The 143,033-nt window shown below is 42.9% G+C and overlaps 3 protein-coding genes and 2 long non-coding RNA genes across 9 annotated transcripts in view; 4 read left to right on the top strand and 1 right to left on the bottom strand.

Moving 5' to 3' along the window:
• Nucleotides 1–276: 276 nt before the first annotated feature.
• Nucleotides 277–23,397, top strand: LRRC8C (leucine rich repeat containing 8 VRAC subunit C). Its single transcript, XM_053950542.1, has 3 exons — nucleotides 277–371; nucleotides 14,713–14,854; nucleotides 17,288–23,397. The coding sequence occupies exons 2-3, from the start codon at nucleotides 14,717–14,719 to the stop codon at nucleotides 19,556–19,558; spliced, it is 2,409 nt and encodes an 802-aa protein (XP_053806517.1). The 5' UTR covers nucleotides 277–371; nucleotides 14,713–14,716; the 3' UTR covers nucleotides 19,559–23,397.
• On the bottom strand, nucleotides 2,037–2,913 carry LOC128792274 (uncharacterized). Its single transcript, XR_008432353.1, has 2 exons — nucleotides 2,806–2,913; nucleotides 2,037–2,477 (listed from the first exon to the last, which is right to left on the bottom strand). It is a non-coding gene; the product is annotated as an uncharacterized LOC128792274 (long non-coding RNA).
• An 18,540-nt stretch (nucleotides 23,398–41,937) lies between the features above and the next one.
• LOC128792273 (uncharacterized) lies at nucleotides 41,938–55,872 on the top strand. Its single transcript, XR_008432352.1, has 6 exons — nucleotides 41,938–42,247; nucleotides 42,695–42,780; nucleotides 45,893–46,064; nucleotides 49,155–49,535; nucleotides 53,769–53,817; nucleotides 54,394–55,872. It is a non-coding gene; the product is annotated as an uncharacterized LOC128792273 (long non-coding RNA).
• Nucleotides 55,873–56,326: 454 nt separating this feature from the next.
• On the top strand, nucleotides 56,327–108,715 carry LRRC8D (leucine rich repeat containing 8 VRAC subunit D). 4 transcript variants are annotated; one of them, XM_053950538.1, is made up of 4 exons: nucleotides 56,327–56,435; nucleotides 67,882–68,021; nucleotides 88,067–88,133; nucleotides 103,064–108,715. In XM_053950538.1, the coding sequence occupies exon 4, from the start codon at nucleotides 103,066–103,068 to the stop codon at nucleotides 105,625–105,627; it is 2,562 nt and encodes an 853-aa protein (XP_053806513.1). In that variant the 5' UTR covers nucleotides 56,327–56,435; nucleotides 67,882–68,021; nucleotides 88,067–88,133; nucleotides 103,064–103,065; the 3' UTR covers nucleotides 105,628–108,715. The 4 variants fall into 4 exon arrangements, with proteins under 4 accessions (XP_053806513.1, XP_053806512.1, XP_053806515.1 ...); XM_053950537.1 differs by lacking the exon at nucleotides 88,067–88,133; XM_053950540.1 differs by lacking the exons at nucleotides 67,882–68,021; nucleotides 88,067–88,133 and having other exon boundaries at nucleotides 56,383–56,435.
• An 18,575-nt stretch (nucleotides 108,716–127,290) lies between these two features.
• ZNF326 (zinc finger protein 326) overlaps nucleotides 127,291–143,033 on the top strand; it is a 23,621-nt gene continuing 7,878 nt past the window's right edge. Inside the window, exons 1-7 of one of the 2 annotated variants that reach the window (XM_053950481.1) lie at nucleotides 127,291–127,401; nucleotides 127,896–127,970; nucleotides 133,519–133,645; nucleotides 135,687–136,092; nucleotides 138,760–138,958; nucleotides 140,710–140,744; nucleotides 141,627–141,714. In XM_053950481.1, the coding sequence (XP_053806456.1) occupies nucleotides 127,386–127,401; nucleotides 127,896–127,970; nucleotides 133,519–133,645; nucleotides 135,687–136,092; nucleotides 138,760–138,958; nucleotides 140,710–140,744; nucleotides 141,627–141,714 (946 nt within the window). In that variant the 5' untranslated portion in view covers nucleotides 127,291–127,385. The remainder of the gene's footprint in view (nucleotides 127,402–127,895; nucleotides 127,971–133,518; nucleotides 133,646–135,686; nucleotides 136,093–138,759; nucleotides 138,959–140,709; nucleotides 140,745–141,626; nucleotides 141,715–143,033) is intronic. The other variant, XM_053950482.1, reaches the window with a different exon arrangement.

A 143,033-nucleotide genomic window follows, 5' to 3' on the forward strand; every position in this document is an offset into this window, starting at 1 on the left:
CCCGCCTCGCCGCTCCTCCGGCCGGGGATGCCGCGGGCGCGCCCGGAGGTCGCTGCTCCCGGGTACCGTTACCGGCGGCTCCGGGCAGCGGGCGGAGCGCGGCCGTGCCGCCCATCGCCGCCGCCGGGCCCGCGGGGGCCGCCGGGCACGGCCCAACCGGCGCCCCCCGGCACCCGCCGCGTGCGTCAGACCGGAGACGTGGCCCCGCGGCGGCGGGGGCGGAGCGGCGGCGGGCGGAGCGCGGCTGCGGGCGGCCTCCCGGCCCGGCCCTGCCCGCCGCACTGAGCCCCGCACCGCGCCGCGGGATGTTCGCGGTGCCGCCCGGCCGCCGCCGCCCGTGACCCCGAGCCGCACGCCCGGCCGCACGCCAGGTAAGCGCTGCCGCGCCCGGCTGCCTCTCCCGGGGCGCTCCGCTGCCCGCGCCGGGGACGGGGCATCGCCACGGGGAGGGGACCCCGGGGACCGCGCGGGAACGGCGCCGTCCTGCAGGGCCCGGTGCTGCGCCCCCGCGGGAAGAAGAGAAGGGGCCCGGCCCGGCCCGCGGCCGCCGGGGCCCGCCTTTGCCCGCCGGCGGCACCGGCGGTGCCGCTTCCGAACCTGGGCAGTGCCGGAGCAGCCAAACTTTATCTGGGATCGCCGCCGGCTCCTCTCCTGCGGAGGGGCGCCGGGAAGCGGCCCCGGCAGCCCCCCACGCCCCATCCATCCCACCGCATCCTCTGCCGGGCGGGGCAGCCCCCGGGGTTCCCGGCACGGCGGCGGCCCGGAGCCAAGCGGGGCTTCCCGGGAGCGGGGCCGCCGAGGGGGCACTGGTGGGAAACAGTCGCCGTGGAGACGGGCGGCTTGGGAAAGCCTTTGGGGAAAAGGGCTTGGGGAAACCCATGGCCTTATTTTCCCCGAAAACAAGCCGCAGACCAGCCCGCATTACGGGGAGGATGCGAGCAGGACTGGGAGGCGGCGGTCCAGCCGCGCTGCCACCGCGCCCGCCGGTCCCTTCCCCGGGGGCTGCTCTGGCGTCCACAGCTCCGTTTTTTAAGAGATTAATTAAATAAATAAATAAATAAGCCCGATTTTGTATCAGTTTAAAACCAGCTCTGCCTTGTCGCAGAGTGATGGGCAGTTTTGCCCATTATTCACCAAGTGCAGTTTGTCCAGTTCATTAGAAAGAGTTGACCAAGCAAAATGAGATGCTTACGAAAGACCACTGAATGTATCTTACCAGAATTTCATGAGGGTTAGTGTTTAAAAGTAAGGAACTTTATTGCTCAGATAAGTATGTTAGCTATAGTTTGGCTTTTTAATTATTTCCTTTTTTTTTTTTTAACCTTTGCAGTTAGTACTTCCTGTGACAAGAGATTCAGTATTATTAGCACAACTGTTTGAAGACAACCACTTAATGTTTGCTCCCACAAAGCACTGTAGGTTTGAATGATGCTGTAAAAGATTGTACAGGCAGAAAAGTACTTTGCAAGATAGTGGAGAAAAACATGACAACATTGGAAATAAATAATAATTTTAAAATCTTCCTTCCCAATTCAACCAGTTATGCATCTTATCTTCTCCCCACCAATTCCCCCCCTCCACTGCCCCCGGGTGTATTAGACCTGCTTTTACTTTTGTTTTTGGTGTGATGAAAGCACTCAAGAGGGTAGCACTCCCCTGGGCTTACTCTTCTTCTGGAAAAACCTGTTTGCTCCTGTTCCTGTGGTGCAGATCAGCATGGAGAGCTGGGCTGAGCACACTTCTGAGATGATCCCTAATTTTAACCTGGCCTTGTATTCCTGCTGTCTCACAAGTGACTGTGTCCCAGGGCTGCCAGCAAGGCACAGCAGCCTGGTGCTGAGCACCTGTGGTTTCTGAATCATTTCCTTTTCCAGTTACTTTCTGAGTTTGCTAAATTTGTGGCATCTGTGCTGCTGTTTTCTTCCAGTCTGAATACTGACAGACCCTGCTAGAGGTTTTGCCACAGTATAACATTCTGTGTGTTTTATTTGTTATTATTTAGTCTTGTAAGCAGTTTTAGAAATAGCTTTCTGATGGAAAGGCTAAAAATCTATTTGCTTTGTATGCCCAATATTGGAAAATGCTAGTAGTGGATTTCGGTGAAAAATGAAATCAGAGACTGCTAAATTCTCCTTCCAAGTGCTCACTCAGTGCTTCGTGCTATCTTGCAGTCAGTTCCTGTACCAGTTGAAGTTGATTTCCTGAGGCAGCCTCATCCCACCTCGGTGTCTGGCTTTTGAGGCCCACAAGAAGCAGCTCTGACCAGGAGGGGGGCAGCATCCGGGCTGGGCAGGCCCGAGCATTGAACAATGCTCAGGTGGCCTCAGCGCCGGAGGGACAGCGCAGTGAGACCCAGAATAATGAACTGGGTCAGAGTGCTGGGAGGAGCAGTTCCCCTGATTGTCCATTGACCTCAGCTGCGAGTGGGCCATATTCACCGCCAGAAAGGCACTTCCCAACCCAAGGCTTTTGGAGAGCTGTGGGAAGTAAAAAAAAAAAACTCTATTACCATCCAAACAATTCACAATAACAGGAGCTAGAGTTTAATTTTATAGTTTTTTCCTCTTTAAGGAAACCTGGTAGAAAGATGCTGTCCTCATTGTCAGAGATGTGAAGGGCAGGGGAGGGCTGGGTATATAGTAAATAAAACACTGAAAATGAAACAATTGACCTCAGGAAAAAGAAACCTTCTAAATATTTTAAAGCCTTTCTTAATAAGTCAAGCCATTCTCCTTCCAAAATGATTTGTCAAAGGGCTGTTAACAAGTGTTGGATTTCACATGCTCAACATAATGGAAACTTTACCTTCTTCTTCGACTTTGTTCACCCAGGGATTTTGTGCAACAAAACTCTGTTGCAAAATCAAGCTATAGTGCAGTGACTTTTGTTGGGTTTGTGTTTCTAGGACCTCTTTCTGGCTAGGAAGATACTAGGTTTGACTCAGCCTCTTGGCCAGGTGTGATTGTGACATTTGTTCCATTCCAAGGGCAGGCCCTTCTGTCTGCCTTCCCATCCCTAGGTAGGTAAAGTGTTAGAGCTGTCTTTCGACCTGTCAGACCCTACATGAGCTTTCTGTCACTGTATTCATTTTACATTTTAGTGCCTGGCACATGCAGCTAATCAGACACAGCATAAACTTTACAACTGTATCATGCAGAGAGTCATAGGTTTGGACCAGCATGAGGGTTTATTCGGAATTTTTCCAGTACAGAGTTTCTGTACAGTCTCCTTCTCCCTTGAAGGACTGATTTACAATCTGGTGTTTGATCTGGTCAGATTTTTAAAAGGTAGGATAACACCATGTGCTTTGCACATTTCCCACTTGTTTGGGAGAATCCTACCTTAAGATACAGTGCATGTTTTTCCTTGGTTTTAAAGTAAAGCAAAGGCCTCTCCTGAAGCACAGGATGGCACCATTCTCCAGGGCAAGTTGCTAATGTCACTGTTATGATGGGTGTATGAAGTTCCACTGAATTTGAACCAGAACATGTAAAAATATTTGGTTCTGTACCATAGTATTAAAAATCCATTTCTGTCTGTCAAAGTAAACTGTAACTTTTCCATTGACTCCCAGGTGAGCAGAATACAGCCTTTTATACCAACTTCTAATCCTGGGTTGACCTACCATCTGCTGAAAGTGGAGATGCTAGCTCACACCTCCCTTCGGTGGCAATAGTACATAGTGACTTTTTATTGATGGGAAACTTAAATTCAACAACCCAGCAATAAGACTGCCAACCTGCTGAGAACATTTCCAATTTAATTTACTTATCACTGAAAGGAAGGTGGGAGTTTGGACTAATTGCTTGGTCTGGAGCATAAGGTGAAGCAGAGCACAGGTCAAGCCCTGCCCTGAGCGTGCAGCAGTGTAAGATCCTGATACATGTGCCATTTAGAGCACAGTGCAGCAGCTCAGAAGTGCAGGTTGCTGTCAGAGGGTTTGGTGCTCTGAGCAAGAACCATTATAGATCACATTTTCCAGTTGATGTGAATGTTTGATGAGCTATCTCGAGGTAGGTAGTTTTCACCAGTGTTCACAGACAGTAGTATCGGGAAAGCCCCTTTAACTGTAATGTGACAAAAAAGAGTATTTGCTCTTTGCAGTCATTTAACCATGATGATGTAATTTCAAAGACTTGCACACCTGCTGTAGTGTTGTCAGAATCCCCTCCAGCAACTGCTTTTATCTCACAGTTTAGGCTTGATGGAAACAGCCTTTTTTTTCTGTTTTATGCAGCAACAGACTTTTTGGTGGAATGATGTTAGAGCTAATCCCTCTTTGGTGGTCTATGGACAGACACTGTCCTGAGAAGGTCCAGTAGAGAAGGCAGTCCTGGTTTTCCAGTTCATGATCTTTGAAGGTCATTCTATGTGAACACCAATTCTGATTCTGTAGTTACTAGTGTATTGTTTTGAGTGTGTATAGATCATGTGCAATTTGCATGCTTTAATTTATCTATTTTAGTCTTTCTTATTCTTTCAGGGGTATGGATGAGACCATGACTTTATTGTCAGGGATTTTTGTAACAAAGGATGGTTTGGGGGAAGAAAATCCACCAGCTGCTTCAGGCTGAGAATACCTGTATGCTTATCAAGGTGTTTTGGGATCCATGTTTTATGAGACTATCATGAAGTTTTAGAAAGTTCTTTTGTGTTGCATGCAAGTAGGAGCTAAAAAGATTCTTTATATGAAAAAGTCTCCCAAATCATGAAAACAGGAATTCTTTAATGTTTTTGGCTCAGTCACTGCATAAAATGTTTTTAACTAACTTGTCAGATGACTGAGCTGCTTAAGACTCAGAATGGACCTTTTGTGCTTCCTGTCCCAATTAGGAATTAATTTTTAATTATATCAGCTGAACATTTTTAAATATGAGCACTTGTATTAGCCTCAGGCGCCTATTTCTTTGATGATGAATGGCATTGATTTGTGTAACCTTGTCTGTTCTGAGACACTTTAACAGCATTGTTTCTGTCTTCATTATCTGAGTATCTTAAATAGTGTTTGTGGAAAACCTGGTATAACTTTGATTAAAACTTGATGTGATTTTATTTTCTCAATTGTTTAGATTTATTCCTCCAGGAGTACTAAAATATCACTTACTGGATAGTTAGTTGCTTGGTTCTTTGGTTTGCTGTTAAAGGCTTTCACTCACATTAAAACCATCTTGCAGCTCTGGAAAGAGGGCAGGCATCTTGAGTGATAGCCCTGATAAACAAAGAATGTTACTCCCAGAGCTGAAAAATGGTAAGTATTGCCTTTGAAGTAGGCTTTGACATGGAAATGTGTGGAGTGTACTTCTCTTTAGATTGGGAGAAATAGCTCAGCAAAGCCAAGTCTCCACACAGGCCCATGTGCTTGGTATGGAAAGAACTCCTATTGATTTCACTGAGACTTTATCTGGCAGAATCTTGCACTGAACATTTTTTTGTCTTTAGTCCAACCAAGCTGAAGTCAAAGAGCTGCTGACAATAAGAAGTCTTTTTGGTGTGTAATACATGAAAAAGTGCTATGACTCAGTTGGAACTAACAACAAGGTTATTGTCTAGGATTCGTTACCAAAGCAGCACTTGCTGTATATGTAGGTGGAAATTGCAACATATATTTTGAAATGCAGTTTATTAAAGTTGCTTCCTCTTTATGTCCTTTATGTCTTCTCTTTACGACCCTTATGTCTCCTCTGAGTTCTGGGTTCAGGTCTTTGAGCCTCCACTGCCACAGCAGATGGTACCAGGAGCAGAGCAGGGGGATTTGCTGCTGCTTCTCAGTGTCCCCACACTGTTAGGCTCCCTCCTGGCTGTTAGGCAGGTGGGCAGCTGAAACCCAGTGTACACTGGATGCTTGCAGTGTGGGCCTCAGGAACCTGAAGGGAAAGGAGTGGACTAGGTATTCAGCATGTTTCTGGAAGTTACACCCTTTCCAGTTCTCTCCAGCACTAAATCCCCCGCTGGCATCTTGCCCATGGTTGTGGTCCTGCGGAGCTGCGGCTCTGGGGAAGCTCGGTTCTGGCAGCTGACATAATGGAACACAGCTTTCCAGCTCTTGGTTGGGACCTTGCTGGAGTTCAGGTGGCACAGCCTAGCTGTCCCCAGTCAGTGCACCTGAAAATGAAACCCCTTCCTTACTCTGAACAGCTGTCACACAGGGAATACACGTTTTGTAGAACTGCGAAACTTTGGGTACTGGAATAATGTCTCCTGTGAGCTAATTGTGTTTTGTCTGTTCCCCAGATTGGTAAACTAATACCAACTGTGATGTTTAATTTTGGTAATGTGTAGTATGAAATCACTTCAGTGGCATTTTAGGGGAGTTTTGACATGCTATCAGTTTGGTTTCAGGCATTGCAGAAAACTGGAAAAAAGCTATGTTATGATTTTGTAGTACTATTCATTCATATTTCCCACCAAAGTACTAAAGAAAGTGGATACCTTTCTGTTGTGCAGCTAGAGAAGAGGTGGCATGGCGGGTTGATGTGGCGTGCACAGTCTGTGTCCCAGTGGGGACTCCTGACTCATTCTCTGTTGTTCCTCCAGGTCACATTTCCTCACCAGCTTCAGCCACAAGGGCATGGATTTGTTTGAAAATACAGTAAACTCATGGACTGTTAAAAATAACTGTTTGGATGCAAGTGGTTTGTTTTTAATGTCTTTCCAGTTCCTTTACATGGGATTTATGTTTAAGAAACTGCATCATTTGTTTGTACTTCTTACTTCAGAGTGATGGTATTTCTTCCTATGAAAATCTCTGTTGCAGTCAACAGAACAAAAAGGGAGCCATCATGTTTCAAACAGTGGCAATACAAGCCAGTGTTCAAAGTAGTTTTTCCAACCAAAAAGTTTATGCCTTTTTAAAAATTACTTTTTAAATTGAATTTTATATTACAGGAAACACCAATGGCAATAAAACCTAGCAGGGAAACTGGTCTCCTGAAATGCTGCAAATACCAGAAGTCAGTAGCAGAGGTTTTATCATATGTTACATGGGAACTGATCAAGCACCTACACTTATCAAAATGCTGGACATTTTGGTCAGTGCAAACATGTAGCAAAATAATTACCAAAACTGAATGTCTGGGTAGTTCAGACATTATTTCACTGTGTGTACAATGTGTGTGAGAATACATAGATAAGAATGGAACATAAACCTCTTGGGAATTAGGAGTTAACTAATTCCAGTTCTTATCAACATATTTCCCCCTTAGTCTAATCTTAGTTTCCCTGGCTTGGTGTCTTGTCCCTGTATCTACTTTTAGTCCTTTCCTGGTTAAGTGATGAAATGAAGCAGGTCCATAATCTGTCATCTGTGGTGCCAGCATGGGCAGTGCCAGGAGCTGTGAGGGGTTTCTGGGCACATGCTGAAAATGAAGTGTTCATCTGCTAACATCAAAGGACACAAGCCCACAGTTTCCAAAGGTTTATAAATCAGCCAGCTGTAGGCAGCCGTTCACACTGCAGTAAGAACTGCGTTCTCAATAGACAGGTCGAATTTTGGGGCATGAGTGATCTGAAAAGTTTTAAATAAAAAGACCACAATTTTTGTAGGGCTCACATCCAATTTGTTTTCCTAAGCTTGTTCCTAGAATGATTTGAACAATTGCTGGCTAGGTCTTCATTCAAATTTTGGTTTAAATTACACAGGTTTTTCCTTATGGTTGTTTTGGGGACCCAGTCCCACCTAAAAATACAAATTTAGCAAAGTTATATTTGACAGAATATGTGATGGATGATAGCACCAAGCCATTTTCATGCCAGGCTGTGTCTATCAGCTGTCTAGAGGAGACTGTTGGCCTGAACCCTGGGGCTCTGCAGAGACCGGTGATTTTGTTTAAATATCCTCTTTGAGAATATATCACCATCAACCTGACTGCAAAACTCCCTTACTCATGCTTATTTAACTGTCTCAGTGTGCACTTCCAAAGCAGGTACAATAGGAATGCAAAATTCTGCTTTTCAGTGCAGCCTCAGGCCCTGTGCTGAGAAGCAGTCCAGCTTAACTTCACCTTCTGGCCCACGACAGCCAAGGCCAAACAGCACAAAACACTTGAAAAGTGGCTTTATGGTATTTGTGCAGAGTAACAAATGTTTACAATGATGGACGGAGGGATTTGGAGTGTGCAATGCCTTGTCCTGTGTAAAAACCCACTGGTGTGCAGCCCTGGCACACATGGCTCACAGCCCTTGGGCTCTGCTGAGTCCCTGCTGCCAGGTCACAAGTTTGTTTTGTGTTAAATAGGAGCTGTGCTCTGTTCCTTTAATGAAGATGAATATGCAGTAAATCATGTTTGGGAACCAACGCAGAGACCTTCTTGGAGCACTATTCCTGAAAGGCATTTCATCATTTACCCTAACATGAAGTATGTTTAAAAGAGCCAGGAGAGCAGCATTGGCCTAGCATTTTCTCCTTTCAGTAGATCTCTGATGTGAAAGACCAAGCAGCGCCAGTCTGAATTGGCTCTTGAGGACATCTGAGCTTTGACCCTTCTGTTATACTCAGCTGGGCTGCAGCTGTGGTCCTGCAGCCTCTAGCCCAGGGCTCCTCATGAAGAAAGCTCCTTCCCTAGTGGGGATCGGGGCTGTTCCCCTACCACTGGGGCTTGGTTGAACTCTCTGCCACTCCTGGGACATGGTGATGCTGATCCTACATCTGAGGAGGATTGATGGGATGTCAGGGAAATGAGGTTAAATGTCAGCTGGCTAATCATTTAAACATCTTTTCTAGTCAGCTTAAGAAATCCCACCAACTTTTTGTGCTTCCCAGCTGCCAGTATCACTATTTCTTTATTCTCCAGCTATGTTCCTTTTCCTTTTTCCCTCTGGTGTATAATTCATACCCTGGCCTTGCCAAACCAGAACTTTCTGGATGATAGTTGCCTGTCTGACGTCCAGGGACCCTGATTCTGGTGCATAGCTTTGGTTGTTCCCCCAAAACAAGCAATGGATGACACTGATTGCTTCAACACATGTGACGTGACTGAGTAACCAGTAGTGGAAGGACAAAATAGCCAAGGGCTTGACTTCTGGTGAGTAACAGCTGTAGCATGGCAAACAGCTCTGGCAAGTCCTGGTCTCCTGCCTGAGCACGTGAAGCAGCATTGACTCCACTTCTCCATCACATGAGGGTCAGCAAGGCATGGAGAGAGGCTCTTGGGCTTTGCTGGGCAGGGAGGCCATAGCCAGGGCAAAGGGTGGCTGCTGTCTGTCACCCATAGGGTGACACGGAGCAGTGCCTAGGGAAGGGTGCGGAGCAGCTGGCAGCTCTGCCAGCGTGGCGCAGGCAGGCCGGAGGCCAGCTTGTCATGGTGGGGAGCGGTGGCGGGAGCTGCTGGGGCTCTGCCTCAGTGAGGAACACATGCTGTCAGACCTGCCTGGCTGAGATAAGCACAGAGCCTCCCAGTTATTCCCTTTGTTTTGCTCACTGTGCTGCTTTTAATTGTCGTGTCTCTACAGGCTGTGCCTTGAGAGCTGAGGTGGGGCAGTGGGAGTGGCACGTACGGGTGTCACTGGTGGCAGAGCTTTCCCAGCAGCGTGACCCTTGAATTCTCCTGAGGGTGCTGCCAATCCGCTCCGTGAAATGAATGAAATGACTCTATGAGAATCCACTTAAAAATAGCAACTGTCACCTAGCAAGAGCTTGGGCCTGGGGCCTGGAAGGTGCTGTAAGCCAAAGGCAGCTTTGTTCAGGGTTACCAGAGGGGCTGTTTTCTGAGCATTAATGTTTTTGCTTTTGAAGAGTCTCTCAAGACACAAGATGAATGCAGCTTAATGAGGGGGAGTGTCAGCTTCCATGTCCTCATGTGTTTGCCCGTCTGGCACGGTGCGTCCTGGCTCTGACTGGGTCCCTTGTTGCTGCTGCAAGGCAGAGCACAGCACCTCGGTGGACACGAAGCCGTGCCGAGCAAGCCACAGTGCCGACCCGTGGAGCGCTAAGCCTAGGCCAGGGCTTGTCGCAGGGCTTTGTGGCCGTGCTGTGACAGCGAGCAGTGCCAGCCGGGGCACCGCGGTCCCTTGGGCTGCTGGGGCTGGTGGCAGCCAGGCCCACAGACCCCCCGGGCTGCCCGCCCGAGCCGCCCCTTGAGCTCCCCGTGGGCAGGAGGTTCGGGCATTGATTTCCTTTCATTCTGCAGCGGACATCACGTGGATTGCCCGCTGCCTCGCTTTTCTCTTTAGCTGCACTGGCAAGAGCCATCCTTACTTCCAAACTGTCCTCACTGCTTTCCTTGATTCACTCTGATACAAACCAATTGCTGAGACGCTGCTTTGCTCCACGCTGCAGCTTTTCACAATCAGCCTTTGATTACATCTGTTGATTTATTAAGTCTGATTTGGTTCCGATACTTTTGTCTCTGACTTGGATCTATTTATTCTCCTTAGCTCTTTTAAGTCACATTAATTTGTCATGTCTCACCCCTAATCTCCTATGCATTAGCTGATTCCTGTAGTTGGGTTTTCTGATGGAGTAGGTATCACACCTGGACTCAAGTATTTAATCTTAATATGACATATTCATTGTCACTTGCCAAGTGTTCTACATTTCTTAGAAATTTTAAAATAAGAATCACTACTGATTTCTCTCCCCTCCAGTGTTCTTGTGGGTTTTTTTTTCCTTTTGTTTTGGGAATTTTTGTTACTTTTTTTTTTTCTTGTTTGGTGTTTTATTATTATTATTTTTATTTAATCTGGCAAACCCACAGCTCTGTTCTATGACACTGCTTAACAGCCAGTACGACTGTTTTTTAATCCAAGTTCCTTTTTTATTTCCTTCTGGTAGCTGAATAGCAGATGATTTATCTCATGTACCATTTTATTTTCTGTAGGGTCTGAGGATTATTAAAAACACAAGAGAAAAAAAAAGAACAAGTTCTGGTTTTAATTGAAAAGAATATCCAATATTTAGAACTCTAGTATTTGCTAAAGTAGGTTAGAATAATGCTTTATGATAAGTCAGATGCCATATTTCGGCTACAATGTACTGTGCAATGAAATAACATTTTGAGTGTGAGTGAACACAAATTAGTAATGCAGTCTTAGTCTTCACCAGCTGAAATGTTGAACTCCTTGTCTTTTATCTCCTTGTTGCAAGGAGAGATAAGAAACTACAGTGCATGGTGTGCTGTCCCAGAGATGGTGTCCTACAGTAAATGGTGTGCTGTGACTTGGGCTGCAGTGTGACTTTTTCGCATCCCTCGATTTGTTCAAATTGATGATTGATTAAATCCTTTTATTTTGTGCAGACCTCGTTTGTATGTGATTATAAAGGAGTCTGGCAGTGGTCTACCTTTGGGTGTAGCAGTGGGAAAGAGCTGGGCTTTGGACATGGCCAAGGAGGGATTTTTCAGGATTGCTCTCAGCCAGGTGGACCTGCTGTCTCTTTTCTGAGGTCTGAGTTGCTGCTGATAGATGTCCTTTCCATCCCTGAAGAAGCCAGAATGAAAAAAAAAGGCTAGAGGGAAGTGGGAGACAAATGAAAAGTGACTTGGTGTCATTTTGTTCTGCGTGCAGATGTCAGCAGTGCTGGTTAGCCTAGGCTGCTCTGCAGTTCTTTCCAGCATTTTCCTTGATTCTTAACACAGCAAGGGGAGAGGCAATAGGGTTCCTCCAGTGAGTGTTGGAAAATGGTTTTCCTACTTCGTCACATTCAATTGCCATTTAAAGTTTCTGCAATTATCTTTTTTCCCCAAAGCTAAAAAATATCATCTCTCAGTAGACGTTGTTGGGTTTTTTTACTGTTTCTTTATGTGCAGCACTATTATCATCATTCAGTAATGTTTGTTTTCTTTCTTTAGCAATATAGGAAAACGTTAGTGGCAGACAGGTTTTGATGTCTGCTGCTGGACAGTAAACCTTCCACCCCCAGAGATGGGTTTTCTAAGATGGCTCAGAGGGGCTTTCTGTGTGCAGCTCTGCCTCTGCGTGGCCCATTAATCGGGGTAACAGTATGTGCACTCTACTAATGAGGAGTCACACTATGCAAAGAACAGCCTCTGAAAGGAACAAGGGATCAGGGCAGCATGTGTTTGTGGTACCAGAACCTATCTGCCTTCATCTAAATTCCACACATATCACTTAGGAGAAATAAAGTAAATATATGATACAAAAAAGACCCCTAAAAATACATAGTGAAACCTATAAAAAACAACAGCCAAAGGATTTTTTGGTCTGAAAGCTGTCACTGCACAGTAGTTTGCAAGATAGTTTCTAGTCCCATCTGCTGTCAGGCACTGCCCCTGATTCAGTGCTGCTGCCTTTCATAACACCGTGGCTCTGATCCACAGTTGCTTGGGTGTCTAACCAGCGATTCCTGGGTTTCCCCACATTTCCGTGCATGTGAGCACTTGTGTTTTGTCAAGAATTTCCACTGCAGGAAACATAATTCTGTCTTCACCTGACAATGAAATTGTTTATCCTTTTGAAAAAAAAAACTTTACAAATAGGATTTCTAGAGGCTGTGCCATCAGAATATGAAAAAGCACTCCTAAGCCATTATTGCAGGGGTGGGAAGAAAATGTGGTGATTTTAAAGCAATCTGTTGATAGGTATTCTTGGGTGTATTGATGGCATTCCACTCAGTCAGCCAGCTGGCCTCAAAACCTGAGCCAACAGTAGTATATGTGTTACAAAACTTTGAGCAGGACTGTTGCATGGCAACTGCTTAGCTAACATTTGTATTAATGGATTCCTTTGAGAATTTTCTAAGTTTTTCAGTGCTTGATTAAAAAAAAAAAAAAAAAAAAAAGGAAGCTTAACAGCAGCTACTCAGTCACCTACATTTTATGTGGAAATGAAATAGAGAGGGGTAATTCCTTACCAGTGGCAGTGAAATGTGTATGGGAATGGAAGTGAGATTGTGTATGATGTTCTTCAGCTCAGGTGCCACTGGGAGCTGCCAGCAGAGGTTTAGCTGGAGGAGTGCTGGTACTTAAAACTACATGGGGCACTTCTAATTGATGAGATCCACCTTTCCCACCAGTATTTATAAAAGAAGAGTAAAAGGCAACAAAGGTTCGTCCCAGCAGGCACCCATCTCTTCTCTGCTGTAGAGGTATATCTTCCCTGATATGTCTGTTAACATTTGCAAGACAAGCACACAAAAAGCAGAATTGTGGTTCCTGGCTGCCTGCCATTTGATAACAAAGCTGCATTCCTCTGCCAGCACTGCAGCAATTCAGGCCTGTTGGCAAGGATGCCACCAAGCCTCTGACCTGGCTGTGTGAGGTCAGGCTTGCATTGCCATCATTTTCACTGATGGTCTATTAATTTGAAAGTGGTATGGAGGACAGCCTGCCTTCATATTGGGGATTGCCAGTTGTGCAAGAGGTGTGTGTGGGTTTCATCTGTCATTATAGCCTGCCTCCTGGGGACAGACTTCAGAAGGACAGGAGGCTGAGAGAGGATTCTCCTGTCTGGCCAAGTAGTGCTTAAAGCAACATGGAAAGGTTGCAAGAGGAGAGGGCAGCAAGAAATAAAAGTTTTTATGGTACTCAGCTGCAAAGCCCCAGCCTAACTACTACCACAAGTTCATTTACAGACTTCATCTTATGCCTCTGGGGACTGCAGTACCTCCTGAGGATCAGATGGACAGGCAGAGACAAAACAGTCCCTGAGAAGGTGCCAAAGTGAGCATCCTTCCAAACGTGTATGGCCAGTTAGTCAGGGTCAGTTCTTAATCCTTAGGATGGCTGTATACTTGCAGTGAATTGCAGCCATTAGGGCTTGAATCATTCCCTTCCTGTTCCCTGGCTCTGAATGAACTGAATCCCCTAAGTTCCTGAGCAGCCTCTCAGCAAGTGTGTGCTTATCACTAAGCCTGCACAGAAATGGATGTCACCAAACCCACATTAATGGGTCCCACTGTGCAGCTGAATCAGGATTATAGACTTCCAGTGTTACTGTGATATGAACTGATTGTGATGAACATTTGTGATGTTAGTTAATGGACAAATTTTGTTAGTTGCCCTTGGGAGTATTTTTGTTACATTCCCATCTGAATTTATCTTTCCACTGTAACTTACTAAGGAGTTTCAGTCCTGGTTTGATCTCAGGGATTTAGTTACACAGTATGCTGTAGGCTTTAATATCAGTTGCTTTGCCTGTACATGCTCATGTGTTAGCTGATTTCTCAGAGGACATGATGATGTAAGCCTACACATCTGAGGTGAAGATAAAGCCCTTGATCTGGCTGTAGTTTTGGTTACCTAAACCACTTTAGGAACTTGCATTCAAAACATAGTAGATTTAAAATTGCAGTGAGTGTGCACAAAAATACTCCAAAGCATTCCTGAAACCACTACGAATAAAATGGAAATGGATGAAACATGGTAACTAAAAAGGTGTGTGAAGTTTGAATGCAGGACAAGCATTTCAGCCAGATCTTTGAGATCAAGGCTAATGTGTGTGATGCTGAACATCTCTATCTACAGAATGGGCTGATTTTCAAGGATGCAAAGGGCCTCACTGACCCGTCAGAGATGGCTGGAGTCAACAGAGGAGAGGGATTTGCCTGCCTGCATGGATGGGATTGCAGGCTCTCCCTTCCTCCCTTCCAGGAGCTGTGTAGTGACAGCACAAGCATCCCTCTTCTGAGGTGGGGAGTCAGTAGCTGGGAACTTGTATGCCACGACTGGGAGTTCCATTTACAGAGGAGGTTTTTCACTTGCTCGCACAGGGTGAGGGGTCCGAGCTGCAGGAGACTGAGCTGGCCTTGCTGTTTTGCAGGACGATGATCCCTGTGACCGAGTTCCGGCAGTTCTCGGAGCAGCAGCCGGCGTTCCGCGTGCTGAAGCCCTGGTGGGATGTGTTCACGGACTATCTCTCGGTGGCCATGCTGATGATCGGAGTGTTCGGGTGCACCTTACAGGTGAACCAAAGGGGCAGAGGTGTGGCGGGTGCTCTTGGGGCTGCTGAAAGCACAGCACAAATGAGGAAGGGCCTTGGAAGGATGCCGTCCCATCTTGTTTTATCTCTTGGGCTCATCACGAACAAAGCAAAAATGTGCTGGTCCCAGGATTAAAGCTGTTTAAGTAGCAACATCAAATAACACAGACCAGACTTTTAGCAGCTGTGAATCAGCAGACTTGCACTAGAGTCAATGGAACTGTGCCAAATAAGATAAGAGCTGTTGGTTTGGCTGGTGTCTGGATCACTGTTTTCACCTTAGTTTGGCATAACAAAACAGATTATCAACTTCAGTTATTTTCTGTTACCATTTTGCTGTTTGAAAGTTTAAAAAATTGAATTTTGTAATTCCTGTTTTTCTTAATTTGGCAGATGTTAATATTATTTCTGTCATTATGCTTTAAGAGATTTGAAATGAATGTGCTGATTTTATTAACAACACCCACAACTAATATTATGTCTCTTCCATTCCAAAATGTTTCTGAGGATGCTTACACATAAACAATTGACATTACTGTCAGTCACTGTTAGTTACATTTTGCCGAAGAGCCAAAAGCAGAAAAGAAATGAAAAACACTGTTTGGGATGACTCCACAAAAATATGAAGTTACAGTAGGGATTCAAACATGGATCTCACATTTCTTGGCACAACTTTGAAATGGAGCTAAAGTGACACATTGACAGAGCTCTTATTTCAGAGGAATTTGCTCACTTACATGACCTAGGATTTAGATATGCTATGTCTCAAACTTCACATGAAATCAACTGTAGTTTTGCCTGTATTCTCCATTCTCATGTATTTTCATTTGATACAACATTCATGTTTAAAAATCTCTTTATATAGAGCTAAATTTTGCATTAGTAGATGTTTGCTTAACCCCACAAAGTAAATCATCTGTTATATCTGTCATCTGTTTTAAGTTTACCTGCTTGATTGGAGAAAGCACACTGGAAAAAATGTATGGAAGGACTGAAATAATAGACAAATTGTTTTTATTCCAACTTATTGTGAGATACATAAATCCAGAACGTAACTAAGGGTGTATGTCACAGTAGCAGACGCTTTACAGACATAGATTAACTACAGAACTTTTTGATGTGTCAACAGTTGTGGCACTGATACTGTTCAAAACATGTGTGGTCTTATCTCAGCATCTCACTACACCAGGGTGGATCATTAAGGATCGTCTGATTTTGGTAGCTCTTGTTGCATGCCTTATATTTAGTGCTTTCAACAACCATGATGTCAAAGAGTACCTCTACACTACACACACATTCTTAGTTTGGGCTAATTGCAGTTAGTCATTCAGGGCAAGTAAGGTAGCTCCTTGTTTTATCACCTGGATTAGCATTTTAAAATCAGACCTGTAGGGAGCCTTGCATTGAACTCAGAACTGTTATCCCAAATTAAACCAAAGGTTATTGGTCCCTAGAGGCACTTTGACCTCAGTTTGGCAACATGGATGACCATCTAGGATCAAGAAAACTTCTTGTTTGTTTTTTTTTTACAGACAGACTCAAGAACAGAGCTAGATTATTTCCCCCAGGTGTGTAGTCCATCCTACAGAAGCCCCCCATAGAGAGGGACTTTGGACAAGGGCATGTAGTCATAGGACAAGGAGTAAGGGCTTTTAGCTGAAAGAGGGTAGGTTTAGATTAGCTATTAGAAAGAAATTCTTCACTGTGAGGATGTTGAGGCAGTGAAACAGGTTGAAGCTGCCAAAGAAATTGTGGATGCCCCATTCCTGGAATAGTAGATGATCTTTAAGGTCCCTTCCAACCCAGATAATTTTATGATTCTGTGAGGAGTCCATGTATTTGTGTGAGAAACTAAATAAAATTTATGTCCATGCACACACAAGTGCCATCAAAGAACTGTCCTTATCTGTCTTTATTAAGACTGAAGATATTAAGACTACATAGATAAGCTCACATTAGCCTTTTGTCAGCCATTTTTGGTGTGATAAGACATCACAGTGTGGGAGTGTAGCCACATGAATGCAGTTGTGCTGCTGTCAAGCCTAAGCAATCTCTGAACATCATGTAGCCAGGGTGAATACACCTGGCATTAACAGTCTGTCTCTGGGGACAGCAGAGCAGGAGTTCCCTGGTCTTTTCTGGAAGCATTCCCCACATTTCTCCTTTTCCTGGATTGTGTCAATGCCCTCTTATTCAAATTATGGTAAGCTAGCCGTAGCTAGAAAGGGGTGGCCTAGTTCTTGGCATACAGAACAAGTGTCTTGTTGAGAATAATAATAGTGCAGCCTGTGGGGACAAGTGGCAGGCTGTGTGGAGGAATGCCTGGCAGCTGGAGGTACTCCAAGGACAGCTACCCATTGGTGCTGCCACCATTGTTTGTACATCAGTTCAAAAGATATCTTTTTGTGTGTTCCAGGTCATGCAAGACAAGATAATATGCCTTCCAAAGCGTGTCCAGCCTTGCCAGAACCAATCTAATAGTTCAAATGTGTTTAACACATTACCAGATACCACCCCCCTTCCACCACCAAAGCCATCCACCCCTCCAGCTACAGTTGAAATGAAAGGACTCAAGACTGACTTGGACCTTCAGCAGTACAGCTTTATAAATCAGGTGTGCTATGAACGGGCTCTGCACTGGTATGCCAAGTACTTCCCTTACCTTGTCCTTATACACACACTGGTCTTCATGCTGTGTAGTAACTTCTGGTTCAAATTCCCTGGATCAAGCTCCAAAATTGAACACTTCATTTCAATACTTGGGAAATGTTTTGATTCTCCCTGGACAACAAGAGCTTTATCCGAAGTGTCAGGGGAAGACTCTGAAGAGAAGGATAACAGGAAGAACAACATTAACAAGTCTAATACTACTCAACCAAGCACTGAAGGCACTTTGGTCAAGACACAGTCTTTAAAATCAATCCCTGAGAAGTTGGTCGTGGATAAGGGAACACCTGGGGCATTAGATAAAAAAGAAGGTGAACAGGCCAAAGCACTGTTTGAAAAGGTGAAGAAATTTAGACTGCATGTTGAGGAGGGTGATATACTCTATGTCATGTACGTTCGCCAGACTGTACTTAAGGTAATTAAATTCCTTATTATTATTGCTTACAACACAGCACTTGTCTCAGAAGTTAATTTTACAGTAGTCTGTAATGTTGATATTGAGGACATGACAGGATACAAGAACTTTTGCTGTAATCACACGATGGCACATCTGTTCTCTAAACTTTCTTATTGCTACCTGTGCTTTGTAAGCATCTATGGCCTGACATGCCTTTATACACTGTACTGGTTGTTCTACCGTTCACTGAAAGAATATTCTTTCGAGTATGTTCGGCAGGAGACGGGAATCGATGATATCCCAGATGTCAAGAATGACTTTGCTTTTATGCTCCATATGATCGATCAGTACGATCCTCTCTACTCCAAGCGCTTTGCTGTCTTCCTGTCTGAAGTCAGTGAAAATAAGCTGAAACAGCTGAACCTAAACAATGAGTGGACTGCAGATAAACTGCGACAGAGGCTGCAGACAAACTCCCACAGCCATTTGGAGCTACAGCTTTTCATGCTTTCTGGACTACCAGACACAGTGTTTGAAATTACTGAGCTGCAGTCTTTAAAACTTGAAATAATTAATAATGTAATGATACCAGCAACCATTGCACAGTTGGACAATCTCCAGGAGCTCTCATTGCACCAGTGCTCTGTGAAGATCCACAGTGCTGCCTTGGCTTTTCTGAAGGAGAATCTCAAGATCTTGAGCGTTAAGTTTGATGACATCAGAGAACTTCCACATTGGATGTATGGCCTCAGAAATTTGGAAGAGCTCTATTTAATTGGCTCCCTAAGTCATGATATTTCTAAAAACATTACACTGGAGTCTTTTCGGGAGCTTAAAAGCCTGAAAGTTCTTCACATAAAAAGTAATTTGTCCAAAATCCCACAATCTGCAGTTGATGTTTCAAGTCACCTGCAGAAATTGTGTATCCATAATGATGGCACTAAGTTAGTGATGCTCAACAACCTGAAGAAAATGGTCAACTTGACACAGCTGGAATTGGTTCATTGTGATTTAGAGCGCATACCTCATGCAGTCTTCAGCCTTCTCAGCCTTCAGGAATTGGATCTAAAGGAAAACAACCTCAAATCCATTGAAGAAATAGTAAGTTTTCAACATCTGCGAAAGTTGACAATTCTAAAGCTGTGGTACAACAGTATAACCTACATCCCAGAGCATATAAAGAAACTCACGAGTCTAGAGCGGCTTTCCTTCAGCCATAACAAAATAGAGGTTCTTCCATCCCACCTATTCCTATGCAACAAAATCAGATATTTGGATTTGTCTTACAATGACATTCGCTTTATCCCACCTGAAATAGGAGTTCTTCAGAGTTTACAGTACTTTTCCATTACTTGCAACAAAGTGGAGAGTGTGCCAGATGAACTGTACTTTTGCAAAAAACTTAAGACTCTGAAAATTGGGAAAAATAACTTGTCAGTCCTTTCACCTAAAATTGGTAATTTGACATTGCTCTCCTACCTGGATATTAAAGGCAATCACTTTGAAATCCTCCCACCTGAGCTCGGTGAGTGTAGAGCTCTGAAGAGGACTGGTTTCACTGTAGAGGACAACTTGTTTGAAACTTTGCCTTCTGATGTCAGGGAGCAAATGAAAGCTGAATAACTTCTTCTTGCTCAGTTTTACAGAAATAACACTTCTACCAAAAACGCTCTAGAGAATGCATACTCTGAATATGCATTTAATTTGTCGTTATTTTTTTCTTTTTCAAATCCTTTCTGTACAAACAAATTTGGAGTAAGGAGTACATATATTTTTAAATAAAATTTTCTCATATTTTTTCACTGTTTTAAGATATTTTTAGTTTGTTTTGCCCTGAGAACAAGGGCATCTGTAAATTAATTTTTACTGGTAAAAGTAAATGATTTTGTCTGTTGGTTTTTCTTTCCATTTCCTAATCCCACTAGGGAAACTGTGTTTAAGATGTATGCTTTGGGTTGCATAGTTTGTAATAGATGATTATATTGTCTTCCTAGTTATTGTTAATCCCTTGGGACATGGTCTTCAACAGGTGGTGCTGCAGGTGTTGAATGCCTTTGTTTCCTCTTTTCTTCAGTGGCAGTAGAATGTGTTCAACATCTAACAAGATCAAATCTAGGCTGACAATCCCTTTTTACTTACAACAGGGTTTTCTCAGATGGTCAAAGCAAGTAGAAAAGGTTCTTTATGCATTTTAACGGGTGAGAGGGAGCATGCAGAACTCCGTCAGGGCCTGTTGGCCATTCAGTCTGGCTGTCCATTCACACTCTGCACTGAGCGGGAGGCACTTGCTGCTATTTCCTCTCTGGTGCAGGAGGAGTAAGGTCAAATTCACAGTGGAATCGGGACCAAAGTGACTCATGTTAAAGGTTTTCCTAACTGTGCAAAGGGATGTGGCTGCCCATTTCCTGCTAACTTGAGTGGAAGGGGTGCAGTGAACTCACTGCATTGGAAATGCCAACTCAGCAAGATGAAATGCTCTCTTGAAAAACCCCATCCTCCCTTAAACACCAGTACTGCAAGAGAGAACGTGCCCTGTGCCCACTCAGCCCACTTCGCCACCAAATTGCTTGGCACCTTCTAGGAATGGGATCCAGAAAAAGCGCAATCATACTTAGTTTGTAAAGCTTCTGACAAGGAAGCAGCCTCTGCTATGTCCTTGATTTAGCCTGGGTGGCATGAAACCAAGCTCAGCACAGGAACATCTGCAGATTTGCAGAAATTAGATTAAATGAATACATTAATTTCTCACAAGTCTCAGCCTACCCAACATACCCAAGGACAGTGATGAAGGCTATGTTTTCATCTCCCAGAGTGTAATTAAATTTGAAACCCTATTGTTGGAAGTTTGCTTTTTAAAAGAATGTAATCTGTGATGATTGTACATCACATTGGGAACTTTATCCTCTGAAGCCATGTTCAGTTGTTTATTTAATCCAGCCATTTGATTTCTTTTAGTCAGGTTTTAAAGGGATGTGCTGCTCACAAGCTAATTTAAGCTAATCAAAAGTAGAAAAGTATTTTGCTGGGAGGAGATCTCTTCATTGTATCCAGCACACATATTTGAGTCAGATGCAGGCACTCGATAAATGTTTCACAAGAATATCTAGAAATAAATCCTTATTTCTCTAGGAGGCAATGCTGTTCATAAATTGCAGAGGTTGAATTGCTGTTTGTTCAAATGTAAAATATTTGACAGCTGTCAGATTGGTTGCTCTTAAATGTTTTCTAACTGCCATTGTGTGTCTTGAGCTACAGTTAATCTGAGTTCTTGAGCTTGGTACAAAAGCTTACAGTTGGTTTAAGAGTATGACTTCAAAAGGTGGGGAGACAAACTACGATGAGAACTTTCTCATTAATCCAGAGTGTGCTATGCAATTTGGTGTGTGAGCTTGCCACAGTACCAGGTCAGACTTACATTTTGCGCTTGGCTGTGTTCTGGAGAAGATCCAGATTAATCAAAAATGGGTCAGGCATGAAGGAATCAAATCAAGCTTTCTTAAATGGGTTTCATTTCGTTCTATTTAAGACCTATAATTGATGTAGCTATTGTAAGAGCTTCCCTTACTTGTGTGTGGAATGCACTTATTGGAACAGCTTGGCAGTATATATATTCTAAATGTATTTCACTTTGATGTTATGTGAGGAAGAGAAACATTTCATTGCTCATATTAACCTAATTATGTAAACCAAAGTGCTGTTGTGTCTGATGAATGTAAACTGTTTGAAATGTCCAGGTAATTGGTGGAGATGTATAGTTCTCTTACTTAGATTTTAAATATGGGATTACATTTGAAGTTTTTTTAAAAGTCTTTATATTCTTAGATGTAGCATTTTAACCCCTAATTTATTTTGTGTTTAATGTTGTTTCATGTGTAGTCTGTGGTCTTGTTTCTGAATGGAAGTTATGTACACCTCATAACTGAAGGTTGGAGATATGTTCTATGCCATTTTTGTAAATACATCACTTAGGGGATGTGGGGTTTTGTTTGTAACTGATTATATTTATACCAGTGCAACCCCTCATGTGGACAGTTACATGAGTATAAAGTGCCTTGTGCTGGCATATCTTTATTCACTTTGCTAGGAATAAATTATACCAGTCTAAGCACTTTCACACTAATAACTGTATCTTCTCCGAGGGTTTGGTGAGCTGAGACAGTCCTCAATCTGACAGCTCATTGTCACCAAAAAGGGGCAGCTTCCTCCTCCTCCCATGCTCCCTATTCCTGCCAACACGTTCCAGCTGCTTCTCATGTACCTTTACTGGTCTGGTGCTGGTCTGATCCCTCCACAGGATAAATAAACTTTTTAAGCCAGCAGAAAACTATGCCTGTCTAAAAAAGGGACTAATTTTCTGCTGGATCAGCTCTCTAAAGGATTGGATGGACACCAGGATGGGAGTAACAAGGGGACAGGACTCTGCAGCTGGGGTCTGTACAAGAAGAAGAGAGGGCAAGTCCCTTTGGAGATGCTAGGTCAGTTCATCATCTTGTCGAGCCACGTGCTTGGAGAACTGTGCTGTTTTATGTATAGCAGGGTTGGGCAGCTTGGCTTTTGTGAGTAGACAACCCTCAGGCTCACAGTGGATGATAAAATTCCACATTACTGTTAATTTCGTAATGAAACAAACTCAGGTAGCTGCACTGTTGATTTTTCTAAACCTCTTACTGGCTATTCTGGGGTGTATTTTCCAAACCCATATTACAGTAACTTAGGAATGAGTCAGCTGAGGGAAGATTGTTTCCTAATTCTCTATAACATCCAGGAAAATATGTAAAAGTGCCATATTTACTCAGTGAATCATGTACTGCTCATATGTATATTCACATGTGATTCATACTAGACTTTTCTGTGACCAATAGTATTTGACTTAGAATGGATGGACATTTTGTGGACAATACTTTAGCATGGTTTGTATATATACAAAGAGTTTCTAGAACTACTTATATTAATCAGGTGCCTAACAAGTATGACAGTTCCAGAATTTAAGCAAGGCATTTTTTCATTATTGCTCAAAAATAATAATCTTCCTTGGTAACAGAATTAGAGATGACAAAGCTTGCATCAAAAGTAAGAAGACAACCTTCATAGCACATTGAGCCTGACAAGCAAATCTATTTTGAGATCAAAATCTGGAGATGTGCATCTCCCCCTTTGTCAAAATTAGAATGGATATTTGTGCTGACCTCGTGCATCCAGCCAGCCCAACAACTTTTGCAAATTCTGATTGGAAAGCGCCTGCTCCAAGTCTTATATCACTTTTCTGGCATGTCAGTAATTCATGTGCTTAAATGGTGACGAGTCCTGCAGGAATGCCAAGAAAAAACTTTGAAATTTGACCAAATGGACAAACTTAATTCTGTAGCAAGAATCTTAATATGATAATCGACCTGCATAGTGTTACATTGCAATATAGTACACCCAGAAAAAAACAGAAATAAAATGCTCTTTTGTCATAATGACCATTGTCAGACTGCAATGTGATTATTTGTTTGGGAAACACTTTGTTTCTGGGTTACCTAAAGATCAAATCATCTTTTGGGTTTGGTCCCTCGGGAGGGAGATCAAGAAAATATGCTTAAAAAACATCGTTATACTTGACAGGATTTACAGCTGCATGGTCTCGCTTCCTGTGCACCTCCTTCCATTGCCTGACTCCAACAGCCAGCAAAATGGCCAGGCAAAAAACCATTCCTGCTGGAGCAACTCCCCCACTCTGGTTTCTGTGCTCTGCCAGGGCTTGGGGGGTATTTTGGGAGCCCTGCCAGCCCGCAGCCGGGGGTGTGAGGGCTCCTTCCTCCCACCATCATGTGCCTGTGCTGCCAGGGGAGTGGTGCTGATAGTCCTTGTGTCTGACATACTCCCCTATAAATCTGAAGAGATTGCTCCAAAGGCAGTTGGGCTGCCTGCATTTGGTATAGGATGCTTTCCTCATTTCTGTTTCTTTAAGTTATAAGGATAATGTGTTTCAGTTTTGGTGTTTCATACCAAGACAGTCCTGACAAAATGGAGCAGGAATTACTTCTCTCTGGTGCTTGTGGTTCCAGTGGAGGGAGGAGAGTGGCAAACACAGCAGCCTGAGTCAGCTTGGCCTTTGGATAAGCCCTGGCAGGGAGCTGGCATGGGCACATGTTGCCCCTGGGGCATGGTGGGCCTCACAGAAGAGGCAAAGGAGACTTCCTGACAGTGCCTGTTTTTACCTCCATCTGTTCCTTTTGAAAATGTGGAGGGCTGGGAAAGCTGGTCCGCTCCTCGCAGCATTGCTCCTTCCCACCAACTTGGAGATTCCATCTCAGGGCCACATCCAGCGGGATGGGAGCCATGGCACAGGTGTAACTGCTAAGGGGATCCTGTGGCAATGGCAGCTGCTGATGAAGATGTCACCCTGTTTTTGGAGTGTGCTGGTAGTAGATGTTCATGGCTTGAGATAGCTGAGCCCTGAAAACCTCTTCTTGCAGTTTCCTGAATATGTGTGGTTGGGAGTGGGCTTTAACTGGAGCAGGTACTGTGCCCAGGGGACTGCTAGGGCATAACCTCACCAGCAGCTGTGTCCTCTCCTTGCCAGCAAGCAGCAATGCTAGGGCCAGTGTGTCCTTCAGTTTATGCCAAATAGCTACTGGAAATTCCCTGTGGCCATGAGTCTGTACATCTTCATATATTACATTTGAGAAATGCACTATATGCTTTGGTAAAAAAAATGCATGTCTGTCCTTTTTTTCTCCTTTGGATTGTACACGAAGCCCTGAAGATTCAGATGAGAAACAGTTTCTGTTTTTCTTATTTGTCCTCTGTGATAGCCTCAGAAATACCCCTCCTACCAAGGGTGCAGGTCTCCCCCGCTGCTGCCTCCATCCCCGTGCAGAGCAGGTGCCTGGGAGCAATGGCACACAGGCAGAGGCTGGGAACACTGCAGGAGTATGGATGCAGGAGGGGCTCTGACAAGAGCGTGAGGATGGGCCCTCAGTGTCTTCCCTGCTGGGGCAGTGGCAGGGCAGGGACGGGCAGGCAGTGTCCCACCAGCAGGGCAGCTCAGCACAGCAGCTCTCTGCAGCTCCACCTCTGCAGCTCCACCTCCACCCACAGATGCCTGGCACACCAGGCTCAGCTCCTGATTTCCCATCACACGGGCTGCCCATCATCATGCTCTTGTCTGTTACACTGGATGCAGAGGACCTGAGGGACGAATCTGGGCTGGACCTGCCATGTTCCCACTGGGATTGACAACTTTGGTGTGTCATGGGGGAACATGAGATTGGCAGACATGCAGTGAATGGCAATGGCCCCAGAGCTTCTGCATAAGGAAGCCCAGACCAGCATGAGGACTTCACTCCAGTCCTCTGGCTTCAGGCACACATTTGAAGGAGCTTGTGCTGGCAGGGAAGTTGTTTTCAAAAATGCAATACCATCAAAGAGTGAATTAATCATGAGCAGTGGGATTTGATGGCTTTTGGTGAGGGTCAGATTTCCAGGTACCACCATGGGGAGCACTGGCAAGGTGTGTGATCCCAGGGGTGTGGAGTAAAACACCTGCATTATAGGCACGCTTGAACCATTCTACTGTCAATTATGATTTTATCAGTCCATCCTCTCCCCTGCTGCCAAGCTCATGAAGATGAAGCAGTGGGTATGGGGACCACATCCATCAGCGTCCTTCTTGTGATAAGGTGGCAGTGGCATGGACATCAAGAATGGTCACAGCAAGATGGTGCTTCCTTCCAAACCTCTCTCAGTGGGACAAATGGGACATGAGTGACCACGTCTCTTTACTGTGCTGCAATTATACAAAAAGCGGACCTGAGCTACTTCAGACAACTGTAAGGTCCCCCAGGAACCTGACAGAAGTGTCAGGGGAATTCAGGACTTCCAGATGCACCAAGAGCCACAGAGCAGCCAGAGATTTCAGCAAGGAGTCACTTTGAAGTGCATGTGTTACTGCTGGCCTGATATGATACACTGGAGCACAGGCTAACTTGATTTGTTGTGCTTTTACATTGCTGGAGTAAGAGGGCTACTAAACTGTCTGTTAGAGGAATTTTGTCACATGAATTTTATGAACTGTGGTAAATAAGTGTTGATGTTTTCCTGAATTAAAACTGAATTTAAATGTAACCCTTGTCTCCTGCCAGCTGGGGTCATGTGGCACTGTTGGACTGGCTTGTGGAGACTGCCTGCAGTTCTGTTTATTCAGTAAAATATTTTGGCAAAGCTCTGGCATCCTGTTTCCTTGCTGTGAGCAGAGAGAAGAAAGTAGTTTAAGTAGCACAAAACTCCAGTACAGTCACAAGGTTATCCTTAGGATCAAGTTTTTGGCTACATCTAGGAGCTAGATAGAGTTCAGAACAAGTAACAAACAAAACCACAGAGCAAAATAATACCCTCAGCAGAGTAGCATTGGGAAACTGAAGTGGAGGAGCAAATATAGGCAGGACTAGTGCTTGGGAGACTTGTGACCTCATTTACCCATTTGTCCCTCTCCCAAGGCACATGATCCTCTGCAGTGCAGGGGTGGAGAGTGAGAGGGGCATCCTTAATGTGGTTGGATGCAAGACAGCTGGAAGCAGCAGAGCACTTCTCACCTGTGTTTTGAAGGTGATGCTACCCATAAGGCAATTTATTTGCCCACTTGACTGCAGCATCTCTGTGCTGGATGCACTGAGGACAGCCTCAAAGGGACGGAATTTATTATTTTCTTTAACTATAAGAAATCTATTGCCACATCCTCACTGCAAGATCTCAGTGTGCCGCCTGTGTCATTTTGGAAACACTGACCCTTCTCACCGTCACCAGCAGCACGTCAGAACCTGTACTCTGCATGGGGTAGGACATGGTAAATGAATCCTATCAGAGATGTGCTCCTAGGTGGTGGCTACAGTGCTCCTTGGAAACAGCCTAACCTTTGGGGGGTTTTACCCCTGTGCCTTCAATAAGCTGAAAGTTTCTACAAAGCCATGGGCCTGGACATATTTTTTCAAACCAGAGAGCTTATCAGGGGCGTGAATCAGTAGAATAGACAAGAAAAGAAACTTTCTGAGCTGATGGAAATGGCTTTGCAAGGCCTGACACTTGCACAGATGAGGAGCAACCAAGTGGTCCTGCCAGTTGAGGGCTGGATTGGCCAGGCAGGCAGGGCTGGTTCCTCCTGCCCAAGCAGCCCCTCCCAGGAGCTTGGCACGGCCAGCCTGATACACTGCCGGAGGAACTGCCGAGCACATGCTTTGCCTTTGCCAGCAAGTATTTCTGCAGAGGTTGTGAAAATGGAGAGGTACTGCTTCCAAACTGCTGATAGCATCCATTATCAGAAACCAGCTGCACAAGGGCCTCATCCCTGCTGGCACCAGCATCCAGGCACCTTGAGCATCAAAGATCCAGCTCTGCCACGGTACCTGTGCTGTTCACAGCTCCTCCAGAGCTCTGGGACTCTTTTCTTACCATCATAACTCACACTCTCCTGTGAGCAGCCAAGTACTTGTAGTTGTTTTCTTCAGAGAAATGGGGCTGGGACTTGGTGAGTCCAACTTGTACATCAACAGGAGCTTAAGTTTGTACCTGCTGCAAGTGGAGCTTTGCCATAAATCTTGCAAAGCAAAAGATTTTTTTGGTCGGAAACATGTGAAAAGGACCTGAAAAAAAAAATTAGTGCTTATCAAGAGTCTGAGGGGGGCAAATAATACATTGCATGCCTGAAAAAAAGTGAGGTGGTGAAGCAGGGGGCTGCTGCATCTTGTGGGGTGTGATGATATGCAGGGTGGGGAGGGGTGCTCGGGTTCTGCTGGCCCTTGTGCTCCAAGGGCTCAAGGGTTACAGTGCTTTTTCAAAAACAGGGCTGCAGCAGCAAGGCAAACTCTTTGTAAGAGAATGTTCTGTCCATGACAGAGTAAAGGCTTTTACAGTCATTGAAGAGAGGCCTGTGGCCTGGGGAGAGAGGGACCAGTGAAAAGGTGTTTTGTTGAGAGTTGGATTTTTCCTGGGCTTGTGTTGATGCCAGAAGGGCTGGGGCTCTCCCTTGGCAGGAATGGGGAAATGGAGGAAACAGATGTGTTGCCATGGCAATGCAGGGAGCAGCTGCCATGGGCACAAGCCTCCTTTTCTGCCGCGTTCCAGCCCAAACTGAGAGCCCACATCAGGGACAGTCAGCCCCGCAGGCACACAGCCACCCTCTGACCCCACTGACCCAGGACAGAGGGGTGGGACAGGGTGACTGCAGCACCCACACCACCAGCCAGGCTCCCCCTGCTGCCCACCAGCACCGGGGTTGCCAGTAGGACACTCAGGGCTTTCATTAAAAATAAAAAAAACTTTGTTTACTTAAATGTCTTTTTTTTTCCCCTCAGCTTCATCATTCCAATTCACCTTAGGGAGGCTTCTAGAGTCCTCATTCATAAGGGGGCAAGAGGTAAGTCAGACTCTGGGGGAAGTTACACCTAAATATGAAAAATGTGTCTGCTCAAAACTTGCAGGTTCCAGGCCTTATTGTCTCTGTGTCCCAGGTTTTGCAATTTTTTTCTCCCCCCAGAAAAAATACTTAATGGGCCAGTAGATGACTGAAGTGGTGAAGTTCCCAAAACTGGTCTTTCCCTTGTTCTCCTTGGACCCCAAGGCTGGAGCACAGGGCACCAAGGATCCCTATGCATTATCTCACCAGAGAGGGCAACAAGCTCTGAAACAGCAGGAATGAGGACGCGTGGCACAGGGCAGGTGGGGCCAGTTGAGGTGCTCCCAGTGTCACTGATAGCTCTCCTCTCCATGCTGCAGGTGTGCTCAGTCCTGGCAGGAAGAGGTCCCATCTGCCTTAGTATTTGGCCCAGGATATTTAAAACAGGGATTAGAGGAAAAGGAATAATCACTGGCTGAATTAATCAGTAGGCTCCAGGGGTAGGATGTTCAGTGGTACAATTAGGTCACTCTGCCTCAGATCTCTCATGTGGCACAGGCTCTTTCTTCCTCCTTCAGCTCCTCTTCTGCATCCTTTGGCTGGAGTTGGAAGGTGAACAGCAACAACTGTGTGATGCTCAATCCCAAGCAGCTAAAAGGAGGTGAGAAGTTCCCTACCCAAATGACTTACAGCAGATACCACCATCCCTGGGTGTTCAAGGGTGCTTGATCCCAGTAGCTGAGTATAACCCTCTATACAGCATAGGCCAGCTGAAAAATTTTTGCCAGGATTTTGATGTGTGCTAAGACACTATCCAAACAAAAGTGAGCAATGTCTCCCCAAGTCAATCATTTATAATGTGTGTGTGGATGTTTTCCCTTGACAGCAATACATTTGAGCCTTAGTCTTATCTAAATCTCATTTAACCAGCTATCCAAGAAAGGTTTAAAAAGTAGCTGGAAACTGCATCTAAATCCATCCATTTGAGCTGTAGTTTCATCCAGTACTTGTTTAGAAGAAGTTATGCCTGAAAGAGCTGCCTAATGTATGAGAGTGCTTTCCTTACACATTGCCTGCCTTGTCATTTTTCCACTGGAGATCACTCAGCTGCTGGGGATCTGCAATAATGATGATTTAGAAACAAGGCCAGCAAGGAATTCAGACAGAGTACAAACAAATGGCCCAAAGCTGCCTCCATGCCAAACGTATTTCCATTTTTCACACCCTTTTTCTCTACAGCATAGAAGGCCCATAAGTACACATTTACAGTCACTTCAGGCCTCCAAGGGTATCCCATATGAAAACAGTTCTCATTATACAGAAATGTTTCCAGTTTAGGAGCCTTTAAAGTGAATTCCATTATTGTCATGATTCTATGAGTCCTGCAGCCCTCTCAGTAGGTTTTGATCCCATCTTTATATGTGCCTTGGATGCTTCAGTTGCCTTCCAAGACAGCAAAATTGATTCCCTGTTTTTTTTAGTTGCATGATGTCCCCAAGCCCTTTGTTTTCAGGCCTTTGATGTATTATTTGCCATGGATGCACAGATAATGCAATGGATGCCAGATTTATTACATCTTATGGAGACACTGTAAATTTTCTCCCACTGCAATCTTCATGAAGAAGTTTATTTATTCTGCAAAACTTCAAAGCATTCAAATTTAAACATTTTGCTTTCCCTTTTATGGCTGTGAAAAAGAGAGGTGAGACTTCAGAATGTGAGCCTCTTCCACAGTGTCACTGGCAGGCAGCAGATACTAGAGGCCAGGGGAAACTGAGGACACAGCAAACAAGATCTTATGGGGGTGCAGGGCAGGGTCTGAGGTGAGGAGCTCACTGAGCAGTGCTGTGGTGGAGGCAGCAGGAGCTGAGAGGCCTCAGCCCTCCCGCAGTGCTGGCTTGTGCAGCAGGGGCCAGGTGATGTTCCCTCTCTGGATTATGCCCCTTTCTGTGGTGAAAAAAGTAGAATTCACTAGAGATGCTGCTGGGGACAGGCTTGGGGAAGTTTCTCTCTTTGCTAATTAACTTGCTAAGCATACACTGAGCATGATGCCAGCTATTGCCCCAGGACTGGGGCTGTGTCTGGTCCCAAGTGGGGGCACCCACGCCAGGAGGGCTACCCCAGAATGCTCCTGCCAGGGCTCAAGCTATGTATGGAAGTTAGTACCAGCAGCTCACTTGCTGCCCTAAAACAGCCACCCTGTGACTCTCTGGCATCTCCATCCCCTTTGGCATGGGGGGAGCATTTAAAGGAGTTTGTCAAGTTGACAAGAGGTGATGTAAAATACTCTGAGATCCTCAGGTGAAATCCATTGATGAAATAACCTGTTATTGCTGTATCTCATCAGACTTCCCTGAAAATTGTTCTGGCAGTTCCATGTGAGTAATGCAGGGGTGTATGCAACCAGCAGTGTTGGTAAGGGGGTTTTCCACTTTCCAGGTGACATAGATGCTGGTTTGATCCTGGTGACAGTTACACATACAGCAGATAGTTATTCTGTGATCCTCCTGGGGGTTTATAGCTGGGTGAAGCTCCTGATCACTAAAGTAAGTAAAGCCAGGAGGTGACAGTGCATTGCAGGACACCTTGGCAGTGTAGATGCACCCCTTGTCAGCAATACAGGAGTTTGGTTGGCTTGCCTTTGGACTTGTTTCCTCTCCTTCAGCCTCTGCTACTGAAATCCTGTCTGTGCCCAGCTCTTCACTGCCCCATGGAGCTGAGGGGCTGTGGCTGGATCCCTTGGGGTAGGAGGGCAGCAGCTGGTGGGGTCAGGGAAGGCAGAGCACAGCACTGAATGGGTTCCAAGGCAACAGGGCTACGTGGATTTCTGGGGGCATTGGGCCCAGGTCCTACCCTTAGGGTGTCCCTGCCTGGCTGCAGGTATCACAGCAACCCCAGCCCTGGGGTGGGCACCAGAAAGGGCTACAGGGACCCAGCTGCAAATGGCAGTGCTGAAAGCCTGGACAGAAGAGGAAGGAAGTTTTCCAGCTGTCTTGGTTTCTGCTCTTTCTTCAGAATTAAAATCCGATGGATATCTAAAAGGTTTTATCCTTGATATTTGTTCTCTTAAATCCTTCTCTTTTGCCCCTGTCTTTGCTCTGAAAGATTTTTTGTTCTCTTGCCTGTTTCCCAAAGCTTTTCCCTTTCTTTCTTTCCCTATCACTGAGGGGAAAAAAGTTCCTAAACGCAAACCAACAACAACAAATTAAATAAATAACTCAGACTTACAGGAAAAGCTTGTCTATTTTTGAACTTCCTCTGCCTAACTTTTTTCTGACTCCTTCAATGCCCAGTGTCTCCTGCCACCCACCTCTGGGCTTGGGCACATTCACAGGCAAAGCTGGAGTGTTGCAGAGTGGGAGCCTGCAGGGACCCTCCTGGGGCATGCTAACCTTGCTGCCTCATTGGGTGGTCAAAGTTCTTCCCTGAGGGAGTGGGGAAAGGGGGGGTTTAGCTGTTTTTAAAAAGCAAAGGAATTACCTTGTCTAGCCAGGAAATTCTCATACATGCAGGGCACACAAGCAGTAGCTCAAATTCTCACCAAATCAAATTACCCAAAAAACTGTGCCATAAAAGCAGCTCACATCACCTTAATGGGAGTGCTGCATTCCCAGGCTGATAACATAAAAATGAGCAACTAACATGCAAAATAAAGAAATACTGTATTTCTCTGACTGTTTCTAAGTGCTTACCTACATGGCTCTTTTTCCTGCTTTTGGATCCTATTTTCCATAAAACCAGTTTTTAGGCAGGATTATCATGGCTCATTCAGTGAATGCCTCACTCCAGTTTGCTTTCTGCAGCTTTTCTGCACTTGTTAATAAACAGCCTCTACTGTTTACATCCCTGGGGGACTGTGAGAGAGCCTGCAGTCAAAGGGGATTGAAAACATCATCTTTCCTCTGCTATTCAGCTTGCAGAGGAGAGAAAAAGCCTTCTGAAAAGCCTACAGGACACAATGTTTATAGGAATCTCAGATGAGGCCAGGAATAGCACAGGGATGAAATGATACATAGAGGGACCAGGGACACAGGTGGCTGCTGGAGGAGGGGTTAGCCAGAGGGATGGCTTCTCCTCCAAAAGCTGCTGGAGACCTATCATACAACTCCTCCTTCATGCACAGACAGGGAGAAATCTCTCTCAGCTGCCACAGTGACTCATGTAGAAGGAAGAAGGTGGATCTAAAAACCAAACTACAAATCAGGACTAAAGGGCTGCACCTTCCTTCTCCGTTACTATGCAGAAGTACATCAGAATTGAAAGGCAGATTGCTTTTTGTGAAACAAATTGCAAACAACTGGAGGGCTTCAAGTGCCTGATCTATTTATAATAAAACCAGTGGGAAACTTAATTTGCTTATTTTCGTAACACTTAATAAAATAGCTGGCAAACAGAAGTGATAAACCACTTACGTTAAAAAAATTTGTGTTTTCACTTCTTCAACAAGCCTTTGCCTGTAGACTCTGCTCACCCTGGGACACCATCAAGGGAGACTGGAAATTTGGAGAGTTGAAAAATAAACAGATAAGCTAAAACTCTGTGAACAAATATTTCATTACTTATTTCTTCACATTAAAAGCCAATACCTCCACTTCTTCCAAGATAACTTCATATCACTTTAACAAAGATTCAAAGAAATAAAAAAGGGAGAGGCCTTTAAAAGTATAAATCCTCTTCCACTGCAGTCAGCTAAGCTGCTGACAGTGGAGCCATTCACTGTGGGAATTTCTATGAGGAAGCCCTGAAACAAGCTGAAACTACTTGGTGAAGGTGATATTTTTGATGAATATCTACACTCACAGAAGCCTACAAACCATTTCACAGTGCTTGTGAACAAGGCTGGGAGGAGGAGGATGCAGAGAATGTGTGGGTGGTATGCTCCTCTTTACAGTTGTTTTCCAAGTTCTTACTAAATAAGATTTTTAAAAAGTGCAGTTGAGGCTATCTGAGAGGTCCAGGAAGGCTGGTGGCCAGGCAGTGCAGGCCAGGAGCTTGGTTTGGAGGCAGCAGGTGGGCAGTAGAATGGCTGCCATTACTTGCCTGGTTTTGGCAGCCCTGGGTTCCCTCCAGGCAGCAAAGGGGCAACACTAAGGCAGCTGTGCCCACCCGAGTGCTTGCTGCAGTTCTCAGCTCGGGGAAAATGACTCCTGGGAGAAAAATACATGCATTTATTTATTTGTGTATATTTTAAATACATGCAGGACCTTGAGCCTTAGAAGCAAGAAAGAGGGTGAGAAGGATTTAAAGTGTTACTATCCTGCTTGTGAATTGTGCACATATTTTCCTTCATGTATACCTCACAATAAGGCTTATAAAGAATGAGTGCCTTTGCACTAAAGGAGCTGAGGGTCATGGTGTTGCTTACTGGAGAAGGCTGTAGCCTCTGTGTTGGTACAGATTAAATCAGAAAGCCAAATTGGCAGATGTAGGACACTGGCCTAGGATCAGGGCTGTGCTTCCCTGGAGCTGGGTACCAAGCTCTCTGCCCTGCATGGCATATGCAGTCCATGCAAACAGGACCCTTTGTGCCTGATGAGTGTTTTTGTGGAGGATATAGATGTGATCTTGGGATAAGCTCTGGGTCCCCATCCTATTCTAGAGTAATGTGTTCTATATTCCTGCTGCTGAGCACTCTCTTCCCCCACCTGTGGATCCCACCTCTCACTCACAGAAGCCCTGCAGCTCCTGAGTCCCTGCTGCTGGCTACCTTCAGTGTAAGGGCTTTGACTTTCCATAAGAAGCTAGAGCAGAAAATGGAGGAAATAGTTATAAGCTTGTGGTGCTGCTGATGGGGAGAGTTGATGTCTCCTGGGCACTGAGTGCTCTGTGTGTGTGTGCTGCAGTGCTGGTAGGCACTGACTAATAAAGGTGCATGTAACTGAGGCTGAGAAGTGTCAAGGATGGGCAGGTGATCCTGCTGGGGAGGTGAAGGGAGACTGTGTGTCTGGGTTTTTGGTTATTTTTTTCTGTTGTTCATGTGCTGTGCTCCCTTAGGATGGTCTTTTCTGCTGAACTCTTTCAACCATTGGTTCCCACAGTATTCAACATTTTTCTAATGTAAATGAGCTCCTTCTCAAAGTCTCCCTTGAACTGCACAATATTTGGGAAGTTCAGAGAAACAGTGATGCTCTGAGGGCAGGGAATTTTCAAAACCCCTATATAAGTAGCTGATGATAAGATCCTTGCAAGTTACTTGTCTATATCCTCGTTTTTCTCACTGACCTGACATTTACCCACACTCTCTATTGGTGCGGCAGCGGCTGGAAGAGGCATCTGCTCTGTGTCAGCTTTTATCTGCCTTTTTTCTTCCTACTGTGCCTCATTATGCATGCTCACTAATTAAATTCAGATTTGAAAGGAAATACATAAGAAATTAACTGGCAAAGCAGCAGCAGCTGCAGAAACTCCATGGGAGAAATCTATGAACTAATGGATTTAGTGGCAATGTAATACCTAGACATGACTGCAAATTGCTTCAGCACATGTGAGTCTGAAAACAAAGAGAGGATCCAAGAAAATGGAAAGGAGTCAGAGGAAAAAATATCTGTGAAGTGGCATTTTCCTTGCTCCTCTCGAGGCTGTAAATGTACTCAGAACACAGTAAGGCACCTTGCAGAGCAGGCACAGGCAGGACAGTACAGTGGGCAAAAACCTCAGTAGTGCACTGGCAAAATACATCACACTTGCTCACAGTGCCATGGGAGCTGCCACTAGGACCATGCCACCAGGGCATGGTGGCAGCAATGTCCCAAATCCCTAGGAGCACCTGAGGCTGCATTCTGGGTGCTTGCATTCCCCACCTGTCTGTCCTGTGGAACAAGAATATGGCTGTGAGGAGTTTGCCACGACTGTCCTTCACTTGGCACCTGTGGGATGGTTGGGTCTGAGTAATTACACACTTTGAGCAGCCTTACTACAGATATAGAGACAGCTCTGAAAAAGCACTCTGAAAATTACAGATTTCAGTGGTTGATGTCAGAATTAAAAGAGAGACACTTCCCCTAGACCTGTGATGCCCCCCAGTTTCTAGGAGTCCACTCCAGCCCTGGGGCACTGTGGGGCTGGGGACATCACACATGTTGTGTTACAGCTGAGGGCCCCCTCTGCCTTTCTACCTTCTTTTTTTTTTTTTTTTTTGGGGTGGGGTTTTATTTTGGTTTTGAGTCAAGTGACATAAATATTCCCTAGCACTGGGGAGCCACATGTATTTTTATAAGACTGAACTTGTCTCACCTCAGTGTTTAGGGCAGTTTCCTAAGAGAACTGTGCTCACACAGACTTCCTGCCCCTTGCTGGTAGCTGGTTCGATCAGCTGGGTCTCCCAGCCTACCCTCAGGCCGGGAGATGGACTGGGAAAATGCCACAGAGAGATGCTAGGCACAGTACAAGTGACAACAGCCAGCACACAGAAAGCCAGCTTAAGGTTACAGGTTCTGTGCTGCAGCTCTGTCCATAATGGGGAGAGTGTTTCAGCTGCTCTCTTCAACCAGAATTTGCATTTGGACAAAATGGAAAAACAGGTACCCACAGGCTACTGGGATGTGGTTCCAGTGCCCAGAACCAACATACAAAATGCTGTCAGCATGAGGTAGACTCCTTAAATAACATGGCTGAAATTAGCCCTAGATCAGCAATTCTTACAGTAGCCCTGTGCTGTAAGGCCACTATGAATTGCTCTTTTTATCTTGCTGATTATAATAGCAACAGAAAAGTTTTTCTTGGTGTGTTGTATTTGTTTTGCTTTCTCAGGAAAAGTAAAAAAAAAAAAAGGATGGACCAATGTTCTGCAGGTACTGTGGAAATAAGTGTGTGTCCTTGTCTACAAAATGAAATCTCTTCTGTTTTTTTTTTTCCTAGTCTCTTTTCCTGGGGCACTTGCCCAGCTCAGCTGGTCAAGTCCAGTTTGATGAACTCCATTCTATGTGACAATCTTGCCAGGAGGAGAGGCAGTGGGGCTAAGCATGGGGAAAACTGTCCTGAGCAAGTGTTCCTGCCTGATGCACTGAAACAGGAGTCCTGGCATGGAAGCCATGGTGGCATGAGGATTACAGCTCCTGGAAACTAGCTGGCCTCCAGAGCTGGGGTGTAGAGCCACCATCCCCACAGCCCACAGGGCATTTCCATGGTGTCAGCATGGCCCAGGACAGCCCTGCCATTCTCTCCTCTCCCTGTAGGTTTGGGACAAGTGTCTGGGGGCAGTGGTAAGTACAGAGGTAATTGAGGCTCAGCTAGAGGCTGTTTAATTGCCCCAAGTGTCCCAGGCAATCCCAGGACATACCAGCTGCTGTGTCTCACACTGGGAACCAGAATGCGGGAAGCTACAGAGGTTTTTAGACCTCTACCACCACACTCACCTTTCCACTCACCCTTGTACTGGGATTGCTGACTGCTAGCATTGCCAGCACCATGCAGTTATCTACAGCTGTAAAATTAGGTCAAATGCTTTGAATGTGATTACAGAACAGAGGTCAGGCCCATCTTACAGTGACTTTGGACTATTCAGTGAGAAGCATATTTTGATTCCAGTCATCGATACAGGGATACAGATAGCACAGCAGGAGCAGAACAGATGTCCACGAGTCTTTAAACAGTAGGAAAAGGAATTTAAAACAGACTCATTGTAATGTAACTTGAAAAACAGATGAGTAGAAAAAAAAAAGAAAACAAATGCAAATAATTTCAGATTTCCAGTTCTTTATAATGGTTCAGGTATGTGATGAGCAGCTACTTTCTCTGAAAAGCAGGCAAAATATTAAATCAAAGAAAACAGAGAATGTATGTACATATGTATGCACTTTGAAAGCTTCCTGTTGAATTATGAATACCTTCAAATCATAAAATATAGAGCCTGTCAATGGTTTCCATAGAAGTTTGAACATGCAGTTTTACTTGTTCACAGTGCAGTCTGTGTGTGCTATCACATTAAAACCAGAGAGAAGCAAGAAAGACACAGAATCATCTTGTAGAAAAAATACAAAAAACCAAAAAAAACCACAAACCTCACTGACAGACTGAGTAATTATTAATGAGAAATTCAGAGAAGAGAGGCATGAGGAACAAACTTCTCTAGGAACTGGCTTTTATCATACAGTCAATAGATGAATTGCAAGGGGAGAAGTACTTCCTTCCCTTGGAAAAGTGGGGAGGTTAAAAATGCAAAGGTTCACCTGTAGCAGCCAGCAGCTGCACCAGTGCAGCAGAGGTGCTGCAATGGGACACTGCTCTTGTGCTGACAGAGGCAGGAGCTTGCACAGCCCTCCATGGGCACCACAAGTGTGAGGACTACTGGGAATACCCGAAGCTGTCATGGGGTGGAGGGCATGACCCTGAGGAACAGTGTATTAGGGACTGACAAAGCACCCAGAAGCTGTGGGTTTGGCTGAAGCCCTTCCAGTGCTTCCTCCACACCATGTGCCCAGGATACCTGGAGAAAGGATGTGCTAGGATGGGCTGTCACAGCTGAGCAACTGGGGAGATCTATGGAATGAACCACAGGGGCCTTGCAAGCGGCTGTGGAGCCACAGGCAGGAGGGCAAGCAGGGCTGAGGATGTCATGACACTGGCAGAGTGCAGCCAGGCTGGCAACAGGCACGGGGCTCTTGGCAGCAGCAGGCTCTGCCCATCCTGGACAGTCAGTCCTTGCCCCAGACCAGCAAGATGGGATCAGCTGGGACTGGATGTGGCCCTGCCTGCAGTGGCAGCAGCTGCTGTTACTTGAGGGATCTAGGAGGAGTGTTGAGGATGCTGAAGACTTCCTCACATGGTGGAGGATACAGGATGGGGGGTGGCCCCACTGGTCCACAAAGCCTCCACTTATGGTCACATCAACTGCCCAGCTGTGGGCTGATGTCCTGGCCCAGTCCCATTCCCAAGGAAGTGACTGATGACTGGGACTAGGGCTGTCCTTGGTGCCTCCTGGCCTGCCCTGCTCCCTGGCTGGGATGATGGGACAGGTCCTGCTTGCTGGGTCCTGTTCTGCTGCCCCAGGGAGCCCACATGGCTCCCACCTCCCAGACAGTCTAGGGTCCCAATGACCTAGAAGCCCATGGAAAATACAGTCTCATGAACTGCAAGCAGAAAAGAAAAATTTCCAGTAAGAATTGTATGACTGAACCTCAGGTCCAGACTGTTGTCTGTAATTCAGGGAGGAAAACCATGACAGGAGCTGGAGACAGGATGCCCAGAGCAGGAGGGAGGTACTGGATCTGCAAGCACAGCCTGGGAGTACAGGGATCTGCCCAGGAAGGAAGAGCTGTGAGCACCTCAGTGAAGAAGGAGGAGGAAGCAGTTCTGATGGAAACAGTGACCTAGATTCTCAGATCAATGAATTGCAGGAAGACTAGGAGTCTAATTGAGCAGCCATTTAAAAATCCCCAAACCTGAAACAACAACAACAACAACAAAAAAACCCTGAGTAGAAACTCACATTAGAGACTGAGGAGAAATTTGAGATCCTTCATACAACACCAAAGCTTTCTGGAAGGAGAAAAAGGATGACTGTCTGAGAAAGCAACTTTGAGGTCAAGCTGGACAATAGCTGAGGCTTTCCAAAACACTGAGAAAATAATTCAGTTGAACAAGCAGAAAGTTTCTCAGCTGGATAATACACAGAAACAGAGCCAGTAGGCAAACCTCAATGTGTGGCCAAGGCAGGTGGAGACAATTACATTGCTCTGGAAATCATAGAATAATTTGGATTGGAAGGCACCTTAAGATCAGCTGTGCCCTAACTCTATGGACAGCTGTGTGCAGCCTCAGTAAGTGGGAACTAGGTCATTCAATAATTATGTCATTTTATATATATAATCATATAATCATATAATTATATAATCATATAATATGGGCATCTTCTATGGATTTTCTTTGTTGCTAAGAAGGAAGTAGTTAGAAATGAAGCCATTAATATAGGGAGATACATAGATTTCTGGCAACAATGTGTGGAGATCTGAATAGAGTTCCACAAAGGAAAAACCTTCCTCTGGAGATTGTGTTCATGAAAGGCCTTGAAAGAAGGAGTCTGAATGACTGGAAGGCACAGGCTGTAGCACACCATCAGAACTCTACTAATGCAAACCCTTATGTGGATGCCCTTGCACTAGAGTGACTGGAGAGATTTCTGTCTAGTTTGCGTTTATGGGCATAAAGAGCAAGTTAAACCTGATTATTATTATCTGGATTTGATACACATCAGAGTCAGCTGGCTTAAAGCAGAACCCTGAGCAGAACCCAGATCTCCTGCAATGTTCAGAGCAAAGTCCTTTCAGGTAGCCATGCTGCCTCCAGTCCCTCTGCAGCTCAACCTGCAAGCTGCCTTCTTTCTACCACCCTCACTTCTGGCAGGGAAGTAATCCCTGTTACCCTGTCATGTGCTGAGGGCAGACTGTCCTTGCAAATTGCAGCCAGCACCCCCTGTGTGTGATGGGCACCTTCCTGCCCCATCCTTGCTCAGCATGATCCCTTTCACCCCTGCCTATGCACAGATGGGAACTGGCAGGGAGAGCTCATTTCCCCAGGCTGGGTGCCAGAGAAGCAGGCAGCAGTGCTGGGGAAAGGTGAAGGGGGCTCTTGGCTATGTGTGTGCAGAGGAGACTGCTTGTGCTGTTCACTTTACAGAAAGCATCAGGAGACACTGAAGCTTGAGCACTGTGTGACCTTCCAAGGAAGATGTCAGAAGTACTGAGGGATCCATCAGGAAAAAGACAGACGTAGCTGAGGTAGGTGACAGCAAAGGCAGAATAATGCACTTGCAGAAACCTGGCCAGCAGCAGAGAGTGCTGTTGGCAAGACAGGGGAGGACATAGGTAAGCATCACTTCATGAAATGCTCTGGCTAAGCAGGTGAGTGCTGTCGGAGATCCCTCACACAGCACTAGAGGGGGTAACACTGCCCTGTTCAGTCACAGCACATCTGCCTTTGATAGCAAGGAGCAGCACCCAGTTTTCATCTGTCACTTTGCAAGTACAGAGAGATTCTAAAGATACAAAAAAGAGACAAAAAAGAGAATCTAGAGAACCACAACACTTGCTTATACTTTTTTTCTTTTCCTTCCTTATGGATCTCTGAATTCACCATCTCTGGTCCTCTATTCCCACCTCTAAGACTTAAGGTCTCCAGTACATCCTTACATGCCCCTCTGCTCTCTGGTGGTTGCTTCTGCATGGGCCCATCTGCTGAGGCTTTACTCTGTGTCTGGAAGCTCTGTGCAGTCTGAGGTACCTTGGGGTGTCTGAAGTGGCTGGTGGGCAACTGCTTATCTGCCCTACTGCCAGTACCTCCTCCATTTCCTGGGGGCCCTTCCTGTCTTCCACTTTGGCTTCCATCCTGGCCTCAGAGACATATCAAGAAGTTGAAAATTATCTCCAAAATTTCAAGCACTTTGCTAGAGTTGTGACTGCTGAGAGTTCACATTAAAGCCAACAACTACTGCAGCAGTGAAGAGAGCAGAGGGCTGGGTGCTGGGTCTGAGAAGTGCATAGCTCACTGAGACATTGAGAGACCGTTTTCTTCCTCTCCTTGAAAGGAAAGAGCTGGAAGGAAAATGATCAACTAGGAAAGTATGTTTGTGGGGGAAGGAATCTCATGTTTGTGGGTTCAGATGCCTAGCACAAGGAATTTTCATTAGCCTTGGCAGGTAGGGGCACAGCATAGTGTCACTTCTTTGATTCCACTGGTTATCCAGCCCCACCAGGTGAGTGAGGCCAAGGGTCTAAACAGGTTAGGTCCAGTAGAGGACCTCCCATGAGGGAAGGAATTCCATGAACTGAGAAGTCCTTGCAACTTCTTTCATCCCTAATTTTGTTTGGGTTTTTTTGTTGGTTCTGGTGGGGTTTCCCCTCCATGCCTTTGCTTTTCCTTCTCTTTCTGCTAGTCTTTTTAAATATTCCAGTGTGTAATGCTTTCCTGGCCAAAAATGTCAATAAGAAAGGAAAGAGAAGCTAAAAACCTGCCACCAGTCTGAAGTTCATTCATGGTGTGGGTGTAAACAGACTCAGCTTTAATAACATGGCACACTTTCTCCCGTGGCTGCCTCTCTTACTGGTCATGGAAACAGGAGAATATTGGCTTTTTCCAGAGCGTCATCATGAATCCTTATGAGTAGCAATGACGGACACGGAGTGCAGTGCCAAGGTGATCTTTAAGGTGTAAAGCCTTGCGTGCCCTCCAAGAAAGGAGCTGCACTGTGACCTGCGGCGATGGCAGGGGCCGCGGGCGGTGCGCGGCCCGGGCCGCTGCGGGCTCTGCGCCCCCCGCCCTGGGGCAGCCCCGGGGCAGCAGGGCCGTGCCCGGGGCCGTGAGCGGGGCGGGATTGCCGGGGCTGGGCGCGGGGTGGCGGAGCGCCAGCACTGCCCTGTCCCCGTGTCGCTGCCCTCGCACGGCTCCCGGGTGCCTCCTGCCGATCGCCGCTGCCAGGCCCCGACCCGGGCGGCAGCGCCACGCCAGAGCTGCTGGCGCGGCCTGCCGGCGCCCGCACGGTCATACCCTGCAGCGGGGCCCGGCGTGAGCGGGGCCCGGCGTGAGCGGGGCCCGGCGTGAGCGGGGCCCGGCGTGAGCGGGGCCCGGCGTGAGCGGGGCCCGGCGTGAGCGGGGCCCGGCGTGAGCGGGGCCCGGCGTGAGCGGGGCCCGGCGTGAGCGGGGCCCGGCGTGAGCGGGGCCCGGCGTGAGCGGGGCCGGCAGCGGCCGCAGTGGCACCTGCTGTAGGGGCCGGGTAGCGCCGGGGTCCAAACGCCATTTGGCAGCGTTTGGGGACCGTTTAGCACACTCTGCCCGCCACCCTCTGATGGGATTTCGGCTGCATTGCGAACCCTTACAGCGGTAGTTCTGCCTGCCTGAGCACTTGGCCCGTTAAGCAAAGGGACAGATTTCTGCAGACAGCTTCCCAGAGGCTCAGCACAAGGCTGTGCAGCACTCACTGGGGTGGTCTGTGTGGAGCCCTCATTCAGGTCAGAGAACAGCTGTAGCTTGAGGAGAGCTTACTCCCCTAGCCTGACCATCTTCAAAGTGTCTTTGCAGTAATAAAAAGGAAACATTTTTCCTTTGCAGTTTTTACTTACTCTACTCATACTGCAAGAGTGACCTAATGAAAAAAAAAAAAAAAAAAAAAAGAGTGTTTCTTAGTGCTAGATATAGCAGTCATTTTATCACAAGTACTGGAAGATAGCAATAACAGGCTTCAGTCATCTCTGATGGATTTTGGAGCACGACAGAAAGTCTGTTACTGGTTCTCTTTGTTCTTCCAGATAAGTTATTCATAGCCAGGGCTCCCACGGCAGGTCCTGAGCCCACTGAGGCCAGGCTGCTCCTTGTGGTGGTGGCCAGCTCCAGCTGTTGTGTTACCATGAGGCCATGGCTGCATTGTTTAATAATTTTGCTTTTGTTTTCCTTTGCAGAACTGTTAAAACCAGCAGACATTCAGGCAAGCAGACCAAGACTGGGAATGCTAAATGTTGCACACTCAAAACCATATGAGCAAAAGGTTTGTTTGCCCTCAAACCTAGGGAACAGCCTACTAACACAGGTGATGGATGATGAAGGGTGGACTGCAGGAACTGGAGGTTGCTGGGAGTCTGGGAAGGGCCAAAGGTGTCTGGCTGATGAGCTTTTAGCCTCTTGGGTGCTGCAGGGGGTGGCCTCCCTTCTTCCCCATTTCATGCAAGGGAAGGTGGGATGCTGGGTAAGGATCTGAGACGGGGAAGAAATATGTTCGTGGGCATCCTCCAAAGACAGATTTCATTTTCTTTGAAGATCTGTGCTCTCTTTTCTGTTAAGGCATATGGAAATTGAATGCTTTGTGGCCTACAGTCATGTGGATGTTTTTTCTGTTGTGACTAAGGATTCAATACTGTATAGCACCCTGTAATGTGGTCTGATAGGGCATCTTCAGTTTGCCACTGTAGACAAGTTTTTTTGATTGCTTTGTGACTAATGCAATTGGAAACATATTCCAAACACAATGATGGGAAGAAAGGGAGGCCTGTATTTCCCTTCAGTGCTCTCCATGTGATCTCTCTGGATCGTGTACCCATGCAGTTTTCTGTGGTTCTTTTGCATACCCCAAATGAAGTAAAAGAAGCTTTCTTGACCTAAAAGGAGCTATTCTTTCAAAGCATGGGGTTTTCCAGGTTTGTAATAAAAGTATCATTGTGTTTCATAAAGGTAGAGCTTCTGCAAGTGCAGTTCATAAACAGTGTCATGGGATATTTTCAGAGTTACTCAAGGTTTGCTCAACTTCCACAGAGATCATGAAAGTCTTGCTGTTGACAATATCCTTCTTTACCTCGAGTTCTTATTCCAGCAGAAGAGAGATCTCTCATGGTCCTATGTCGTATCTGCAAGCCCTTCTGGCTGCTGACCCATGTCCTTTGTGAAGCTGTGCCAGGCACTGATTTACCAGAGATGCAGTAAAATGCTGTTTCCTACCTTCAAATTCCTAGAGACAGAAAGTGAATTCATAAGCTTTGGTCTGCAGGTGTCAATGCACAATTGTGTCTGTCCAGGTGGGAGAGTTCAGTCCTCTCCCTTGGCTGCATTCAGGGTTTTCAAAAACCTCTATCAGCATTTTTCAAGCCTGTACACACTTGAATCAGAACAGAAAGAAAACATCCACAAAACTCAACTGAATGGACTGGGGAAAAATCTTGAAAAAGTGGAGATCAAGTAATTGTGTGTGTCTGATCCATTCTTGCTTTTCTATGTTCTAAAAATTCTTGTACCACGTTGAGCTGCGGTGTCCAAACCAGGTGAGATCTGGCAGATTGGCATCCCAGAGGTGCATGTACCACTCCCCTGTAATGCCTACTGCACTTGAAAGGCAGATTTTGTATTAGCTTTGAGACAAACTGCAAACTCCAATCCAGCCATGGATTTGCTACAGAGAACACAACAAGCTTGTCCATGGCTATAGTGACTTGCTCTTTTCCAGATGATCCAGCTCTGGGAAAGGAAAATACAAGGATCTTACCACTAATGCGAGCTCAATGATCTGGGAATTTTGCTGTATGTAGTGGCTCTGCTAATTGAGTTGAGGGGAAAGACCATTTCTCCTCTGCTCCTCCTGTTCTTTCCAAGCCCAAAAGAAGGAGGTAAGGACACAGCCTACCTGCTGTGTGCAGGCAAGCAAAAGGGGAGGAGAGTACCCTCCTTTGCTTGTGCCTCCAGCAGCCTGGACACCAGCAGTGTGGAGCTCACCTTGTCCTTCCCCCTGGCAAACCAAGCAAACCAGCTTACTATTTCTGAGACACATTCTGCTCACCTAGATTTAGGAAATCCCCAGAGGAATAAGTAACACAAAAAGAGTGAAATGGGTCTTAATTTAAGGGATCTTCAGCTACCCCCAGCCCCAGTTTCTCAAGTTGGGAGTTCATCCCTGTTTGTTACATGCTTAAAGCAGAGATCAGCTCTTCCTGTTCATGCAGCTCTGGGAAAACTGGTTGTATTTTGTTCAGAGAAGAATAAACTGTAACTACTAACATGGTCAGCTCATCTCTACCATCATCACCGATCTTGATCTGTCAACTCCTTTTGCTGCTTATTTGCTGGCAAAGAAACTCAAACCAAAGGTCCTTTGGGAGATGCAAAGACAATAGAAGGAAACATTTGCTCGATATCTGATGTTACCACGAAGAGCTGGCCAGTGCAAATAGAAATATTGGATTTATGATGGAAAATTTAATCGGGAATATTACAAGAATAGAACCTGCGCTTCAAAGGGCTTATCTGTTCCCTGACATGTACTCCAATTGTCTATCCTTTCCCAGCAGGTACTAGTCACAGCATCTTTCCCTGGAGGAGGGTACTAGTCACAGCATCTCCCCTAGTCCTTCCCTGTTTTCGATTCCCAATCCCAATTTGCAGACTTCCAAATTTAGACAGTGCTTCCCATCTGAGTAGTCATGATGTGGAGTCCTTATTTAATCACAAGACACTGACTGTTCAATCCTTCCTGGAGCTCTTCCTTAGGTGCATTTTGGCTCTTCCTTCTTGCACAAGAAACATCCTGGTTCACTCACAAGCTGCCACTGCTCTGTGCAGCTGCTGCTTGTTATCAAGAGGTTTATGAGTGAAACAGAACCTAGTTATAAAAGAAGGGAAAAATGTGGATTCCCTGGGGCTGGGCATGAGGCTGTGGGACTGTCTTAAACCCCTGAAGATTAATTTCTGGTTCTACAAACAAGCTCTGAATGAAAAACTTTGCCTGCTGGAGCCAGCTACTCCCACCACAATTAATGTGTAGGAACTCAACATATGTGAAGGTTGTGTCTCTGGAGGTATTGTGATGGACCACTATCACTGCAGGAAACCTAGAAGTGGCATAGTAAGTGGGCATAAATTAAAAAATTAGGCTGTTTTCAGTACATTTACTGTGGATTTAGTAACATTTATTTGTCATTTTATAAATATTCAGATTTACTGATTAGCCATCCAAGCAAAGGGGTTTGCAATGGAAGCAACTGCAGATCAGGGGGACAATGTATGTGAGTACCAGCAGAGCTCATGCCACAGCAGTATCAAGCATAGGGTTGTGTAATTTGAAAGTTTGGGTACCCACTCCTCACCCTCTATTGCACTAACTTGAATTTGTTTTGCAGTGGAACTCATACAGGAAAGATAGGAATGGCTGATTTTGAAGTAGAAAGACAAAAGAACTTATTGATAGCACAAGGGGAAAGACACACACATTGAGGGTGTGCAAGAAGTGTTTAAAGACACGTTCAACAACTGGTATTCAGACGTGAAGAAGAAATTCTGCAGTAAACACAGGTAAGACAAGCTGTTCTTTATAAGGAAGAAATAAAACAAAGGTGGTTGAGAGCTAACAGCACAGACAGTGTCTTTTTCCGGAAGTTTGGAACTAAAGTATAGAAATTTCATACAGGGAGTAGTATGGAAATTTCATATAGGGAAAAACCAGGAACATAAAGCTGCCAGTCTCCTCCAGGCCAGAATTGCCACAAAATGGCATTTTGAAACTACATAGATATAAGAAGCTTTCTCAAATACTGGGAAGCAGGAAAGAGATGGTCACAAAGTGTATCCAGGATGCTGTTCCAATGGACAGGGAGTGTTCAAAGCTGGAAATTTGAGTCCAAATATATAGATAGCAGGACAACACAGTGCGCAAAAAGCACCTAAAGGAACACTGCAAACAAGCAAAAAAAAAAAAAAAAAAAAAAAGACTTGGTAATGTACTGATCTCAGGGTCCAGAGGTGACATTACAAAATAATGAAATGTGGCCTCACTTTTCCTTACTTGAGAACACACATGGAAATTACTGCAGGCTGCATTAACAAGCACATGTGTACCTGAGACTACAGAAAAACGTAACACATGCCAAGCTAGTTGCCAAATGTGGGTTTAAGAGTCACAGATGGTAGGGGAAGATGGGGTCACATTAAACTATGAGACCTTGTTGTTGTTAAAAGATGAGCAAAATTGGGAAATGCAAGAAAACTGTTCATGTTTTGCTGAGTTTTCAGATCTGAGACTGCTAAATTAATGTTTTAAATAAAATAACACAATTTTATAATATGTTTCCAACTAGTCATTTTACAGCTTTCCACAGATGGTCTGAAGTATGTATGAAAATATAATACAAGTGGAAAATTACTTGCCTTTAGAGCATCCTTATGTGCTCTCTCATATGCACCTCCTGCATGTCCTGCCGCAATAGTTTGAATGTTACAATTTCATGACCACTGGTAGTTTTGTGGTGGTGAAATGAAGCTGGAGAAGTGGAAGCAAAAGAAACAAAGCAAGAAGGAGTGATGTTTCTAGTAGGAAAACAGAGTGTTTAAATGCAAGGGACTTGCAAGGAAAAGTAAAAGAATCAGAGGAGGTGATGTGAGCAGCACTCAGTTCATCCAGGAAAGGATAGGGGTTGGCTGAGATGCAAGGTGGAGAGACACCCATCAGGAGTAGGGACCTGCAGAGCTGTAGATGTTAGCTGAAGCCCTCCAGGCAGATGAGGTGGTCTCCAGAAGGTCACCTAGGAGATATTTTGTCCTTCACAAGGGAGGAAGGAGTAGATAGGCTTGCTGGAGACTTCCATGTGGAGAGGGCAGGGAACAGATGAGGGCAAGGAATTATGAATAATGTGCCTGGGGTGGGAATAGAAGGAGGACACTGGGGTCCTGGTCCAAGGGTCTTTGTGGAAAGAAAGAAGGCAGCAGAGAAGAAAAGCAATTCCATAAGACAGAAAGGAATACAGCTTCAAAGGGAATTGTAATTAATGGCACCAGAAGCAGTGACACAACCAGAGGGATGAGGATAGAGATGGAGGAGTGAAAGGCTGTTAAACTTAATGGTGCAAGCACTGGAATAAAGGTATAGATCAGGGTTGTGAGGGTAGAGGTAGCTGTGGTGCTGGCTGGATTCTCCCATTCAGAGAACAAGGAAGAAGAAAGGTATGTAAGGGTGGGATTTAGGGACAAGGGGAAATTATAAGATGCTTACCTTGGAAGTCTTGATAAAGGAGCCTGGAGGACAGTGAGGATTTGGGGCTGTGAAGGATTGAGTAAGGCTAAAGGAGGTGGCAGAAGATACAGTTTCTGGGGTATTTGGATAAGTAGGAGCAGAGTAATGCCGTTGACTGTATAAGAGCCAGGGAGAGTACAGGAGAGGAACAAGGCTGGCTCAGACCTGGGAGAAGCTGGCAGTACCCTTGCCCAGGGGTAGAAGAAAGAGAAGACCTGTGTGAAGCAGTAACCTGAGATGGTAGGCTGGGGGTCTAAAGTGAAGGAAACTCTAGGAGGACTGGGAGAGAGGATGGAGCAAGAGGCGTTAGGAGAGAGCACAGAAGATGTGAGTAGTAGGGAGATAAAGAGGAAGGAAAGGGTAGAGCAGTGCAGCAAAGCTTTGTGTTCCTGAGGAGTGCAAGAGAAAAGGGGATGGGAGTCAAACAGCAGAGGTGGTGTGAAGGTGGAAAGGATGGAGAGATGGAATTATTCCAAGGTGGGAGGGAAGAAGAAAGACAAATGAATAGGCAAATTATAACTAATGCAATAATTAACTGCTACAGCAGTAATCTGATTGTCACCCAAAAAAAGAGGATGAGGCAGGGAGTTCGTGAGTGAGGGGGAGGCATGATCAGGCTGGCAGAGAAGCAGAAGTGGGCTGAGCCCAGTGGGGTGCAGAGGCAGCATGGCAGGGAGCAGCAGAAGCAGATGCTGGGGCTGTAGTTCCTATGGCAACATACCAAGGCAAACGCAACAAGTGTGCCAACGTGGCGGCGTTGGCAGGGCACAGCTCAGTGCCTCTCTGTGTCACACTCCTCAGGGTGGGAGTGGAGCTGTGCACCATCCCTGGGCATCGGGGCAGCATGGCTCTGCCCCTGCAGAAACCAGCACAAGTTACTGGCAGGTTTTGAGGCCTGGCCCCCTCACTGCTGCTAAATGGATGTTTTGTGCTCTCTTTCTCCAATCCTAGGAATCCCCAAGCACAGCAGAGTGAGAGCTGCTGAGCATCTTGCCAGCAGTGAGGCGCCTGTGTGCCACATGGCGAGGGGATAGCTCTGCAGGAAGCGATGGGAGAGTGAGCATCACCCCTCCTCGCGCCCATGTGCCATGGGCTGGGGGCTTAAATCTCCCATGCCCTGGCTCAGCATGGCCTGGCACATACCTCCAGGCACCTGCAGTGTGTAGGTGTCCTCCAGCACACCTGGAGTGTGAGGCCAGTCTGCCTACAGCAGGCAGAAAAAGCACATGGCTTTCACAGGCTAGGGCCTTTTTTTTTTTCACTCATAAATTTTGGCTGAGTTTTCCCTTCCTTTCCTATAGTATCTCTTGTAATTAATCAGCAGTTTGGGTCTGCAGCTACTCCACACCATTGTGCTCATGTCCTACTCTAAACAGCTGGAGACAGAACATAAAGACAAATGTCCCTATTGCTCTGACACTTGGATAGAAAGAACAGCCCTGCGGGCTGACCAGCAAGGATGCTGCTCGGTTTATCCTGCCCCCGCCGGAGATCCATCCTGCCCCCGCCGGAGATCCATCCTGCCCCCGCCGGAGATCCATCCTGCCCCCGCCGGAGATCCATCCTGCCCCCGCCGGAGATCCATCCTGCCCCGGCAGCAGCGCTCGGGCTTTCCGCGGGCTCGCAGCTGCGTCCAACAGCAGAGGGAGCTCCGGGAGAGGAAGAGGAGCAGGCGAAGCTTGGCAGGAGCAGCCCCAGGAAGGAGGGAGGAGGGCAGGGGTGGACGGAGGTAACTGCAGGCTGCTCTGCTGCACCAGGTAGGGAGCTTTTAACAGCGTGAATGGATGAGGGGAAAAGGGGCCTGAGAGCGGGAGTAGTTGAAAAGCAGCCGTCATGGAAACAAAATGCGAGAACTTTAGGTATAAAAAAAAACAAGAACGAGACAAGCAAAAGATGTGTCTGGGTACTCTTTCTAAGATTTAAGACTTAGGCTAACTTCAGGGTATCTTGTGCTAAATAGCTGTAAGAAGGAGGAGGGTATCTTAGTTACTTGGAGAGTGGTTTTTGTGTATTGAAGTGCTAAAACGTCTGGCTGTATTTTTTTTTCCGAGGAGAATGCCCTGTGTTGAACACTGTTGTCATGTCAAATTAATTTCAGAAAGTTTCAGTGACATTTTGAGAAACTCTAGTGCCATGGGTTCACACTGGGATCAAAGGAAAGCAGTGAATATTGCCTCTGTGGCAGTGGAAATGCACCCATTGGTAGTTGATGGCCATTTCTGCCACACTTGGGACGACAGCAATATCAGCCAGCCACATCACAGCCCCTGCAAAGCCAGATCATGGCTATGACTCTCTAGCCACAGGGATCAGAGCAAGGAAATAAATATGTTGGTCTTTCCATCCCTTGTTCTCCGTGGTCCCGGGTGCAGCACAAGAGCAGGCATGATTCATTCTACGGTGTCTGGGCAACCCAAGGGAAAATCGCCTGCTAATTTCAGTTTCTGATGTCAGAACGTATAATTAACCTGACAAAGCAAAACGTTATTTTAGGTTAAGGCATGATCAGACCTTCCTTCTCCCTCTACCTATTTCTAAATGGTAATAAGTTGAAGGTGTTTGAGGCTGGGGGAAGTATATGTTTTGTGGTGGTTATACAGTGTTGGCAGTGCATTTGCTGCTCTTATGCCCTCTAATATATAAAAATATAACCAGTGCTTTCTCCAATTAATTTATATTTGAGTTGAATGCAGAGAAAACAAATTATTTGGATATTAGAGTAACCTTCTTCTCTGTCATTGCATGTGTGTGCAACACTCCTCCTTTGTATCATCAGTCTTTGGAACAGGAGATGAAGTAGGTTTTAAATTAGCAAGCTGAATGCCATGGTGGCTGTGCACAGAAATCACAGGAGTACTTGGAATCTTTAAGGTGTGTTTATGTTAGAGTGGATAGTGTGATGTTAGACTGACAGTGGATATCTAATTGTAGAAGCTTTAGGGACTGGAATACTTTGGTTTACAGTTACTGTATTTTAAAAAGTGTTGGGAAGAGGATTTCAGAGGTGGATTTATATCATGTTGTTGCTTGGGTAGAATTGATAGAATGGAACAATTGATTTTGTTTGATCTATAATATGTACACATGACTAGCAGAATGTGCTGCATTTAAGGTAAGAAGATTAATATAGCCCATTTCAAGCAAAATCAACTTCTTTTAGTGCTGTGTTGGCAAGTCTGGGTTCTGTAGGCTTCCAGGCACAAAAAAAAGAAAGCAGCCCTTTTGCAGTTCTTGAGGTGGGAAAAGAGCTCTGAGTACCTCTGGGTTTCTGATTAAGGAGCTCCATTTTAAAATAAGAGTTCTGTAGTCTCCTTCTACAGAATGACTAGTGGTTTCTTTGCTCCATGGTAGAATAGGAAGGCGGAGAGAAAATGCAGCATGTAAGATATAAATATTATTCCCTTTTTTTTCCCTGTTGTTTTTGCCTGGTGTTCCTCAAATTTGGTAGTTTTTTGGTGGTTGTGGGTTTTCTGTTGTTGTTTTTGTTGTTGTTTTTATTGTGGTGGGTTTTTTTTGTTTGTTTTTGTTGGGTTTTTTTTTGGGTTGGTATTTTTTTGGGGGAGGAGGGAGGTTGTATGTCTGGATTTTTTCCTGATCTAGTTGGGTGAGTCCTTAATCTTTAGCCATTTGAATGACTGGAGATCAGTCATTTGCAGGCTCAGAGCATTTTGGTCCCACATATGTTCTTTCTTTTTCCTCCTGCTGCTCAAAAAGCTTTGCCCAGCTGTGCACCTCATTATGCCCTTGTGGCTAGGCTATTTTAAGGAAACTTATTCCAAAGGAATAACAAAATCAGCAAGGTCTAACTATTGTACCTGTGTGATTGGGGAAGTAAAGGTTAAGTGCTAGCACAGGTACAGCTCAGCACTCTGAAGATAACTGGCTTGCCATTTCTTTAAAGGCCACCATTGTCCTAGATTCAGGTAGGGCACTTAGGTTTTGTGTCACTCCGTTTGCACATGGAGCCACAGCCATTTCACTGAGAAAGCCAATTGAGATCTGAAGGGGAAAGAAGGGCTTTCAGGCATGATTTGAAGAAAGAAATAACAGACTGAAATGTCCCGGGGAAAGCAGGGAAACTGTACCAGAGAGCAGGGCTGGACAAAGTGTGACTCCTGAAAGCTTCTTTTGGTCTTACCCTGCTAGTTCTGATTATGACAGCTTTTTAATTTTTATTTCCTGTTCAGTCTCCATGTTTAGCATTTAGTAATCGTGGAAATAGTGTTGAGCAGAAGAGGCAGAGATCATAGAAGCAGTAAAGTGCAAAATTAAGAAAATAGGAAGAGCTAAGTAGATTAAGTGGACTGGCACAGACTAACCCCTTCTCCCAGCCCAATGGCTCTAGAATCTGAAGGTACTCAACATCTCAGTGGTGATTCCTGCCTGGGCACTGAGTATACAGATCCATGTTACCAGCCAGTACATTTGACTGACACAGGCTTTATCTTGGGCTGGCCAAGCAATGCACAACCACATTCTTGCTTCTGCTAAAGTAAAGTCCTGCCCTGGTAAGCTGCCAGGGTGAAGGGCAGGTTTGCCTGCAGCTCAGTTTATGGCCTTCCTGCCATGCCTCCCACCTCATATGATGCTGTGTGTTTTGTGACTTTATAGTCCATTATTGATAAATACAGAATGAAACAGATTGGCCATCTGTTTGTATATCCATTGGATGAAATTTGAGAACTCATCAAAACTAGGTCTTCTGTGTAATCAGAAGCAGCCAGCATGTGTTCCTGCCATCACTTGAAAAACTTTCCTGAGCTGCAGCATGATAACACACGCTGCTTGCAAGGCACACCATCATGGCTGCTGCTCTTGTTTCAAAATACAAAGGTATTTGCTAAGAATGAGGCTTCATCCCCCAAACTTTTAGAAATGGAACTGCACATTGGGTGGCTGACATATTATCACAAATGAAACAAAAGAACTGATGAAAACATTGTGGAGTTCTGGATGTAAGTAGAAACTGCTGTTTATGCAAAGCAGTCATTCATTCCTTTTTTCAGCACAAAGACAAGGTAAGCAGTGATTTTTTCCATCCAGGAAGTTCAGAAGCTGGGAGAATCCCAGCCAGATTAGGCTGGCTCTCAAGGCCTTTAAGAGTCACTGTGTTTTTAATACAGAAGCTGTTGTGCCAGGTGTTTGAAGACAAGCATAATAGCAAAGTATCTTCAGAAAAAGTGGTAACACGGGTCTGGATAATTGTTTATAATGGAGTTATATAATGGCAGAGAAAGTTGGTTAGCAGGAATTAAAAAAAAAAAGATGGAATTACAAATGAACCTAGTAGGGACAGGGTTTTGCAATGCTTTTTATATTGGAAAAACATGCTTTTTTTCTTTTCTTCAATATCTTTGGGATTGTCAGTAAAAATGTATCAAAAGGAGGACTGTCTGATGATTTGATTAGACTTTCTGAAAGCTTTGGCAGTTTGCCCTGGTGATGGGGTAGACTGAGCTGCAGCCCCATCATCCTGCCCATGTATCTTGGGTGAACACCACGGGCTGAGCTGTTCAGCACTTAGAAACACTCTTTCTTGAAAACAGGTGGCCAGTAGCCAAGAGAAGTGACTCATATGCATCCTCCCCCTTATTTAAACTAGAGTTTTCCCCTTCATGCTTTGCCCATTCCATGAAGCCAAATTGCCGTTTCTGGAGAGGGGAAAGCCAATTCCCTGCCTGTGCCTCTTCTATGTAGCTGTTCACACTTCTTCCTGAGTAACTGCTACCTCAGCTACTTCTTAGAATACTTCATAGAATAGTTTGGGTTGGAAGGCATCTTTAAAGGTTATCTTGTCTAATCCACAATATCAAAATTCCCCTTCATCTTAAATTGGCTTGGAAGAAAAACTTGTCAGCCCACTCAAAGCCAGGACTGAAGTATTTCCCAGTGAGGAATTTTCTCACCATTTTCTGAGGAACCACTGGTGCACTCTGTTTTTGACACCATCTCTTCCTTATGTTCACCTTCTGCTGGTGTTTCTTTTGCAGCTGGCTTCCTTGGACTAAACTTGGACACCTGCTGGACAATGTCATGCAGGTATATGTGAGATGCACAGTATGGGTGTTTGAATGAAAGAAGGAAAGTACTGGAAATCATCTCAGAATAAATGGCCAGCTTTCAACCTGGCCAAAACCGTAACTCTATTGGAGGGCTGGTATTTTCTAAAAATGTTAATGATATAAGAATGAGGATAACAATAAGGTTGAAAAATATGACATATTTGGCTACTCAAGGTTATGGAATTTGAAAAATTGAAACTAAAATGCAGTTGTAAAACCAAGTAGGATTGGTTTATCCTGTAAGGCATATGGCTGCACTGCTATTGCTTGTTAATATAATCACTCAGTTCTCTGAGCCACAAATCAACAATATTAGTTTATTTAATTGTAGAGGGCCAATGTCAAAACTGTGCAAGTGGAAAAGAGCCATTTTCCCCCCACAGCCTCAGTTTTCTTGCATCTTTTTTATCACATGGAATAACTTGGAGTGGGCTGACTTGTATTTTGCCTACAGACTGTAGCAGGATAACAGAACAGCTGGGATTTTTATTTGCCCCAAACTGAGCTCTTTTAGATTTGTAATTTCCCTCCTCTCTTTTCTGTCCCACCTCAGCATGTCCTAGGTGGTCAGAGCCAGAAACAGCAACCTGGGAAGAGCTGCCCAAAAGTACTCAGACTTGAGCCTTGGGAAGACCAAACCTGAAACAGTGGGAGAAGTGTCTACTGGAAAAGTTTGAAAGAGGGTATGGAGAGGTTTAAATTAAAACCCATTTGGGTTACCTTTAAATACATACCAAAACAAGCGAAAGAAAAAAACCAAACCAGCAACCCAGCATATGTTCTGTAGGAGGCAAGTCCTTCACACTTGTATTTGCCCTGTCGGAAAGAGAATCTTAATTGGATCCGGATCTGCCCAGTTCCAGGTGTCTTCTCTCTCAGGTCCCCAGAGCCATTTGTTTGTTTTGCTGGTGTGCCTCAGCCTGGCAGAGTATCTTGATTGCTAAGCAAATGTGGATTCAGCCAGCTCTGACCAGCTCTGGCATCTAAAAAAATCCTTTTTTCTTCCGCTTGAATTTCTCTGCCAGCTGCCTTCAAGTCAGGATTTCCCAGCCAGCAGCTCTTGTTATTATCTGTTTTCACTTGCCTTGATGTTTACCAGATTGGACTGCTTTTATCTCTGTTAACCCTCCCTCACTGTGGAGCCCCAGTATTACATACCCTATGTGCCTTGGCCACTGGGTCAGAGCAGAAATAAGTAAATAGATAATAAAATCACCTTATTGAGAAAACAGTGAGGTCTAAAATATTGGCCAAAAATAACACAACTGATGATGATCTCAGGGAAGAAAATAGCTAGAAGGCCAAATGAAGGTATTAAAAATCAAAGCTTAAAATAATTGACTCATTAGCTCATTAGACTAAATCTGAGCTCTGCTAAAATTCCCCACCAGATGAAAACTCGGGTATGAAAATAGTGCCAAACAGCTGAGAGCAGGACAAGCTGGCCTGATTTTTTCTGGTCTCAAGAGTGAATTGTTGCTAAGAAGTGCTTTCATTCGCAACCTTAGATACATCATACAGTCATTTAGATCAGAAGGTCTGATTAAAAATGCATCTAAAAATATAAAGGGGAAATTCTCAATCTTTAAAGGGCCATAAAGCTATTCTGAACAAGCACCAAAAATCACTTCCCATCTCTTCCAGTTCTTGAAAACGTGGGGAGGAAATAAAATATGGAAAAGATAAGCTCCTATTTTTTTAAAAAATTCAGTTCTTCATCAAGACCAATACACTTTCAAAAGTAATAGATTACATCCAGGTAAAAGACCTGCAGGTCTGGTCTCGTGACGGTTCAGTGTTTAAGAAATATTTAAGGATATCGGTGGCTTTTCAGTTAAAGGAGGAAAAAAAATTTCTAGTGGATTTCAGGGTGAGGATCAGGGTCAGTTCGGCTTCTTCCTCAGTGTCCTGTGTTTAGCCTCTGGAGCCGCCGTGGAGGAATCCATCCCTGCGGTCCCAGCGGTGCCGCCCCCCGCCCAAGCTAAAGCTGCCTTCGACTTTTTGGTTCCCTCAGGGGCTCAAGATAGACAAATAAAACAACTTTCCTCCTTCCCCATGATAATATTTTAATAATTAAGCCATGCAATTTGAACTTGTCGCTGCTTTATTTGGCTCACGCACTGCGTTCCATTTACCTGCGCACCGAGAACACCCCACGGGCTTTGCCGCCCGCCGCTTCGCTCACCGCGGCGCCCCGCGGACATGTCCCAGCGCCCCAGCGCAGCCCCGGCGGGTCCCGCCTCCGCCCCCGGCCCGCGGCACCTGAGCGCGGCGGCTGCGCGGGGGGCGAGCGGGCGGGGAAGGCCCGGCCCGGCCCTCACATGCGCGGCGCCGCGGGAGCCATTGGCCGCCGCCCCGCCGGCCCCGCCGCCGCCGGCAGCCGGTGCTGTCCGCACGCCGAGCCATGCGGGTGCGCGCTGCAGGACGCTGCTAGGAGCCGAGCCCGCCCCGCCTCTGCCCGCCCGTATGGCAGCGCCGTGGGACTGACCGCCGCCGAGAAGCTCTGCGCCCCCGCCGCACGCACGGCTCGGCTCGGCTCGGCTCGGCTCGGCCGGGCGGCTCTCGGGGTCCGCAGCCCGCAGAGCCGTCCCTGAGGTGAGGCGTGCGCGGGGCCGGCGGGAGGCGGTCGAGGAGGAGGCGGAGGGGCCGCGGGGAGGGGGCGGCATCGTCACCGGCACCCCAGCCGCTCCCTCCCCGCGCTTTCCCTCGCGCTTCTCTTTATCTTTTTCTGCGTGCAGACCGGCCTGGGCCGGTTCGCTGGTGCTGCTGCCAGCGCCGGTGCGCCTCGGCGGGACCCCGGGGGCGGCTGCGCTCGTCGCGCTGTTCTCCCGCGGGATGCGCATCCACGCAGGACGTGCCCGCATGAGCGGGGGGCCAGCGGCGGGAGCGGGGCTGGGAGTACGGCGTGGTGCTGGGGAATGCGGCTGGAACTGCGATCCCCTTCCGAGGCCAGTGGGGTTGGATCCTGCCCCACTGGGGGCTGCCAGCTGTGCGGCTTTTGTACAGGGTCAGCTGTGCGTCGTGTTGCAGCACACGCAGATTAAAGCGGCCCAAGGCGGTCAATAAAGCACATCTTTAGGGCAGAACCAGCCCTTGTCAGATAACCATCTCTGTTTTTTTGAGGCGCGTCTCCTCCCTTCCCCCTGCTCCCCAGTACGTGGCAATACCGACTCCTGCTCCTTTAGGATCCCTGAGCTTGGCACAGCAGCTCCTGTCTTGCAACCTGCATTTTCCCCCCCTCCCCGTCACAAGTGCTGCCGTTGCTCTTAAACAAATACGAATTCAGGCGCAGAAGGCTTGTGGCTTGCCCAGCATCCTTTAGGGGAGCTGATCTGCGGTCACTGGGGGGATTCAGGCTCTGCGTTTTCAGCACGCCTGCAGCCCGTGGCACTTTCTCCTCTGGAGGTTCCCAGCGTGTAAGAGCCATGAGACTTGAAAATGGAGGACGGTAATGGTGGTGGTGTTGTTTGGTGGATAAGTCTTAGCAGTACTTCCTGTAATGGTGGTGCTGAAAGTGATGTTTGACTTGACTTAGCTGCTGGTGCAGAGAGTACTTTAGGGTACCTGCTACTCGTAAGCTTTGCCAGTTACAGCTTTAATAAAAATCCCCAAACACTACAGGGAAGTATTTGGTGTTTTTTCAGCATTATGTCTGTCACCGTGATATGAAAGGATAGTATTTTCTGCCTGTAAAACTGAAGGTGGGGAGTGACAATGCCCACTTGTTTGGGAGAGAGGGCTTCAGGATGGGAGAAATTTGTATGAACAGGGCTGAGATTTTAAGCCCACAGCTCTGAGCTATCAAAAAAGCCCTCTCATGCCAGATGGGGTAGTTCAGTCTCTTTCTCTGTGTTTTTTTTTTTTTTTTCTTTTATTTCTGTCTTGTTTCTTGTTTTTCGTGGCGGTGCTTTGTTTTTTTTCCCTTACCTCTTCCTGGAGACAAAGGAAACCATCTTTCTTCAAACTTAGGGTAAGGTTAGTGTTGTGTTATTTGCTCTTGATTACCATCTTAAATTAATTCACCAAGCCTTACTTGGGGCCAGGATCCTATTCATTCTTTGTGCCTTACAAATGCCCTATAAACCTTTTATTGTTAGTTGAAACTGATTTATGAGGTCCTGACCTAGGAATATGCTTCTGTGGCTGTATTTTTTATACAATTTTCTCCTGTGTCTCTAGGCAGGCATTGCCTTTATAGTAAACTCATTTGGTGCTTTGCCTATATCTTGCTTAGTGTCAAAAACACTTGTCTGTTTGCTGTGTCTGTTTTCTTGCACATAATAGCAGGGAATATTAAATAGATGCTGTTATTTGTAATTGTGATTACTTCAACACAAAATATTAAAACTTTACAATGGCTATGTGAGGTTATGCAGGGAAGGGAGCAGCATTAAGCTGTCATTTGTTTTGCAAGATCCAGGTATGCACAATAGATATCTCTACCAGTCTTGACATTGTTGAGGGGATGGTAATCTGTCCGGTGTGTTGAGATTTGGAAAAGGAATTCTAACCAGCACTACCAGCAATGAAGAAAGACTGTGTGCTGCAGTCAGAGGAAGGTAATCATTAATAGGAGCCAACCTCTATAATAACAATGCAGAAAGAGTGAAAGCACCTGGGTGCTTGCCCTGGAAAGATTAACTAGTGAACATTGTACTAACACATAGCTGTACACCTGAAATGTAGCTCTCGTATTCCAGTTCTTTCTTAGCCCTTTGTGCCTGTTGTCTCCTCTTGTGCAGCAATACATAAGTGGTGGTACAGAGATACCACAACTCTGCCTCCTTTTTATGGATGATTTTCTTGACTACATGCCTGGGTAGGGATGAAAAAAGCTAGTGCTGTTTGGGCTAGGCTTGCAGGAAGTCCTACCAGTGACAGAAGGATAAGAGAATAAAGGCCAGTGGAGAAAAGGGTATGTCCATCCCTGTGGTCAAAAGCACTTACAGCTATGTGTGGTGTGGCTTGGCACAATTTAAGAAGAGACTGTCCTGAAGTTTCCTGGGTTGAAGTTGGTTCTTTTAAGTTCTCTAGGTCTTCCCATTTCTTCTGTGTGTTGAGGTCTCATTCAAAGTCTGTTGAAGCCAGTGGCAGTAAGTGGATTTTGAATGAGGCCCTGTAGGCAGGCTGAGTTTCTTACCTGCTGTGTGTTCTCTGATGGCTCCAGCGGCTGTGTCAGGTGCTGCTTGCGTGGCGTTCTCCAGGGTTGGCTTGGGCTGCCGTGCAGGCACAGTGCTGACTCAGCACCTCAGCCCAGGGTCTCCCTTTGCTTTCTCCCGCACCTCTGAGAGCCAGAGGGCAGTTTTGCTGCAGGTACATGGACACTGTGATCCCTGAGTTAGTGTCCTGAGGCTTAAAGCACTTGAGGCTGCTGAAGGCTGTTTTGCTGAGACGTAGCTTGAGTCACAAATGGGGGAACATGAGGGAACTCAGTAAACAAGTTTCTCAACTGTATGCAAAAAAAAAAAAAAAAAAAAAAAAAAAAAAAAAAAAAAAAAAAACAACCAAAAACAACCCAAAAACCTGGAGTTCCAGTGTAAGTATTTTATGAAATAATGAACTCTGAAAGTTTTCATTTCCTTTCAAAAAAGCAGTCTTTATCTTCCAATTCACAAAGTTGCTGTAGATCCCTAAATATTACAAAATACAATTAGCAATTTTTATTATACTTAGATGTTATATATAATAGCACAGTAACATTAAGTGGAAAGAACAAAACCTGTTATTTCAGTTTCTGCTATTTAAATTCTTCCATTTCTTGCTAGAATTGAAATAGGGCTGCACAGTTCTCCTTTTGTGGTTTTCTTTTCTTTCTGTTTTATTTATTGTCTCTTGGTGGTGGGGAGATTATATCCTAACTAACATAAAAAGAAAAAGGTATTGCTGTGTTAAGAAAAATGGAAATATTTCCCCCCAGAAACTTCACATTTAGATAGAGACTTGCCTATGCTTTTGCATAATTGATGTTTTAAACATGTTTTTTTAACAAGCAGTGAAAAGTCTGTCACTGTGCAAGGACTTGTGTCCATGATTAATTTCCCATGTATGTATAGTTTCCTGAGTCGACATGCATGCATGAGGATCTCTGGGGTCACACTAGTGCTGCTTGATCTTGGAAGTGTTTATTCTTGGCTATGATGATGAGCTGCTGTGACTCCACACGGTGCTGAAATACGAAGAAAGGTGTTTGTGAAATGTAGTTTTCTAGCAGTTACTAGCATTATGTTTTTTGAAAGCAATTGTAATTAGTGTTTCAAGGCTATCCTGTGCTTCTAACCTTGAGAAAACTTTAAGCTACATTTTTGAAGTTTGACTTGCTTGCGTTGGGGATGGGTTTGGTTCAAGATCTTTTGGTCAGAGCAAATTGAGTACAATTTTCTTTTAACTATATAACAAAGAACAGGTACCAATTGCTTGCCAAACAATTTCTTCCCTCAGAGATTAAAAATAAATTTAGGAAAGAACAAAGCCAGGATTTCTAGTGTTTAACTTCTTGAGAATCATCTTGGTTTTGGCATGTTAGAAAGAAAAGTGCGTCACAAGTCAAGTTGGCACCTAATACTGCCAGTAATACTAATTTCCACATTATTAATTTTAACTGACACTGCTTCAGTCTTTCTCTTACCACAAATTTATTTCATTTAAAAAATTGAAACTCTTTTCATTTATTTCTGTATTCTCTTCAACTGTAGCAAGAACAGGTTCTGGTCCCCTTTCAGGAAATGGATAGGAAGAGAAGTTAAAAGACATTCATGTAGCAGCTGCCAGAACGTTGAGGGAGATATCCTTGGAAGGAGAAAATTTGTTTTCTTGAAATCAAGCCAGCAAAATGCCACTTTTGCCCAACACTTGGAGGCAAGCAGTAGCATGGGAAGTGAGTATGGCTGCACCAAGGACTTGTTTGTTAGAACTGTTTTAAAAGAAATACCTTAGTTTTTCTCCTCCCTCTTCAAGTATAAATCTGCATGCAAAACCATATTGTTCATGTAGCCTCAAAACTAATTTTCCTTCTTTCCACTTGAGCTCTTTCCTCAGAAGTGATTTGTTCCGAGATCGAAGTAATTGCGACATTCAAGACTTGAGAAGCAATCATGGTGTAAAATACAGCCACCCTTAGGGAGCAGGAAGGATAGTTGTTGCTCAGATATTTTTTCTCTTTGGAGGCCCTTTTTTGTTAAAAGTAACTCTAATTAAGAAGTAGAAAGAAATAACAAGGCTGAAAGCGTGTGGCATCCAGCAGTGAGTGAGGATAGCATTTGTGTTTATTTATCATGGTCTTTTTGTACTGTGTGATCAATAAAAGAAGAAATAGTCTGATTCTTGTGATCTGCCTTGCTCCTTGTTAGTGTTAAAAAAAACCTCAGAAACCCTCTGTATATGGTCTTCTTGTCAAAAGTTAGGCATCTCAGTTGTTCTATCTTATGATGGTCTACTTTGAAGACCAGAAAATTGCAGTGGAAGATTTCTCAGACCTAAGGAGTGGCTGCTACAGATAATTAAATGCTGTTGTTATCTTTTCCTATCAGATACCTCTTCAAACTGTTTGCTGTGCTTATAAATTTGGAGAAAAAATGCACAGTTCTCAAACTGGAGTCTCAAAAGCTCTCTATTCATTTGCCCAGGATTTTTCTGAGTCATATCTCCTGATGATCTCCCCTGCATGGCTAGACCATAGATAAGGCAGACTAAAGTATCTGTTACTGTTTTAGATGTCTTACCTGTGACACTCATATGGAGCTGGTAAATATGATGAGACCATCTGCTGGAGACAGTGATGCTCAAGATGAGCCCCCTCCCTGCATTCATGATATAAAGATATATAGACAAAGGAAAAAACCCATATATGAAGGTTCTTTATAGTCCTGATGAAGCAGTGAGACAGGCTCCTGCCTGTCCTCATGCAACCTAATGGCTACAAAGTCACAGCCAAGATACAGGTTTGTCTTTTTTCCTCTCTTGAACTTCATTCTTTGGGAGTCAGCATTGAGATAGTTTCTTTATAAAAGTATTCCTGGTTGCCCTTGGGTCCTTCAGAAGCCAGGCTGCCACACCTATAATGTTTTCAAGTCTGGCCAACTGCACAGATACCAACATGCCTGTTAAAACCAGGGATTTTTTGGTATGGAAAAAAAATTTGAAGCACTTTACTCTTGCTGCAGTGATTTTCCAACCTGAGATTATAGTTTTAAGTAGAGAATTAGTGCACAAGATGTATATATGAATATGATGTCTGAATATTTACCTGTTATTCATCCGTTGCAGGATAGGAAGGAAAGGAAGCTTACATGCTATCAGCTGGTTTGAGAACTTGTATAAAAATTTGGATGCCTGCAATTACCCCACTGCAGGCTTGCTGAATCTGTGTGTGCTAGGGATGGATATATTTTGATGTGTGCACATAAAAAGTTGATTTTTTTAATGTTATGTCAGTAAAATGTATGGTTTGTTGTCTGTCTCAAATAGACTGATTAAATAACCAAGCTTATACAACACTGATTTGTTAATCATTGAAAATAACCTTTCAGTTCAAGAGCTTCCTCTGTGAGAATTAATATTTTATACAGAAGTGTTATGTAATAGACATTTTGTTGCCTTTGCAGTCCTGCAGAGAGGAACATGGTGTTAAGCTGATATAGTTTGGATTGTTCTGTATGAATTTGTCCACTAAACCAATGCAAATATCAGTGAATAAGGGGTAAAAAAAAGTCCATGCTGCATATTTGTAAATGGTGGTTTGTGTACAGATCATGGAAAGGGAGGATAAGAACTGCTTTGGTCTGATAGTCTCTGCATTAAAACTTGAGGGAGCAGTGTTAGAGGTAGTGCACTGGCTTGCCTTGTTTCCAGGCACCACTGTGGTTACACATGCTTTCCACATGCATTAGCAATTGCCTTCATCAAGGATGCAGGGAGCAACCAGACTTGACGGTTAATCTGACTGGTGTTTCAAAATACAAACTGAAAGTCCACATACAGGGTTCCTCTCAATGGCTGCCATACAGAAACATTTATGTACTTACTTTCTGACTAATTAAATTAAGAAACAAAGCCTAACCTACCTAGTTTAGCAGAGGAACTGACAAAGGGGAAATGAAACTTTTCATGCACTTGAGTTTTTTAAGTAATATTTGGTGGTTTATAACCCATACTAAATTTCTTCAGAGTTTTGCCTTGTTGGCCTTGATAATAGAGAGAAAGGAAAAACTGGTTTGATGGTTTTGCTCCTCTCCTTTTCTAGCCTTCTGACAACAAATGTATTGGCTCTGGAAACAAGGAGGTGGAGGAATGCAGATACATAAAGGCTTGTTGGTGCTGCAGAAATTGTGAGTTTAACCAGTGTAGGTGTCCCATTGAAAAGTGAGTAGGAAAGTGTCTAATAGAAGAGAAATGTTCTTAGAAAAAGGAGTGGACTGAGGGAAACAAAATCGTGCTAATAATCATTCAGAAAAGTGAAAGATGCACAGGTTTGGACAAGACTAGTTTTCCAGTGTTTAAAACTTGTATTTATGCTATGTTTATTTTCAGTGAAAGTTAATTTAATATGTAATTAGATTGAAAGGTGAATTTAAGACTGTCTTTATTAGCATTGATCAATTTAACCCAAACAGATTTTAAAGAAAGAAACCACTGAGGCCCAAGTTACAGGAGTAAAAAGATAGTAAAGCCTGAAAATAAAAACATGAGAAACATGCAAAAATATAAAAGAAAATAGTAATATTGAGGAAAGAAAATGAGATAACAAAACTGTGGAGAGAAGTGTGTGTAAATATAAAATAGAATTATAAAGTATGAGGTTATATATGCTGTTCTGCAAGTGGAAAGTGTATGAATTCTGTTTGTTTGAGGGTGCCTCATTCCAGAAACAAGGCTTTTGTGGTCACAGTGAGATGGCCAAGTTTTCCCTGTTTGGAGTTAGCTTGAAAGCAAAATATTTGAAAAAATTCATTGCATGAAATGTAATGGGTGCCTGAAGCTTATGGGTTGAATTAGTACAAGCCTGATTTGGGCAAATGAGGCACGTGCAAACCATTAGTATTTTAAGATTGCAATCTGCCCATGTGCACAGTGGCCCAGGGCAGCCTGGAAACAACCTATGTGCAGCTGGTCAGTGTGAGGAGCAGAGTGCCCCTTCCCTACTGTTTCTTCTGTGTGTGAAGAGAGGATGGTGGCCCACCACACTCTTGTAGCTGCTGATTTCTGTCACCTCATTCATGTTAATACTTCTTCAGTGTCTGATTATTTACCCATTTGCTGTTTGAACTTGTAAAATCTTAGATCTGGTTTACGCTCTGCGGAAGAATGTAATACCTGAGCTACCAGCAGCAGCTCCCTCTTGTACTGCCTGTGGTCAAACAAGGAGTTAGCTGTAGCAGTGAGGAGGTTTGCCTGTTTGACCAGCAAGGTTTGATTTGTTGATGTCTTTGCTCTATTCCTGCTGTCTGCAGCAGAAGAGAGGAAGTGGGGAAGAGTTTGCACACAGCCTCCAGCTGTGGATGGGGGAAGAGGAGGTGGCCACCGAGAGAAGGGAGGAATTACAGGGAGCTCCCAAATTAAACTGGGTGTCGGGTGTCATGTGAACAGCAAGGCCTAGAATGGACAATGAACTCCTCAGGGAGTGGCAGTGGGATCCTGTAGGCTCCCATGTAGCAGGAGCAGTGCCTAAGGTGCTATCCAAGGGGAGTGTGGTTTCAAGACCAGCTGGAGCAAATTTGAACTTGCACTGCTGTTGAAAGGGGAAGTCCTGCCTTCCAGCCCACCCTCTGCTTTGGGCAAGATGCCTTTCCCAGGCACATACCATGGAGAGAGCAGGAATGTTAAGTAGCAGGGTGGCCACAAATGAGCTTCAGCTAATTGCAAAACTTACTCAGAGATAGCAACAAAATCTGGTATTTATCTGGTTAGGTTACATGCTACATTTGACAGTATTTTACAGGTCGTATCTATGCTGGGGATTTTTCTTCTCTCTTGATGGCATGACACTTTTCCTGTGTGCTGGTTTGTTGTTTTTCTTATGCAGCAGCAAGGGAGGAAGATGGCATTTTAACTGAAGAGATTGTCAAATGTCTCCTGTTGTCTGGGTACTTTGAGATATATGTAGAACTGAGAATTATTCAGCTGTGCTGAAATTAAACCTCTAATGACTGGAACTGCTTACTTACTTAATTAGCTGGGGTTTTGTTTTGTTTTTTTTTTCCAAAATATCTACTTCTTCCTCAAAATACTGCAACTTCCCTCATTTTCATTTCTTTACAGAATTCATAATGATTTGTTCTAAGTGAATTGTTTGGGGTTTTTTCAGTCTGTTAACAATGATTATTTCCCTGTTAAAAGCATCAGAAGTATTGTTTTCCTTAATGGAAAAGGTGTTTGATCAAGTGACTGTACAAATGGAGGCAGCCACTGTATATAGGACGTGGCATTTGGAGGTTGCATGTGTTATGCCTGAAGTGCCAAGTGCTTGGCTGTGATTCAGATGAAATTGGCACTGGCTGATGCCAACACCCCAATGTAAATGTGGTGTCTTTCCCTATGCTGTAGGGCCCTGAAAAAAAAGTATTGAAGTGAATGAGTGCCAGAGGGGACGAGGTTAAAAGAGAAGTGGTGCATGTGCTCCTTATTTAATCTCCTTCATAGCCACAGTACCGCATACTGACTATACCAGTGGGTGTGTATTCTTGTATCAAAGCAGATGTTTCTGTGAGAAAGATGTTGCTTTGTTTTAATAAATTGAGGTTGTCACTTCAAAAGTGGGGGAGGGAGGTGAAGGAAGTAGCATAAAGTGAGAATTTGTCAAATGGGATTTGGAACAAAATCCATGAGAATTTTTGTGGTAAGAACTGCAGCGAAGAATCCTTTGCTGGTCTTGGCATTGTCCAAACATCTACTTATGCACTGCTGTGATTTGTATATGAATTTCTGCTTTTAGATTGGTTTTTGGTTTGTTTTTTGTTTTCTTTTGTTTGCTTTAAACTAAAATTCTGTAAGTGTTTTGTCATTTGTTGTCCTTCACATTTCTTCCAGGTATGATCCAATTCATGTGCTCAGCCTGTTATGGGAAGGGGAGGGTGGTGGTGATGGACCTCAGCAGCCTTTCAGATTGTGATTCAGCTCGTGAAGACAAGTTCTCCTGCTCTTCCCATGCCTTACCAAGTGTGGTGGTGCTGCTGCTCAGCCTCTCCTGGCCCCATTCCTTAAATGTTGATACACTCTCAAAACACAGTCCTCCTACTTCAAAAGGTGGGAGCTGCCTTTGCCTGCTGTTTTCAGAAGTGGTTTGTTGCCTTTGGGAGCACTGCTGAGGAGGGATTGGAGGGCATGGTGAACTCTGTTTGGGCCCTTCTTACATGGCTCCCTGACCTCGTGAAAAACAAGGGTTACAGAAGCAGCCAAAGTGAATGGCCTTGCGGCTATGAGCATTTTCTCTTAGACCTCAAGTATGATCCAAAGGTCTGTTCTGAAGCCTGCTTGCTCTAGATCCTTGGAAAGTATCTAGTCACAGTTCTTTTTCCTCCATGTATTTAAAAACCTAGAGTCTCTGAAAACTCATTCTGCATAAAAAGATTTGCTTCTCCTGAGACCACTTGAATACCCCAAGCCCTTTCAAGAAGAAAAGTCAATGAGGCATATTTTATTTGAGGATTTGACAGTGTTTTCCCCATCTCCTTATCATGGTCTCTACTGCTAAGAAGAAACCTGGAACAGCAGGTTCCTGCTGACCTTTAAAATTATCTCAGTGGAAGGCCTGACACAGGGCTTGTTCCTGTGTGCTTCTGAGTGCCGGTGGGTGGCACCCCTGAAAAAGCCTCAGAAAAAAATTAGCGGGAGATTGTGGGGGGGGAGGCTTGTTTGCATTTTTTTTCTGCAGTGGTTTGGGAGCAGCTCAGGTGGGTGAGTGCACTGCTCTCATTGCTGGGTGCAGACCCTTACAGCAGATCAGCTCTGCTGCAGGCACTGGTGGGGTGGAGGCAATGGGCTGGGGCTGAAGCAGGGGGTGCAGCTGGTTGTCCCTGCCTGTAGAGCATCCTCTGCTCTGGAGGGCTGTCCCTCTAATGTGTACCTGGGGCTTGCTGCCCTTGCAGTGAGCACCTGCTTGCACTGGTGTTGGCACCCTGGCACAGTGCGCTGTGGTTGGCAGTGCTAGGAATGCCTTGGGCACACAGCAGTGCTGCTTGGGGGGCAGCAAGGCAGTGGCAGCCAGCTGGCTGCACACTGAGAGTCATGTAGAATCCTGCCTGTTGCTAAGGGACTCCTTTTGCATATGGAACAACACTGGTTTACATAGCAGCTTTCCCTGTGTTTGTTGATTGGAGGCAATTACTGTAAAATACTTGATTTATAACAAGGCATACTTAATAAGCAGCAAACTAAAATAAATATTCATGAATTACCTGCTGGAGTCTGGCTGTTCTTTTTGCTGAGTTGTTGCTTTCCATCTGTGTGCTCTGCACAGCCCTGGAGCCTCTGTGTCTCTGGAGGTGAAGGCAGCCATGCTGGGTCTTAGATGGTGGGAGTTTTGGGCTGAAGAATGAGGGGGACAATCCCACTTTTTCTCTATTTTGTTCATCCCACAGGATAGAGGTGTTTTCCTGAGATTTTTCCAAGCAGCTCATTTGACTCAAAGTGGTCTGCTTGCCTGGCATAGGGCTGTAATGCAGTAGTTGAAGTGTCATCAAAGTGTTTGTGTGCAACATGTACACTGTACAGCTGCCACATCATTGGGATTTGGTCTGGCTTTTGTGGTGCTGTAGGGAGGTGTGCTCTTGATTAAGTTAGGATGAGCCAATATGTTTAAGAAAATGTGTGGGAAATGACAAATTGCTCATTTGGGATCTATGCTCTTCGAGAATAGGACAACTCATTTAGAGTGGTTCCAAAATTATTAAAACAAGGATGTGCTCAGTCTTCCCTAGAGATGAGGCACAGTCAGCAAAAGGATGAGTAACCTTTGTCTTCTGTGTTGCAGAGTGGCATTCCTCTGACCCCTGCTACCATGACCACTTTATTTGGCCAGTTTGATTCACAGGAGTTTGTTTTTATTTAGGAGGAGTCTGTGGCGCTTGTCAAAATGAGAAAGTGATCATCAGAGTGTGGCTTGGTATTCCTGCTGCTGGAGCCTTCAGGAACCAGCACTCAGCCCTGCTGAAGCCAGAGGAAGAGGGCAGAGAAGCACAGCCTGATCAGGTACTGAGCCAGTAATGGGAAGAGTTGTCTGATGCAGAGTTTAGTTGTGGATGATCATTAGTTATAAAAAGTTACATTCTTTGGAAGGTCTTGTTGACATGTGTGATGCAATGGAGGCCCAGTAAAGACAGCCACATCCATGGGCTTGGCATGGGTGCATGTTATGTGTCTTGAGTTCTGTAACAGAACTCAAGTGAACGTAAACAAATGCAACACGTTTTCTGGGGTATTTGATTTGCACATCTAATGTGCAGTACAGCTCAGTACGTGTTTGTAAATACCATTTTCAGGCTTCATGTAAATGGTAAAGAATGGGCTAGGAATACTCTTAAGAAATGTTTGAATGTTGAAAAGCAGTTTGATGTCTTGAGAAGGTTTTTCCTCAGCTTTATTATTTGTTCTAGTAGGGAGACTTCAGTGCTAGCTTTTGATGAGCAGTATGTTATGTGGAAACTGTAGAGCACAGAGAGGTAGCAGACTGATGGGTTTTAAGACAAAACCAACTGTCAGTTTGCTTGTTATGTTTTTATTTGCTGAGATGTCCGTAATCATTCCTGGGAACTAGTACTTATTCTTGCATTCATATCTTTCAGATTGTCACACTTGAGAGGATTTAGTTAGGTTCATCTTGTATGAAGACAGAAAAGTTCAAGATTTTGATTTATTGTATTTGATTTGGGCTTTTTGTCTTACGTAACTGTACCTTCCAGTTTATGTGGAACTCCTGCTCTGAGGACCATCTTTTGAAAAGACTTTGCATATTTTTATATACCATTAGAGATCCTTTAAGAACAGGGCTAGTACTTATGTGGGTTTGTACAATGCTTGGGATGGCAGTGGCGTGCAGTTCACTGTTAGAGGGAGCATTCTATGAAGAGGCACAGTGTTTTTGCACTCAGGTGATGCTTTCTCTCCAGAAATACCAGCCTCTGTAGCTTAGACTATCTGAATTTATTAGTCATATTTTTGTTATTTTTTTTATTTATTGACCCAGGTGGAAGCAGTGAGGATTTGTTTAAAATCTGTTAAGAAAATTACTCCTAATGTTCTAGAGGTAATTTCCAGCTCTGATTATATCTTTCCTAGTGTGGTTAAAAGATAGAGACTCTTTTTCTAGCATCCATTATGAATACTTCACTTTTTTTTTTTTTTTGTCTTGGGAAATAAGAATCAGCATTTATTTGATTCAACAACCAGCTTCCTGCTTCCCAAGGAAGAGATAGTGACTTATTTGCTTGCAAACATCCCTCCTGTGGAGAGTCTTTGTTGGGGAGTTAGAGGAAAGCTAGCAGTTCCTAGTGAAATAGCTGTGTAGCAGGATGAAGAGGGATTATTGAAGCATTACTAGGAAATGCATGGCTGTGTGGAAGACCTTATGTACTCCACAGACGAGCTGACCTACATTCTGCAGCCAGGCCTTACTGGTTTCTGTGTTGATGTGATGTGGCAGGCTGGATAACCTGCAGCAGATCTGGAGTTGAAAGAAAAAAACAAAACAAAAAAGGAAAAAAAAAAAAAACAAGCAGAGGGAGTACAGAGAAGATTTGTATTTGAATGGAAACACAGGCAAGTCTTTAAAACTGTACTGAATCTGTCTTAATTTTTTTTGTTATTTTCTAACCCATACTTCTCTATTCTTACTATTGAGTAATTTTCACATAGCCAGTCTGTATTAGAAGGATGCTCATTAGGAAAAGTGGAGATGTTGTTTACTCCTGGATGGGAAATACATTGATGGTTTTGCTCATAAGAGGCTTGGAGTTCTGTGATAGGTTTTAGCAAAGAAATTGTGCTAAGTATCTTACCAGTAGTGTAGCAGTTAACACAACTGACACTTGAACTCTTTGGGAAAATAGGATTAGTATCCCCTTGACATAAATGGAATGGCTTATGCTTGAGTTTCTAGGCGATGTTTGTTTCCAAGATTATACATTACACAAAATGTGACACAAAAATCCAAATAGAAAACAAATGCCAGGTCTGTCGCAGTCAAGTTGGTCAGTCTGACCTGCGTGCAGTGTTTTTGTGCTCTTACTTCTTGTAGTAGTGTTGTGACTTTGAAGTTTAGTTTCTGCTGGCACAGATGTGGTGTGAGGGCAGTTACTGCTTCCTGCCTTTTTCTGTACACATAAACTAGACTGATGCAATGCTCTCCTTTGCTTTCACCCTTCCTGCTTGCACACTTTTGTTACCTGGTCTCACTGCTTCCTTCTCAGGCTCCTCTGCTGGTATGAGAGGAATTTTTTTTGCTAGTACTGCTTATACCATGTCCTGTGAAAGGAACAGTTTATGCAGGCAGAAAAATTTTGCAATCACTAGAAAGGCTTTTGCGGTAAAATTTTTGCTGGCATAGTTGGGAAGCAAGAAGAAAAATATTGGCTGATGCAGTTCAATGAACAAAATGTTAAAGTGTGTCTAGGGGCTTTGCTGTGCAAGTGTTCTGGTCTGGTTACTGTGATAGAGTGTGTGAGTGTGTGTATTTATAAAACATTTCTGTCTGGAAACCTCTTTTTTGTGGCAGCATAAGCTTTAAGTCTTGAATTGTTTTAGAGGAATTTCTGCAACTGCAGCATCCTGAAGTGCCAGGGAAAATAGTGATATTCTGAAATATTGTTGGCTTATTTTATATCACATTTCATTTGATGTGCTTTTGAGTTGTTTTAAGAACAACTTGTCTATATAAGCTATTTGTTTACTATATGCACATAATAAGCAGCAATGCTGACCTTCGACTGGAAACCAGAATGACTGCTGGTCCTGCTGCCCCAATGCCAGGAGCAGGTATGATGAGGGGATTGGAGAGCAAGGGCTGTTTCCCTTGTGTGTGTTTCAATACCAGAAGCAGTAATTAGAAGCTTATTATCTGACAGATAAATTAAATGGATTGAAATTTCCTCCAAAATGATAAACTGGTTTTTTGCTTACATTTGTGTTATTGCCAAGGCTACCTCAAAGCAGAAGCAATGTTTTCCTTAGTGCAGATATAGATGTCACTTTGAGTAATTCTTTGCAATGAAAAGAACTTCTGTGTATCTCGCTCCAATGTTACGATTTTCATGTTGGTTTATCTTTTCTTTCTTCCTATCCTTCCAGCAGAATTTTCAATGTTATCGTTAGAGACAGAAACTGGAAAATAGCTGGAAAACAGCCCCACTTAGATGTTTTTTTCACTCTTTTTGCTCTCCTATTTCTTTGCCTAGACAGGAGACTTGTCTATTACTGATAGCAAAAGCCAGTCCTCACAGCGACGGGTCAGTGAGCTGAGCTGCTTCCAGCTTGTCTTTCTGGAGCCTGAACCCAGCCTGGCTGCGGGCGGTGGCACCGACACAGCACGGGGGAGGAAGGGATGGCCCTGGCAGGGCTTGTCACTAGCTTGCTATAGCAGAGAAAAATCTGAGCAGGGTCAAAATGCAGCACTGCTCTCTTTCAACCTTCCCTGGAGTACTGGCCTGTTGCATGGTTTTGTATTCACAGATGTGTTTTGTACTGGATGTGTATCAAATTCAGTGGGCTGCAGTATTCTTAGCTATGTGTTTTGACATATTATGATGTTGTTTTGAAATACCTACCTGCTCTCAGTTCTCGACTGGAATCTCAGGAGGTGCCTTTTGGATAGATGGGAAGCGATTCTAAATATGTTGCTCCCTCAGGCTTCATCTGTTGTCTTTGGTAGGTGATGCTGTTTTGAAGAAGGCAGCACCATGACAATTCTTGTTTTCTCAGAGGTTGGTGAACACTGGATCACTAAATCGGTGTAGTGGGGTGCAGCATCAAACAGTAAGGTCTGCCTGTCCTTGTCCATACCCGATTTGCTTTCAGGAGAGACAAAACACTTCCAGCAATTGAGAAACCACAGGAGAGATTGGACTGGGGAAAAGTTGACCTTTTCAACACTAGGTTTTCCTTGTATAGATGGGCGCAACACAACTCACAGTGCTGTATTGCACACGATGGTAAAAAGGACATACCATAAGATGTTGGTGACATTATTGCCTTGCACCTCAGATAGTAAAGATGGGGGAAAAGAGAGAGATTTGCAGGGGAAAAAATGAACAAACAGCTCTTTGTTGCTCAATTATTTTAGTGCTTCTGTGGTTTAGCTGTTATATTGTGTTACTCTGTCCACAGCTTTTTATGGACCTCTTTTAGAAAAATTTTTAATTTACATAAATAATACGTTTCTCTAGTTCTCTTCATTATTTCAAGTGCTAGAATATGCTTGCAATTATAACATTCCACTGCCTTTGGTGACTGGATATATAAAATCTGGCCTTTGTTGCTGAGCAATGAGCTCCCAAACTTTCTGCTTATCTGACTACATTTCATGAAGTAGGTTTTGCCCAGTGTATTACTGGAAACATGGAAAAGTCTTCTATGTGGAATTAGAATTGGTTTGATCAATAAAGCATCAGTCTCTTTTCCATTCCATTAACTCTTACATTCTGCAGGAGCTGGGCAAAAAAAGTGATTTTTTTTTTTCTCCTGCTCATAAATTGACTCTAATACCTTTTGAGGTAAAATATTTTTCCAGGCAGACTGCAAACAATTTTCATGGGCAGTTCAAGTAATTATTTAAGGAATAAAGTGATTGTTAACATTACTGATATTTGAAACTTTGGGGGAAAAACAATTCCATGAAAAGAAAATTTTGAGAAAGGAAAACACCATACAACCCCTTCCCCCTGGCCCTGCCATGTGCTGTTTTGAAGTTCTGTGGTAGTTAAGGGGAGCACTGCCCAGGTTTGGGTTTGGTTTGTTTTTTCCAGTCTTTACTGTGGAGGAAGCAGTACCAGAGCTTGTACCAGAGCTGCACTCTGGTGTCCAGCTGTCTGGTTTGCAGCTGGATCTGGCAGTCCCACATGCTTTGCCTTCTTGGCAGGTTGTGTGTTCTGGTGACTTGCTGCCTCCCATGACACCAGCCTGAGATGCTGGTAGTGCTGCTGAAGGCTGGGAGCAGCACACATCCCTGTGCCATGGGTGAGATGGGAAGGACTGGAAATAGAGATGCTGCATGGGTTTTTCTTTAGATGCAAGAAGCAGTGAGCTGTGTCAGAACCAGACAACCACCTCTCAAGTCACCACCTTTTGGCTGATGACTGATGGCTGTTTTTTCCAAAGTCTCTGTGCTCTCTAGTCCTTGGGCAGTCACTGATTGGTGGTAACTTGCAGTCAAGTTCACAGCAATGTCAGTTTTTCCTTTTCAGCTCAGGGAACAGGATGGGGAGCTGCAGGTAGCCTCTGCGGGATCTGGGTGAGAAATTGTGAAGGCAGATGTGGGTGGTGATGGAGCTGGGAGGTATCAGAAGGGAGAACATGGAATATAAAGCACAGCCAATCTTGCAGGAGTGTATTGGCCCACTCCTCTGGATTGTGCTGTCCTGGTATGTGTATTTAAACTGAGACAATCTGAAATTACTGGCTGTCAACTTGTTCAAATAATCAGGTTGCCAAGAACTCTGTCATTTTGTTAAGCTTCATTTCAGATTTATTGCATATTTTTTCACCTTTAGCACAACTAATTCAGGGGATGCAAATGTGAGGTTTAGCACACTAGTTCCACTCCCTGCAGTCCATTTAAATTTTCTTTTCATTTGCTTTTGCACCCCTCCTCTTTCTCAACCAGGGTTCAATCTGAAGGCAGCAACTGAGAAACTATTCCCTTCACTGAAAGGGTATGTCTAGGTTGTAGGAGATGGGGAAAATGAGAATTGGAGGTCTCATCCAGAAACATTAGACAAAGCTTATTTCAACAGCCTCTTCTGTCTTTGTTAGAACAGCTGGAGGTATGCCGACCTAAAAAGCCCCAAACCTGCTTTGATTTAACTTTCACCTAGGTCTTTATGTGTCATATCCTAACATGGGGCAGAGCTACTTCTGTTTTCCTTGTGTGTTGGATAGCACTTTCATACATTGGTTGTGGAACTTGGGTGGGTTTTTTGCAATGCCATTGAGTTTCTTTTCCTTGTGTGGGCTGTTCAAATAGCTGTGCTACTGGGAAGACAAACACTTAAAACTGAAAAATATGATGAGGCAAGGCCTGTCAAGTATTATGCATCAATTTTGTACTTTGCATGCTGAGGTCTTGACCTACTTGAGGTTTCTAGGTACTTTGGCAGTGTAAGTGTTTAGCAATGATAAACTGCAATGTCTGGCAGAGGGATTTGGTGTGCAAGGACACCTGAAAAAACAACCTTTAATCCTTTCCCTGAAATGAGCTGGTTTCCATGTTTCTGTTTTTTCAGAGAGGTTGGACAGGGTGCTTCCATTTAGTGTGTGCTGGCATGATATTTAGTGCTCAGCACCTTGCTTTAATAGTTGTCAGCAAAGTAATATTGATAGAGCTGACTTACTGGACTTCTTTTTCCCTGCATGTGTGTCACATTAATTCTTTGAATGTATTTTTTTTTCTCATAAGTAATCAATATACCAGGAAAAGACCTGTTCACCTATAACATCTGAAAACAGTAAAAAGAGCAGAAGACCAGAAAGCCCCCAGATATCCCTAAATAGCAACAACAAAATGAGCTATAATGTGGTCAGGGGGAGAGCTGCTTGTTGCCAAGGGCACTTGCTAAGAGGGAGACAGATTATGAAAGCCCACCATTTATTTTGGATTTTTGAATGAGGGAAAATGTAATTGTGCTCTCTAAATAAATGAGTGCAGTAGTTATGTTATGTATTGTTCCTTATATTTTAAATGACTTGTTAATAGTTTCACAGCTTGTCACAAAAGGCCTTGGTGTTTATTCTTGGTTTTCTAGATAGTCTGATTACAGATGATGGAACTAGACAGGCTAAAGGGTCATGGCATTTTAGAAAGAGATCCTCTAAATTAATATCTCAAGGACCTTTTAGAGTTAGAGGTGTCTCCAAGATAAGCTATTACTGATCTGAGGCCACGGATATGAATATTTCTTGATTATTAAATGCCCCAAACGTGAGTAGATGTGTGTATAATTAAAAGGCTCTGTGGGTCAACACTGGCTAAAAATGTTTTTTGAAGTTTGTATGGGTAAACAGTGTTACTGATGTTTCTTGACACCTTTTCTGCAATGTCATCTACCCTATTAACAGCATATTTAGGGATGGGTTTGTTTCATTCTGTACAATCAGAGTGCGCATAAGGCATGTGCATCTTGCTTTCATAGCAGTCACAGACCAGTCCTCAGGAGCTGACTCACTGCTATTTTGTAAGCAGGGTTTGCCTGCCTTTTATGTGGTTCTGCATTTTTCCATTCCACAGTCCATGGTAATTTAGATCTTAAGTGTGCTGGTGTTAAAAAGCCTGCTTCCTGGAGTAGATCTTATCTCCATGTATGTACTTGGCTTAATTTGATACCAACAAAAGTAACTTTGGATTATTTCACTTTTTTCTAGTTGGGTCCTAATCATGTTATGTTACAAAGGCACTTCCCCTGCAGCTAACACACATGTTCATTAACAAACAAGTATTAATGATTTGGAGGGAATTGTATTTGGTCTGTTAGTTATTGTTACACTGTTGCACTTGTAGGGGCTCGTTTTCAAATTTTCCTGCACAATATTTGACTTCCTTGAGTTTCAGATTGTCTTGTTCTACTTGCCTTGTAACTGAGCTTTGCTATTGGGATGTCGTGGTAGGGTGGGAGTGGTAAAAGTGGGCCACTGGAAAGATACAGAAGGAAGGCGATGGCTCCCTATAACTTGAGCATTCAAGTTAGAATTTCTAGTGTGTAGCATACCTTGGGTAACAGTGGATTCCATTATTGACTTCCAAAATCACTTAAACTCACTCTCACACCTTAGTAACACTTTATTCATGGTAAGTCAGATATTTTCTTGTGACTTCTTACTACTTGCTTTTACTTGGCTCAGTTAGATTATTTTTTTCCACGCTGGCACATTCGGAGGAAGTAAAGTGCCAGAAATCTTCAGTGCTGTCATGATTTTTATTTTTTAATGAAAAGCTTTTCTGAAAATAATTGGATACCAATGTGTAAATCAAAGTTTTCCCAAAGTACTGCTACCTTTGTAATTTTTTTATAGCTTTCCTAGGTAAAAGTCGGAAGATCAGATTGTTTTAATTGATGTTTTTGCAAAACTTGTGTGGCTGGAAAACTGACAGTAGTCATGTGAATTTCATATTACTTCTGCATGATTAAAATCAACAGCAGCACTCTGGGCTACTACTAGAAATATTTCCAGAAAAACCATACAGGACAGATTAGGGGAGATAACCCAGCAGAGACTTTTTTCCCTATTCCTCATATTTTGTGATAGCTCCAAGGCTGAGCATAGTAAAAGGGAAAGATGTAAATCATTCTTAGGGAAAAAGGGTGAAGTGATACTGGTTTTCCTGGCAGTAGGCAGGAGAAGAGAAACAGAGAGGAGAGAGGAGAGAAACAATAGGAAGCTTTTTGTTTCCTGGGTGAAGTTTCACATTTGACACTGGTAAGTGGGAGCCTGATCTGAAGGCATCGGGTGGGTAGAACGGCAGCACCTTCCCTGGGAGCTGCTGGACTTCAGCCTGGGTGTTCCTGCAGGAAACTCCACCCTCTCCTTCTATCTCTTTCTGGTACGTTTTCTAAGCCTTGATGTCGTCTTGTTACTGCTGGCAAAAAGTGACATGTGTGGGAGATATGCAAATGTATTGTAGTGTTCTGATATAATTTTAGCACAGGAAAAGAGCAAGCTCTGTACATAGGTATCACTAACTGAGCTGCAGTCTTGCAGCTCAGTTTGTTTAGTAGAGCTGTCAAACTTTGAAAAGAGATTTGCATGGATGTGGGGTATAGGATCAAGTTTGTAATGTTGTAAACTTAAAAAGTAGCTATCAATCCACAGTTCTCTAAATTCCTTTACAGACAGTAGAAATTGTCTGAATGAGTGTAGAAGAATTGTATAGTTCAATGACATGATAATTGAGGATTGCTGATGATGTGAATCCTCTTGTTATTTACAGCGTATACTGTCACTGGAAGAATACTGGCTTTGCAATGAATAACTGAGGTGGACTTTATCTTCTCTCGCTTCTCTCAGTGTAAAATTCTAAGTACTGTTTTACCTTTTCTCTTTTTTCTTTTTTCTTTTCTTTGTGGTAATTTTTCTTTCCAGGTATAATGAGGGCTTGATGATCTTGTGGGAGAAGAATGAATCTACTAAAATCCTGTCTCATAATGTACAGGGTTAAGTAGCACACTCAGGAGGGTAATGTTCCAGTGGAATTGCAGTCTCCCCATAACAGTTTAGACTTTGGTAAAGCAAGTGGATGAGTCATTGCAGGGATTTGATGGCTGAAAAGATTGATTAATAATTAATTTAAAAACAAGATGCCCTTTCCTCTGTGTCCTAGCTTTCAGCCATTCAAAAGATCATCAGATTCCCACATGTAGTTTAACATTTGAGTACTAAGGATGTGTTTACTTTGATGTCTTTCCCTGAACTGCAAATGTTGCTTTGTCTTTGCTTTTGCTCACACATTATTTATAGAGATATAAATGTCAAATTTGACTCAAGTGTTCTGATGAGGTTACTGCACTTAGAAGGAGCCAAATGTTCTCATTTGGTGTGCTAGGGTTATACCTGCCTCATGACCTTTTTGAGATACACTGGTATACCAGGTGCTTAATGGATAATGGCATTCCTGATTTCCAGGAATTCTTGCATACAGGTTCTTTGCTTTTCTTCAGTAGACATTTGTCAGTTAAGGATTTGTATTTCTACAGGTCTGCATTTAAGCTGGGTATCTAATGGGAAACCCTGGGTCCAGGGTGCTTTCTGCCCTTATGCTGGGATAGTGGTAAAAGTGAAGAATGCTGCTGACTACAGTGTAACCCTGAAAGGATGACTCAAAATGGGCCCTTTGAATTCAGTTAAATCAGCATAAAAAATGTCTGTTTGAGGGGAGTTCAACAGCAGTAGGTCAAAGATGTGAGGTCAATCAAAACACAGGCACAGAAGCTTCAGCAGCATTTTGGAATCCTTTAAGATAAATTGATACCCTCTTGAGTGTTCCTGTCTGGGGCAGATCTTTGATACGAGATAGGTCTTGTGACTCTGCTCTTAGAAGAGGTAATAACCTGTATTTTGTCTTTTTGTTTAATTAAAAGCACCCTATGTGCAATCCTGGGAAATACAGGTACTGAATCTTGAATATTTAGTGCATGGTGAATGTACATCAAGACATCTGTTTGCTGACAGTGTACAAAAAGCCACTGTCCAAACTTTCATTTTTACTTATTTATAAGAGTGAATGAAAATGTGTAATAATCTTACCTTGAACTGTTGCTATCATTCATAATTTAAACCTGAAATGCTTCACATTTTCAGTGTAATGGCCCCATTAATCATTAAATTCCGAACTCTGGCTTGGCTGTAGTCTTCTGATCAGGCTTCTGTAAAAATAAAAGGCTGCCTGATATTTGGTACCAAGATGTAGCTACAACCTTCTGGCATTGGTGTTTGTGACATTATGTGTAAGGTACAGCAGCTGACACCTCGCATTTGCAAAGCCTCAGTCTTTGAAGATTTGTGTAAATTTTCCTGCCTGCAGGTGATGAAATACTTTGGACTCCTTTATCTGTGAACATTATTTTACTGTAGTCAAAAGTTAAGATTTAGATGCACTGCTTTATAAATGCTGTATAATAGTTATTGCATACTGCAGAGTTATTATGAGTAGGGATTTTGCCTTTGCAAGGATAGCATTGGAGTTAGACTTCAGGAAGTTTTGTAAAAATAGGTTGTTTCTTGACCTTTGTGATAAAACCACCATTTGCCTGTGCACAGAATATGGAAGGAGAAAGCTCTCCCTCCCACTACCTCTTTAATTTGTGTTAAAAGCACTGAAAATAGGAAATGTGGAGATTTTAGCTGCAGGGAAGACTATGTAATCTGATTTATAAAACTAGACCTTCTCGAATGCTTGTTTTACTCCAGCAAAACCTTCTTTGGTAAACGTCATGTGCAGGATTGAGTGGGTGTTCACCTGCTGGTTTGTCGAGAGAGGAGGACAGGAAAGCAGTTTGCTCTTGAGGGGTGTTGGGAAGAAGTGGATGATTTCACAGCTTGCAGTATATAAAACTTGCTCTGGTGTCAGTATGGGCAGTGGAATTTGACAAGAAGTGGGAGGGGAGAAGTGTGTGTGACTAGAGTGGTACTTTGCCTTCTGGAAGGAAGAAGCAGGGTCTGGAATTCATAGTTTGACATTTTTGAATGTGGGGAAGAAGCCAAAGGAAGCTAGTGGCTGTTGGGACATGACTGATTTGCTCCAGTTTACAAAGTAGGTGTGGACAGCAGAAATCAGAAGGACAGCAAGAAATCACCAGGTTTTGTTTTAGCTGAAGAGGCAAAAAACTGCCAATGGAATGATCACCCAAGGCACCCTGGCCTGCTCTAAGTCCTAATGTTGGAGCTTGGAAGTGCAGCTGTTTGCAGTTCACAACTTGAGAGCCACTTTGCTCTGGATTACTGCCATTGGGAACGTCCCTAAGGCAGAGAAGTCCCTGAAGAGAAGTAGTTGCAGTTACATTAGCTTTTTCTCTGGGATCACTGTGGGACTGCTGGATGGATGAGACAAGGGGTCAGAGATGGATTGGTGTTTCCTCCAGGCCTTATCAGATTTGCCTGTGGAGAGAGTTGAGCAATGGTGCTGTAAGAGGATTCCAAGGCAGAGCGGGTGAATCTGGCTACTGGAACTTGCCCTAAGGAGCCAGACTCACCAGGGCAGCTTGCCTGAGTGTCTTGGTCCAGAGCCTGTGAAGTGGGAGTTGACATACACAAAGTATGTGGCTGGGCAATCCTTGTGCATTAACTTTGGTAACTTTTGTAAAGTGTCTCCTGTTAATTACCTTGCTGTTGAATATGTGAAAAGTAAGATTGGGTTTTTTTTCTTTCTATTAAGCTGAACTAGAAATAGTCCCTATGGGTTTTGAGGCTTGGACACAAGAACATTATTTATCATGTGGTGTCACATCAGCTGAAATCCTCAGACAGTAAGGCTGCTGGATTTCCCGACACTTGCCTTTCTCCTAGTCTGTCACAATTCTTCCACCATTCAGACTGGCGTTTCTTGTATGTTTGGGTTATGGGGGTAACAAAGCTTGTGAAACATGACAGTCTGTGAAAAATAAGTCTGTAATGTTCCTTCAGCTTTTCCACTGGGATAATTTTTCACATGTACATTTGCATTAATAGCAGTTGGCTTCTAGTTAATAAATACAGTGCCCTGTGAAATTAATGGGTTATTAGGGTTGGATGGGTTCCTGTGGTGCCCTTAGTGCTGCAGCTTTCACTAGCTAGCTGTGCCTTTGCTTGTGTGCACAGCGGAGTTGTTTACATGTTAGGAATATGCTAGAGGCAAGGAGAAAGGAACAGCTTTAATGTGATGCAGCTTAGATGCTCTGTGGGGGAGGCCTCAGAATTGTTCATAACAGGATCAAATGTCAATCAATGTTACGAGAAGAATAAAGTTACTGTTTGTGAGAAAATTAAAGAATAGTATATTACATGCTTTTCCTCCATCTATTTTTGACCCTGTCTAGGAAAATGTCCTTCTCCTGTGGTTCTCTTGAACCCTGTAAGAGTATCAGTGATACCTAGGAGAAGCATCTGTACAGACCTCTCCTTTTGGCTCCAGCCACTCCTCTGGACTGCCTTTGGTAAGGAAACAAGTAATATGCCAGCCAGCTTCTTTCAGCTCTTGCATGAAAAGCCTGGTGATCATGTTGCTGAGGATGCTGCTGGAAAATTGTGGCTAATATTAAATTTCTTTTACAGGCACATCTGGGGATTTGCTGCTCTATAGAGTAAGAAAACAGTTACTCTAACATCAAGCCATGAACATGAGAAAATGGCTTCTCCCTCATTGCAAGGGAGGAGAGAGAAGTGGAGAGGAAAACAGCTGAAAATCTCCTCCTCTCTCTCCAGAGCTATTTTTTGCCAGTGACAGAGAACGGTGGGATGAGCAAAGCTGATCTATATCTGCAGCAGGCTGTGGCTCTGATCTGAAGATGTATCCCCAGGAAAAAACAATGAGAGATTAGCTGTGGGGGAGGGAGCATCCGAAGTCAAAGCACTTCTCTGCTTGTTCTGCACCTGCAGTTTCTGTTCCAAGCTGCTTTGCATTGTAGGCAGGTGATGCTTAAAATTTGTCAAGAAGGGGCTATCACATTTTGTTTTAGATTATGCCCCATGAGTCAAGCTGCTAGGGCAACAGGCTGGGGTTTGCAAGAGCAGCTGGGGAATGCAGCTTGGGGAGTAAGGGTAGGAATAGGGAGGGAAGGTCTGGAGAGGAATCATGCATAATTGTGTCAGAATAAAAGGCTTTTCAAGCCAAGGCTAGGTGCCTGCTAGAAATGCTTGTCTAAAACCTGGCAAATACACAATCAGGAATTCCATTTACCAGAAATCGAGCTTTTCTGATTGTGTGGCTTCTTGCATTCTTCTTAGAATGGTTTGGTGTTGAACCAGTATCCTGATATGTTGTGTTGTCTGGGCCTGTCTCCCAAGGGAGATATTTTGGACAGTTACTCCCAAGTAAATTGTGTGTCATTCTGGAGTTAAGGGCTTGTCTTCACATGCCATTAGGAAATCATTCAAGTCAGCTGAAGATGTGAATTTAAAGTGAATTGTTTCAACTGTTCTACATCTTTGAGTCAGAATAATTGAAAGTCACTTTGATTCTGAAGAAGAGCATCTGCAGAAGGTCTCAAAGAGTTTAAGCAAATCAGTTTTTTAATTTGCATGGTTTTTGTCTTCAGAATTAATCCAAAGTGCCTTATGTAGGCAAAGCCTCCAAGTGGATTATATTATATAGGAATGATTCCTCTTAAGGATTTGGGAGGGTTTATGTGGATGTAGATGTATTACTAGTCAGGAATAGCACTTGTATTTTAAAGTCACCTTGTACTTTCATCTGAATTCATTTTTCAACCTTCTGACTCTGCTAACCTTAAGCAGAAATTATGAGAGGATGTGAACTGACTTTAGTCTCTGCAGTAGACCTTTAAAATGCTGCTGATGGCATCCTTAAAGCTATGACTAGCTATATAATGACTGAAAATTTCAGTAGAAACTTCTAGTTCACATATTTAATCTTTTATAGTGAATGAAATGCACTTTAGTGGATAAAGCTGCTGATTTCTTCTGAGATTTTCTAAGCTGATGGGAAGAGGGTGAAGGAAATTAGAGGAGTACTAGCCCTCTGAGCAAATCTTGGACTTCCACCCCAAATTGAAATTCTTCCTATCCCATACAAAGTTTTTTTTTCAGATGTGTGTATGAAACAGGGACCTTTAGCAAAATCTGGGTAATAGAAAAAGGCTGAATGTTCTGTTACCTGAGGCTTTTGGCAACCTGCATAGTTAGGTTTACCTCAAGCCTGAGAGGAAGAGACAGAGGAGTCTGGCAAAGGGATTGTGCACTTCGGACTGAACTGTCTGTGCAGACTGGCAGTTTTGAATATTTGCTGCCTAATTCAGGAGGAATTTATTGGAGAAGTTACAGACAGCTCTCCATTTTGCATTTTAATGTATTGCTACAGTCTTCTTTTCTTCCTTCTTTACTTCCCTTCCTTTTTAATAAGAAGAGGAATATCTGAATTACTGTAGGTATTTTTCCTTAGTCATTTTCAGTTGTGCAAAATAAGTTGCAGTGGCTGATGTACAGCAAGAACACAGATTATTGCCTCTTCAGTTACTGAATTTAGACTTTTAAAACATAGGAAGGAATTTCTAATTTAACTAAATTCATGCAAGTATGTGTTTCAGCAGCCGTGTGAGATTAAGTGGAAAGGTCCATTGTGTATGTTGAACTGCAGAATTCCATCTGTAGACTGCTACTGCCATGCTTCTAGAACACAAAACAGATCACTGTGTGTGGATAGTTAGCATATTATTTAAATAAGGCTGTGAAAATTGAAGGTTCTGAATGTTTTTCTTACTGTTGAGGCAATTATAAAGTCAAATATTGTCATTTTCTTGTTGAATACTTTTATTGCCCTGTGAAAGACTTGGTTCTAGAGACTGACTGATTCTGCCCGAAGGTTTAATTGACAGGATGGGCAAATCCAGGTAGAGCACAGATGCCTTCACCTTGGGCAGATGAGGGATGTTGTATCTACGCTCTGAGTGCACGTGCTTTGCACTGCCTTTCTTGGCTGAGGAGCAGTGCAGTTTCTGTGGCAGTGTCCCACTGGGATCAGACAGAGGTCAGTTCATTTTGCCTTGTTCATCAAACAAGCAGCAGATGGCTGGGCTGTGCAGAAGTTGTTAACCTGAGTGAGGGTCAGGCTGATGGTAGGAGGCTGAGTTTGTATGTTGTCCAGTGTGGTTGACTTACCAGATTGGTTACTTGGTAAATACCTCATCTTTACAGTCAAGGACTAGATTTTGAGGCGCTTTTTAGAGATGTCTGAAATGGCCGATCAGGAAATGTTAGGTTTGTTTCCCTTTGTACGCTCTGTTTAGTTTTGTTTTGGTTGCCTCCGGAGTGCTGAACATCCTAGTGGCATCATGGAAGGATGTTCAGTGCCATGGAAATGTAGCCCACTGCAGGTCAATTCTTGTTTCAGGTCTTCAGCTGACAAAGCTACTGTGGACTTTATCACACAGCTAGAAGTTGGTTGGTTGCCATGGGACCATCGAGTGTGACCCATTTATGTAAAGGATAAGCAAACAGCAAACAGCCCCGAAGAAATTACACTTAATGCTTCAAAAGAGCATATTTGTCATCACAGAGAACTCAATATCATTGTAGGAAAAAAGAAAAGTGAACAGAAAACAGATCCTTGTAAGAAGATACTAAATAGTCCAAAAGCTGGAATTCTGGTATAAAGAAAGAAGACATCTACACTAACAGCCCTCTGGTTTCAGGACACATCTAGAAATTTAAAAGAAAAGCCAGTAGTAATTAAGGGGAAAGTGGATATATGAGAATGCAAGTTAGAAGTTAGGAAGTAAGTTAAAGAATTAGCTGAATATTTTCTACAGTTCAACTATGTTAGAAATAATTCAAATTACTAGACAGAGATTAATAAAGTAGCTCATGCAAAAAAAGTAGAAATATTTGTTAATACTCTTCCATATTTGGGAAAGTGTAGAATGTGATACCATTAGTGCAATTCCAACAGAGAATTAAGTTTGATTTAATAAATTAAGATTTCTTCTAGGGGTGCCCATATGCAAATCAGCAGTGCTGTGACTTGATTGTTCTAAAGACCTTGGTGATATGTCTGTAGGCATGCAGACAGTTTTTAATAACTGTTGGTATTGGGGGTCTTAAAACCAACTGTGCCAGAATAGACAAGGAAAGAGTGGGAGACTGACTTAATCATAATCCAGATAGCTTGACATTAATAGTCACCAAAATACCGAACAAAATTAAAGCAGCCAGGACTCTGAGATGTAGTAAAGCTATGTCTTCAAAGGCATCTGATGCAAGGGGGCTGGAGCCAGTTCAACCCATTATGGTACTCTGCTGCTCCCTTGCTCCTTCCAAGTCCTGTCTCTCGTTCCCTCTCACAGCAGCAGCAGAGGTAGTCAGTGAGGGCTGCTGTGCCCCCTGGGGGCTCTTGTCCTGACATGTTACTGCTCTGTGATATTGCAAAACGAAATGGATTAAGAACTGACTAATGTTTGAAAGTTAGTCACTTGTGGTGAATCATTGTCAAACGAGAATGCTTCTAGAAATCTTGTTTCAAGGATTGAAGTGAGGGCATATTCCACTGAATTTTTTCATCAAGTAGCTAGAGACAAGGGCAGAATTGGCAGGCCACATCACTCTAGGCAGCGTGGTAAACAAGGACAAAGCAGCCTGGACACCGGAATTCGCACAGCCTGGTGAACTGCAACAATCAAAGGTGCAATTTAATGTAATCTGTAATATCATGGGGGCTGCAGGTGTTACACTTCAGGGTAGTGACAGAAGAGGAGCTTGGGGAGAAGACTACTAGGGGATACTGTAAATCAACAACTGGATGTGACTGCTGTCTTGCAGGGCAGCAAAGGGGTATAACTTTGGGTGTAGGAGGGGCAGTGGGTGAAGGAAGGTGAATCGTCTGCAATTCTGAGATCAAGAGGAGCCTGTTGAAAATGGGAGTTCACATAAGTCAGAGGAGATATTTGAAGGCTGACTGGTGTTCCACAAGGTGAGCCTGAAAGGCTCATTCTGTTGCTGGGTTTGTTGTTTCTTGATAGATAAGTGGAGGCACTTGATAATTGGTGGGAAACACCTTCTGAGGGAGAGCACGCTGGAGGCTAAAACGCAAACAGAAACAGGCATGACGCAGAACTGATGGCTGGAAGCCATTGCAATCAGGCAATTGGAAATAAGTGCATTTGTAATGGTGAGAGAGCATAAGTGCTAGAACAAATAAATAACAGAGGGAAGTGGTGGACTCCACCCAAAATGTTCTCAGGGCTGAAAGATTCTCTGGAAGTGTCCTCTGTGCTAAATACAAGAATTATTGAGAGTGGTGGTATGTGATGTCAAACTGCTTTCAGTAAGTCCTAGATGGGACTATACAGACCTGCAAACCAAAATGTTCTTCACATGTGCTGCATAGCTGAGCATTAGCTGGCCTCTCTGCTAGGAAGTGTGTGTATATATATATCTATAGCATATGTGTGTGTATACTTCAGGAGAGGCATATAGATGGGTGGCGCCTCTTGGCGTGAGATATGTAGCTCCTTTGTTAAATATTTCAAGAGCAACTGAAGAAACTGGAATCCAAAAGTGGTGACCAAGAGTTTCCTAACCATGCATATGGTTCTTCATGGACTCAAACTGGGACACGTGAGTGTGTTTCCACTCTGCTTATGCTAGGAAATAATTGCTGTCTGCAGGGTCGACTTACTTGTGTGTAATGCTGTCTGAGCTCTTCTCTCTGGAACTGACCTTTCTTGCATAATAACCAGTTTTGGAATCTTTGTGCTGCTCTTCTCTTGCAAAGCAGCAGCTTAGATCTTTCTGTTCCCCTTCTTGAAGGTGCATCTAAAGGAGTGTTGAGGAAAAGTAGAATGGAATGGAGTAAGTGTGGCAGCAGGCTCACAAGCAATGAGTTTATGAGTAATATTTTGGTGGGGGGGTTGAGTGTGGGTTTGTTTTTCTTTTTTAAAGTGGACAGTTAATTTCAGAGCTCACTGCTACACGATACCATTATGGGTAAGAATTGACAGGATTCCAGGAAGGATTAGACACCCAGGAAATTATTTATTTAGTTTCACATAAATCTATATGATTCTGTTCTGCACTTAGAAAACAGTTGATAACAGTGGGGTCTAATGTGGTGAACTGATTATTGCATAGCTGTTTACTAGGAAACTTCTTTTGCTGTATCTGTTTCTAGCTACTTTCACAACAGGAACTGGTGATTCAGAGTTCTGTTTCTAAATTTAATATGAGAAGGAGCGTAATTTGGGCTGAAGGAACACTGAGGGTGTGTGTATGAAGGGGAGGTGGTGATAAAGGGAGAACGCACCCTGTGTGCTAAAATGTGTCATTTGTGCCTCTGATTGCAGGGCATGCATGCTGATATACAAACAGAATATGCATGGATCAGAGTAGCAAACTGCTCTTTGAACACTCAGCTTTTCAGTGATGATACTTGTACAGTATATCTCTGTTGTATTAAAGTAATTGATCTGCAGGGAAAATGAAGCATCTTTGAGGACTGATACCATCAGAAATGGAGAGAGAAAAAGAGCAAGGAGACTTAAGTTATGGAAAGAAGGAGGTTTAGCTGTGTTTTTGTCAGGCAAAAGTCTTCCAATTCCTTTGTAATTACCTCTTGATACTTGTTTTGGAGAAAGCTTCTCTCTGCTCTTAAATGAAGAGTTACAAATGCTGTAATTATCATTACTTTTTTTCTTTTCTTTTTTTTTCCTTCCCAAGGTTACATGTAGGTGAGACACGCACACCCACAACTTTATTTGGTGTGACAGTTGCATCTGGTAAATACAAGCGGACAGAAAGTACTGATTTTTGGGAAGCATTGATATTGGGAAGGTGCAGGTACAGGCATGATGACTGTGAGGGTTGTTTCACTGTTGCTTCCCTTTCATGGTTTCCAAGCCCCGGGATAGCTGCTCAGCACTTTTAACAGTATATGCCTCAGAGTGCTCTTGAGATGTCACCTGAAGAGCAGAGAGCTCTGTGTTTGTCACTGTGTCCACACAGTAACATATGTAATACGTGATCAAAGAAAACAGGTCAGCTCTGCATGGATCCTGCAACCCATGTCTGTTCACCACCCAAATCTTGGTGGAAAGCAATCTGCAGGATTATAGAACAAGAACATGAGAAAAATGATGTAGTTAAAGTTTTAAAACTTGAGCAGGTTCAAAAGATGAAGCATTTTAGCATTGCTGTCCTTGTAGATGGGAATGTTATTTTGTTGTCATGCCATTTGTGGCTCAAAGATGGAGACCAGTGAATAGATTTTCTTTGAAGTTCTTTGCAAGGATAAAAGGAACACATCAGTCCTACTAGCTCTAGAGGCTGCCTTTCTAGCTTAATGTAGCACTAATCTGGCAAAGAATCAAGTAGGGATAATGGACTGTGAACAGAGGAGAACATGATGAAGCCATAGATGCTATGAATTGGCTGCATCAAGAAACACAGTGAATTGTGATATTTTGTGGCTTTTGTATGACTGCCATATTTTTCCATGCATGCAATCATTCCAACACAAGTTAAATTCTTTGTTGTAGGAAAGCTAAATATTTTTGAATGCTGAGTCTGAAACACAGATGATGTACTGCAGCAAAAGACTCTCATGGGATGTTTTTACGAGATGGCTTTTATTTGTTAAATGAGTTTTCAGTAGTTCTTCAGTACATGCTATTGTATTGTTTGTGTGATGTCTTACAGTGTCACTGGTCTGATCTGGACTGTGATGACTGAATAAATTGCATCATTTGCTGACTGTGGAAAGATGGCTTGATCTGCAAGACACATTTATGTATATGTGCATTTTGTAATGTAATTGTAATCATAAATTAAATATGTTCAGTTAATGCCAAATACAAGCTGTATTCATAACTCTTGCTGTTCTTGTCTACCCACAGGAGTTCCAAGAGTCAGAGGGGATCACAGAGGAAACTGAAGCTGCTTTTGTACTTTAAGGGGGGGAAGGTAATGAAATAAGTTATGTAGTCTAAGACATCTTGAAAATGGAGACTTTTAAGTGGTCTTTGGGCTTCTACCAAGGAGCATGCTGCTGGCATTTAGGTTTTGTGCATTAGAGGAAATAAAACACTAGAAATCCCTTGGCTTTCATCTACAGAGAAATAGCTATACTTTGCTGCTGTGTTTTGGCCATGTTGTGTTTTGGCACAGTTATGGTAATTTATAATTTTATGTCCTGTGGGTTTTCAGTGACTTAAAATTACTAAGAAGAAGCAGCTTGCCCTGAAGTGGTTGGTGAGATGGTTTTACAGTTGGCAGGGAGACCTTCTCTAGGAGTTGGAGGATCAGACTCTGTAGTGTGTTGTGGCTTTGACAGTGACTGATGTCACAGAGGAGGACTGGAGAAAACTATAGTAGCTGGCTGTGGTGTTGTGATGTGGTTAATTGTTCCTTATTGATCCTTGCCTTGGATGATAGAGGTGTAGACCTTGTAATTAAAAAAGCTCAAGTGCAAGTCTCATTGGGAAAAGTTGAATATTTTATGTTAATATGATTATGCTTTTGCTCATTGCTAAAAGACTTCAAATTTTGAGTGTGTTATAGTGAAGATATATTGAGGTCTCTGTTCAAATTGCAGCTATTCACAAACAGCAACTCAGAGGCAAAAAATCATTTTATGTAACTTCAAGTGGTGCCATCAGCACTTTTTTTTTTTTTTGCTAACTGAAGGCAATAAAGATTCTCTAATAAATGAGTCATAATATCATTATTGCTCTTATATAAATAACTTGAGATCTTGTAGTCTAATCCTGTTGGCCTTTACCTGCATGACTGTTTTAATTTTTGATGGGGATTTTGTTTCTGTTTTAAACCACTTAATGATTACTCAATTCCTACAGTCAGTTGTTTCTCCCCCCTTTAGGGGTAGAACTAAAACTTTATTTACAACTTGCGTCTTGTAATTTGACAAAATGAGGATCAGTGAATATGGCCAGCTTCAGCAAGTAACTCTTTGCAGAGCACTAAGAAGCACTATACCCAGACCAACTATGTGTGGAAAACTTGGCTACACTCCCCAAGGAAGAGTTTCAGTAACTGGAGAGAAATGGTTTTATTTGTGAACTGTACACCTGCATAGAAAGACCAAGATTTCCTGCTACTTTGTATCTTTCAATGATACCTTTGTTCAATCACTTTTCATAGTAGAATTGCATGGTAAGGAATAATTCCAACACACTGCCAATACTTGAAAACTTTGTTTAGGATGACTTTACTTTGTGATTACTCCTGAGATCAACATGTTGCTAATGTAGAGAGTAAAAGATTTATTCCAATTTCTAGCCCATGGCAGAAACTTGAAGGTTCTTCCTTTTCATAACTGGTCAGTCTTGAAACTCTGCCTTCCTCAAACACACTGCTGTGTTATACAGTATGAAATCTGATGCAATTCAACTGAATTTTTGGGCCATAATTCTTTTGAAACAAGATGACACACTGTATAATGCAGTAAAGCTTTGATATAGATTAGGGAGTTAAACCTTCTATGCACTATAAATATCAAGTGCTAGCAGAGTCTAAGTCAGAAAAAAACCACTTTTTTTTGTTTGTGTCAGTTTGAAGAAACTGACCAAGACACAGGAGGTGGAGACACAAGGCACATGGAACGTACAATTCAAGTGTTGTGAAAGGTTGTGAGTGGCATCTGAGGCTTGGCAACAAAGAGACAGACAGAGTGTCCCTACTGAGTCAGGAGCAGGATTGTCATAGTGCTCTGTCTCATACAGAATGCTTTAACCCAACAGGAGCTCTGCCACTCACAGCAGAGGAAGCAGCACAATAAGCTCTTAGCCATGTTTCAAGACTAGGCTGTAACAACAGTGCCTGCTGATGTGTGGTGAGCCAGGATCCAACTCTGGTATTGTGATCCTGGGCTTTGTCACAGTGAGCATGGACATGAATATGTCCATATGCAAGAATTTCGAGCTCACAGCAGTAGCACATCACCTGCCTTTTTAGAGTCACATTTTAGCTCTTACCTGCTAGGTCAGTTGATGCTATGTGTGGATGTCCCAAGCATTGTGATGAGAGAACAGTACTTCATCTGGCTTCCGAAAGCAAATCTGTTCTTGGGAAATGGAAACCAGTGCAGGCTTAAAGGAATAATTTACTTAAATTTTCATTGATCCAAAGTTGCTTGGTGGTTTTATATCTAAGAGAAAGGGTTTTTCTTTTAGCCTTTGAGGAACTTGAAACTGAGATTAGAATTGCTGTTTAGTCTAAGAGGGAACAAAAACTATAACAGAGTTCTGGGCCTTGATAAAATTTTTGTTATTTAAAAAAAACGTACTTCAGGCACGATTTGGCAGGCAGAACTCTTGGTGAAAGGCTGTTACAAAACTTTATCTTAAATGGATGGTTTCAGTCTGGCCTTGACAAATCCTAAACTCTTGACTGATGGCTGATGGGTATGTAGTCATATGTATATTATTGCTGTACACCCACATGCACAGGCAGTTGTCCAAGTGTATGATGAGATAACAGGAAAATGTAAATAAAGCAGTTGGCTAGTTGTCCTAATGTTCTTGAGTAGATCCTTGTGAAAATAATGCCAGTCAGACTTACAAATAGGTCTGTATGGAAGATGACTTGTGTTCAGCTATGACGTGATACAGGTCACTGTGTGGGGAAACCGTGGCCATTTTGTGTTTTATTTTGTGTTGAGTCAACAACCTGAAATGCAAACCAAGAGCTCAAATAATCCCTGCTGTCCCTACTAGCTGCAGGATTTCTCCAGGCTACCCTGTTCTGAGAGGGGTGTTTGTAGGCCCCTGCCACTTGATCACTGTGAGTGCCTGGAGATCTCTGCATGCCTGGGAGGAGAACCCTGTTCACTCTCTCACCACCACCGCTGCACCAAACTGGTGTTTCCTCGTGCTGCTACAAGACAGAAACTCATTTGCTCCACTGGTCCTGCTTTGATGGATGCCTAGTCCATCACACATGCCTGTAGAAATGCTGCTGCATGTGATGTTAAGAGTTTGCCTTAGGACAAGTTGTTCTGCTCAGGACACAAGGGCAGTCAGGGGGCTGGACTGTACCTCTTCCTGAAAGCCTTGCATTATGCTTGATGGAAGTCACAATGAGAGCCAGGATGCTGAAATCACTGATGTACAAGTTCAGACTTTCCATTTCCACTTTTTTTTGAAATCTTGGCATGTTGGTGGAAGGTGATTTAGAAGGTAAGGACCCTCCTTCTACCAGGTCAGTACGATGTAGTATTGTGTCCTGAACTTGCCTTGCTGCTTATTCATGCTTGCACAGAATCTCCTGGGGACCTGACTGGGGCCTGCTGAAGGATGTGAAAATTGCTTACAGCAGCAACAACAACAAAACCTGATTGTTTTGTTTTCCTCCAGTTAGAAGGCACTCTGCTTTTATTTCTGTAGCAGCTAGGGAGCAGCTATCGTGCTACCCTTAAGTGATGTGAAACTTGCTAAAATGACTTCAAATGGAGAGCACCTGGGATATGGGGAAGCTGCCTGCAGAATAAAAAAGCTGCCTCTGCACTTATTTTCTGATGTGGCCAACCAAGCAGATGTTGACTGTAAAAGTCAGACAGTGACATGGTACATGGGAGCATGTCTGTGAAGGTGGCTGCCAAAAACTTTATTGCAAGTGTGTGTAGAAGCCTGGAGTAATCATGGAAAAGTCATAAGTGCTGGAACAGGAGTGGTATCTCTCTGTAAATGGGATTGAATAAAGTGTCCATGTTTTTATTTTACCTGATGTGAAATATACACTCAGCTTCATTATCTATTTTAAAACAAATTTGACTGGAAAGGAAAGCTTCGTTGTCCATTTCACTGGAAAGGTAGGATTCAAGAGCTTTAGTGCCTTATTTCTGAGATAGCATCATCATCAAACCAGTGGGAAGGACTATGGCTAAGTATATAGGAATGCTGTAATTGTAAAGGGATTTATCTGGACATAATGTTAAGCCGTCTCAAAGATTGCAGTGCATTAAAATGTTAAATTTGATTATACTTTAATCAGGCTGTTATCCCACTTTTTAAAATCTTTTTCTGGAAGCCTGAGGGAGTTTGGTTTTTTGCTTTGAATGTTAGAGCCACAAACATGCTTATCATTGCCTAACAAATAATCACTTTTAGATTGTGAGCCTTCAGGGGCAAGGGTTGTCTGCCCACTCCCTGCTGGAGGGCCCTCAGTGCAGAGGTTACAATTCCAGCTGGAGCATTTGAGTCAAATCATAATATAAATTTAGCAATAGTAAAGATTTAAATTGGAGGTTGTATGGATCTGTTAGTGCTGGTGAATGGCATCAAGCAATACAACAGAAACCTTACTGAACTTTTTTGCAGAGCTGAAAGCTTGCTTGTTAGAGCAGGAATGCTGCAATCACTGGTAGGACAGCAAGTTTTGGAACATTCTTTCTGTTCTTAAGGCAATGTTTTGAATGGGGTTTTGAGAAAATAAAGCATAAAAAGGAAGGAGGTGATCTGAACTCATCAGCAAAATTTCAAAAGAGCCCCCAAAAATGTGTTGCAGTGCAATTTCTTTTTATGTCAAAGTACTGAAGTACACACCCTGAACCAAACAATTAAGGGACTAGATGGACTAAGCAAATAGCTTATCTCTTACAGAAAGCAGCTTAAGTTTAGAAGAGGAAAAAGAATTATAGTAAACTTAAATAAATCCCTTTAAGGATAAATGCTTCAGCTGCAGGCATTTTTCCTGGCATGTAACCACTGGAGGTTCAGCTATTGGAAGCTTGGCAGGGATGTGGTAACATTAATAACTCATCCTTCATCTGCTGATCAGAGTTTTATGTGAGAAGTCATAGTTGCTACCCATCTGGCAAGGATGTCTGAGGTGTAGGAGATCTCTGTGCTTGATAAAGAGCAGGTAGGGTTGGCAGCAGGCTGTCAGTTGTGTGGTGCCTGCCCTGGGTTGGGGGAGACAACATGCTGGGGGTGTCAGGGGCTTGGCTGGTACCTAGAGGAGTTTCTGTGTCATGGCTTTATAGCTGGACCTTGGCTTGAGTGAGGAAGTATCCCCTTCTCCCTGGGGATAAAAGAAGCTGTGTGACATTTAAGTAGGAACAAAGTTAGACTGTTGTCCCATAAAGAGTGGAGAGACTGTGTATTTGAAAATTGAGAGTGCAGCCTATTTACTGCACTGTAAACTAGCATTTTAATCTTTTCATCAAAGCAGCAGAGTGGATAAAAGGAAAGGTGGACTTTGAGTGTGTTTTTTCATATCCTGATTCTCAGCTGCATGTCATGCACCTTCCTACTGCTCTTGCCACAGAAAAGGTCTTGGCAGAAACAGAGGAACTCTGATGTATGAGTAGGAGGCTTGTGTTTACATGTAGCTTCTGTGTCACTGGGCACTTTTTTGTGTGTATGCATATGTGTCATTTGCTTTTGTCATTTTAAGTTTTTGATTTAAGTGTGACCTTTCCTAGTTTGCTTTTAGCTAATGGGTATAATGAAAGCGCCACTGCAGATATTTGAAAATACGCTAGCCTGTATATGTACAAATCTTTATGAAACTTCTGTTCAACATGTGAGTCACTGTGTTTGCAGGCTGAAGAGATGAACCAGCTAAGATAGGGAACAATGGAGCCTCTACTTTAGTTAAAGGAACTTTTTGTCTGTTCTTGTGTCTAGATCTCCATGAGGATGCTGTAAATGTTCCAGTTCAAGGTTGCTGACATGTCCATTAAAATGAAAGGAAGGAGAAAGTATTTATTCATTTAAAATCATTTACTTCAGTTACTCAGTAAACCTGCTTCCATATGGATGGGAATGCAGTTTAGAAATTAAGTAAAACAAGACTTTAGTACCGTGAGCTAAGGTACTAAGGAGAGTTCATTTTGCCTTGAAGAGGGACTATTAAAATCTGCAGTAAAGTGAACTTTAGCAACACATTTCTTTCTCTTTGGTAGGCATTCCTCCTTATTCTTTAGGTACATTTAGGGTGTGTAGTTAGAGCTACTAATATATTTTGCAATAAGATTTGTATCTTTACATTCTGTGGCTTAAAATCACCAAACTATCAGCTCCATGTATGCCAGGTTCAATTTCTTAACAGTTTGAAGTTGCCCTAGTTCCAAGTGAATTCGGAAGAAGGAGACAGACAGACTGGCAGTGTGTGTGGCTGTGCATCAGAGAAGAGTATTTTTCAGAGGAATTGCATGAGTTTCTGAGTGCTGTCTCTATCTGAGATAAAGCAATTTCATGTAACAAGCTTTGTAGCCATGTGAACTTATTTATGTAAAAGGAAATTTGAATAACTTGGATGTAAACCATTGTGTAAACCATTTTTAACTGTTTTATTTTTCAGATTTCTAAACTAAAAAGGAAATAAAAGTTTGTTATACTTTTTTACTTTTTTTCTCTTCCAATCCTTTAAATTTATTTTTAATTGTATTGCTGGGTTGTTTTTTAGTGATAAAAAGCAGCCTCTAGGGACAAGAGTTACCAGATGTGCTTTTATTTTGGTGCAGCTTGCTTTTGCAACTTGATAAATTCCCAAAGTGCTCTGGTTAGTAGAAGTGCCAGATGTTTACTGTGTGTTCCTCTACTTCTAATAGTGGTCATGAAAACACTGCAGAAACCTTGTGGCCTAAAAGATAGGGGAACAGCAGATTTAGAAATGGCAAAAGGATTAAATATTTACACTTGAGTGCAAGCAGCTGTTAGTTTATTATATGGTGTAATTTCTAATTGCATTGTACATCCATGCCAGCTCAGGTTAAATGCACTTCAGTAGCTTTCAGTTGTGTCTGCACTTGAGTAAAAGTGCTTGGTGTTAAACTGAGAGGCCTGCACACACAAGTTGGGCTTTCTTTTCAAGATTACTGGTCTGGCTGTTTTGGGAATTCTGTGAAATGAGATACAAAGTGTCTGCTCACTGTCTTTTCTCTCTGGGTAGGTGAAACAGAAAATGCTGTTGGAGATTTGGTTACTCGGCTGTGGCAGTGTGACTTTGATCCCTGGGAATGTGCTGCCTCAGATCAAGGAAGGATGAATTGGCATTGCATAAATAAGAGGGACTGTAGCAGCAGTGTAAGAGTGCATGTGCTAGGGTACATCCAAGGCATTCTCTGCTTTTCTATGCCAGGTCCTTGCCACTCTGCTGCAGGATTTCTGTTCTGGCAGCTGTGCCCCTGAAATGCCTGTGCGTTCAGGTAGAAAGAGCATCTCAAATTGAGTATTTACCCTGCTGGTGTCTCATTAGTCACCTCTTTTGGTTTCTTGCATATTGCCTTGCTAGGTGGTTTGTTTTGGAAGTGTAAATTCACATGTGGTTAACTGACTTCAACTGGAACACATCTAATCCTGACCTCTTTACCAGAGAGGACCACTCTCTCCAGTCTTGTTTGCTTCTCCCATCTCTTCTCTGCTGCCCTTCATGGTCTCTGACCCTGCTCGCTTGTGAGAAGTGAGGATGGAGCAGTGTTGCTGAACATCCAGCTCTGGGTCTGCCTGAGCTTTCTGAAGTATACTGGGCACCAGCTCTGCACTCTGAAGCCTGAGGATAAATGTCAATAAAACCTGAAGCTAGCACTTTTTGTCAAAGCAGCTCTTTCGTAAGAGCATGCTCAGGAGTACTGCACCAGGCAAAGTGAGAAGTTTCTCATTTTCTGTGCTCCGTAGACACAGAATTTGCATGCAGCAAATACAGAGCTAATTGTGTTAATAATTTGGGGTTTTTTTTGGGAGCTTTAATTGTGTTAATAATCCTTGGGTGGTTTGGGGAACTACTGAGAAATGTAGAAATGGGCTCCTGTTTTGAAAGTCATCTTTAAACAGACCTTTCCAGTCATTTACAGCAAGGCAAGAATGAGGCAAGATTTGACAGTTTATTGTTAGGGAAGTAATGGCTGCTAATACTGCTTTTTAAATATCACATTGATTACAAAACCATTTGTGTAGGAGTGGTGTATGGCACTAGACCTTCAAAGAACTGGTAAACAAGGAAGATTCAGTGTAAACACTTAAATAGCAGCATCCAAAAGTAGGTTAGAGTGTTACACAACCTGAAAAAGCCCAGCTTTGAAGGACAGCATTTTTGAAGACTTAAAAAAAAAAGAAAAAAAGTGGTTTTTATAGATTTCATTTTTGTAAATGGTATTAATTTGACATTGATTATGTAAAGAATCTTATTTTTGTCTCCAACTTATTGAAGCCTAATATTTCTTTATGCAGTCTTAAGAGAAGTAAGATTTGATAATTTTTTTGTTTTGCAAGTTACTGTCAGTGAGGTTCATGTTGTTCATAAAGGTGATGCTTCCTTAAGTGGAGAATGTATTTGCAGACTATACCAGAGATTATATATATTATGTGTATAAATATATAGACATATACAGAGAAAGGCATTATATATCCACCTTAAGGGAAAGTCCAAAATTAGAGCTGTGCAGTTTGGGCAGTGGGATGGGGGAACTGGGGACATGGGTTAGATGTGGGGGGTTTTGTTTGGTTGCTTTTGTTTCTCAAACAATCAGTGTATGAGTTATTATTTAATTAAAAGCTATTGTAGAACTCTTGCTCCTTAGTTGAAATGTTTTTCTCTATAGGAAATATCCTTTCAGCTTTGTGTTCATTGCTTTTCCTTATCCAGTCATCATCCATTACAGGGTAGGCATACAAAAATAAACCAAACTAGATCTTGCAGATTAGTTTCAAATTGGTAGATTTGATTGCTGTCAGGTGTTTAGGGAAGAAACAGCAAATGGGAATTCTTGTCATTCTGATTGGGTGGAAAGAAATAATGGAAATCCTTTTCTATGCAATTTTTTATATTAAATCTGGTTTTGATTTTCCAGAAATAAAAGCACTGATCAGAAAGTATGTGATAACATAAGCCCCATCCTGGTGTTAATGTTCTGCAATGCCTTCCATCACTGAAGTAGCATCAAAACATTTCCTCTAATAGAGTAATACTATAAAAACACCCATGTTGTGTTTTCCTGTGAAATGTTTCCTGGACTTTTCAGGCAATAGAGACACTCGGTGCACAAATCTGCACTTAGCTGAATTTTGGGGGTTTGTTTGCAGGATGGTTGAGAGGAGGAGCAGTGGTACCTTCAGCTGGTTTTGTAGCTTGAGTGGGCTCAGGTAGAGTTAAGCACAATAATCCCTTGTGAAATAAACCAGCAGAGAGCTAAGTCCTCTTAGCCAACATATTAGGAGCTGCAAACCAGGCTAGGGATAGTTGTAATATTCCCATCTACTTTATCAGGGCAGTTTCCCTCTATTACTCGATCACAAAGCCTACTGGTGGTTAAACCTTCAGTTTGTTTTAGACTTCTCATCTCAGAAACTGAATAACCAATGTGGGTATGGATGTGTCTGTATGCTTAGAATGCCTAACCTGATTTGTAAACTTTCCTGTATGTCTTTGGGCATTATTTCACAAGAGTCCTGGGGCTCCTTATACTTGGTTCTGTGGAGGAGAAAAGGAGGGAGGGAGAAAAAAAGAATAGTGCCATCTTTTTGACCTTTGCAGATTGTCTATGGAACAATTGATATTGGCAGGGTCCTGGCTAACAGGAATCTCATAATCCATTCTTATCACATTAAGGCCTGATAGTCTGCTTTTATAGGATATTGCTGAAGTAGAAATGGTTGGTGGAAAGAGACAACAAAATATACAGTGGAAATTAAATTTAAACTTATGGTCACTTGATCAAAAACAAGCTAGCAAAGCCTTTTAGTTATGGGAAAACTTTTCTTCTCCTTAATTTCCTGTGGGAAGGGAGAAAACAATTTTGTTCATGGTAGCACTTTTTAGCTAGAAATGTTGAGGTTTTTTTTAGGAAATTCTTTACCAGATGCAGTAACAAGGCGGATTCAAGAATCTTTTTGTTTCCTGAAACAAAGTGGACTTGTTTGGAGTCTTGGGAACCTGAGAGTAAATGAGTGTATCATGTGCTACAATTCTCCTTTTATTTGTTTGTTCTGACTTTGAATTTGCTTTAACTTTAAATATGCTTTTAAGACAGGAGGGCCAGTGAGTTACAGGACAGACAGTTTTTATCTGTAAGTACAGGAAGAAGTAGGATGTAAATAAACATTAGTGACATACCAATCTGCTGCTTCCTTTTCTGCTAACTTCTGTATTTAAGCTAGAACAATTTCTTAGGAAATATCCCAAATGTGTCCATTTTGTATTTCAGCATTCATAGTCTGAAATGTGTCAGAAATTCACCAGGCTAATCACATTCTGACCTCTTTCCATTACTGCTTTTGTTAAAGACTAATGAAATTATTGTAGTTGTTAAGAAGAATGATTTAATAAAATTAGTTGCTACTCTTGCTTATTTAATGTGGACCTATGACAATTCTATTGTCATTGTTAATTTTTTTCTCTTTATATTCCAGTTTCACAGTAACTTGTATAACTACAAAACAAACTAAGTAGGTTTAATTCTAGAGCTCCAAATCACACTACTGCACTACTTTCAGAACTTGAAGTTTTTCCACCTAAAATCTTAGAAGGTAGCAAGAAACAGCTGTGCTTAGAACAGTTGCATTTATTTAGGCTAAAAATGTGTTGGTTTTGGTTTTTTTTTTTTTTTTTAGGAGAAAGAATACACCCAGTAGATATCTTGAAGTGATAGATGGAGCTGAAAGAAATTGTATCAGTTTCAGATAGAATGTCATCCGTGTTACAGAACTGGAGACAGGGTTTGGGAGGAAAAAAGGTTATTTGTTAAAATTAAAGCCTTTATGTAGCTGTGCAGCCCTAAGGATCATACTGCAATATCTTTGAATTAAAATCTATGCTTATTAAAACTAAACAAAAATGTGCTATTTAAAAAAAAGGAGTCTGTCCTGACATTCCATATTGGGAATGAGAAAACTTCTCTTCAGGAACCTCACTTTTCTAGTGTGACTCTCTTTGGATCTTGGGTATGTCAAAGCCCCATGTTCTGCTGACCCTTGAGGTTCGTTTGGTGCCTTGTAAGCCCTGAAAAGGGCTGAAAGAAGTGCATGTTTTCACCATGAGAAATCAGCTATTTTAACATTTCAGCTGCACAGGACTTTGTTCTTCCGTTTGACCCACCTGCTCGCAGATGTTTTCTGCATTGGGCTTGTGAGTAGAGCATGCCATGACTGGTTTTGAGGGGAGACCACCTATGGCAGGGTGTTGCAGGCTCTGCCTGCCAGACACAGACTGGCATTTGCATCTTTCTTTTTTCTTTTATTTTCCTTCCTTCCTTAGTGTTATCACTGTAACTTAGAATGAAACTCAAAGCCCAATTTGTCACTCTTCAAAGGAGTTGAAAATTAGCAGTGAAAATACTCTCCACCTACTCTAAGGAATATTCCACACAGTAGGTTTCAAAAGATTTGAATAGTTTAAATGCAAATGGAATAAAGAAAATCCAAACCCATTACATACTGTACAGACTCTTTGTTCTGAGTGCCTCTTAATTGTTTGATTTCTAAGTGTGTGCAGAAATATAATAAAAGTTAACTTCTATGGTTATTAGTTTAGTAAAATCAAACACCAATACATGTTAGGATGGATTTAAGAGAGAAAATACCAAATTTATTTGCAGCCTGTCAGAATGTGTCTTATAGTGTGTCTAGGTTTATAGTTTTTCATTTTGGTTCTTAAAACTCAGAACATTAAACATTTTGGATATGTAAGGAGACAAATCTGTTTTCAGCTCTTGGAACTGATTTTTGCTAGCTAGAAAAAGGTCTGTCTTTTATGAAACAGTGTTAGTAATGCCACAGAGGAGTTTTTTGTGGTTTATAACTGCTAATCTCTGCCAAAACAAGAGCTCTTCTCTGAGTATCAGTAATTTGAAAGAAAAGATCAGTTCAGAACATTGTATGTGGTACTTCTTGGTGTAAAGCTCCTGTTACACCATGCTGCCTACAGCCTCACAAAGAGGATTACTTAGGCTCTGTTGTGTCTCCTAACCTTTTTGGCAATGATTTTGTGTATGCAAGACAGAGGTCTGGTAGAGCTGATTTTTAACTTTTGCTTTTATAGCTGTTCTTTCTAAGTCTTCAGCTGGAACCACTTTGTGCTCCGTCGTTTCTTTTCCATTATTTCAGTTGTTCAGAGTAGTCATGTCTGCAGTGCCTGGGTTTCCATGCTTTATCCACGTGTTCTCATGGCAGAAGCAAAAAAATCACCTTCTTTCTGTGAAAGGAATTCTGGAGGCCATGTCCCAAACCGCAGTGAAGTAACTTCCCACGTAATTAGCTAGTGCAAAGTTGAGAGAAAGGCTAGCCCCAGAGGAAGAAGCAGTAGCAGCTAGCTGTGTTTGTTCCAGCAGTGAGCTCGTTCCTCTCCCACCCCGCTGCCCTGCTCTCCTGCACTGTGCCTGGCTGCCTGCGCCCGCAGGACTCGTCCTTGCTCTGCCTTTGCCTTTGTGCTCTCCTGCTGAACTCGCCTGCTGGGCGAGAAGTTCTTGTGGCAGCCAAGGTAGGTGAGACCACTGTGAAAACAGTGTGGAGATTGAGAGTATGCCTTCCAGAGAGCATCCTAGAAAGAAAAAAAATCCATTCAGGGGAAAAAAATCACCTCTGCTGTTGCTTTGTGGTTTTCCTGTTCTGGGCAGGTGACAGGCAGTTGGGCCCTAGGAGCTAGGAGGGTCCTTTTTTATCAATCTGTTCACATTAGCACAAATGGCTAATGCTGTTCATGTGCACAGTTATTGTTTAAATGTCAAAGGTAGCAATTCCAGGGCAAGCAGTCATGCTGTGACTCGGTGTAGGAAAAGCACTGGGAGACAATTAAAGATGGGAGTTTGTAGCTAACTTCCAGGTAAGGCACTGGAAGCTTTGATAGCTGGAGTGTGTTACTACTGGTCAGTGTCCTTCAGCACTTTGTACAGCAGCTGCAGCCCTGGGGAGTGTGTGGGGGCAGGCTCAGGAACCTCTCAGGAAGGAGGTCCTTGTGGAGCTGGGAGGACTGTTAAGACCTCAGAAGCTTCTGAGGAGGGAGGAGTGTTTGACATTCATTTGCCCACTGGAAAATAAAGAAAGTGAGAACTGGAAGCTCCTTCTGCTGGTTCCCTGAGAAACTCAGCCTTAACTTTTAAGTTTTGGCAACTGTGCCAAGAGCACTGAGATGAGTGCTGTTGTGAGATAAAGTCCTTTCCTCTCTGGCTGCCTCCACCAGATCACAGGCTTGGTATGCAAGACTGGTAAAGCTTCTGGGAGGAGTGTGGGAGGGCAGGGGCTGGGCATCTCCCTGTGTTGGAGGAGACACTTTGATCATGAGCTCTGTGGTAGTAAAGACAAGTGCTGGCCTTTCCCACCAACTGAGATGTGGGAGCTGCTTGTACTGGTGTGGGGAAAGAGGGATGCTAGTGCATGACTTTCACTATATAGGCAATTGCTGGTATTTGAACTGTGTGTGTGGAAGAGTGTTATCCAGAAATAATTAAATTATCACGCTGTATATATGTTGCCTCTGACATCTCCTTTACGATGTGTAAGGTGCAGGTCTTTATGAACTGTTATGCTACAAGTTAAAAATAATAAATCTAATGCATCTTGTTACTGCCTGCTTTGATCTCTTTGGGCTCTGCTAAGCTGTTCTTGTCCCCAGCAAAAGGAGACAGACTCTGTGGGATAGTGTACATACTATCTCCTTCCCAGCTGTGTGTGTGCACACAAGCTAGATATTTTTCTGTAGAAATGGCAACTTCGGGTCACACGTTCAGAAGCAGTCAAAATGATGATTTTGCCACATCCTGCTTGTGCAGGAAGCTTATTTTTTTTTAAAGCTGATAAGTTGATTCCTCCATATTTTGTCAACACAAAAAGCGAAGCAAGTTATTTAAAGCTGCAGGGAGGTTTGGATTCTCCCGTGGTCAGTTTGCTGCTTTGTCTCACATGCATGAGTTTAAGACAAAGTGAAAGCCTTGCAGTAAGCTCCTGTCCTACCTGTACTAAGTGGCTTCCTGTGATCACTAGGATGTGATGATAATCTGAAAAAATGTTTTCCCTATTAAGAAAGATTTGTGGGGTTTGTTCTTTGTTAGCTGGGTTAAATCATTTGGGGAGAAAAATGTGTACAGTACCAATATTTGGTCCAATCATAGAGGAAATGGTTTGGGTTGGAAGGTTCCTAAAAATAGCATCTAGTTCCAACACTCCTGCGTGGGCAGGGATGCCACTTACTAGATCAGGTTGCTCAAGTCCCCATCCAGCTGTTTTTTACTTTAAAACATCCAAGTATATTAAAAAGGATTGTGCCAAATGTTCACATAGTGGCTGCAAGGCTTTCGCTTCTGCTGCAGTGATACTTAAAAGGGAAAGGAGCCAATCAATCTGGTAAGACATGTGGATGCTCAGTAGGAAGGAGTGGAAGATACTGTGTTGTGCTAGATGAAAAGAAATGAGAGACCTTGCTGACGATGAAACAAGACCTAAAATGTGCTGTCCGAGTCATGAGCAGAGCACAAAGCATTTAGAAAAATGCTGTTTTGTTTAAATGCAAGGTACTACAAAATACTGTTAGTAGTGGATTTTTTGTGCTCAGACTCAAGCAATCATTTTTACAGAATTGGATTTTGTGCTCTGTAGTCTATTGTTGCTCTTTCCTTTTATTAATATATATCAGGTACAGTATTATACCTTTCAGATGCTTCACTTGCATAGAGCAAGCTTCAGTGCTGTGAAGTGGCAAAGATACGTAAACATGATGTGGTCTTAAGTGAGAAGCCTTTTGTTTTGCTAAAATACTTCATTGTTCTGGTTATATATCCTTTGGAAAAACTGTTAAGTGGCATGATGGACAATATGTGACAGGCAACAAAACATAAGAAAAAGCGAAACCTTCTGAGGTTGTGTACGTCATGCTGGGATTGTTTTTAAATGGTAAAATTAATGTCCCCAGTCAACAACAGTGATTTTGTCTTTCTTCTCTTGTAGGAATGTTTACCCTTGCAGAAGTTGCATCGCTCAGTGACATCCAGCCAACTTACCGTATCTTGAAACCATGGTGGGATGTATTTATGGATTATCTCGCTGTTGTTATGTTAATGGTTGCCATTTTTGCTGGAACCATGCAGCTGACAAAAGACCAGGTGGTCTGCTTGCCAGTTTTGCAGTCTACTGTAAATTCAAAAGTGCAGCCTGATACAGCAGGGAAGGCTGACTTCACCACTGTTGAAACAACCACTGGTCAAGAAGAAGCGTCAATGAGAACTGTTCCCTTTGCCCCTACTGTAACACCTGACATTCTTCAGAGCAGAGCTACCTCTTCTCAGTATCAACCCACTGAATCAGACCAGGAGCTGAAGAAGGAGCAGAAAGATTCCTCAGGCCGTAAAACAAATTTGGATTTTCAGCAGTACGTATTTATTAACCAGATGTGCTATCATTTGGCTCTTCCTTGGTACTCAAAGTATTTTCCCTATCTTGTTCTCATCCATACTATCATTTTAATAGTCAGTAGTAATTTTTGGTTCAAGTATCCCAAGACTTGCTCAAAAATTGAGCATTTTGTATCTATACTGGGGAAGTGCTTTGAGTCTCCTTGGACTACAAAAGCGTTGTCTGAAACGGCATGTGAGGACTCTGAGGAGAACAAACAGAGGTTAACTGGTGCCCAGTCCCTGCCCAAGTATGTTTCCACTAGCAGTGACGAAGGAAGCCCAAGTGCTAGCACTCCCATGATAACCAAATCTGGCTTCAAATTTTCAGCTGACAAGCCGATGATTGAGATTCCCAGTGTCACGATTTTAGATAAGAAAGATGGAGAACAAGCCAAGGCGCTGTTTGAGAAAGTCCGTAAGTTCCGGGCTCATGTGGAAGACAGTGATCTGATTTACAAGCTCTATGTTGGCCAGACTGTCATCAAGACTGTCAAGTTCATATTTATTCTCTGCTATACTGCAAACTTTGTCAACACCATCAGTTTTGAACACATCTGCAACCCGAAAGTGGAACACCTGATTGGCTACACACAGTTTGAATGTACACATAATATGGCTTATATGTTGAAGAAGCTGCTTATCAGCTATATTTCCCTCATCTGTGTCTATGGTTTTATCTGCCTCTACACGCTTTTCTGGCTGTTCCGGATACCTTTAAAAGAATACTCTTTTGAAAAGGTCAGAGAAGAGAGTAGCTTCAGCGATATCCCAGATGTCAAAAATGATTTTGCGTTTCTCTTGCACATGGTAGATCAGTATGACCAGCTGTATTCGAAGCGATTTGGTGTCTTTTTGTCAGAGGTAAGCGAGAACAAACTGCGCGGGATTAGTTTAAACCATGAATGGACTTATGAAAAGCTTCGGCAGCACGTCTCCCGCAATGCCCAGGACAAGCAGGAGTTGCATCTCTTCATGCTGTCGGGAGTCCCTGATGCAGTGTTTGATCTGACCGATCTGGATGTGTTGAAACTGGAGCTGATTCCTGAAGCGAAAATTACAGCCAAAATATCCCAGATGACAAATCTTCAGGAGCTTCATCTGTACCACTGCCCTGCGAAGGTCGAGCAGACTGCCTTCAGCTTCCTCCGGGACCACTTGAGATGCCTTCATGTGAAATTCACAGATGTTGCAGAAATTCCTGCGTGGGTGTATTTGCTCAAAACCCTCCGTGAATTGTATTTGATAGGCAACTTGAACTCTGAAAATAATAAAATGATAGGGCTTGAATCTCTTAGAGAGTTGAGACACCTTAAAATTCTCCATGTGAAGAGCAATTTGACCAAAATTCCCCCCAATATCACAGATGTAGCACCACATCTGACAAAACTAGTCATTCATAATGATGGCACTAAGCTTGTGGTACTCAATAGCCTTAAGAAAATGACAAATGTTGCAGAGTTGGAACTGCAGAACTGTGAACTGGAGAGAATTCCCCATGCCATCTTCAGTCTCTCTAACTTACAGGAACTGGATTTAAAGTCAAATAGCATACGCACAATTGAAGAAATTATCAGTTTCCAGCATTTAAAAAGATTGACTTGTTTAAAGCTGTGGCACAATAAAATAGTCAGCATTCCTTCATCTATTACTCACATAAAGAATTTGGAGTCTCTTTATCTCTCCAATAACAAACTTGAAACTTTACCTGCCGCAGTGTTCAGTTTACAGAAACTTCGGTGTTTGGATGTAAGCTACAACTCAATTGCGGTGATTCCAGTGGAAATAGGTTTGCTTCAAAATCTTCAGCATTTTCACATCACAGGAAACAAAGTCGACGTTTTGCCAAAACAGTTGTTTAAATGTGTTAAATTGAGGACTTTGAGTCTGGGACAAAACTGTATTACCTCAATCCCAGATAAAGTAAGTCAGCTGTTGCAGCTGACTTACCTGGAACTGAAGGGAAACTGCTTGGACCGTCTGCCAGCTACGCTGGGGCAGTGTCAGCTTCTCAGGAAAAGTGGGCTTGTAGTGGAAGATCACCTCTTTGACACTTTACCCTCAGAAGTTAAAGAGTTGTTGAATCAAGACACAGGCATTCCCTTTGCTAATGGGATTTAGACTGAGGTGAAATGCTCTGGTAGCTGACTTCCAAATGGTAAATGATAAAAAGTATGGCAACTGTGAGATCATGTGTTTTAGAAAGCAGAATTCCTTGGAAGGCAGAATTACTGGCAGGATTAGAAGTGCAACTGAGTGTTCAATGTTTGCAGTGTTTTAAAAGTTCCATTTCCAAAATTTTTGAGAGGATAAAGAACCTTAATAATCCCAATTCTTTTTTCCTTAAATTGTTTGTAACTTGGATGCTGCCGCTTTTGAATGTTTACAAATTTGCTTGCCTGCTTAAAGTAAATGATTAAATTGATGACCTTTTCTTACTATGCAAGTTATTCCTTAAGGTCTGGTTTTACTTTAGTGCATTATGGGGAGACAAACCAAGGCTAAATGTTGTATGTGGTATGGGCCTAACAGCACTTGAAACACAGGTTGAATTGTGTTGTTAGTATTTAGCTATCCTCGGCAAATAAAACCAGTTTGGCTGTGATTTGAACTGCACCAGAACCACCATTTTCCTGCATTAAGGTATGAGGTTTCATAGAATCATTTAGGTTGGCAAAGACCTGTAAGATCATCAAGTCCAACCATTAACCTAACACTGCCAGGTCCTCCATGTCCCTAATCACCATGTCTGCGCTTTTGTTGAATGCCTCTGGGGATGGTGATTCCACCACTTCCCTGGGCAGCCTATTCCAATGTTTGACCATTCTTTCAGTGAAAAATTTTTTCCTAATGATCTATCCTAGCACAACTTGTGTCTTTTTGTGCTATTGCTTGTTACCTGGGAGAAAAGACTGACCCCCACCTCACTACACCATCCTTTCACGTAATTGTAGGGAGTGATAAGGGTCCCTCCTGAGCCTCATTTTCTCCAGGCTCAACACCCCCAGCTCCCTCAGCCAGTCCTAACAGGACTTGTGTTCCAGACCCTTCACCAGCTCCACTGCCCTTCTCTGGACACTGCAGTACTTCAGTGTTTTGCATCAGGCCAAGTGTGTTTGCCTTCATTCTTCTCCTCAAGGCCTCATGTTGTTGGGTGAGATTCCTTCTGTGGTCTGGTGGCTAGTCCTTCACCCTGGCAAAGGCCGGTCACCTTCCTGCAGCTGGTCTCCCACTCAGCCTCCATAATGCTCCTCTGTCCCATGCAGCAGTGGAAGGCAAAAGGGAGAATATTGCCACGTGGCTTTCAAGATGGAGATAGTTTTGATGTTTGAGCTCTTTTGGAAGGTGACTTTGAAAGCCATTAAGCACCAAGTGTCTTTACTGCTCATGTTTTGCTCGTCTGAGTTTTTATCTGGAAAACTCACGGCCTTTCATGAGTTGGTGATTGTTGTGTTTCACAGCCCTTGCTTAGGATGTGAGGCGTCATCTCCATTTACTAGACTAATAACAGACATAAGATCTGCTTTTTCATTCAACCATGATTAAGCTTTATCATCTATTGTGGTGTCTTCCACACCTGGACTTTACCATATCCCAGCCCAATGAATCTAATGTCTTTGAAGACTTACTCACTGTTAGAAATCCTAACTGTGTGCCAGATAAGTAAAGAGAAAAGCAGACAGCAGTGAGCTTGGGTTTGGGTTTTGTTGTTTTTTGTGTTTGGTTTTTTTTTTTTCCTTTTTGGTGGTGTTTTTTTTTAACTGATTTTACATTGCCAGAACCATTAGAGAAATATAATCCATTAAATCTGCAAAATCATCAGTTGTAAATCTCAGTCATTTACATTCCATGTGTGCAGAAAAGAAGTACTATGCTGGGAGATGATTGCATGATTACTCATGGTTTAAACACAATTCCCTATTGTAGTGTGGTCAGGACTGAACTAGTCTGTAGTTCAAGGGACTGTTCTTCTCACACAGAAATCCTCATGCACAGTGATTTCTACTGTAACTTCACCAGAGCTGCCCTGACTTACACCACTATTAATGAGCAGATAGTTTAGGCCTAGAGGCATTGAGCAGGCAGGAACATTTCAAATACTGCTCTTAGAAGTCTTGCATATTTTATTGTTAATAATTTACTGTTAGTCATGCTGGGAGAACTGTTCTCAGCTGTAGGTAGCAGTCTCTGAATACATACCTGCACCAAATGTTTATGTATCTCAGAAGACCAGTTTATGAACAGTGGTTTTCCTATTTCTCATGGGGATACAGTCTGTTTTCCACTTGCCAGCAGGTAGTAAACTTGGGTAGTTGACAGTTTTGCAACACCAAGTCACAGGTTAGGCAGAGTACTTGGAGTTACTGATCTGTTCTCCGCTGGGAAACTTAGTGTAAATCCTCAGATTCTTTTTTTTTTTTAGTAGAAGTTAAGGCTGCAGCAGACTTTTTTTTTTTTAAGAAACTCTTTCATTTGTTTATTTTTTTGCACATAGATCACTTTAAAATTGCTGGACTATTGACTCTTTAGAAAAACTGTGGACTATACTATTGGTGTATGCTTGTATTTGCTGTTGAGTGTCATTTCAGTTTCCAAGAAATTGTGTGTAGGAGGGAGGAAGAGTTGGAGGATGACAAAATGATTAAAATATTTAGAAAAATAGTTCTATTTTTAATCTTTCCCCCCCTTTTTTAATAGCAGAGTTGCACAGAACGTGGCTGTGTATTGATCTAGTTTTTAAAAGGTGTTTTTGGTGTTTCTGATTCTCCTGCTGGCCCTACTGTTCAAAAAATAAACCCATAATTCATATGACTATGGTATACTCAAAAATTAAACCCATGTCCACTTAATGAGTATGGTATACATAACTGTGTTGACTAGTTAGTAGCCAACTGTACGTCTTTAGACAATTTCCTCCAAAATAAGTGTATGTTAAAATTAACATACTTCTAATGCTTGCTTAGCATAAACTTTTTTCTTGTTTTTAGGAGATCTTTCTCAGAGTGGGGAGGAACTTCCCAGCACCCCCATGTCACCTCTCCCCAGTCCTTCCTCCTCTTTGTGACTGTTTATAATGTTCCTGTTTCCTGCGTGTCAACTGACACAGTTTTGCTTTAAAGTCTTGGAAGTTCATCTCTTTTCAATGTAAGGCATGTGAAATATATTTTACATTTCTATTTGATTTAATAAATAAGATGTTTATATCTTCCTCTAATCTATTTTTTTAATGGGTGAAAAGTGTGTTTGCATAGTAAAAGCTCTGATTTCAAGTACCTCATGCTGAACTTGTTCTGTGGTGCCTGTACTCCAAGAAGTATGAAGAGGTATGAGTTGCTGCTCCCAGTAAATCCCCTAGGTATGTTTCTATCTAGAATACAGTACTTCAGATTTTTTTTTTTTTTATGTACACAATCTATATGACCTACCACTGTTTTTATTTGGATAATCAAATTCTGCAGAACACATGTATGGCCCTGGAAGAAAAACCTGTGTTTGTTCAAATGAGAGGAAGTAGGAAATTGCCCATTCTGTTTGCTTCTGGCACTGTAACTCGTTTTGGTGAAGATCCTTTAGTTTTCCAACAAATTGACCTTTTGGAAACTGCTTCCAGTGATGCAAACTGAATGATTGCATTTCTGGGCAGGCATCAAGCCACTTGGTGTAAGGGAAGATGCTGACACTCGTGAAAGGCTCTCTGCTGCTACATTAATGGCTTTGCAGTCCTGAGCTGCTCTCTCTGGTAGCAAAGCAGGATGCCCAGGTACTGTACATCATGTCTGACTATGGGGGTACTGCTTTGTGGGCTGCATTTTTAATAAAAATCTTCCAGAAATAGCTGTATATTGTGTTTCCATGGATGTGCAGAGAAATTAGTGGTGTATGGTTACATGAAGGCAGTGGATTAGAGTGTGATTCCTTTAGTTAATGTCAAGTTAAACAAAGCAGGTGCTTCTATAGGTGTGGTGTTGACTGTCATTCTCATTTCTTACACGATCTGGTTTTCAGACTTCTCAGTTCTCAAGACAGGGAGTTGAGCAGGAAAACCTGACAGTCCCACGTGTAACTTCTGCAGCTTGTTGTGAACGTGAAAAATGGGGCTTCTGTTGAGTCTTTGGGTTGCGACCCTGTGAAGGGTGCTAAACATGAGAACTGAAGTCTCAAATTTGCTGAGGGACCTTAGTATTGATAGCAGAGCCATGGGGCACAGTGGGCAGAGGGGAGCAGAGCCATAGGGCACAGTGGCACTGGGCTGAGGGCAGCAGAGCCATGGGGCACAGTGAGCAGAGGGGAGCAGAGCCATGGGGCACAGTGGGCAGAGGGGAGCAGAGCCATGGGGCACAGTGGCACTGGGTGGAGGAGAGCTCATCTGGGCAGCTGTCACCAGTGTGAGGGGATTGTTTTCTGTGCAACAGCTGGCCTCAAAGCACGATGGACCATGGCATTGCTTTTCAGTCCAAAGCAAAGAGGGAGGTTAAGCCTGTGATTTGAGACCTACTTTACAGTTTAGTACAGCCTTCTCCTCACCTGGGGTAAAGGATATTGAAAACACTTACATTTCCTGTCTATAAGCTGTGGATTCGTTAAAGGAGGTAAAATGACTGAATGATTGTGAAAAACACAAATCATGCAGAAATTATGTCATGTAGAAAGATTCAAGAGGCAGAGGCAGTCTCATCATTAGCTGCATGGCAGAGCCATGTCAATCTGTTTCTAATATGTGATCACAGCACAATTTGATGTAGACAGCAAATCATCATCAGTCTGGGCAGGACTAGAAGATACCTCAAGATGTCTTTAAGCCTGCCACCCTGCCTCATGCAGAAATAAGGTTCCCTAACTCATTACTGCCAGATGTTTGTCAATATTAGCATGGGTTAGACAGCGATGGAAATTCCACCCTCTCTAGGCAAGCTGTTTACTTAATCATGTCTGTATTGAAGAAGCACAGCAAGAGAACTGCTAATGCTCTGTTTAAGCCAAACCAAATGGTTAGAAATATACTGACCTATTAGCTTTCAGAAGTACAGACAGACTATGTGGATATGCTGTGTGGATATGTTGCATCCCAAGCAGTTTGGGCAGACTTGAAGTTTAGGATTCCTTTGAAAAAAGCCCTGTGGTACAGCTTTCATCAGTTCAGTTACAGATACAGTGCAAACAGTTGTGTTCTCCAGTAACAGCAGGGCCAAACCACAGTGCAGTGCATCTATGACTGGTCTGCCTTGTCTTAGGCTAGACTGATATCCTTGCCCTTGCAAAGCCTGGGTGCTTTGTTTCTTCAGAAAGACATTTTATAAAGGCATTTAAATAAAATTTCTTGAGCAAGTTTGCTGTAGGAACATGGAAGTTGATCCTTAAGATTACCAAATTTGAAAGATTTGAGACTAATTCTGTAGTGATTTTGGCCCTGGCATTAATCCCTTGCCTCCCTCTGTGAACTGATGAAATTACTGCACAAACTAATGATTAGCTTACAGCATTACCCAAATGGTTGGCATTTCAGCACTACAGAAGAGTTCCCAGCTCAGGCTGTCTGCTTGTGCTTATACAGCGTGTTCAGCACTTAAACCAAAGGCATCAAACATTGAGGTTGCAAAACCCTGTGGGTTTATGCTGTTACCAATTTCCCAGGACAGCAAATCATTCCCCATGCTGCTCAAGGGAGGGTACGCTCTGTCACTGAGTACAGTTGTTTCTGTAGCAAAGATGAGACTTTAGAATTAAGCTCAGAAACAGATTTTCCAAGCTGATTACAAACACACACTCATTCCATGATAAAAGTCATGAGAGATGTCATTTCTGGCTGAGATGCTGAAAATAGTTCCTGTAACTCAGCCAGGCATGGGTGCAGAAGTGGCAGCTCTGTAATGCTGCACATCAACACAATACAACTCAAGTGAGGATCTTTAAAACCACACACCCTGGAGTTTGGCCAGGCTGCATCTCTCTCCCTTCCCTGAAGAGAACAGCCCCTAAGCCCTTTTGCAATTACTATCACTGGGACCTTTGTTCTGTCTTGCCTCCAACAGCACATAGCCCCTTGATGCTGGAGGTAACACAGGGTTATTGGTTTAATGATGACTGCTTGGGAAGAAAGCCATCTTCTAAATTAACACCACAGTTGCTTGCAGGAAGTCTTCCAGCACAGAGCAGGTCTGTTCCCATAAAATGAACATGCTGTGCCCATAAACAATAAAATTTCAAGTTAGGACTGGGTTGTGTAGACCATTAGGAATAAATGCATGGACATGTTGCTGTTCTGCTAACCAGTTCTGGGATATTTTTGCTGCTTCACATGGTTTGTAAAAATGGATTTGAAAACCATTTTCCCTAACACCATGCTGCAGCAACTCTGGAGCCAATGTTGCTGGCCTGGGGAAGGCAGGCTTACCTCTGAGGGTGTTGCTGGAGGTGCTCTGGCAGAGCTGAGGTGGGGAAGGTCTGGGTGTTGTGGCTGTTGCCAGTACCCCGTGGAGGGTTCACTCTTCTCGGGAAGCCAGATTTACCTCACTCCTCCTGAGGCATCTATGGGAGATGCCATACAAGAAGGAGTGTGCCAGTAACTACAAAACAAAGGGAATACTGGTGAACGAAACATGCAATGTTTCTGAAAAATGGGGATCATGATAATAGGAGGAAATGCAGAATGAGTGAGAATAAATGGTCCTGAGAGGAGGTAGAGCCCCCACCTCTGGCTTGAAATTTCAGAAGTTTTAGAAAGATAGTGTAAAATCTGGAATGCAAGTTACAAGTGCTCCTGCCTAGAGCCAAGTTCAAATTCTCAGAGCACTGTATGATTTCTTTTTTTTTTTTTTTTTTTTTTTTCTATTTTGTTTCTTGATATCTGTCCCCTCTGCCTCTCCGAGCAGGCCCTCAGGGTGCCCGTGTGGCTGCTTACATGCTCTCCTTCCCCTCCTGCTGCCCTGCAGTGTCCGCGATAAGCTCATCTTGGCACTTAGCCCAGCAGGGCCCTACCCGGAGCCGCAGCCCTGCCCTGCTGCTGCTCGGCAGCGCCCTGCAGGGGAACCTCGGCACTGTCGAGGGCCAGAGCCTAATCTGGGAGCTGCAGCTGCCCCCGGGAAGGGATTGTCCCTCCTCTGGCTGGCAGGCGATACCCGGGTGGGGTAGAGCTCTGCCGGCACAGCAGGGCTTGAAGCTCCCCCCAGCTCCCCACTGCAGGGCTGCTGCATGGGAGTGCTGGGGCAGGCGGGGTCCTGTCTGCTTCCAGCTCACACAGCTCAGGGGAGCCGTGTTCTTCCTGCAGCCCTCCAAGGAAAGGGTTGCCATAACATCTTTAAATTGCCATTTCCATAGGCATCCCCGTGGCACCTACACTTTTGTGTCTCAAGAGCCTCCCGCATCTTGCTGGAAATTGGGTTGTGTGTTTCTAACCCTTTTCAGGGAGGATGCAGTCAACACCTGATGAGTGTCACAGCCTGTTCTGCAGTGAGTGCTTCTCCACCCTTCTTATTTTTCTCTGCCCTGGGTTAAACCTCTTCCTTCAGTAGTTTGTAACTCCTATTTCTCTCCTCTCAATCCTCTCAGTTTACCAAGATGGATAGAAGTAGTGTTGTCTGTAATGGGATGTGGGACGTGGGCTGAGGCCTCCCAGTGTACAGCCCTGCCCCCGAGGATGGACACACAGCCAGAAGGAGATTCCCCAGGAGCGACAGTGTCGCCCAATGTCTGGTTTGCCCAGCCCTCCATCTGGCCACGACCTCCTGGTGCCCTCCTCAGAAAGGGAATTCCGAGGCTATTTTGCAAGGTATCTTTGGTCTGGTGGCTGGTCAGGGCAGGGGCAGGATGTTGCACAGGGTCTGCTGCCCTCATTTGCTGTTTGGCTTTTCTGAGGTCCAGGGGATACATCTGAAGGCAGTGGTTGGTCTCGAAGCTCTCCAGGTTATTACCTATAATGAGAGTTTTATTGTGGAGTCTTCCCACGCTGTAGCTACAGGAATATCCTGTGGATGTAAAATGCTGGCAAGTGGAGACTCTGAGTATGTACCCAGGTCTGTAGGGCTGTAATGCACAGCAGAGCTGGAAACCAGCTGCCTTTCAGGGCCTCAGCTTTTAAACTATTGTGAATTGTGAAATGTTCTTAACAAAAAGCAAAGGCCAGCTGGGTTGTAAATTGCTGTCAGTATCAGTTTGTGTATTTGAGACTTAAGAAAATGCCAGCATGATGTGACCCAGGAGAATGAGATGGGTTTCTAGCTGTCTTTGTACTAAAGTCTCGTTAAGTAAATTGGCTTTAAAATTGAGTGTGCGTGCGGTGGCGCTGTCCCTGCGAGTCAGCACTCGTGTGGATGAATAATAGTACTTGGGAATGTTCCTCAAACCTTCAGAGCTATCTGTGGCTGAGTACATGTTCCTCTCACCAGAGATTTCAGCCTTCACCCACAGCAGGGGTGTTTTCCCCAGGTGCTGCTGATCTGAAACCCCAGTGATTCAGTGTCATGTCTGCAAGACAGAGGCCAGCTCCAGGAGTCCACACAGGCATTGCACAAAGGAGCTTTAGCTTGTCTTCTATTAGGGACCTCCTCCTCTTTCAGTTTAGGACCAGTAAAGCTGACAGGCTGCAGTTTTGAACTAGAACTCTGCAGAAGAGGTCTTAATTAAAACATTTTTCTGAAGTAATTAAAAGACTGTAAAATAATCATGTAGACAGCAGCTACAGCATAGTTTGAAACCTGCCTTTCTCCTCCCTGCCAGGAAGTCAAGTGAATCTTGGCCACGTCTATCCCAGAACAGCAGGTATGCTCCCAGCCAGGGTGCCTCCAAAGGAGTTACCCCACAGAAGAATTACACCCACTGTGAAAGGTAATTTCAGAGGAAGGCAGGCAGGGTTGTTGCCCTGTGTATGGGTCCTTGTACCTGTAGAGCTTTGTTTGTTTCTTCTTGCATTGATTATCCTTAGCAACATCTTTAACTCTGAAAAGATTTGTTTAATTAAATGCTTTTAACATTCTTTAACAGGGCTTCTGACTGCTGAGTGCCCCAGAGGAGCTAGCAGCAGACAGCATGGGTTGTGAAACACTGAACAGCCTTGTTGGGGCTCTGAGGGTCCAAAAATGAGCATTTTAGCTTTACATTCTGTTGCTCTCTCCTCACCAGATTGAGAAGGGGCTGGTAATGGAGGAGACCTCAGAGATGTGGCATCACTGTGGTTTTGTTAGGCAGCATTCAGTGCTCCTGACAGCCTGAAGGGCTGCTGCTATTATTAGCGAAATGATGGTGGTGGTGTGATTTGCTCTGTGCAACACCTGAGTTAAAGAAGCTTAAAGGATGGACAGATACAAACTGGGCTAGGCATTGGATATTATAAAACTATGTCAGTCCTGTGTGATGTGGAAAAAAGTGTGTAGATGCTGGTTCTCTACTTGTTATCCTGCTGGCCACAGCATTTCCAGTGCTTAACAGCAAATGGGCCTCAGTGTGAGCTGCTGCTCCTCAATGTATGAGAGTGGAACAGGTGGGATGTCTGGGATGGATTTCTCATGCTGTGATGTGTAGTGGGGCTGGGCCATTTACAAGGACTCAGGTTAAAAATGCCCTGAGCCCCAAGATCACTGGCCCTCAGCAACCCCACTGCCTGCAGGGGTATCTCTTCCTGTCAGTAACTGTGAATGATACATTTTGGGGAAGAAAAACAACTCTAAACACTCATTTTAGTACAAAAGTATTTTATTGTGGTGCTGTTTAGGAGGCTTAATGTGAAATGCCTTGCTACAGGATATTTGGGATATGAGTTTTCTTGGTCTCAAGAGGATGCAAAGGAAATTAATGGGAGAGAACTCCAGGGAAGATTAACAAATACATGGAAACTACCTCTGCTGTGGCATGGCCCTGGCTTTTGCCCTGATTTCTCTATGATCTGCAGCACCTCCTGTCAGGAAGGGAGGTTCTCCCACAAAATGCCCTGGTGGAAAGCATCTTCCCATCAGGAGGCACCACAAGTACAACATGCTCATGCTGCAGAGCACACAGGATGGCCACCAGCCTCAGGCATGGCTTCAATTCCTCCATCATGACACCTTTGTAACAGGCTGCTTGGGATAACTTTCTGTGACAGGAAAGCTAAATTCCCTGTCCTTCTCATTTTTGTCCATCCTTCAGAGCACATACATATTTTGCTTTTTCCAGACCAGCCAGCGCTGTCATCTGGGCACACAGGCACCATCTGCTCAGAGGGGAGAAGCTTTACTCCTTGGTGTAAGCCACAGCCTTTGATAGATACACACAACAGACCCAAGTGTGCTCCCTGTTTGGGGGCTTCTCCCTGGTAGGACCCATCTCCTCCCTGCTGCTTGCAGGATGCTCCATCATTTGCTAGTTCCTGAGTGTTCTGAGCTTCCAGGACTGGCTCCAGCATGGGCTCCTGTGCAGGAGACAAGGATGGGACTTCAATCACTGCTTGCAGAGGATATTTGAGTTCTACTCCTGCTCACAGAGTGGGAGAAGGGACTGCCAGATACCCCCATCCTCCCTGATTTCTACTGAAGACAGGCATGTCCCTCTGGTCTGACACATGGAGAGGAAGGGGTGCCTGGCTTTTGCTGATTTTGTCTCTCCAGAGCCCTGTCCACAAAAAGGCCCAGATGGAGCTCCTCCTCCTCACCTGCATGCTAGGGGGTGCTGAGGGGGGTGCTGATTTTGGGGCAGAATGAGCCAACTGTTTTGGAGCTCTTTCAAGCTGACTTAAAAATGCAAAGGTTTTTTCAGACTAAGCAGACAGAGACTCTTACTGTCTCCTAGAGCAGGCACGACATTTGGAGATGCAGCTCTTGTTTCCTTCTATGAGCTTTTGCACAAAGGCAGTGGCAAAGTGGCTGTCAAAGGCCAGGGGGGTGGAAATTTCCTGTTTCTAATGTTGCAGGGTTGAAGTGAGGCACAGCTTGTGAGATTAATGCAATGATTATGAGGAGTTTGGAACTGGTCCTAACACATCACAGAAAGCAAAGAAGTCCTGCAGTTCAATGTGCTGACTGTTCCCAGGGCTGGTCTGCCTTTTCACTGCTCACCTCCTGAAGCTCTGTCATACAAAGCATATGGTTGAATGAGCTCCAGTGAAAAAATCCTCTAAAAAAACCTGGTCTGCTTCTCAGAGCTTCACTGCTAACTGGGGTAGAGGTGAACTGTTCCTGCTCAAACCCCTCTTAAAGGACTTTTTTCTTTTACCAAAATGTTTGTTCTTAATTCCTTTGGCTTCACATTTAAAATTAATTGAAACCTGTTTTTTTTTTCCAGATGCCTCTTTTGAAAACTGCAGACTTGAGCCATTGTGCATGGTAGCTCTGATTTCAACCTGCCAAAAGTTTGACAACAATATCTGCAGTTTTTATTTTCTCTTCCCTGTGGGTTTTGTTTTGGTTTCTTCTTTTTTGCTGCTGATTTGGAACAGGAAAAATTCTGGCTAAATTCTTCTTCCCTAATAAAATCTAGTGCAAAAGTTCTCATCTGAAGGAACTATTCTACTGTATCATCCTGTTAGTATGTGGGGAACATTTTCTTCCTGAAAGGATGTTACTGTACATTTATGCTAACTTTATCAGGAAAAAACCCACTCTCTAAAATTCAGGGCCGTTCTGGAGATGCTGCTATCCTTCATTAACTAATTTGCTGTTTTACTGAAACCACAGAATTGTGGGGAGCATTCCTGTGCCAGGCCTTCTCAATGGGCTGGTTGTGCTCAGGTAAGTGCTCAGTGCTGCAAAGATTGTACAACTCAGTCCTTCAGCTTCTGTAAGTATCTTTTTAGAAGCTCTAGGATCAGGATTCATACCTGCAATGTTTTTGCTTTGGTGCAGTTCTCTTAAGTAGTAAAGCACTGTGTATGGGGTGTTTATTGGGGAAATACCATGGCTTCAAACTCCTGCAAGTGAAACTTTGTTTTATTGATTTTCACTGTTCCAGGCATACCAAGAGAAAATACAAATACCGTATACAGTGTGGATCTTCAGATGATAAATATTTACAAAGACACGAGTTACAGGTAAAGAAATATGCTTGTGGCTGAAAAGAAAGTCCAATCTTTATGTTGTCCTCCTGTCTTTGCTGATCTGGCTCAGCCAGGGAAATAGCAGTGAGCACCTGGCTGGTCAGCCCTGCCCTGGCACCCGGACCCAAAGCTTCACAGGGAGCTGAGAAGGGAGGTCACTGCTTTGCTCTGCTCTGTGTGTTTAGCTGAAGAGGAGAGCCAGATGGTGTATTCATTCTGGTGCACAGAGCAGTGGACACTAGCCTCCTGGGAAAAGATCCAAGCCCATCAATTCATTTCCCATGAATGGCGAGCGTATCGATTTAATCCAAGAGCTGGAATTGACAATGCCATATCCATGGTTGCTGATATATAGCTTTGCTTTTCTTGTGACTTAGAGCATCTGGAAAGTAGCTTTAGACAAATAGCTTGTATATCTTCTTTCAGGAGGGAACTGGTGAAAGTTCATGGAGAGACAGTTGCTCTGGCACAGCCCTCATTAGGCTGGAGGAATCCTGAGCAGATTGGGAACTACCTTGGTTTTGGTCTGCTTACAAATGTCTTTAATTTGCTGAAGGAATCATACCTGGCAGGGCTATAGGATTTCACAAACTTTAATTTTCTTTTTCCCTATTCTTACTTAAATCCTCAGGCAAAGAAGACATGAAGTTTTAATTCAAAACCCCACATCCTACAGTTGATCGCCTAGGTGTCCCACATTTAACAACAGGTTGATTCGGCTTCTGTGTTTTAAAATATACATGGAGATCTCTGACCTTCTCACTTGAGCTGAACTTACATGATAAGGCAGGGTATGATCACTGCACAGTTCCAGTGCTGCTACCTTTTACTGGCTTGACCAGCAGTGGCATGGATGTCAGCAAAGGGTCTTGAGACTTTCTACTTCAAATGTCTATAAAAATACCTCTCCTACTGTTGCTGGCACAGCCCTGACTGTGTGCACAGGAACTCCACCTTCACTGGCTAGTAGGTGGCTCTGATTTCCCATGTTTCTGGTGCCAAGGAATTTTGCAAATTTTTTTGTGTAACTTGGATGGAAAGTGATATTTCGGTGTTTTTTCTGTTATTGCTGATTTTGCTCTCCTTCCCCTGGTATATATCTTGGAGAGTTTATACATCTTAATGAAATTATGCAAAGGGAGGTAGTGCCCAGAGGAAAGGAGAAAGTGGGAAAAATTATATAAGCTTCCAGAAATAACACAGAAATACCTTTTTTTTTTTTTCCCCTGTAATACTGAAAGCCTGTTCTAGCTGAATAAATTAAAAGTGTTTGTTAGTAATACACTGAAAAGACAATATAAGTGTATGGCTGTCTGTTAGGAATGCCTACTGGAACAGGATTCCACCTCCAGAAGCACTGCCACCAGAAAATTCTGCTGGTACATCCAGGGGTTTTCCAGGGGACAGAAACTGGGATGGTCCCTTTCAAATGCCATCTGATGAATCACACCTTTCTGGGGTGGTTGTGGAGCAATCTTTGGCTCTGCATACAAATTCCACTGCACAATGCAGGAAAAATTCTTTGAATGTAACACAAGGATAAAGCTATGGCCAGTCTAGCCCGCATCAGTTCCTGGGGCAGCCAACTCCCACAGGGACTCTGATCCACATGGAACCTGAACTGGCCTTTGCTTGTGGGTGTGGGCTGAGCAACCAGAGTGCTTGAGCCAGTGTGAGGCTTTGCCCACAGTACATACATTTCCAAAACCTGGTATTTTGTGTGCAGGAATGCTGCAGGAGGCAAGGCAAGCCCATTGCTTCGTGGAGCACTAACCCTGGTGTTCTGGGTCTCTGGGCCTAACTTTATGTTAGATGTATATCTCTGCATTTGATTATTGCCTCTCACAGAAAAATACATAAACAGATATCCCTCACTCTGTAGCTGTTAGTTTGCCTGCAGTTGCTGGAGTCATTACTGTGAAGGGAGAAAGAAAAAGGAAGGGAGGTATATCTCAGCCACAGGTTGGATTTGGTTCAGAGCCCACAACAAAACCAGTTAACCAGTGCCCCTGTCTGGAGACAACTGAGCTGGGTAGAGAATTGTTGACAGGAGGGGGGACTGTATGTTTTTGGTTGGTTGGTTGGTTGGTTGGGGTTTTTTTTTTGGTTTTTTTTTTTTTTTTTAATCCTCATTTGACCTTTCTGTCACAGAATACTTAATGTACACCACTAAGAAGGTTGAAATACAAATCTTCACAGTTCCCTCCCAGAGCTACCTCAAATACTTCTGGGATTTGTGCAGGGGAATCTGAGCAGTGAAGGGGGTGAATCCATTAACCTAGCACTACATGTCCCTTGGTAGCAAAATTAGGTGAGAAAAACTGCCTTTGAATCCCCCATCACCACAATACTCACTCCTGCCCTCTCTCAGAAATTCCCTTCAGGAGTGTTGATTCAGCTATTTGCATGACTGCACATAAACTGGTTGAAAGAATGAGATTTTCAAAAGCCCTCAAAAAGGGGGAAGTTGTGCACCTGTGCAGAAAAACCATGTTGTGCACCCACATTAAGATCTAGTTGTGGTTATCTGCTCTTAAAGCGTTTCTGGATTGGGACCACAGATGATGAATCTTGCTGGAACCACGTGCCCAACAAATATATGACCCTAGAGCACAGAGCTGAGTGAAATCCATGTTTCACAAGGATTTTTGAGAGACAGCCAGCACTGTTTTCAAAGTGCTCTCAAATATTGTGGAGGAAATGTTGACAGATACTGCAATACTCATACTGATGAATATGCTCAGGCTCTGTAGAGTATCTCTACATTCATGCCAGGACTTGAGACCCAGAGTAGCAAGTGCAGTGCAAGAGGAGGAGGAAGGAAAAGCTGCTAATGAGCAGATGCTTTCTATCATTTTCTGGATGAGCTGCTTTGGCCTCAGCAGAAGCAGCTGTCTCCTGGCAGGCAGAGCTGCACTGCAGAGCGGAGCAGGCAGAGTTACCAGGGCACAAGTCATTTTCAGACCATAAAGAGAAGTTTCTTTCCCAGGGAAGAGCTGGGGGGATGCGAAACCTCCATCGGTGCCAAGGCATTAATACCCACGACACCTTGAGGGCTGCTGCCCTGGCTGCTGACACGTTGGAGGGTGGCTCAGCAGCCACCTTTTGCAGTGAATAAACCTATCCTGTCTCCAGACCAAGACTTCAAAATGAGTTTACCAGTACAATTATTGAGCTAGCAGAATGTGTAATCATCAGACATTTCACAGAAACCACAATATTTGTATGTGAGGCTCCTCACTGTAGATTAAGTCAAAGCAAAACAAATGGGAAGCACAGAGAATCATTGTTTTCAGCATGAAATTTTCATGTTGCACTACATACAAAAATCTGATTCAGAAACATGTGCAGCATATGTAAGTTTTATGAGCCTTGAACAGTAAAGGGTTTGCTGAAATTTCTGTCATCCTTGAAGTGCATGGGACGTAAGCATGAATGCAGTGTGAGAAAGAAGCTGTATCTATTTTCTTCTCTTACAGTTTTAAAGGGTTTTGCATATGTACCTTGTTTTCATAAAACTGTGCAGCAGTTCCCTATAAAGTGTCAGTAACCTGGAAATAAACTGTCACATGAAAGTTTGACTGTGCTCCATGATGTACACACTGTATCATAGACCCAGCAAAAACACAGGGCAATTTTCCCTTCCTGCACTATAGGAAAAATCCTTCTAGTCCTTCAGTAATACTCACCAACATAAGTTAAAGGAAAAAATGCTGAGCACTCTCATAGCAGGATGTATTGGGCCATGTGGAAATTGTTCCTGGCATGAACTACTTTGGAAACACAGAAAAAAATATGTGAAATGTTATGTCAAATCATATGCTGACATTCTGGTGATTCTATCACACGTCTTGTAACATTGTTTGCTGTACACCTCTGCAGCCTTACTCAAGAGAAAACTTGAGCTTTAAGTAACAATAAAAACTATAAATTTAAAATGAGAAAAAATGCGACTGCTCAGTCACACTGAAAAGTCCAAGAATAAAACTCAAGAGCAAAGGCTCAGAACTGGCCTGCAAGTGTAAATATATATACACACTCAACCTTTTTTTGTTCCCACCCCATCTCTTTTTTAATGTATTTTTAAAGTCTCTGTGACTTCACGGCAGTTTTGAGGAAGGAAGCACAGGCACATGGGCAGTCTTGTACCTCTGTGAACAGTTCCTGTAGAAAACCCACATCCAAGCCTACTGCAGCAGGAAAGAAAAGGAACTGGGTTTGTGCTCTTTCTGACACAGAATTACCTATACAGAAGGTTTGAAAAATCCTGGCAATGAATATGTATGTTTGTGTTAGTTTATTGTCTTGTTTGGCTTTTTTTCTTTTTAAGGAAACAGGAAGGGGTATGGCACAAGCATCTCTAAGATGGGAGCAAATGGGCATGTAATAAGCAACTGAAAGAAATGCTGCAGGGCATAAGTGGGCTGACTGAGAGAGAAAGAGCAATGACAACTCCAGTTCTGTTCCACTCAGGGCACCTACGCAGCTCTGCCTCCCAGTGTGGAGGCTATAGGGTAAAGAGCCTGACCAGAGTCCCACACACCTCTTGCAGCACTTTTCTGCATGCTTAGATAATAACTAGAGCTGGACATCAAGGAGTGCAAAGTAAAAGCAAGTTGTAAATATAAAAAGCAATAAGCATAATTGCTATTTTTTTTTTTTATATTTGCATTCAAGAAAAGTAAGGCACTTCACTAATAATTTGACAATTACTAGAAAGTTGTTTTGGAAAGATCCTTTCTCCTCTAGGGCTGTATCATAATGAAGCTGATAGCCTGTCTCTATTCCCAACTAACCAGCGGTTGGCAAGCATGCCAAAAACCAACCCAAAACCTGAGATGGTTTTGTTACCCTAACTTAAGTGTTCTACTGTGGCCCAAGAGTTACAGCAATGACTGTCTCTGGCAAATACCCAGTGCTGCTGGTGGGATGCTGATGAGGCTCCAGCAGGGCCACCCAGCCTGCAAGCTCCAGCAGGTCTGTGTCCAGCACATTTGGAGGCTTCTAGTCTTTCCTCTAAAGGAGCTACATAAAGAAGTTTGTTAAGTTTGGTTGATTTTTAATCTATATTCTAACTGGGTTTTTTTCCCTTGGAGGAAGGGAGAACATTATTAGTTTTTGCATTAGGATGTTTCCACTCCCTCCTGTTGAATTTTAGGGCATCTTTTATGCTTGTATTCTCAATATATGCATTCAGAGAGCATATTTGAGCTTTGGAAATCCATATTATGGCTCTGATTTATGCTGTGATGACAGACATAAGAGCCCTGAAATCAGTGTGGCTCTGGATGGTTGCCATGGCTCTTCTGTGAAGCTGGGATGGAAGGATCTGCTTTTATGTTAATATCTAAAAAGAAACAAAGTGGATTAGATTTCATGTTCTAGAAAGAATCAAGGTAATTTTCATATTTCTGCCCTATTCCATATCATCCTAAAATGCAAAGAAGGTTACTTCCTGAAAATGTCAAGTGTCAGTGGACATCGATGTTAAATACATACATACATACATACACACACACATACATATATATATATATATATAGCCCTGCTGTGAACAGTGCTTTAATGGTACTGGAGAGAGGTGCTGTTGGAGAGATGTACTCCTGTAGGTTTAAATATTATGTCAGTCACACCTGCTCTGAACAGGGTTAATAGACAGATTCCATCAAAGGCCAGAAGAACCCTCTCTCTTATTTTCAGTGAGATGTAAACCAACTCCACTGCAATTAAACTGTGTTAGTGTTAGGTCTCCACAGTTGTTGGTACCTGGTTGCTAACCCCTGTTAGCAGCAATTGATAGTTATTTGACAGAATTTCTTCAGGTTTCAGACAATGCTTTAAAAGGAAGGACAGAGGAAAACACAGTGCTTGGGAAGAGGAGGAGAGGGTGTGGGCAGTCACGGTACTGAACTGCAGAAGAACTGTATTTCACAGTAACCGTGCTGCTGTTTGTTCTTGGAAAAAATCACTCATTGTTCTCTTATCCCTGTACTGCTCTGAAGAATCTATAAAAAAAACCCAAAAAACCTGAGAAAACAAACCCAATGAAGCAGTAGAACATGAATACAAGAGCAGAATGTGATTGCACAGGGAGATTCGACACTGAACTGAAACATTCATGTTTTGATCATTGAGAACAAATTAAGTACAATGCTGGTCTGTTCCCCTTCTCTTCTTATGTCTCCATTTTGTTTTACTTTGCTTAGCTTAGATTTTTTTCCTTTTTGGAGGCCTGCAGGGAGGAAAGAAGGAGTCTTTGTTTTAAAAAGTCTGAAACCAACAGTGGCCCATTGATCATAATTAAGTCTAAAATAATACGCTTTTGCTGACCTGTTTGTATTGAATCCAAAAAATTGTATGTTATACCTGCTGTATTCTTGATCTGCCCCTAGATCCAGTTTCTCCTCCTTGAGCTTCTGGTTGTGGGACAGTAAGCGCAAATAAACCTCTGTGTTTTCAGGGCTATACTTCCTCTTCTGTATGAAACCAAATTTTTCATAATCAGGTGTTCTCTGGCACATACCCTCATTTCTTTGACAGATGTCTGTCTCTAGAACAACCACCTCTGTTGTCAATAACTTCTTCAGACCATGAAAGGACACACAGGACAGCAGTAGTTTTCACAGGAACACTGGGGAATTGCATACAAATTTTAAGTAATCTTGACATGATGTGCATGGGCCCAATTCAGAGCCTCCTGAAGTCCATATGAAATTGCTGATTTCAACGATCACTCATGTCTTCAGGGGCTGCTTCTGACCTTTTGAATTCAGATTTTTAACATGACAAACTATAGAGGCTTAACTCCATGACTCTTGGTAGTCTAGTATACTCTAATGAGTAAATTTGTTGGTGATTAGTCACAGAATAGATGTGCTTTAGGAGAATAGTGGAGAGGTTCACAAAAATATGTGCGAGTCACAAAATTATGCCAAATTTTGGCATGATTTCCTACGAATGAGGAGTGTTAGGTGCCGTGGACCTGCTTCTGCCCATTCCCAGTCTTGGTCTTTAGAGACTCCCAACATGCAGGCAGGCAGCATGCATAGCCTGATCCTGCTTCTAAGGATGTGTGCACGGGGGGGGGCGGGGGGGGGAATCCTTCAAAGGTCTCCCAGCACTTCTCTCCCAGACTGCTCATGTGACTCACCAAGTTGACTGACTCAGAGTTCATTATCAGCTCATATGCATGGACCCAGAACAGAGGACACAATCAATCACATGAAAAACAGATAAAAAGAGAATTTGAAAAGATCGGACAGACAGTGGCAATTAGCCATGGGGCTCAGTCACACAAACATACTGACCAGCAGCCTGCTTCCCTGCAAATAGTCCTTTTTATTTCCCTTTTCCAATGCATCTCATTCTTTTTAGTTTTCCCTGGCCTACCCTTGGTTGTACCTTCTTTGTCTATGGCCTTTTGCCTAAACATCTTGTAATAATGTTTATAATTTTAACAGTCTCCTGTTATGTATAAATATTCCTCTCCTTTAAACAGTAGTCCCCTTAGATTGTGATAGGGAAGATGTGTACTAATGTCTTTACAAACAATTTGATGGGTGAAGGTATGGGTGTTTACATCTTTGAAATAGGTCTTAATGTCTCTATTAACTTCAAGCAGCAGGTTTGCTACAGAGCCCAGAGGGCTTGGCTTCTGAAACAGACAAGTGAGTCTGCATAAGCTTGACTTCCTGAAGTTTGCTGTAAAATGACAGGTTCAAGGGGGGATATGTGGAAGGCAGTTTGGGAAGGCTGTACCTTCCTGGTACCTCAGCAATGGGGAAAGGAAGAGGGCAACGTGCGGCCCGGACTTTAGGATAAAAGGAGGCTGCACCCTCTGAAATCTCAAGAGGGAAAACTTGTGGGCATGTGCTCCAGTGGACTCTCTCCCTTTATTCAAATAAAGCAGGATTCCTCTGTCTCCTTTATGGACACTGGCTTTTCATAGCGTGATTTTCCATACAGTTGAATAGCCAACCAGAGACTTTCAGTTGTTGAGTCTCTCAATAGGTTTTGTGCCAGGGAAACAGCTAAAACATTCTTGACAGACTTTTGGGCAACTGATTCAGATAAATCAGGTTTCCTGATTTTTTGTGTTTATTTTGAGTAACAATTATATGCACTGATCACAAATCAATCTATTCTGCCTGATTTCTTCCCTTTGGAGCTTTAGGGCAGCGGGATGCTGGTCCATGTGTCTGTTCACAAACACGAGTCTAAGGATCAGGCTGGACCATCACAAAAGGCTGCGGAAAAGAGGCTGCTGTGTTGCAAACACGAGATGTACAGCCCCGGACATTCAGGAAAATCTCACGTTCAGTGCAAGAAACTCTGTCTGGTCTGCACGTGTAGAGGGATGGGGGCACAGAGAGGGCTGTGTGAGGGGAGTCATCGCTCTGCCCAAGCACACGGTGTCTCTGGAGGAGAAGCGGGAGGTGAAGCCGACGGCAGGGCTGCCCTTGGCGGGGATGGCCACGGCGCTCTCCGGCGCGGGGCACATGCGCTCGCCTCTGCTGCCCTCCAGAGCCCGCCGGGCGGAACTGTGCCCGGCATTCACCCGCTCTTGACTCTTCCCCTCGGCCACTCACACCATCCTTGCCTGCAGTGGAGCTTTTATTACCTTGCGGACGGCGAGAAATTGTTACAGCCACCCGAGGCTGAAGGAAGCCCTGATTCCCCGGCAAAATCAAACCCCATGAGAGAGTGGCTTTGCTCGCTTATACAGTCTGGAAGTTCACCCACAGCCTGTCCTCAGAGACATTTTCACAGGTTTTCTCTACCAGATCTGCTCATTACCATCTATGTTTTTTTGTTTTGACCCCTTTTCTTTTTGTTTCTTTCAGGGTGGTATAAAACATTAAGAAACTCTAAGGAGTGGCATACTCCTCATGTGAACTTCACACAGGTCCGCTGAGGATTTTTTACATGATCACGTGTCTGGGCGAAGTCTGTTTCTTCAAATCTTTTGGCTGCGTAGAGGAGCACAGTGTTACCTTATCACTAACCTCAAATGAAGTCTGTGTTTAACATCAGCCATTTTAAGTGTTTCAGTGCAGCCTGTTACAGACACAAAATACTTTGCCTGGGGACTGATGCATCACAGAATCACTGAATCATAGAATGTTAATGGGTTGGAAAGGATCTCAAAGATCATCTAGTCCCAACCCTAACCCCCTCCCCCACCTCGCCAAGGGCAGGAACACCTCCCACTAGACAGTGTCTCATAACCTATGCAGTAAAGAATTTCTTCCACAAGTGAACTAGTGGTGTTAGGTTCCTCAAAGGGGGGCATCACAGAGGGCATTTCTTAAACAAACAGGTTTATTTCGCAAAGCCGCTTGGTTTGCGTAACGCAGCAGCAGCCCTCAGTGGGAACTGGCAGGGTCCATGGACGGGGCACCTCATGCCCAGGGCTGTGCGGCTGCAGGGATGCCATTGAAGGCTCAGTCCCGCCAGGCACTGCCTGACTTCAGCGGAGCGTATTCTGAGCCGCTTCACCAGGGCCCGCTGGGCGTGTGTGGGAGGGCGATGGCGTGGATATCTCGCCACTCCTCGTCCTGCAGCGACTTCAAGCACGACAGGGCCCGACGCCAGAACAGAAAATGGCGGCTGCCAGGGCTCAAAATGGCCGCCGCGCAGCCTCCCTCGTGACCCAGCCGAGCCGGGCCCCGCGCGCGGCGCTGTGCGCGGCGGGCCCGGGCTCGCGCTCGCGGCAGGCCGGCCCGGCCACGTGACGCGGCGGCCGAGCCAATCGCCGCGCGCCGTGGCCGTGCGTGCAGCGCGCGGGGCCCGCCTCGCCTCGTTGTGGTGGAAGGCGCCATTGGGAGCCGCCGGAGCCGCCGCCGCCTTCCCGCCAGCAGCGCCCGCCGCCGCCGCCGCCATGGACTACGGGGAAGGTGAGGGCGCTCCCCACCCCCGCAAGGGCAGGGCCCGGCCGCCGCCACCGCTGCCGCCGTGGGGCCCGGCTGTGACTCAAAATGGCAGCGGCCGCTTTGTTACGCGCAGGACGAAGCCCCCCTCACCCACGTCCTCGTCCTGCAACCCTGCCGCCACTGCCGAGCTGGGGGAGCTGCGGCGGCGGCCGGCGGCGGGAGGGCTGAGCGGGAGGAGGGCCCTCCCCGGGGGTGGCGCGGACGGGCGGGCGGGCAGCGCGGGCGGGGGCGGCGCTCCGCGGGGCGAGGCGCCCTGGGGGCGCGGGGCGAGCGGGGGGCGAGGGGGCGGCGGCGGGTGGGGGGCGCGGGCAGAGCCGGGGGGCGAGCTCTTTGAGGGGGTCGTGTCAGGAGCCTGGAGATCCGACAGGAGAGAGAGCCGCCTCTTGTTGCGGCTCCCTGTCTCTCCCCTCCAGCTCTTGCTAAGCACTAAGTCATTCTCACTGACCCATCCTCTCCAGCTGAAGACAGAGATTGGAGATTCCCAGATACCCCCATGCATTGTGGTGTGAACATGCCCAGTGGGTCAGTCTCAGGTATGAGCTATAAATACGTCTAACCTGTAAAAAGAGTTGGGGCTGAACGATCAGTGTTAACAAAAACGAAAAAGGAAACGGGTTTTTAAAAGTGCGTAACATGGTTTGAGTGCTCATGTTGTTTTCTGGAGGAGTTGTAACTGTCTGGGAGTGAGACTTGATTTTCATCTTGGGCATGTCAACATGAACTGCACGTTCCAAATGAAAAATTGTGAGAAAAGGAGTGGGGATGGGGGGGTGGGGTAGAAAGACTTCTCTTAAGATGATGCTTTTTCTTACATAAACCAGTATATTCTTACAGAGTACTATTTCTGTTGAAAAGAAAGGATATTTTCCTTTTTTATAAAAACCAGAACCTGTAATTGCTTGGGTTTTATTTGCTTTCCCCCCCCCGTAGTTTACTTTAACTAACAGTTTGGAGAGGAATATAGAAAAAAATATAAAGCCAAGACCAAAAGCTACCTCTTTTTCTTGCACTGTCAAAAATACTGTGTAGATAAAAAAAAAAGGAATGCACATGCTTTGGTAAGATGATTAAGGTTATGAGTTTAGAAAAGACTCAAGAAATGTTTTGACATCTCTTGCCAGCATGCGAGCAAGTGTTAAAAGGATCTTAATATAAAAGCTTTACTGATACTGTATCCAAGCTGCGGTTACAGATCTTGTCAAATGAGTGCTTGCTGTTGGATCTCTTGGCACTCTTGCTGGCTGTTATATGGAAATAACATGTTATGTTACAGATGCATTTTTGATTGCAATATAATAATTTTTGTGACACGTTTCTCGAGTCTTAGCTTTGTTTCCCCAATTATATTATGTTGCATTTGTCTTTCTGCATAGTAAAATTAACAAATAGTAAATAAATAAATAAAAATATTGCCCCGTGTTTTCATCTTCTATATTGAGTCCTAATTAAATGTCCGCTTGATTTTTAGAATGAAAGGTTGTTTTTAAGTGCCAGTTTAAGTATCTTATTGGAGTATTCACTTTAACTGTTAACCAGAACTTGCTTTTCTGAGGTGTGATGACACAAATATTAATGTGAATCCAGGCTCATTGTAGGGGAAGTAACTAATCAAATGTGTATTGTACAATTAGTGTTCCTTTCATGTACCTCTGTAATAATAGTTTTCATTGTGTTAATTAAACTTTCTGTTATTTGTAGTTATTACAAAAGTTTAATTATGATGTATGCAGCTTGAAACTTTTACCATGACTGTTTATACATTGTATGTACATGAGCAAGGCATGCATAAAAATTGTTTTACCCAGATTCTGTACAGAACATGGCTGTTTTGTGAGGTTCAGAAGACGGGCAACAGAGAGGAATTCTCATCTTTGCCTAATTTTCATTTGAGCTCTTGGCAAAGTTCTTCCTATTGGAAACTTTCAGCCGGTGGGAAGCACTTTGGGTTGTATGTCTGACTCCTGTAATTGCAGCATTGTCCCTTCCTGATGGCTCAGTTTGAGCCCAGAGTTGATATGCTCTTCAGAATAAATGGTTAGCATGGTTAGCAAAAATATTAATGTTAATATTTTAGTTACTGCAGCTATTGTCCTTTTAATCTAGAAGGGGCCTAATGACAAGGTTGTGATCCGAACAACCTAGGCTTGGTTTTCATAAAACCTTCATGGTTTTATGAAAATGTAATGTGCCTGGAAAAAATACTGCTTCCTATTGCACAACGGACCCTTAAGTTCTGGTAATCAAAATTTAGCTTTTTTAATTTATAATTTATTTTGCAAGATCTTTCTCATTTCCCATTTTCTTAGCCTTTTCATCTGCTTCACATGGAGCACACTGTTTAAAATGATTTCTCGTCTTTATGCTGTGACTATGATTTCAATGTTCTCTGCTCTAAAGCTTTTTCTTTTAAATGGAGTTCTTTGTACCAAGAGATTCTGAGTCTTACCTACTGTTTGTTTACTTTGTAGTTCTTTTCCTTTGGAAAATTTGATTTTTCTTTACTGGCTATTAAGATCTATTTTGCAGCTATTTTAAATGATCTCTCCACCAAATATGACTTTTTTTTTTAATTTGAAGAAATACATATACATTAGCATTTTAATTTTTAAATTAAACTTATGTTTTAGTATCCCATTCTTTTTTATTTTAGAGGTAATACATTATTTTCACCTTTGACGTAGCTCTTCTCCTCTCTTTTCAATACAAGTTCAATAGAATCTAGAAATTAAAAACCAGACAGTTCTTTGCAAGTTCTTGTATTTCCATACTTAAGTTCAATGGCTCATTCATCCACAGGGTATTTATGCAAGAAGCTGCAGATGCCAAAACCTGATTTATTCTGTTAATAAAATCTTTGTTTCAGATGCTTTGATAATGTCTTCATCTCAGAGGTTAACTCTCTTCATTTTTAAGCTTTAAGAGAAAATCTGGACCACTGTTTTTTAATTTCTTTTTTAGTTCTGTCGTTTTCATAGATACACAGATACGATATTTCTTCAAAGGTTTCTTTGATAAGCAGTTACTATTTAAACTTAAATGAACTACTTACTTTTTTGCATTTTCAGTTTGAGACACTGGGATACATCCCTGATTTTTTTCTCTAGTGCTTAAATCCATGTTCTCTCAGCATGTGAAACAATTTCACATTTAGTCTGCACAGACAGGGAACTTCTCTGTATCTCTACTGGTGGTGACAATGATGATTAATCATTTACTACACTAAAGTCCTTTCTATTTTCATTTATCTAAATGGATATTTACTGTTGTCTTGTATGTTTCCCCCTTTTTAGGATAAAGCTTTTCTGAAGAACATACTTTCAGAGTAAAGTTTAATACCTGAAGAAATACTGTACTTGTTAAGTTGAATGCAGTTTTTTGGTCATGCTCTGGGCATGAAGTTTAAAATGTAGGAATCTTTGGTAAAGTTTGCAGCTGATGGTTGAACCAGGAGGGCAGTGGTTGGAATGATAGGTTAACTGATCAGCAGTGTGGAACAGTTAATGAAATAGTTGGAAGGAGATTATAAGGTTACCTTCAGCAGATCAGGTCAAAAGTGTCTATCCTACCTCACCAATATCCTGTATGTCACTCTCTTTGGAGGCATGGAACAAGTAGTACAAATGCTCCTTTGGTGTATTTATATGCCTTCACTGGTTTGCAGCTAGGACTTTCTCAGTCATAGTCTGTGTTTGACATGGTTTGAATTTCTTGTCAGTTAATTTATCCAGTTTCTGTCTTAAACCCCTATTAATCATTAATAACTTAGTACTTTTAACTCCGTTCTGGGACTTGTATGTCTGTTTTGTGAAAAGTGACTTGGATTCTTCTTTAGCTTGTTATTTGTAAATTTCATTTGCTCCCTCCAGTTTCTTGCAGTAAATCATTCAAGTCATCATCCCTCTTTGTCTTTGTACTTTCTGTATCCTGTGTTAGCCATTTTCAAATGTGAGTATATTATAATGTAGGTAAATGCAGGGCAGTGAGCCTGGAAAGGGATGAATAAATTGTTCAGTGTTAGGGAGGAGATGGTGGTGATGTCCTGAAAGCAGGGGTTTGAGGATTCAGGGACTGGCATAGCTCTATAGCAAGACTGCTGATGTTATGTAACATGAACTAAGGAGTGTTGAGCAAGTGTGTTATCCTGTGATTGTAAATTGTATTTTAGTGTTTGCTTTCATGCTAAAAATTTTAGACTAAAAATATTTTTCAAAATGTTGCTTTTTAAACCATTTTTTGGAAGAGTTCTTTGCACATGAATGGTTTTGTGTTTTTCCAATGCTGAACTGCTGGCATATGCATAACACTGGTCCTTACTTCATGTGCTGTAGTAGAATTGCATTGCAGTGGCAGGGATCTTGACAGTATGTTGTGTTCTGCCGTGTTGGATGGTTGATTCAGTTCTCAACTCTTAACCTCACTGATTTAGTGGCATCTTAGAGCCTGTAGAGAATAGGGAACAGGTGAAACTAAGGTAAATTATTAGGTGCTGTCAAGTACGACAGTTTTCAGAATGTCAGTGTCTTTTGATTAGTTGTCTTGTATTAAAAACCTAACAACCTGGATCTGAGGTTAGATGATCCTATGGTCAGTCTTAATTTCTGTGAAACTTGAGTTTCTTTTCTTGACTATCTTCTCTTTTTGCTGGTCTGAATCTTTATGTATACAGTCTTGAGGGTAATGTGCAGATCATTCAGAAACACCAGAGAGGAACATTAGATGTTTTTATTAGCCTCATCCATTTCTTTTTGCAGTAACTCTTTGCAATTTAAGTTGGTGATGGGTGGTGCTACATAATTAGTATTTTGAAAAGGTTTTTTTGTGCTTTGGTTTTTGAATCTGTATTGTATGTTCAGAATATGAAAAGGTACAGTGTGACTTCCGTGTTAAAAGTTTTTTTCTTTTCCCAGAAGTATAATCTCTAATTTTTTGGAAAGTACCTATGATCATTAGAATAAAAATCAGCAGTAGGTCTTTATTTGTTGGAGTCTCTGTTCAGGCATGCTAGGAATATCTGTGTGAAAGTGATACAGTCACATAATTAAATTAATATAATTTGCAGAATTCTCATTGTTGATAGATACAAAAAAGTAAATTAAAATTACTTGGTGCCGACAAGAACTAGGTACAAATGGGATAGAATTTATATACGTATTTTCAGCACTACAGTTATTTTCGTTAAATGATACACACAGAGAGTTACTGTATTTCTTTAAATAGGACAACTTGTTATGACTTCAAGAATTGTCCTGGAAAAGTCAGTGGTTTACATGTGGAGATACTGAAATACTCTCTTGTCAGAGTAAACAGCTACTTGGTTTTATTTTTATCCTTCCTGTGTTCATTGTGTATTCCTTCTCTGTGTTACTTTTTCTGTGAATCTTGACTTGCCAGGTTTTCTTGGTATTACCCAAACCTTGGTGTTGGTTGGTACTGGGAAGCAGTTTTGGTCTCCAGAATGCCAGTGAAATGCAGATTGTGTACATTACAGGAAAACAGTGGATCATACTCTTTATGCAGATCTGCAGCTTTGTTTTAGTGCTTTAAATTTGACTGATTATTTGTCCAGAATTTTTACATAGACCTTCCAGTGCTGAGGAGGAAGTCGGTTCTTTTGCCAGACTTCACTTACAAGATGCTGAGATGTCATGAAGTGACATCAGTTCAACTGTGGAATACCAGCACCTTAGCACAGTTAGTGAGCTGCAGCTCAGTGCTGATTTGGGTGGATTTTTTTTTGTGCTAGATGGCAGAAAATTCTTTTGTTTGACTGTAGCCTATATACAGAGCCTGCACTGCAGCATGACAGCTTGTAACCTTGAGCTAGGGTCTCAATGTGAGTGAAGGTTTCTTGGGGCATTGGATAGAGAGAGCTCTTTGTATTCTTAAAGTGTTGGAAGTGGTCTTAATTCTCTACAACTTCAGACATATTCTACATCAGGTATCTCCATTTAATTCTCTTAATTTAATTTATGATGATTCCAGCTGATGGAAATTAAGATGGAAATTAAGAATTTAAACTAGATTACTTAATAAGAATTCTCACTTGCTTTCTTTATAAACATTTTTCTGCTCTTTTTTTAGACATGGACCGGGATTATGGGCATGGAGGCTATGGTGGCCCACGATCCATGGACTCTTACCTTAACCAATCCTATGGGATGGAGAGTCATGGAGGTGGAGGCGGAGGAGGTGGTGGTGGTGGTAACAGGTAAAATAATCCTTCAGTTGTCCCAAGAATCGATCAAATCCAATTTAAGTTTTTAAATCATTCTTCTAACTTAAGTGTTCCTGAGGCATGTTGTTATGATTTTGTATGAACGCTTTCATTCTGAGTCTTCATGTTTGATAAATACTGGCAAATACTAAACTGTAAGTGCTAGATTCTTGTAACAATCAGCATTTTTGTGGAAAAGTTTGACAGCGGAACAGTGCGTCTGAATGAAAATAGCAAAAGTTTTATTTTTTCAGTATTGTCTAGCAATTTGTAGCTGATTGGCCTGACACACCATTTCTGACATAGCAGACTAGACCTAATTGGTTTAGTGTCTTAGACTGAATCTATCAACATTCCGTTTTCAAGGAACATTTAGGGTATGTGTTCTTTGGTTCAAATGTGTAGTGGTCGAGTGATCTTGGTATTGAATCTGAAAGTCATGTCCAGATTATTTCATTGGAAGGTACTGATTACACTTGAAACTGTGTGCATGTTCTAGGCTGCTTTGTAAGATGGAATAGTCTAAAACTAAAAATTCTGATGCAGTGGTCTGAAAATTGTGTATTTAATGCTAGGGTACTATTTGCTCTTTCAGATGAAAACAATAGGGAGCAGCTGATTTGATTTAGGTCTTAAAATTGCATTCAAAGAAGCATGCTTTTCAAAGTAGTGATTCTATCTTGGAGGACATAAAATGTGAAGAAAACTTAGATAATCTGATGGTTTTCTTGTGTGCATCCTTGAAGTTTTGTCTGGCTGTTGCCAGATTACTGTGTGGTTCCTGTCTGTAGTTACTGTGGTTCCACTGGGGAAGGACAATACTAAAGAGGGAGGCTGGAGAAGTGTTGTGTCTTGCTGCTCGGTTCTATTAAGCATTTTAGTTAAGTATAACCTGTTTAATAATGAACATTAATATTGATTTACAAGTCTGAACAGAGATTCAGGAATGAGCTGTACCTACCATATAGTAATCTGCATATGATGGAGGTTGAATGACTATTTGAACACCAAAATGTCACTTGCTATGTAACCTAATGTTATGCATGGACCTTTTCTAGTGTCATTTTCTGTGTATCTTTGAGTCTTCTGAGATGAACAGATTTTAAAGTGAAGGCATTCAGTTTACTGTAGTGCAGTTAGTAAGTTGAGTCTCTTGTAGGTTGTATTGTATCAGTTAAGGGATTGTCTTTCCCAGCTGCTTAATCACCCTGTTATAACCCTGCAGGGACACTAATGTGTTTCCCTTCCAAGCAGATACAGATATTGATTTCTAGCCTGACACTGCCCATGTCCCAGGCAAAGCAAAGTCATGATAAATAGCTGAAGATTGTAGCTCCTTGTTGCTTTACTCTGAAATTCCAAGGACTCTTTCTGTGTCCACTGTGCATGTGTTTGGGAGACTTGCAAAATCTTGAGTTGCTAGACCTAATGGTCTGCAAGTGAAAGCTGGATACACTGAAGACCGTGAACTTGTTTAATTGTGAGACTGAATTTTACAGGGAAAAAAAATCCAGAAAGAACAAATGTGAACAGAAGAGCATATGTATTTTTCCTTTAAAATGAGAACTGTGGGGTACCACTAAAAAAGCCAAATTTTTTTTTTTTTTTTTTTTTGCTCAGTTCAGAACTAAGCTGCCTCTTAACTGCTGTTTAACTGTTAGACTGTGAGGGTATGATTTTGAAGAAAGGGGAGTTTGACTAGGCTTTGAATGTCTGCAGGTCATTATTTTTGTGAGACTAGGGCTGGGCTCCAATAATGTTTTAGTAAATAAATATTGCTGAAAATTTAAGTAAACAAAGTTCAGGTATACTGAACTTTAGAATTGTTTGTAGCAAAAATGGCTCAGATAGCTTTCTGTCTGGTCATAGTGTGAATTGCCCAGCCCTAATCAAGATTAAACAATAACACAACTGTACAGATCAGTATAGTAATAAATTTATTTTAGTTGATAAATGTCAACTGATAACTTGTCTTTTGAAATGTATAACATTAGTAAGCTTACTTTTTTTTCTCCTCACTGTGCAACTTTTCCAGGTTTGGACCTTATGAGTCTTACGACTCCGGGTCTTCTCTGGGTGGGCGAGATCTGTACAGATCTGGCTATGGTTATAATGAACCCGAACAAAGCCGCTTCGGAGGTAGTTATGGTGGTCGATTTGACAACTCCTACCGGAATAGCCTTGACTCTTTCGGAGGTAGAAACCAGGGCGGGTCTAGCTGGGAAGCACCTTACTCCCGTTCAAAATTGAGGCCTGGGTTTATGGAGGACAGAGGAAGAGAGAGTTACTCTTCCTACAGCAGTTTTTCTTCACCCCATATGAAGCCTGCACCTGTAGGCTCTCGGGGGAGAGGAACGCCTGCTTATCCTGAAAGTGGATTTGGAAGCAGAAACTATGATGCTTTTGGAGGACCATCAACAGGCAGAGGCCGAGGCCGAGGAGTAAGTACAGAATCTTTTCAGATTCTTTTCACTAGACACTCTTTTAAACCCTTTCAAGACCACTGCTTTAAAATGAATGCACTGTTCAGTACAGTGTGGGGGTTTTGTCCAAGCAAACGATCATGGTTGGCAATATTGTTTATCCCTTTGAAGCTGTCTTCAAGTAGAACCCAGTCCCTCTTTCTGCTGAAAGTAATGAGTAATAGACTAGTTGATAAGGTTTGTTAACAATCTCTCCTTTTGTTTGAAAGGTGAAGATAAAAGTATTAGGTTTGGTCTAAAAGGGATTAAAAGGACTTTCATTTTTCCTTGTAAACACTAGCATCTCTGCTGCTGGTGGGGAAATTTTTGAATATTGTGAAAGTTGAATTCAAAGTCTTCTGAAGTTTTGAGTAGGTTAAAGGTGCAATGTATAAGCAAAAAATAAAACCTAGGTTGTGAACGCTAGAGCAGTTTTTGGTTCATGTAAAGGGAAAGGTTGAGCTAATTCTTCACTATGTTGAGTACATGTTTTATCAAACATCAAGTCGTCTTTTAAACTTAATTCTTACTCTGACTTGTTTACTGGAAGGGTGATGGGGAGGAAATGGCAAAGGTGAGTGGTTAGCAGTTACAGTGATTCTTTCTCAGAATTAAAGGATGGTTAAAGGGGCATCATCAACTTGAAATCAGGTCCTTTCACAGAACTTAAATTAATTTCCACACAGTGTGCCTAGTCCTCTTACTTGTATTCGTTTTGAAGACTGAAGTTCTAAGTGCTTCTCAGTGGATTCCTTTCCAGTATGGGATGTAAAAAGTACATGTCCTAGAAACAGCATTATTAACTGTATGCAAAATAGTGGATCAGTTTGATGAAGTTAATGCTTGATGTTAAATGAGCTAGGGGAAAAAAAATACAACAGAAGAGAATAAAAAACCCCAAACCTGACAGAAATACTAACTTTAGGTTGATGGTGTCCCTTTGTCTTGGTTTTATAATCCCAGTTTTGATTATTTTTTTTTTAAGCACGAAGAATTCAGTGAACACCTTTCTGCCCGTGCCTCTAGGTGTAACTTACCTTTTAAAATTCCTGAGCGTGCTGTATTTCATTGGGAAATGATTCTTTAAGTTTAAACTATACAGCTTGAAGTGTAGAGGCAAATTATTTTTTAATGAGTCTTTTATATGCTTTAACATGCGTGGTGGTTTTGTTCCAGAAAGTCTACTTTGCAGCATTCTTGAGTATTGTAGTTGCCATATTCAGCTTTTAGCTCAGATTTGCAGAAGGCTGTTAGCTAGCATGTAGCATGGTATGAGAAAAAGATTCTAATCTTCATTTCTCTGCTTGTGAAGCTGAAAATGTTACATTCTTAAGACTTTATGCTGTTCTTTCAGAACTCATTTAGAACTGAAAGCTTTGTGCAGAGTTACAATTGAGTTTTTTTAATTTGCTTCTGAAATTTATCCTTTTAGTCTTTTATGTAATGAAGGAGAATGTAAAGGCTAGACTACTTACCATATGTAAAATGCATTGCACCTTTAATAGGTAGATTGTCTCTTTAAAAAAACCCGAATTTGAAATTATCAAGTGCGTACTTCATGTCAAATTTGTCTGATGTAAATGTACGTGCTAGGCAGTCTGTAGCTATCTCAGCTAAATAAATAACATGGAGATCTTGTGCATGGACTTCTGATTATGGAAAGTGCCTGTTTCGGTACATTTTGTCTATCTTTTAAAAAGTCATACTTTTCTTAAGGGTTTTGAAGTTATTTTTATGTTCTTTTAAGAGTGTAATATTAATTCTCTTCTCATGGAAAGAGATATATTTCTGCTTATCCAAGTCACTCATCCAGTCTGTGGGCTCTCTTCTGCTCCTTATTAATCAACTAATTGAGTTAATATTAAGATGTTAACACTTCTGAAAATATTCCAGCTACCTAAATTCCCCTCTTCAGATTACTCGTTTATTCCATGTCTTCAGAGAGGTAACTTTCATACACACGTATCCCCAAATGACTTACATTTTGATTTACATGACTTACATAATTTTAGAAATAGTGTAAAGGTTTAGTCTTTCAATGGAATTTTCATTCCTGTTGCTGAACTGTTTTTATAACATTCTCTCCAGGCCCAACTTAAAAATTCTGATTTTATTGAATTGAGTGGAAAGATAGATAAAAGAAAGAATGGGCCTCCTTCAATTAATCAGTATTCCACACTGGGCAACCTTCTTTACTCACTTCTCAGATATCACTACTATATAATTTTGCATAAGATGCAAAGCAAGGAAGCTTTTTTTAAAGCTTCATTTTTTCCTTAGTGTTGAAAACTGAGTTGTTAGGCTCTTTTTTTTTTTTTTTTTTCCCCAGAGGCAGATGGAATTCATTATCTAGAGAATCTGAAGAGAGGAGCCAAGATGTTAGGCTGAGATATGACAGATATGTTCATTGCCTGGACAATGGTTCTGAATAAGCAGAAACACAGTTTATGCATAAGTATTAGTTCTACTGGACAAACACCCACAAAGCCATTGCACAAATGAACATCAGACCAGGAGCTTAAGTTTCGTCCTGGATTTTGCTCTAGAACACAGATTTTAGGTCACAGTCATATTGGACCAAGTAGTTGTTTTATTGACATTGCTTTCATATACTAATGCCTTCCTCTTGATTTCACAAATTTTCAGCATATGGGAGACTTTGGCGGAATGCACAGACCTGGAATTGTCGTTGACTATCATAACAAACCCAGTCCTGCAGCAGTTGCTGCAAGAGGAATAAAAAGAAAAATGATACCACAGCCATATAACAAACCTGGTGGGACATTTATCAAGAAACCCAAAATGACAAAGCCTATTTTGAAGCTGAGCCAGAAAAAATCACCTAGTAAGTAGCAAGTGTCAAAGTTTCTAAGTTAAAATTACAGATTTTTTTTATTCATTAGTAGTTACTTAGTTTTAATATTCAGAAAGAAGGCTGCATGTGCTGTTTTGTAATTCTTCATTTTCTACCTTTCAAATAGCCCACAGTGAATTTTAGGAATTTACATGTCTAACTTTTCTACTGCAAAGATAATTTGTGAAATGATGCTGAATATTTTGATGTGTTCAGGTATGTACCATTGAAAACTATCTCCTTGAGACTTCATGATGATACTTCCTGGAGGCAAATTTTCACCACTAAAAATAATGTCAGAGCTCAGGTTGTCTGAAGAGACAATGCCTGACAAATACTAAAATATGCTCTTGCATGAGCCTGGGCCCTGCTGTCCAAATTCTTTGGATATAAAAAGTAGTGCATCAGCTGCGATGCAGTTAAAATAAAGATATAAGGCGTGGGTGAAGAGGAGAGGGAAAAGGAAGGAAACTGCAAAAATGGCAAAAACTGTTACATAATAATTTATGAGAGGCAGAAAGAAATTGTTCCCACTTGTAAATTAAATGCTCTAAGGACAAGAAGAACTGTAAATGAGATAGATTAAACTAAATACAAACTACAAATTGTATTAGTGATGCTTGGTTTCTTTAACTTCCGTAAACATATTCTACAACTCTAATATTAAATTTCTGTATTGCAGTCAAAGTTGGAGAAAAAAGTCACTAGTGAGGTTTGAATAAAGTACTTGCTTTGAGGGAATGTAAACTCAAGTATTACTTATTGAGAACAGTGTGTACAGCAATCAGATTTTAGTTTTTATGCTTATGATTTCCTAGTAATTTTGATCTGCAGTGTTTTATATAATTTGGTTTTAAATCACCTGTGAAAGTAGTTTAACGTTGCTGTAGCTCATAGCTTGCAAGGCAAATGCACAGACTTGGCAGAGACTTTGAGACATAAATTCTGGTTTTGATTTTGTTATTCTGTATTTTACATTATTATGTATTACATAACTGTTTCCTTAACTGTAATGTCAAGAGTACTGTACAGATTCCAGGAACTGGCTATATAAAAAACATGCTCCTGTGTCATTTGTATAGGGAACTTTAATGGTGGTCTCATCAGCGTTGTTCTTATGAAAGGGGTCTCTAAAATGCACATCCAAGTTCTTTCAGTACTCTTGCACATTCTCCTTTCCAAGCTACGTTCAGGCAGAACGCTTCTAATTTATTATTACAGCCCCTTCACTGATTTCCACAGTCCAAAGACCAATACATAATATTGGTGTTACTTTAGGAAGTGGAATAGATAGTGCCTGCAAAAATGCAGCCTGTCCTGTGGCTCTGAGATTAGGAGGAAGAAAATGTTGAGTAGTTTAACACAGTTTCTGAAACTTGAACTGAAAGACCTAAGCGGTATCATGTAGTTGAAAACTAAGAAGTGGGTTACAACTAAGAGAAACGTCAATGCATTTGGTATCTATTGTATGAATGAAAATATATCTGAAAATTGTATTGTCCTTTCAACCATTAAATTCTTGTTTTGGATTTAGATACAGGTGATTGCTTCTAAAAGTGTTTTGTTTGTATTTCTAAGGGTAACTGATTTTACATTTAACAGTATTACTAAACTATGATAAATTGTAAATGTAGACAATTATCCCTGCATAACAAGCTGATTTTTTTCCTAAATATCTTATTGTCTTAAAATTAATTGTTGGTGACAGCATTTTTGCATTGTTTCTCATTTTATGTTAATAGACATGAAGACATCTTACCAGGATTCTACTATAGAGGTAAAGATTCCCAGAATTGGAAAATGTTTTGATTCTTGAGAAGTTCACATAGTATACCTGAAGACACATAATTCTTAAGCTAGAGTTACCAAATTGAACACTAAAGTAGATAAGTTTTTCTGAACATGATTTTGTTTTTATTTTCACTTTATCTAAAACAATCTTATTTTGGTGGCAGTTGATTTTGACTGAAAGATGTAGCTTGTGCAGATAGCCTGGAAAGTGAATTTTAAGATGTATTTTATAGACCCTACCTGTTCATGTAATGCACAAGAGAGCTCTCATATGAACACTTCTCCTGTTGCCACAGGTAGACAGCTTGAGCTCATGCAGCTATGACCTGCTTGGGTGGGTACAAAGGAGATCACTAAACAGAAGTGAGGAGGAATGGCTAAGACATAAGACACATCAAGGAGAGAGGGTAAATAAAAAAGGGTCAGTGCTAAAAGGTGTTGTCTGATAGGCTAGGAAGATTAGTCCCTTCCTTCAGACAGATCAGTTGCAACACTGTGAGAATGATACTAGTAAGCAAAGCATGTGTGTGTATATATATATCTCCTGATTTAATGTTACAATACTGGAATGGCATTTCCCTTCTTTTTGAGGGAGGGTATTAACACCTTCTCAGCTAAGGAAAAGTCTGGATTGGAAGTCAAAATGTTTATATAGAAAACAATTTTGATTGTGAAAATAATTTAGTAAGGCATTACAGAGAAATGCAGAGCTAGAAGTGTTTGTACATGGAGTTCTACAAGATAATTCACTTTCTTTCATGGTCATATTTAAAAAACAGCAAGTAGCAGATCATTGGAAGTAATGTAAATTATGCTGCCTTTCTGGATGTAGAATGGCTTTTTTAATTTATGGATTTGACTTTATTAGGAAATTGAAGTCGATACAAGTGGTGCAGTTGTTATATATGAAGACTTTACAAGAGATGCTTATGATCTTGGATATCAGACTTTTGGAGGTAAGTCAGTTTGCTTTGTCAGGTAAGGTATTGTAGGTATTCTGTTTGTGAGACTTTGAGAGAATACATTTTGTAAGCCTGCATTTATGACCTCTAGTAGTTATTTGGTAGCATGGCTGCCTGTTTTTTGTTTAAAGAGGTAAAAAATTTAGGCTGTGGAAATATGGTTGTTTGTAACAACCTTCCATTACTTGGTTGGTTTTTTCATGCTTACTGTGTCTCTGCTCATTCCAATATGTTGTTGTTGTTTGTTTCTTTTTTTTTCTCTTTTTTTTTTTTGTTTGTTTGTTTTTTGGTGGGTTTTTTTGGTGTGTTTTTTTTTTTTTTTTTTGGTTTTTTTTTTTTTTTTTTTTTTTTTTTTTTTGGTGTAAAAAAAATCTGTGGTCTTCTATACCTGCTACCATTCCATTGTTTTGGATGTTGTTCATTCCACTATGGTTCCTCACCCGTATGCTACTATTTATCCCACTAGCTGAACAATCTCACCCTTAAACCCTAGGTGAGTCACTTTTAATGAAGTGGATTCAGTTACCTTGGAGAACTGCTGTCAGGAATGCGGGGTCTGTTTCATGTACAGTCTTAATGAAACAGGTTTATTTTTAGTTTTCATAAAATCAGTTCAAGTGTGTATTAACTGTAGTGATTCCAGACACATAGAAATCCAGTGATAAGGCTGAAATTACTTTTAGTTCCCCCTTTCCTTGTATGCTGCCCTATTTGCATATGGCATAGTCTCATTTGATGGCAAGGTGGGCTGGAAATTTGCAGCCAAATGAGTATTTCTTTTCTTGAAGTAATAGTAAATATTTTGAGTTTATTTTTAAATTGCATGAGTTTCTTTTTGTTTTAAAAGTTTGCATAAGTGCACTGAAGGAAAGAGGGAATTTTTAGTTTATATATAGATTCAGGTCTCCATTCCCCAGCTTCTCACAGGACAGGCACTTCAATTTATGAGCTTGAGGGTCAAAATAGAGGCCATTTCATGCCACAGAATATCATACCAGATAGTTTTTACAGCAGTAAAACAAGTGATCCTTTGAATATTTCCAGGGTTAGTGGTAATGCACTAAATGAAATTTAAATCCTGAGATCAGTATGGGAATTGCCTCTGTGGGTAGGTAGGTGGTATTTTGCTTTCAATTTGATTTTTTTTTTTTAAATAGTCTCATGGACAGGAGTTTTTCTCTTCTCTGGATCACAGTAAATTTTGAAACTCTTTGCTACAAAATGATAAACCTTGTGATAATCAGGAGCTGTTAGTCACAAAGATGTTTTCAGTATTCAGTGACACTTCTCGATCCGCAGGGTGTTTCGCAGTC

Source organism: Vidua chalybeata, chromosome 9 (assembly GCF_026979565.1).
Source record: "Vidua chalybeata isolate OUT-0048 chromosome 9, bVidCha1 merged haplotype, whole genome shotgun sequence".
NCBI lineage: Eukaryota > Metazoa > Chordata > Aves > Passeriformes > Viduidae > Vidua > Vidua chalybeata.

Bases quoted from the DNA above. Each gene is read 5' to 3' on its own strand.
- LRRC8C (XM_053950542.1), top strand. From the start codon at position 14,717: ATGATCCCTGTGACCGAGTTCCGGCAGTTCTCGGAGCAGCAGCCGGCG. The intron at 14,855-17,287 runs GTGAACCAAAGG...TGTGTGTTCCAG, and splicing joins TGTTCGGGTGCACCTTACAG to GTCATGCAAGACAAGATAAT.
- LRRC8D (XM_053950538.1), top strand. From the start codon at position 103,066: ATGTTTACCCTTGCAGAAGTTGCATCGCTCAGTGACATCCAGCCAACT.